The sequence below is a fragment of the Pantherophis guttatus genome, chromosome 1 (genome assembly GCF_059756535.1).
Source record: "Pantherophis guttatus breed Tessera chromosome 1, ASM5975653v1, whole genome shotgun sequence".
Classification (NCBI taxonomy): Eukaryota; Metazoa; Chordata; class Lepidosauria; order Squamata; family Colubridae; genus Pantherophis; species Pantherophis guttatus.
The window spans coordinates 260,591,735-260,735,913 of record NC_142063.1 but is presented as its reverse complement, the minus strand read 5'-3'; the positions used below and the strand labels follow the sequence as shown (position 1 = coordinate 260,735,913).

The 144,179-nt window shown below is 37.5% G+C and overlaps 1 long non-coding RNA gene across 1 annotated transcript; it reads left to right on the top strand.

Annotated features, from left to right (window-relative positions):
• Positions 1 to 40,034: 40,034 nt before the first annotated feature.
• Positions 40,035 to 133,074, top strand: LOC132712122 (uncharacterized). Its single transcript, XR_009622819.2, has 3 exons — positions 40,035 to 40,056; positions 130,701 to 130,782; positions 132,762 to 133,074. It is a non-coding gene; the product is annotated as an uncharacterized LOC132712122 (long non-coding RNA).
• The last annotated feature ends 11,105 nt before the right edge of the window (positions 133,075 to 144,179 follow it).

Sequence of the window (144,179 nt, the reverse complement as noted above, 5' to 3'; positions counted from 1 at the left end):
ATTGCTCAGAATAATTCATCCTAATCGCATAGGGTGTTTTTTTGTTTATGTTTTGCTACCTCCATTTAATGCTAGTAAGCAGTCATCTGAATATGCTGTATGTTTATTTGATGGTATTATGATAGTAACATATTATTCCATTTTTCTAAAATTACAAATGAGGTAGAACTTTTCCCAAAGGTTAGCATCCATCACTCCTTTTATCCAGAAAATATAGACCTTTCCTCCTATGGAAAGTGTAAGGGGGTTTTATATTTTATTTATTTATTTAAATTTATTGGCTGCCCAATTCCAGTACTAAGTGGAAATACAAAACTAAAACCAACAAAAATATATAGCCTGGACTACAATATTCTGCTAGCAAAACCCACAAAACAAAACAGAGGTCATTAAACAATGGCAAACATCAACCCCAGGCCTGGGCCCACAGCCAGGCTTTCCAGAACCCCAAAAGAGAGGGTTCCATCCTTATGACTAATTAAACTTACTTGATCTTAAATATAACTTCTGGATTAAAAGGTGGCATGAAACCCTGAGCTCTATAGTCAGCCTTCTTGAATGTAAGTGAAATGCAATAGTACTATTTTATCCCAACATTCTAAACAAGCTGATGTATGGAATTAAACTCCAGTTCTCAATGCCTCAGGAATATGGTGCCACAGCACAACATGCCTGTAAATCTAACTCCCATGTGTTACAAACCATTTCATTCAAAGGACACTCCATTGCTGATCTTATTATACCGTGTTTCCCCCAAAATAAGACCCTGTGTTATATTTTTTTGAACCCCGAAATAAGCGCTTGGCCTTATTTTTGGGGAGGTCTTATTATTTTGGGGTGCATGGAGGAAACCAAAGGAAATGACTGGGACTGGCTGCTCATGCATGTAAATGTTTTTGGGGAGGGCTTATTCTTAGGTTGGGCTTATTTTAGTGCATGCACTCAAAAGCCCGATTGGACTTATTATCAGGGGATGTCTGATTTTAGGGGACACAGGGTAGTCATCCTAGAAAAAATAAATTTCTCCAATATAATTGAGCAAAAGATTGCTGAACTCACACACGTTAAAAGTTTTCAGGCTATCTCTGAAGGTTTCAACAAACACAATGGATTTTTCACATATTACACTTGTGTACTTGTGACTTGTCCCTCAACCACAACTTGCATCTGCACAGCTATCCTATCTTCTATCCTCCACTGCCCCCTTATAATTGAAACCCTATACCAATCTAGTTACATCAAAGGGATTGTTTGAATTGCCTGTAATAGTCATATTCAGCAAGGATAGAGTTTGTAAAAACACAGGTTGTAACCTATAAAATAATATACAGTTTTTTACTCCTTGCTGCCAACTTTCATCAACTGTCATTAATTATAAGCAGTTGTAGTTTCAGAGCCCCTCTCTGGAGTCAAAACATAATAGCAGTGACAAAGTGGAAAAGAGTTCTTAGAAGGCCAGAAGGAAACAGCCTGAAATCAAACCAGTCCTTTTCAAAACAAGGATCAAGAAAGTGCTTCTAACCCTATTAAAAAGCACATGCAGGAAAAAGATGCTTTGTTTAGTTATAAATAGGGTTTGGAATTGACATATAGTAGTCACAAAAAATTCTTTCATAAAAATTGATTAGCTTTCCTATAATAATCCTGTCAGATGTAAATGCCTTATTCTCCAATGTGTAAATAATGTATATATGGAACATCAGAGGTTAACTTATTCTTTGGACTTTAATGTATTCATAACTTACCACTCCCATTCCTAGCTCCACCCCTTGTATATATAAGGAGCCACCCTCACCATTCTCGTTGCTTCTACCTCGAATATTCAGTGAATATAGAATGCCTATCATAATTAAAAAGAAATATATTTAAAGCTTTAACTTCTATTATCTTTATTGAGTCTGATCCTGAAAATATTGCAACAAGCTGGTAGCAGAGGATGGTTAATTGACTCAATAAGTAATTAAAAAATGTCCAAGAAAGATAGGCCCAACACCAGGGCCTACAGCAAAGAAATAGAAACTGATCAAGAGATGATCAACGAATCCACCAATGCGATTTCGAGAGAATCCGAAGAATACACCACTGAAGAAGAAGAACTAATGAGTGAAAATAATGACCAGAAAGAAATCGAAATAGAAAATAACGAACTCAGGTCAGAGATATTAAAGATACTAAAAAGCCAAAAGAATGATGAAAGTCTCATCGCGGACCTCCAGGAGATGCTGAAGAACAGCGGAGCAGCGAGAGAGAAAAACGTCATTAAAGAAAAACCCAAAGATCAAAAAATCGTAAGTGAGATGACTACTGAGAAAATAGTTGTTAAAAAGAAAAGATGTGATCCCGCGCGAAATTTTGAATGGCAGCCATCTTGGTTTCAACGAACTTCAAAAGAGAATGGAGCAGAGCCAATCAAAACGCTCAGTTCAAAATTTCTGGCGCGAAAAACACTATCAGACGAAGAAAGTGAGAAAGAAGTCTCAAACTCTTCAGATGATCCAAAATCAGAAAGTGAAGACGATTTAACAAAATCTCAAGTAAAATCAGCAATGAAAATGCTTTTTGCTGCTTTTGGGCCAAGACTGAAAATTACCAAGACATCTACGAAGAAGCAAGAAATCAAACCGGCGACTCAAGACCTGCACGCTCCCATCCTGACTTCGAAAGCGACGACGCCCGAGCCCAGAGAGCCATGCCGATTTCGCCCTACACCACAGACAAAATCGAATACCAACGCACACAAAAAGAAGAAAAGAACCGTCACCACCACCAGAACCCCAAAAACCGAGCCAGAGACCGACTCATCTGAGGAGGAGCGGATCGAGAGAGCTGAAAGGGAGAGAACCTTCCACGACGCCACCAAAGAAGAAATGAACAACGCGCATGTGCGAAACTACGTAGACGACCCAGAAGGACTTGAACTGGCCAGAGAACCGCGCAGACTCATTGCAAGCATCCCAATGCCGTTCTGTAATTTCCTGCACTTGAGAGATCACGGACTGCCCCAGGTTGTAAGTAATGGACAGAATAATGTAGGTAACTTACCCAGTGACTTCCCAAAACTTAGAATTGATGGCATTAATTTACAAGAGTGGTATCAACAGCTTCAGGTTATTTTCATGAAAGAAAATTTACTATTCTTTATAACTAGCCCTCCAAGAAGACCTTGGACTTTAAAAATAGATTGTTTACATCATAGAGCATTTTTCATAATAATATCTAGCGTGTCTCCTGCAATGTATCATAGCATCAAACCAAACCTAACTGTATCAGAAATAATTCAATGCATGTTTAATCTATTTCACAGCGATAGCGTAGCTACAACCACAAGAATGTCTAAGGATTTCTTTTCCTCTAGAGTAAAACCAGGGGTTTCTATAAGTGAGCATTTGATAAATCTAAACAAAATAAGAGCTGAGCTACAATTGAGGGGGGAAGTGATTTCAGATCAAACAATGAAAAGTGTTATTATCAATTCACTTGATCCATCATGGGATAGCTTTATGTCACACTTAGATACCATTAATTTGGGATATTTATCCATAGAAAGTCTATCTAACAAATTGATAGCAGAAGACAATTCAAGAAAAAATCGATCCAGTAACCAAACAGACCACAAACCTTTTAGGAAAGTAGTCTTTCAAGATAAACATAATGAGGCCTTTAGATGCTACAATTGTGGATCCAGGGAACATAGTAGAAGAGACTGCCCCAAAGTCTCAAGAGAGAGACATAGACCAGAATATAGGAGCAAATATAATTACAGACAATCTTCCACAGATAGACACAAATATAGAAGCCCACCAAATTACAAAGAAGGTAGAGGGGGTAGAGAAAATTCAAAAGAGAGGAAATCTGGGTCACTGAATGGGCTAAATAAACAAGACAGCACCAGAACACAGCAGGATGAGAATAACAATTGGCTTATTGACTCTGGTGCAACAAATCACACCACCAACAACAAAAGTATATTATCTTCATTTATAGAAGATAAGTTTGTGATAAAGGTAGCTAATCAAGAAAAGGTTCAAGTACTAGGCAAAGGAAATGTGACCTTGCCTGGTCTAGGGAAAATAGAGGGGGTATTATTAATCCCAGAAATACCTCACAACATACTAAGTGCCATAAAATTAAGCAGAGAATCTGATATCAATATAGTTTTCTCAAAGGGGAAAGCAACTATAGAAAAGAACAAAACAAATGTAGGTACTGTAATGATAAAAGGAGGTCTACCCTATCTGATAACTAAAGAAAGATGTTTACATAACATTGATTCAAATATGGAAGATTGTATTGAAGCAGATGATGAAAATGTCAGTAACAGTGACAATGATGAGTGTAGAATAACTCATGATCACAAAAACACATACAAGGAAAAGAAACCAAAAATAGGTAAACCAATTCATGATGAGTGTGCTCACATCTTACACAGGAAGTTAGGACATGCAAGCTTTCCTGTAGTACAAAAAATGACTGAACACGCAGAAGGTGTCAAAATAAAAAATTGTGAAAATTATTTGGAATGCTCAGTATGTAAGTCCACCAAACTAAAAACCAGTCCCAGACCAAAAAAATCTAACAGATCAACTAACAATATTTTTGATTTGGTACATATGGACTTAGTTGGTCCATTAAGTCCCTCAATTACCTATAGAAAACGTTACTTCCTAACAATAGTGGATGACTACAGCCGATATGGTTTTGTTTACACATTAAAGCACAAGGATGAAACATTTCAGAAATTTAAGGAATTCTACAAACGTATAGAAACACAACATAATATCAGAATAAAGCAAATTATGACAGATAGGGGATGTGAGTTCATGTCTAAAGAATTCTCCCAATGGTTAAAGGATAGAGGAATGTTACATTTCACGTCCAATCCTTTTTCTGCATTTCAAAATGGAGTTGCAGAGAGGAAAAATTCCACACTACAAACCATGATTAGGTGCACATTAGAGGATGCTGGTTTAGGCAAACAATTTTGGTCAGAGGCATTACATTATTCGAATTACACTCAAAATAGAACCTGGTCCAGTATTGTGAATAAGACACCATATGAGGTGATGTACAATAGAAAACCCAAATTATCACACATGCACATATTTGGAGTCACTGCAGACGTACACATACCTAAACAATTGAGGAGAAAGGGAGAAAACGTATCCAGGAGATTAAGATTCATGGGATACGAAACTGGAACCAAAGGGTACAGATTTATTGATAGTAATAACAAATTTATAGTATCCAGAACAGCTGTGTTCCATGAACAGGCCAATTGGTCAAAATTGCACCTTAATGAAATATTTCCTAATAAATGTAAAGATACGATATCTTGTGAGGAAGGAACAACAGAAAATCAAAATATTAACAAAAGTAAGAACAAAACCAAAACTTGGACTAATAGTCAGCATAAAATAAAGACAGACACATTAACAAAAAAGGAAGCTAGATATTTGCATGATAACCATAGCAAGCCTGAAAGAACTATTAGAAACAATAGAAACCAAATACCAAATAAATACAAAGATTACATAATGCATATGAATGGAGAACAAATAACACCTAATACATATGAAGAAGTATTGAAACTTCCACATGAAGAAAGAGAAAAATGGGAACTAGCTATGGAAAAAGAGATGGAAAGTTTACAAGGATTAAATGTATTCACACCTGCGATCGCACCTAAGGATAAAACAATTATAGGTACCAGGTGGATTTATAAAATTAAGAACTTAGAAGGAGGCAATACCTTATACAAGGCTAGACTAGTTGCACAAGGCTATGCACAAAAATATCCAGAAGACTATACTGATACATATTCACCCACAGTGAGAACAGAGAGTGTCAAAACAGCCCTTGTAGTAGCATCTGCACTCAATCTGGACGTATTCCAATATGACATACAGACCGCATACTTACATGCAAAATTAGATAAGGAAATATATGTAAGAGCACCACACAGTCAATACACTAATAAGAACGAAATTTGGTTATTAAATAAGAGTCTGTACGGATTAAAGCAATCCGGCAAAAGATGGTACGATTGCTTGGTAAAAGTACTTAAGACCATGGATTTCAACGCCACCACTGCTGATAACTGTTTCTTTGTAAAAAAGAGTAATGATCATATTGAATTTGTATTAATTTACGTGGACGATATTTTATACATTGGAAAGCATAAAGAGAGCAGGGAAATCTTTGTAAATAAGTTAAATGAACACTTCTCACTGAAATCTCTGGGTAAAGTGAATAAATACCTTGGTGTGCAAATTAACAAAACTAAAAGGGGATTCAAACTTACACAGAAAGATAAAATCATCGAACTCCTAAACAAATGTAACTTAAATAATGCTAAAACCTGTGACACCCCTATGCAAACTGATTTTCTTAGAAACACTGATGAATCTTCCCCTGAGTTTAAAGACAACACATTTTACAGATCAGTTATAGGTTCACTCCTTTATATATCTAATTGGACTAGGCCAGATATTGCATTACCTCTCAATCTATTGTCAAGATATGTTAGTAAACCAACCTTGTATCATTGGGAAGCTGTCAAAAGAATTCTAAGATATCTGAAGGGTACATTAGATTTTTGTTTAATGTTGGAACCCAATAATGACAGAGAACCAAAAATTACTTGTTATGCTGATGCAGATTGGGCTGGTGATACAACATGCAGAAAGAGTACTTCTGGTTATGTTTTTCTATTGAATGATTGTCCAGTTTACTGGTATACTGGTAAACAAGAACTAGTGGCCACTTCTACTACAGAAGCGGAATATGTTTGTTTGTCCAAAGCTGCAAATAACCTTGTATGGTTCAATGATCTGATCACTGATGTTTGGAAGAAACCCACCTTACCATTTATTATGCATGAAGACAATAAAGCGGCCATTGAAATATCCAGATCCGATGCAATTGGACAAAGGTCCAGGCATATTGATATAAAGTTTAAGCATGTGAGACAACTGTCTCAAGACGGATTCATTAAAGCAATACATTGCGATACTTCTGAACAATTAGCTGACATATTAACAAAACCCTTACCTTCTAAACAACACAAATATTTAACTTCTAAATTATATGTATTATATTGTCCTGAATCAGAATGTAATTGGTGTTGTGTAACGAACCGGCATTTAGAGGGGGATTTGTCAGATGTAAATGCCTTATTCTCCAATGTGTAAATAATGTATATATGGAACATCAGAGGTTAACTTATTCTTTGGACTTTAATGTATTCATAACTTACCACTCCCATTCCTAGCTCCACCCCTTGTATATATAAGGAGCCACCCTCACCATTCTCGTTGCTTCTACCTCGAATATTCAGTGAATATAGAATGCCTATCATAATTAAAAAGAAATATATTTAAAGCTTTAACTTCTATTATCTTTATTGAGTCTGATCCTGAAAATATTGCAACAAATCCTATCAGACGTTTATTATAAATTTAATACATTTAGGACTGGCCATAGCTAATAAAAAATGGAAACAAGCATTTGGTTCGCTGGTTAGTTTCCTGTATCACTGAAACAAAGTTTACTTTAAGCAATGCTTGATGAAGAATCTGTATAATCATTCACACGTAATATTTAATCATCAGCTGCATTCATATTTTATACTAAACTGAAACAAACCAAAATTACATTATAATTGCTAATGTTCTGTTGAACCTAGTCAATAAGTCCACCAGTCCATATGCTCAGAGAATTTTCTATTAATAAGAGAGTGGGCTAGCCCAATTACTTGTAGGCTTGATATGGTAATCTAAAGCAGATTTCAGATATTTTGCACTTCAACTTTCTCATCAGCCTATTCAGCATGGCAAATAGCAAGAAATTGTGGGAGGTGTAGTCCACATGATTTGGAGAGCATTTGGCTTTCTAATTCTGGTCCTCCCAATTTGTGTGCTTTAGACTATGTACTCAACTTGTTTTTTTAACTTTAATTGGCTCCCTATTTTCTTCATTATTCTCTGAAGATGAACAGTTTATCCAAGATAAATTTTATCTTAAATCAATGAGTTAGCTGTTTGGTTATAGGAGCAGGAGAACTAGGTTTTCCTCTGATACTCAACATAGTTAATGTCCTTAAATTCTCTGAAGCAGATGTCTTCAAACTTGGCAGCTTTAAGACTTGTAGAATTCTGGGAGTTGAAGTCCATAAGTCTTAAAGCTGCCAAGTTTGAAGACCTCTGCTCTGAAGTCAAAGAATGTATCAATTTTACAGCTGATAAAATTGTAAAGCTAATCAAGTTTTGGATGCCCCAATGTATATTACTGGTCTACTAAAAGCCAGGAAACAATTTCTGTTTTTAATGAAAGATTTATTAAAGATTTATTAAAAGAGCATGTGGGTTTCAACTGTACATAGTCTCTACTTTGCACAGAACTTTCTATTGTAAATTAATATTTACTTAATTTTCCATTTCTTTCTCTGTCAGAATTATTATTTCCTAGAAAAGTTGCAGATTAACATAACAAAAATAAAAACTGACAGATTACAATTTTAAAAAAATAAAGAAAAAAATGCAGCCAGTATTCACTACTGTAGTATTATTTCACTTACTTTACACAAGTAGTTGCATATATATCTAAAAGATCCTTCCCGGTGTATCTCTGGAGAGATATTTCTTTTGCTATGCTGCAGATTACGTCAATGTTTTTCATTCCAACGCTTCAATCCTGAAAGTATTATCTGAAAATAAACTCCTTGAAATATAGGCTCTATAATTCATTCGCGCTTATGCAGGTCAGGGTGAAAGTCTAAAAATGTTGAACTGGAACTTTTTCTTCTGCAATATTTTAATCTAAATTCATGTCTTAATGACTTGTAATTGTAAATTTCTTTATTCTCTACTGTAGATAGATGTAACTTGATTGTATCTTTTTATTTATTGAATTTATAGGCTATTCCATTCCAGTTGATTTTGGCAGCTTTACAAAATTAAAACTACAATAAATACAAAACAACTCCAGCAATAAAAAAAACAGTGTTCATTCTCCATCCAGGAACATTTCCACATGGATGACTCTCTCTAGGTGTTTAACAGCATAGTTCTGTGCCTGCCTGGAGACTATTCTCATTTAAGTGTTTATAGGATTGCAGCTTAAAGAGATCCACATATTCTGCCTCCAGCAAGCTATGCAATACTTGTGCACCTTCCAAGTACTCAAAGACCATGGAAACCGATTAACTTAAAAAAAGCAAAGCACTCAGAAATTCTTATACCTTTGAAAATAAAGAAAATATTATTTCACATTGAATAAAATAGATGTTCACCTTTTTAAGAAATATAATAAATCCTCTATTTGAATTCTTCCCGATTACCAATTTTGGAATATATATTGGAATCACATTTTTAATATAAAGTTGTTTGTTTCTTTACCTGGGTTCTACTCTCAAAATTTAGAAGTCATGTATCAGTGGCTCACATAACCTGGTTACTTGTTTGGAGCACCAGAGATATTCTGCTCCACCTCTCCAATGCGTATACTTTCTTATTATTATGTTATGTATATATTCTTATAATTCATATATATACATACATATATATATATATGTATCTGATCATTAAGACTTAAAGAGATGAAAGAAATCAGTTTTAGAATAGGAGGTTGAAATCAAACAATACAAATATGAAGATGTGCACCTAATTCAGGAGCATCAGTTTGAACTTGGCCAATAGAGGCCAGGAGAACTGTTTTGCACAAGCAAGGAAGTTCACTATCTGAATCAGCTGGGGATAAATGATAGGTTACAGAGCCAAGTGGAGAACAACAAGAAACAAACAGATTGGAGATTTCACCCTAAAAGAGGAAGCCAGAAAAGTGAGAAGATAACTGCTAAACCGGACTATGCATCAAGACAATTACAGTTACCTTATTCATTATTTATTAAATGTATATTTATTTATTAAACTTATATGGCAGCCATCTCACAGTCAAGCAGCATTTGCTGAGGAAGGGAGAAAGTTGGATGGTTTAAGTAGCAGAATGATGAAATTCATCCTCACTGAAACAGTTTAGCCTTGCTTTTTTTATTTTTTATTATTAAATTTATATTGCCGCCTATTCACACATGGCGGCTCATGTTTAATATCATCACCCTACCAGTGTTACAACATCTGTATGCTGTTTCCTGAGAATATAAGTAAAAGACGTCAGATGTTCACATAGTGAGGGGAGGGGACATGTTTACTAGATATTCAGAAAATAAAGGAAATAATTTTTTGGAACCTCCTTGCTAGTTGATGGTTTGGTGGCAGGAATGGGTAAATGAATTCTGTAGGAGTTACAAGAGATTTTGCCTGAGAAATCCCTAGGGGAGTTATATTTCAAACTCAGTCTGCCTTTTAGATTACAGCAATGTCACACACAAAAATTACAACAATGTTAATTATAATAATAACAGTCCTGTAGGGTTCACTGATACAAAAGTCTATTATATTGCTATTTTTTTAAAAAAGTTTCTGTTTGTTAAAAAATAACTACTTTATCTATAACAGGGGTGTCAAACTCAATTTCATTGAGGGCCACATCATGATTGTGTTTGACTCCAGGGGGGCAGGGGGCATGGGCAGCTCAACATCACTCGTGTTGTTTTTGACCATGATGGCTTCCTGCAGCCCGCTGCCAGCGAAAATGGAGCTCGGAGGAGGCGTGTGCAGCTCCCCTGAGCTCTGTTTTCACTTGCAGAGGCACCATGGGCCAGTCCTTTGCTATTTCCAGGGCGGTCCTGCGGGCCAGATCTAAACACCCTGCAGGCCGGATCCATACCGTGGGCCTTGAGTTTGACACCCCTGATCCAGGGGTGAAATCCAGCAGGTTCTGACAGATTCTGGAGAACTGGTAGTGGAAAATTTGAGTAGTTCAGAGAACTGGCAAATACCACCTCTGGCTGGTACTAGACTGGGGTGGGAATGGAGATTTTGCAATATCCTTCCTCCAGGAGAGGGGAGGGAATGGGGATTTTGCAGTATCCTTCCTCTGGAGTGGGGTGGGAATGGAAATTTTGCAGTATCCTTCCCCTGCCACGCCCACCAAGCCACGCCCACAGAACAGGTAGTAAAAAAATTTGGATTTCACCATTGCCCTGATCTATAAGCTTATTTTTCCATACTAATACATTTCTAGCTGATGTAGAGAGGGATCTTCAAGTTAGAGGCAGCACAGGATCTTTTATCCTTGAGGAGTTTTTTATTATTATTATTATTATTATTATTATTATTATTATTATTATTATTATTTCCACTTATCATTTATTCATTATTATGAAATAAGAGTTCTTACAGTTGTTAAGTACTAGAACTCAATACTTGTAAATCAACTAACAAGGGCTTAAGTTAATTCATACAGAAACAATCAAATGAAATATGTCTTGATTTTTAATGTTATGATTATTTCAAAGTTTAGCTCGTAACAGCTTTGGAGGTAAAACCGTTTGCTGTGACCCAAGAGACAGTTTACAATTCTTTGAGATAAGAAACTGAAAGCCACTGACATATCAGAACTAGGAAGAAAATATGACACCATACATCAAAATAATACAATCTGTATGAAGCCTTTACTAGTTTCTGTAGCCACCTTGTTAGAACAAGCAGTGGGTAAACAATGTCCTGCCGGCTATTAAAATGCCATTCTGTGTTTACTTGTGGAGCCGGGTGGATGGAGCTGAGAAGGGGGAGGAAAAAAAAGAAGCAGCTTTGTGCTCTGTGTTTTTGATGTCATTTTGAAAGCATGTTCTATAGAAATAATGCCTCCAGAATACACTTAAAAGTTCACTTTTCCCAAAGAAACCTGATTTACAATCTTTCTCCCTTGCATCGTTAGAGAAGTGATGCGTTCATTCATCTGAGCTTAAACCACAAGCTCTGTACTCTGACAATATTTGTCTTAGCTGATACATTTTCCATGCTCTGAACAAGCAGCCACTTTGAAGTCCACCTCTTCCCAGAAGCCCGTGTCAGCAAACATATCTTTCACCAACCGGCACTAAGACATATTTTTTTAATTATCCGCCTGAAACCACCAGCAAAACATATAACCTTCAAGGAATTGATTGATCTCATGGATCACTGTTTTCCCCACTGTGCATATCACATATAGACAAAACAGCACAATCCCCACAGATATCAGGTTTTCAAATGCAATTGAAACAGACAGAAATGCAAAAAAACCCTCCACACTGACTCTTGCAGACATGATCAGCAAATGCATTTTCTGGATATTATATTTGCCTGTCATGCACTTTTAATGGCTTCGGTTGGACTATTGTTTTCTTTGCCCTCTCATCTCTTCAGATCTAATGTCAGGCATTTTTGGAAGCCTTAGCAAGGAATAGGAACTACATGCACATCTTATTTAAATACTTACATCTTAATTAATTCTTAATTAGGGGGAACTCCGTGGAATTGTTTGTATGTTGTAAGCAGCTGTTGCAAGCTGTACTATAATAAGGGATCATTAAACTATGATTCCAAAAAAAGGATCTCATAGGCAAGATACAACCATTGAGGGAAGAGCTAATGCTCTGACCAGAACATAGAAGCCAATAGCTCCAGTTTACTCATGGAAAGGTTTTAGATTCATCACATTCTCTACTAAGGGAAGAGAAGGAAGTATTTTTCATCTATGTCTCTGTGCACATTACAGATACAGCTGTGTCTGGAACTAACTACCCAAACAAAGTAAAGTAGTAGTTGATAGGACAAATGACATATGTTTTTTTTAAAAAAAGGTTAGCACTCATAGAAAGTCAGCACCCACCCATCCTCCTAGAGAATGAAATGTTTTGGGGAATATAAAAAAAAGGCAGGATAGAATATTTCCCCTAAAGGACAAATGGTGTGTGCATGGGGGAGGGGGGATCTTAAGGGAGGCAGAAACCAACCCCAGTCTCCCTACCCCAAGCAGAAACTGAGGAGGCCACCTTTTAGAAATGCAGATTTGGTAATCCATTCAGAAAGACTGGGGCAGATAGAAACTTCAGAGAAGAAACAAGCCAAAGGTTGACAAGATTAGCTCAGACAAACACATAGGATTTGTATTTCCCCCTTTTGCCTATAGAGACAGCCATGACCCCTAAATGACCCCCATAGGAATCTAGAAGGTATAAAACCCACCCACTCTCAACTCCATTTTGTTACCTGTCCCAGAACTGCATACTGTGTGTGTGTTGGTTCTGTTCACCAATAAACAGAATCTTTCTTTCCAACCAGCCTCCATTTATTTCCATCTTGGACTGGATCTGGATTTTTCTTCCAACAGTTTGATTATTGCCCCCAGTCTTAGAAGGTGCTATGTGGATGCTTCTGTATAAAATCTTGGCCAATCACAAAGTTATACATGTTGACTTTCCAAATATCACTAACATAATATTTTATTGGAAAAACTGGGAGTAAAAGCAGATCAATTATATAGTGGTCCCTTATACAACCACTATGATTCAGTGGTGCTTTGGTAATTCTACAGCATGGACTGAGTTCTACTCTTTATAACTGAATCACATATGCTGAACCATTGGCTCCAGATTCTTCCACACCCATCTTCCATAATCAGAGACCAACTACAAAAATGCAAATCTGCCAAGTTTGGCTTGTGAAAGTTGAAAACTGTTTTTGAATCTACATGAAAATGAATAGGTAATTTGGGTTACATTTCTCTAAAAGTATGCATGTTTCTTTTCATGTTTGCTTTATACAGATTTTTTTTTTCCTGCAGGATAATGGATTTTTGCATTTTATTGTTGTGAATATATCCATTTCTATAGAACATTGACTGTAATGTGTTTTTTTTAATAAAAGTGACTCACATTGCAACCTTAGGAAACAGCAAAATTGGAACAATAAGTAAGTTTTGATTTGTGTCATTTTCAAAAATGCAAATAATACAGATGATATTTGCATTTCCATGCAAACTAAAACATTTTAGTCTTCTTTTATTCTTCCCAAATGTCTTTGATTTCCTGGAAGCCTTGAGCAAGCTTTCTACCATAAGTTCTGAAACTGCCTAACCAATTCCTACATTTTTATATGTATCCAAATTTAGAGGCCAGCATCTCATTCAAATAAGGGGAGAGGGAAAAGAGAGGGAAATAGTACATAATTAAATAATTTTGTGACATTATTTTCCTAAAATCCTTGGAATTTAAAATTATGCAATGTTTCCAAGTTATTCAGATGATAGGCCTTGAGCTTGGCAGGGTTCGGTAGTATCGCTGTAACTATTCCAATGGCAGCTTGAGGTCTCATATGAAAACAGAGTCAGTCAGTTAGTGATTAAAAGCAAGAAAGTTAGGTAGAAATGAAAATAAAAGAGGGGGGGCAATGTTGTACAGGAATCTGATTAATTTCTGGACATGTCACAGAAGGATTTTTTTAAAATACCTAAAATGAAAATTTCCTGATTCAGACTTATACACTGAAGGTCAATTATTAACCAAATTAGTTTAGCAAGCTAACAATAGGAACATTTATATAATATAAAAATATTGTCCTTGTGTATGAACGATGTCTAATAATTTTCACTTTGAAACAATCCCAATTTGAAAATGGCAGACATGAAGTAATAAGGGTATTAAAATTTTAGACCAAGTTATTTCTGATCTATCAAGTTCATATAAGTTGTTGCAAGAAGAATCACGTTGTCTAAAATTGTAGAATGGCAGTTGATTCAATTAAAGCAATTTTTATTTCACAGTTTGGGCTAGATGTGTTAGCAATATCTGATTCACCTGCATTTTAAATCCATAATTCTCCTTTACAGGCAATGAAATAGTATGGTTAAAATGGATATTAGCTAATTGCAAGAATTTTGGAACAAAGAATTAGATACATACAACAAATATAAACAGAATAGACAGATTGAGCAGTGTAATTTGTTAAAGTGTGGTTGAATTTCAAAGCTATGCTTAAAAACTGGGTAGATTTTTGTTTATAAATAATGTTTATTAATAGGGTAAGGATATGGTTCTTCGTTTTTATTTTTATTTCTAATTTTCTTTTCTTACTAAACAGTAGAGAAATACAAAATTTCAGAAGAAGATTGTTTAGAGTCACAGTGAAAGGAGAAAAAAAATAATATGGACATTTTTCATGAACCACCAGTACCAGAAGCCTAGATTAGCATAGTTTTATTTGTGGATAGTCAAAAGAGTGTTATGTTTATTGTAAGCAGAGTACTGAATTTTTTTGAAAGTTTGCTTTCAAAAAAAGCAAACTTTGCTTTTGGAATCTAGCGTTAATATTTATCTAGAGAAAATTGATGGCTTCTTTCCTCCCTCTTCTTCCTCCCTGCTCTTCTCTTTGAATGCACACAAAAGTGTACACACACACACACACACACACACACACACACACACAAACCCAATGCACATCGCACATAGCCTGAGTCCCACAGTTAACTCTTAAACACTTAACAGGAATGACAGTCCCTTTTAACTAGATCAAATGTTTACCAGTGATACCTGCATCAATAAAGCAAACAATTCGCTGCCAAGTGCAACCAAACAAGATGAAGAAACCTGAATGAATAAACAAGACAAGACAAAATTTTCCATCTGCGGATAGCTGAAAAGAGGAGCTGCTTTGACTGATGGATTATACTGGAGCTTCTTTGAGTGATAGGTTATACTAAACTTTTCTTGCAACCATGAAAGTAAGTTTAAAGGGGAAGGCAGGCGGTTTTCCTCTTCTGTTCCTGACACACGCAAATTTACCACTAATGAGAAGCTTAACCGAGTTAGCAAATTTGCTCTCTAAACCCCTCATGCATTTCAATGATATGTAAAATCCTGGTCTTGTTCTCTCCCTCTGTAACAAAATGCTTTTTCTGTTCATGCATACAGCTGTAGCATAAATACTGTGTAAAGATCCTGACCCTACCTATTTTTGCTCTGTAGCAAAGTCCATCTCTGGATAACTGTTAATAGTTTAAGGAACTTTGGGGAGGACAGCTAATATTGACTTCTAGCTCTCCCAGGTTGACCTACAGAGGGAGAGTGTTTCTCCTCGACTGCCTTTAAAATAACTGCTTGTCTTTGACCTTCTTGGTGTTTTTTGAAAGCCATGCCACAGCCAGATCACAGCTTTTGCATAAATATCAATAGTGTAATGTAATGTAATGTAATGTAATGTAATGTAATGTAATGTAATGTAATGTAATGTTATAATATAATATAATATAATATAATATAATATAATATAATATAATATTCATACTATAGTATTAATAGAATAGAATAGAATAGAATAGAATAGAATAGAATAGAATAGAATAGAATAGAATAGAATAGAATAGATTTTTTTATTGGCCAAGTGTGATTGGACACACAAGGAATTTGTCTTGGTACATATGCTCTCAGTGTACATAAAGGAAAAGATACATTCATCAAGAATCATAAGGTACAACACTTAATGATAGTCATAGGGTACAAATAAGCAATCAGGAAACAATCAATATCAATATAAATCGTAAGGATACAAGCAACAAAGTTACAGTCATAAGTGGAAGGAGATGGGTGGTGGGAATGATGAGAAGATTAATAGTAGTGCAGACTTAGAGTAGTAATTAGTTTGACGGTGTTGAGGGAATTATTTGTTTAGCAGAGTGATGGCATTCGGGGAAAAACTGTTCTTGTGTCTAGTTGTTCTGGTGTGCAGTGCTCTATAGAGTGCTCTATAATGCTCTATAAGTCCTTTAGGTATTTCCTATTTTCTGTATGGAATACAAGAAAGGACTTGACAGAGAGGAGGGCAGTTCTGCAATATTAGAAAATGATACAACTGCTTTAAAGAGAATCAGATGGTGGAACCGGTCATGACTGACAACCAGTTTATTAGTTTTAATAAAAACAGAATCCAAATTCTATATATCCAGATTTCCCCATGATGGATTGTATGTACTTACTCTCTCTTTCTTGCCAAAGATTTTCCATCAATTAAGAAAAGCAATCTGATGACTAAAAGTGGTTTTGACAGTGGTCTCTAGTCTGTACCATAGGCAGATTTTGTCTAGTTATTTTTCAATTGCTTCTGGTTTAATATATTTGAAACACTCTCCAGGTGATTGAAAATGACACTAATGTTGACAATGAAAAGAACATTAGAATAAGAACCTAACATAAAAGATCTGCATAATTTGTGTAATAGTCTTTGCTGAAGGAATTAGAATGAATCAATGCCTAAATACCTTTTTGTGTTTAACTTTATTTTTATCCCAACTTTTTTTTTTAAATTCTGAGGCTGATAAAGATCTAAACTATAATGAACAAAAAACCTGAGCAAAAATAAAATAAAACCACGGACACTAAAAAAGCAAATCATATATTTAAGTATTGCTATTCTCTCTCTCACACACACACACACCACCATTCATCTTTTTTAATAAAAAAAATGTTCTATAGTCTGGATTAAGTATATATCAGAGAATAAAAGAAATATTGTCAATGTCTATGGAGATGTTCCATCATCCAGGTCATGGTTGTCCCAAAGGTGCTTTTTTTCCAAAAGGCAACTGGGCTTTCTTATTTTTTTTTCCCCTTTGAAAACATTTCAGTTCTCATCCAAGAAACTTCTTCAGTTCTGAAGAAGCAGCTTCTTGGATGAGAAGCTAAAAGAAGCTAAAGGTTTTTTCAAAGGAAAAAACCAAGAAAGTCCAGTTGCCTTTGAAAAAAAGCACCTTTGAGAAAAGTATTGCTAACACACACATTTGAAGATTATTATTTTTTTACTAATTTTCCTGAGGTCTGTGATTCCAAATTATGAGGTTTCAAAATTCCCCATGTTTGGCAAAGGGAAGTGTAATATTAATAACAATATTCACAATCTCAGATTATAATTCTGATGTTTGCTTAGAGGTAATTTCTTAATTTCAGCTGGTCTTCCCCAAAGCAGTACCAGGAAATATGGCCTGATGAGAACAATAGCCAAGCAATTGCTTAGGAACATGGCAGGTTCTGTGTTGCTTAGCTAATGCTGCATAATACCTCTATATAGTGTCATACAGTTGTCCTGAGGATCAAAAAACTTGTGACATGTTATGTATCCTGGTTGGTGACTATGTACAATATAATATCAGATGCTTAGATAATGTGCAACATCTTACAGTCCCTCATATGGCTCATTAAAGCCATAGGTAAGGCAAATCAGCAATGGTTGCTCTTTTTTATTTGCCAAATGAATTGCTCAGGAAAGATTTCAGTTTTGTCAGCACTTTAGGACACAGAAACCTTAAGACTAAAAACAGAAACTTTCCAATTATGTGTGACAAGTGACACAATGTCTGGCTAATCATTTGATAAGCTTTACCTTCTTTTGTCAAAGCTGGGCTCAGTATGATATTTCTGGAATAAGCAGGGTAAACTGTCTTCAGACCTAGATTGTTTCTTCAGTTCTTGCTCTTGCAGAGTCTTTACAACGTGATCCACAGGAGAAAAATTCTTCCCAAAGATGCATTATTCTTTGCTCTTTTGGAGAGGTTCTGTGATTTTTAATTCAGAAAAACAAAATATATTCTAGATAAGCTTTTTCCGTGGGCAGAAAAAAGAAAGAAAGAAAGAAAGAGATGAGCTGTAGAATATAAACATTATAGCTATGACATCTAAAGGCTATTAAAACTCAGTGAAGCAATTAAAAATGTTACAGGGTGATTTTCACTGGCCATTAGAAAAGGGTAAATCTGTATTGAGCTAGATCCTGGTACTTACCTGGACAAATCTATCTACAGTAGTTTTCCTGGCAACAATGTGGAAATAATTTTCCATTACCATCTTTCGAAAATATTATTCCCAACTTCCCAGTCTAGACTAAGTCTAGAAATTTCCTGATAGACTCATATTCAATTTCATATTTGCAGGGGTCATAATCATACTAAGCAAACATCAGAATTATAATTCTTATTCTTATTTTGTTGAGATCTGTAGAAGCTAGAAGAAACAAAAAAAAATATCATTACTGATTCATTTTAATTTGTGCCATATGAATGGAAAACCACTGATTAATGATTAACTGTTGGAGTCCTGGGCACCTCTAGTGCTGGCACCACATTACTATGTAGTCCATGTTAAGACATATTTTCAAAGCATTTCTTAAACGTTTTGGTGGAATGGTTTGGTAGAAAAGAATTTTCCATTCATCAACATCACTGCTACAGAACAAATTCTTGTTTGTTAGTTGGAATAACTCTTCCTCTATTTGCTTCCATTATTTCAAGGTTCATAGCTCAGGTCAGAGGCAGAAAGCAACTGGACACCACAGAATAAAATGATAAAGATACCTCCATATCACACCAGGAGGATGCACAACAGGATAAATGAGAGGGGGAGGGGGAGAGAGAGAGAGGAGGAGAGAGAAAGTGGGGGAGAGAGAGCAAACACTGTCAGAAAGAATATATTTATGAGAACTGCGGTGAATTTAAATATTGTATGAAATCATATTGATTGCAGACAAAGGAATTTCCAGCATATATTTGTTTGCCATTCTCTCCGCTCAAGGAATAGGTGGTTGCTGATAGTACAAAGAGGCGTCTAAAATGCCAACAGTTACAATGATTACAGATTTCAAGGTATTTATTATAACCTCACCTGAGCAGCTTAACAAGACCCATGAGTCTGTCAGCCTTTTTTATTTTAAAGTATGCCGCATTTACAAACATGGTACAATTAAGAAGTAAAAATGGCTTGAGACTGAAATTTAGTTCAGAGAGATTCCAGCAGGGAAAGTGTTTTCATAATCATTTATTGGCTTAATTTAGAACCATGGTTTGTTGAATTTTAAAAAAAAAGGTTTTCTTAAGATGTTTTTTTGGTTTGTTTTTACTCTTCCAGAACTATTTATTTTATAGAAATTATTAAGAACCTTTTTCAAACCTTGTGCTACTAAAAACAAATGTCACAACCTCCCTTCTAAAAAAATGTTTAGCCTTAGTCAAGAATTATCCAATAATTACAAATATAGGATTCCTAATAATCATCTTGTAGGTTGTGAATCATGAGTGACCCTGATGAGTAGCAAACAAAACACATCCAATTCCATATGCCTATTAAGAATACCACAGAAATGTTTTGCTGGTATTATTTTTATATGTTAATGTATTTATAGAATATTAAATATTCTAAACACTGTGGAAGTGGTGGCTATTGTAATAATGTGATTAAAAGCAATATATACAGTAGCAAAAACAGAAATAAAAAATGCCAAGAAGTTTCCATTTACCCACTGTTACTTGTTCTATAAATGGACAATCATCCGAGACATCTTAACCAGATTAAATGCTAATCTCCAGCTTCATCAGTTCGCTCTGCTGACAGAAGAAAATAGAGCTATTAGATCCAGGCTGCAAATATCCAGGCAAACAGAAGATGGACACAAAGGAATACAGACAATTCTAACTCTTTGCTTCCATGGTCATACATATTTTTCTATGTCATCTCCGGTAGCCCTATTCATGCTGACCTCAAATAACTGAGTTCCAGTAGATATGCTCCTCTACTTATCCATACCAACCCCTTGAACCCATAAGAGGACCAGTGTGCAGTGCTTTTTCCTATGATGCCATGGGGTTTCTGCAGCTGAACAGATGAACTTCCAGGTCAACCTCAGCTCAGCTAAAATTGCTGTAATATAAATTCTGACAAATAAATAGTAGAGCTATAAGGCAAGCAATGACCACTGCTGAGAATTCTTATCTCATCTTATCTTGACTTTTTCCTATCTTGTGAAAAGGTGAAATGGTGTGGTATGAACTAATAACTATTGATAACTGAGGGCTCTCCTTTCCCTTGTGGAAGTCAAGGTGCCATGGCTCCTGGACAGTCTTTCATCTTGCTTTTGACTGTGTTTTCCCCTTCCCTGCAAAATAACCATAGCAAAGCAACAAGGATGAGAGTAGGTTGCTGGCTGGAAATAGATTTTTGGGGACCCCTTTGGTCAGAGAATACTAAGGGAATACTAAGTGTTGCAATGATTATACCTACAGAATAACATTAAAATGTTTCTGAGGTTAATGTCTTTGTTTTTTGCTTGTTAATTTTAAGTCCAGCTACCCTCCCATATTCTTCTATTCTTGCTAATAGTTTAGTTCCTGTTAATATTGGCTGTTCTATAATAAAACCTTACAAATCAACAAGAGAAGGAATTAGAACATAAAATGGGTATACAAATGACAAAAAAGGTAAACTATCTAGGAATATGGCTTACTAATGAAGGATCATTGATTAGAGAAGATAACTACAATAAATTGACAAGACAAATAAAAAAAGATTTAGAAATTTGGAGTAAATTACAATTATTGTAAATAAATGGAAAGATTGGAAAGATTGCCTCGATTAAAATGAACGTGCTACCCAGAATCCGATATCTATTTCAAGTGATTCCGATAAAACCGGGGAAGAACTTCTTTAAAGATTTCAATAAATTAATTGCAAATTACATCTGGCGGGGGAAGAAAGCAAGGATCAAAATAAAACATCTACAAGATACAAGGGAGAGAGGAGGACTAGTACTACCTGACTGTGAAACATATTATAAAGCATCATCACTGATTTGGATTAAGGACTGGGTAGAACTCAAAAATAAAAGAATACTGATGCTAGAAGGATTTGATCTACAAAAAGGGTGGCACACATTTTTGTGGGAGGGAAAAGATAAGCAACATGGATATTTCCAAAGACACATGATCAGACAAGCATTGTTCCAGACATGGCAGGGGATAAAAAAGACACACAATTCTGGAATGGCTATCGACTATGGAGGCACAGATTTACCCTAATGCTATGGACATTGCCAAAATGAAAGCCTATAAAGACCTGCTAAATAACCAAGGGGAACTAAGATCGAGACAAGAACTGAAAGAAATGGGTACAGACATTGATTGGTGGCCATACTTGCAAATAAAATCTAGATATAAGACACATTCGGCACAATTTGGATTTCAAAAAGGACCATATGAATTAGATAAAATTTTACAAGGGACAGACAACAAATTGATAAAAAAAACCTACAATTATCTACTAAGATACAAATTAGAAGAAGAAGTGGTTAAAGAAAATATGATAATTTGGGCGAAAAATTTCGGATATAACATTGAATTGGAAAAATGGGAAAAACTATGGAACACAAATTATAAACTAACAATGTCTGTACCCTATAAAGAAAACATGTACAAAATGTTCTATAGGTGGCACCTCCCACTGGCCAGACTGGCAAGGATGTTCCCGAATACCTCCCCAATATGCTGGAAATGCAAACTCCAAAAAGGAACCTATTACCATATGTGGTGGTCTTGTCAGAAAGTAAAACAATATTGGCAAATAATTAGAACACAAATAGAAGAAATTATATACCAAAAATTAGAAATGAGGCCAGAAATCTTTTTATTAGGAATAATTACAAGACAATATGAAAAAGAAATAAAATATTTAATCATCCACATATTAACAGCAGCACAAATAGTCTTTGCCCAAAATTGGAAGAATAATGATATACCAACAGAGGATAGAGCATTTAGTAAAATTATGGAATGTGCAGAAATGGACAAACTTACAAAGGAAATACAAGAAAAAGAGGAAAAGGATTATTATTTAGTATGGGAGAAATGGTATACTTTGTTGGAGGATAGAAAAGAAAAAGAATTGGAAATAAATGAGGATATAAATTATAGATATGAGCATTAAGTACCAATTTAAGTTAAAAGTAAATTAAAAATGTTGATTAAAAGAATATATAGAGATGATGTATTAGGAATATAGATATAAGAGATAGGTTAAAATAAGAAAGAGTAAAGGTATAAATATGAATATAGACTACCGATGCGACAAGTTGAAAAGAAGATGTATAGACGGATTTTTGTTTACTTGTTTGTATGTTTTGTTGCTGTTTGTTTGTTTGTTTTTACTTTCTAATAAAAAAATTTTTAAAAAAAGAAAAAAATGATTATAAAAGGAAATAAAAATAAAAATAAAATAAAATGTTTCTGAGGTTTGCAGATGGATCTGGTAGCTCTCTGGATATTTCCTGGATGGAACATGTATAGGTTGCAGTTGAAGTACAATTCTGACCATGCTTATTCAATGAAATTATATGAGTAAACAAACACAAATCCAAATTCTATAATAAATAATGGATTCTTCAAAACATATTTAACTTTAAAATATATTTAAAATATATTTAACCCTCCTATATTACCACCTCTTACAATACTAGACAACACAGTATCAGCGGTAGAGACCTTCAGGTTTCTAGGTTCTATCATATCTCAAGACTTAAAATGGACACTTAACATCAAAAATGTAAATCAAAAAAGGACAACAAAGAATGTTCTTTGTGCGCCAACTCAGAAAGCTCAAACTGCCCAAAGAGTTGCTGATTCAGTCCTACAGAGGAATTATTGAGTCTACCATCTGCACCTCTATAACTATCTGGTTTGGCTCTGCAACCAAACAAGACAGACACAGACTTCAACAGATAATTAGAACTGCAGAAAAAACAATTGCTACCAACCTTCCTTCCATTGAGGACCTGTATACTGAATGAGTCAAAAAGAGGGCTGAGAAAATATCTACAGACCTCTCACATCCTGGACATAAATTGCTTCAACTTCTACTCTCAAAACGATGCTATAGGGCACTGCACACCAGAACAATTAGACACAAGGATAGTTTTTTCTCAAATGCCAAAAACATTGCCAAAAAGGCATTAAGAGTTGTTAACCTAATCTTGCGTAGCTTTTTCTCTGGTAATATTGTACTTCTAACTAGAGCATACAAAACATTTGCTAGACCAATTATTGAATACAGCTCATCTGTCTGGAACCCGCACTGCATATCGGACATAAATATAATCGAGAGAGTCCTCCATTCCTCTAACCGCAATAAAATACCTTATGCCACCAGACTCCAAATTTTGGGCTTAGACAATTTAGAACTACGCCGACTTCAGTCTGACCTAAGCATAGTACATAAAAATATCTGCCACAATGTCCTTCCTGTCAATGACTACTTCAGCTTCAACCACAACAATACACGAGCATATAATAGATACAAACTCAAGGTAAACCGTTCCGAACTCGATTACAGAAAATATGAGTTCAGTAACAGAGTGGTCAATGCCTGGAATGCACTACCTGACTCTGTGGTTTTTTCCCCAAACCCCCAAAACTTTAACCTTAAACTGTCTACTGTTGACCTCACCCCATTCCTAGGAGGTCTGTAAGGGGCATGCATAAGTGCACCAGCATGCCTACCGTCCCTCTCCTAATATTTCTTTTTAGTTTTTTTTTTTACTTACTGCTAAACCACTAATTCCCACAACACTGTCAAACTATTTACTAAGACTGTATTACTATTATTCTTCTCATCCTCCCTATTACCTATCTCCTTCCACTTATGACTATAACCATGTTGCTTGTATTTTTATGATTTATATTGTTCTGTTTGTTTCTTAGTATGATTTAATTGCTTATTAGTAACCTATGACTCACTAAGTGTTGCATCTTAATGATTCTTGATGAATGTATTTTTCTTTTTTTCCCTTTTATGTACACTGAGAGCATGTGCACCAATACAAATTCCTTGTGTGTCCAATAACATTTGGCCAATAAAGAATTCTATTATCTATCTATTATCTATTAAAAGCTAGACAGATTTTCTTGTTAAACAGTTGGAGAAACACCCTCTCCTCCAAAAGAAGGTACAATCAGGAATAATGGCAACAGTGATAGCACACTATTTTCTGTAAATATACAATATATTTCAAAATACCGATATTTGAAGATTCTATCTTGCCTTGGAAATAAAATCAATATTTTTAACCCATGATCTTCCACTGCAAATACAACTAGCCAAAGATTCAGAGCTATCACTGGAATCTAATGTAACATGGATTGAACTGAACAAAGAATATATTCAACACCACACAAAGGACAGTCAGAAAACAGCTTGGGAGAGAATAAAGTTATCCTATCCTTTCTTAGTGTTTCAGAAGTTAGTGGTTTAACTCCCGGAGCAAGACAAAAGTGGAGCAAAAAAGCATTTTGAGATAAGAGGACAGAACCTAATGGATATTTTCAGTAAGCTTAAAAGCTATGTTACCACTATAGTGCCAAGATAATGGTTTCTACCTCTACAATTCCTTGCAATGATTGTTTTGCCAATATATAGTATAAAAGAAACAAAGGCTAATAATTGCTTGTCAGCATTGACGAAGCATGACAGGCCTCAGAAATGGGAAGGGGGAATGCCATTTCACAGCTCCATTCAATAGTAACAAGCTGAAAATACAGTGCATATTGTATACCAATGAAATCAGCTCAGGATTGAGCAGGAAAGGACATTTGAAGGTCAAATTAAACAAGCTGTTTACATCTCTTCACTTAAAAATACATTCAAGAATTTGAATCGTGGTGATAATTTATAGTTGTATAGAAAGAGATGTTATAAATCAGACAATAGATACAGAGTTATTTATTGTGTGACAGGTTAGGACCTATTAGCTCTAAAAATATATCAGAATTGGTTGTTTAATTCAGGAGGGGAAAAATGTACTTGTGGATACTTCTGCTCTATAAAGGAAGACTGGGTTAATTATTGCCAATGAAAGGGAGTTACACATAGAATCATGTAGACCAATACCAACTTATATATAAGCACTTGATAAGAATGGAAAAAGCATCTTTTGAATAATGAAACATAACTGAAAGAGCATCATATCTCAGCTGAACTGTCCTAAGAATATTTCTTCCCTGTTTTGTGAATATTTTCCTTCATGGAAACAAACATAATGCTATAGAGTAGTCCAAAGACAGAACATAAACTGGGTTGGAACACTTTTAGAACCCACCTCTCTCTATTTGACCAGTATAAACCATATTTAAACATCTGCATAGTTTATTAGGTGTCCATCATGCACTTAGAGCCTGGTGGCGCAGTTGACTAAACTACTGTTAAAGTAGTATTTAGCTGCCAGCTGCCTGCAATTACTGCGAGTTCAATTCTCACCAGGCTCAAGGTTGACTCAGCCTTCCATCCTTCCGAGGTAGGTAAAATGAGGACCTGGTTTGTGGGGGCAATAAGCTGACTTTGTATAAAATAGAACACTTTTTGGGGGCCTAAAAAGCCCTACTAAGCAAGTATATACAAAAGTATGAAGGCTATTGCTTAAAAGCATTGTAAGCCGCCCTGAGTCTCCGGAGAAGGGCGGCATATAAATCAAACTAATAAATAAATCAAACTAATAAATATAAATCAGTGATGTTTATTTGAATTTATTTGGGTTTTTTTTTAAAAAAAGAAAACATTATAGAACCCTGGTAGGACTTTTTCTTAAGATACATTAATAATGTGTTCTCTTCTATCCTTGAGACTTGGGGAGGGAATTACATCAATATTAAAAATGCTGCCCATGCTCGGCTTTTCATTATGCCTCAGCAAAGAGCTACTAGTGTCACTGCCCTCATAGAGACTTCCTTTCTGGGCTGTGTTTAATGGATCCCAACTATCCTTTTCCATCCTACTCATGATCATATATTATTGGGAAAGTCAATCATTAACTGCTGTCCTGAATGTATGTTAGAGTGGGGTTTGGAGTTCAAACTATATTTTTTTATTACATAGGTATTTTGCCTTACCTGCTCATGGCATACTTATCATGGCAAAAAGAGAAGTCACAAGGGAAATGCTCCATTCTTGTCTTACAGGAGTTGATAATCCAGATCATCTGACGCTCCTTCTTTCATGCCTCTTAGACTGTCCACATGGAAGGTCTTGTGCCATGTTATTTATTTATTTATTTATTTATTTATTTATTTATTTATTTATTTAATCATATTTATATACCACCCTACTCCCAGAGGACTCAGGGCGGTGAACAGCCAAGATAAAAATACAAATAACATACAAAAGTTAAAAGCTATTAAAAATAGATTAAATAATTTGGGCTCAAAAACAAATTTAAAAACATCCAATTTATGTAAAACATTTAAAACCCAATTTAAAAGGGAGAGTTAGGCCAGACCAGCCTGTTGGAATAAAAACGTTATCATGGAAAACACTACTGAAATGCTGTAAACTTAAAAAAAATCTCAACTTCTTCAGTAGCAGATAGGCACAAAATTAATTGTATTAGAAGGACATGTTCTTAATAATGGTTGCTGGAGTAGAAATATATGGATGAGCTCATATCAGAAAGCAAGAAGTTATTTTCTCCTTAACAAATTTAGGAATAGGTCAGTTGTATAAAATGGAGTGAATGTGGTAGTAAACTTTGATTAAAAACGTAACAGTGGGTCTCTATGTATGTATGAAAGTTATCAAATGCTGAAATCCTATATTCATTTGTGGGGGGAATACATCCCATTGCACTTGTTAAGATTTCCTTTGGAAAAGACATAAATTTCTACAGGAAGGAGGCTTACATTTGGTACCAGGTAACTTCTTCTTCCATAGCTAGATCAAACTTTAAACTGCCAGAATGAAAACACCTTTCTGGCTTTGTCATTGGTCAAAAATTGAAGAGCCTTGGTAGTACAGTGATCTAAGGCACCCTGTTATTAAGCTGGTTATTAAGACCAGCTGCCTGCAATTACTGCAGGTTCGAATCTCGCCAAGGCTCAAGGTTGACTCAGCCTTCCATCCTTTCTAAGGTAGGTAAATTGAGGACCCAGTTTGTGGGGGCAATAAGCTGACTTTGTATAAATATTCAAAAAGGATGAAGGCTATTGCTTAGCACATTGTAAGCCACCCTGAGTCTCCGGAGAAGGACGGCATATAAATCAAATTAAAAAAAAAAATCATTATCGGTATATGTTTCTTGTAGTAGCTGACATACTACCAGATGAGCCAGGTTCTGCGTCTCTCCATATTCACATAGCATCTTGTTATCCATTAAGAGCTTCCATTTGAGCATATTGGTTTTACTCCAACTTTTAACCTATTCAGGGTCCTCCAAGTAGTATAAGTATAATCCTTCAACCATGTTATTTTTTAATGTTCAATGATGGATCTAGCCCAATAACTCACAGACAAATTCTTTTTCTCAATTGGATTCCTTTATTGCAGGCCTAGGTGAATCCTAGGCCCTATGGCACCAGAGGTCACTGACCTTAGACCTTTCTCTTTCAGGTATACATCTGGAACAACTGGAGTACCTCGTGGTGAGAGCTTTTATACCCAGGAGGAGGGGCCAGAAGGTAAGGAGTGGCTATGGGAGTTATGGTATGTGTGATTAGTTAACCCCTGCAGAGCCAGTTGCCCAGGGTGGCAATACAGTTAGACATTTACCATGACATTTAATCAATGGTCTCCTTCCTCCATCTTTTAATTTGATTTTGTTCTTGTGTTCCCTCAAGAATGTTTGTTTTTGCTATAAAGTTATTCCTAGATCTGCGTCAGCTGGCTTGGGGCATATGTCCATTCAGAAAATGTTGAGGGTCTTGCTTAATTCTCTTGGCTTCTGCCGCTACTTTTCTCTTGATCTTAGTTGAGGCAATGCCAGCAAGAGTATATATATTTTCAATTGGTGTAGGTTTGAAGCAAACTGTCACTAAATGTACTGCTTCAAATTTCAGGTAACTAGAAATTTATATTACCTTCTGGGTTACTGTTGGTTCCATACAGTTTTATATGGGATGCATTTTGAATATGTATTTCTGGCTCATGCATTGAAATTAGCTGGTTCTGAAGAGCTAACGAAGGTTGTTATGCAATGTAATAATTCATGTTTTTATTGCAACCTTATAGATTTTCCAATCTGAATTACATTGCATAATTTTTCATCTTCTTCATTGTTCTTTTATTGGTAACTTTGGGGAACTGTATTTCATGTCTTTGCCCACTTTTCAATAAGCTCTCCAATATGGTACCAACATCTTCTTTCAACACCTGAGTCTTCTTTCAGTCACTACCATAGCTGTTCCAGTCAGATGGGCTGGGACATCAAGAAAAGAGATCTTGACTACTCTTTGGTCCATAGGTGACAAGAGAAGGAGGAGAGAGCTTAGGGCAGTGATGGCTAACATTTTCCAGACCGAGTGCCCAAAGCACCTGCACGCACCCAAACCCCCAAAATGCAATGCGCCCCCCACATGCATCCTGCCCACCTGCGCATGTGTGCAGCCCCCGCACACATCACACACCCTGTGCATGCACCCCACACACATTTCCCACCCCCCCACTCATGCGCATCCCCCATGCACATGCCCCTACGTATGCATAGCAGAGACCTGATGATCAGCTGGCTGGCAGGAGACGCGCGCACATGCGCAGCAGAGCTGAACTGGGGCAGATGGCTCGCATGCCCACAGAGAGGGCACTATGTGCATGAATGCCATAGGTTTGCCATAGGAGATATATCTGAATGAGACATTTGAACTCTCATTTCTGGGAGTACTACTAAAACAAGTTTCCAGAATGCATCTCTGGAACTCTGTTACAGAAAATGTATATCTATTTACTACTGCTAAACCTCCAGAAATCTATTTCATATTACTTAATTGTTCAGTGCCTCTATAACTCTTGAGTCATCATTTTTCCTGACAGGAAAAAAAAGAAAAGGAAAGAGAAGAAATTTATGGAAAGATAAGCTATAAGAGACTGTCATTTTCCTAACTGTTCTTTTCTATTTTTGCTATCATAATGTAATATTGAAAACTGATAAACATATTTTAGAAGTAAATCTCTCAGAATGAAACTGAAAAGTTATTCACTGCTACTAATCAAACTCTAACAGCACTTCCCCCCCCCCTTTTTTTTTTGTTTGGTTGAATTTTTTTAGTATCTTATTCTTAATAATGAAATCATTTTTTTAAAATAACATCATTATATTCATTATTGATTTCAAATGTGAAATCAATAAGACAATCAAAGTGCTTTGCATAAAATGATAAGGAAAGAAACTGCCTAGATTAATTCCGGCATTTAAATATTTGCACGGTAGAAAAATAATTTAGCTGAGAGAAGGAAAAGGAACAACCTTAGAATGTTTATTGAAAAGATGGCTGGCTTAGTTTAGCAATAAACCCAAGAAATAGAACTAAACGGGGATCTCTTGAGTATGCAAGAAACATAATCTCTAAATTTCAGAGCAAGACAGATTTCAGTTAACAAACTTTGTTTGTTTTATAACTATTCTGCAGCATGGAACTGCTTAGAAATCCGAAAACTGAATGATTCGTGATAATAGTAATATGGTGCAAAGCATTACATCTCTAAGTCACTGCCCTGAAAGCATCTCAATCCTTTTTTTTAGGCAACAACATTTTGCAAATTTTCTCAAATTAAATTCACAATCGCCTTTAATTTAGAAAGTTTCTGTCTCAGATTCAACCCTTCAATATTAATCTAAATGTATCCAAGTCTAGGAATGATAATATTGCTGCCTCAAAACATCTGCACAGATTACGATGTATGGTGCTATATTTCTCTGGCAATTGATGTACCTCACTAGGTGTAATCCAGTTTATAAACTATACAGGGACCAACACACACTGGTCACCCACATTCTATAAGACTGTTGATAGATCAGCAGAGAAATCCACCCCACTCCAAATTAGGTGGATATTATTTTGGGCTCAGATGCAAAACATGGATAGACTTAGTCACTGCTTGGCTGGTGCAGGGAATTCCGGGATCTAAATTAGATATTGGGGGGAAGGAGGGTTATTTCAGAAGGAAGAATGGGAAATCACTGTTATCCCACCAGCAAGAAAACTACACGAACATGATCATCAAGAGTAAATTTTGGCTTGAAGGAGAGTTCTCAATTTTAGACAGGAAACCGGAAGTAAACCTACCCTGCAAGTTCCCATGCATTGTCACAGCAAACCCAAGCAACTCCTGGGATAGTGTGAAAGAGCAACGATGTGGAGGAAGAGATATTAAGACAGGATCTGATATTAGAGGGAAAAGAGATGGATGAAGGAAAGAAAGAAAAAGGAGAAGAAAATAAAGAAAATGGGAGAGGGAGGACTTTTTCCATTCGACTCCAACCTCTTGACGTAATTATGAAATTTCAGTACTCATCTATTTATCCATTTATTATTTTTTCTATCCCAATTCACTTGTCCACCTAAGATAAGTAACAACAATAAAAAAAGTTACATGCTTTGGAAACACAATCAGAAATAATATTAAATGTAATATTAAAATAACAGGATAGATAGGCACTCGTCACTTCCCACCTGGACTACTGTAATGCTCTCTACATGGGGCTCCCCTTGAGGAGTACCCGGAAGCTCCAACTGGTGCAGAATGCGGCCGCGCGGGGGATTATGGGAGCGAGGGGTTGCTCCCATGTGACACCTCTCCTGCGTGAGCTGCATTGGCTTCCAGTGGTCTTCCGGGTGCGCTTCAAGGTGTTGGTTACCACCTTTAAAGCGCTCCATGGCATAGGACCTGGGTACTTGCGGGACCGCCTTCTGCCGCCGATAGCCTCCCACCGTCCAGTACGCTCCCACAGAGAGGGACTCCTCAGGGTGCCGTCGGCCAGGCAATGTCGGCTGGCGACCCCCAGGGGGAGGGTCTTCTCTGTGGCAGCCTCCGCCCTCTGGAACGATTTGCCCCCGGAGATAAGAAGGATATCGGATCTTCGGGTCTTTCGCCGAGCCCTGAAAACTCTTCTTTTCCAGCAAGCAGGGCTGGCGTGAACCCCGCCCCCCTTTTTTAGTTTTTAATGGGTATTAATTGTTTAGTTTTAATTTGTTAATGGGTTTTAATTCGCACTGTTTTAATTCGGGCCAAAGTATATAATTCTTTTAATTAATTTTAAATTTTGTATTGTTATGTTATTTTAGTTTTGGCTGTGCACCGCCCTGAGTCCACCAGGAGAAGGGCGGTATATAAATTGAATAAATAAATAATAATAATAATAATAAACATCAGGATGGATAATTGTGTGTTTGATAGAAGAGAGAGGGGGGGACAGACAGACAGACCGGCAGACAGTCGGTTGCCCACCAGCTGAAGAGTTGACAGAGAGTAGGCTAGGCTGACAGTACTTAGCAGAGTAAAAGCAAGGAACAGCTATCAAGAAAACTTTATCTAGCTTTACCAACATTAGTCTCTGATGGTTGCAGGACAGGTCTTGAAAAAATCCTAAAGGCATGTAAAAGCATGTTTTTGTTTGTTTGTTTGTTTGTCTGTCTGTCTGTTTGTTTGTTTTTTAAAAACTGTTTAATAATTTTTTTAAAAAAATAAACTACATATTTAATACTGTAAAAAATTTTTAAAAAATCCTAAAGGCAAGTTTATAATAGAGAACATAATCTTATTTGCAAAATCTTATCCTAAGTTATACATGACTTTAAACTGGTCACGGAAGAATGAAGATAACCTTGATGAAGGAATGAAGCAGGGGTGGGTTCTACTTATCTTTACTACCAGTTCGCAACGAGATTGCGCACACATGCTTGCTTTGCTTGCACGTGTGCCTTGCTTCTGTGCATACACCTTGCTTCTGTGCATGCTCAGATCGCTGATGATGACACCTGGGGCAGTGGGCGGCGCCTTCCGCCGGTTTTACTACCAGTTCTTGTGAACCGGTCCGAACTGGGGGCAACCCACCACTGGAATGAAGGATCTGCTAATGGAAGTGAAAAAACAACATAGAATAATCCTTTGAAAGCAGATAGCCCACTTTGAATATCTTTGGTATAAGAGGAGGCAGAGCTTCAAGATTTGGCTGTGATGCTTTCAATAAAGTAGCACTTCTGTAATTGTCTCCTGACCTAGGCTACACTGAAAGGGTAGTATCCTTGGCTAAACTATAAAAATGTCTCTACCTTTCCACTCAGTCTCACAGCATAGATTCAGGACCTGCTTTAAACTAAGGCTGAGTAGACCTTGGCCTAGAGAATCAAAGCTTGGAGGCCCCTCCTTCCATCTTTGCTTCAGTTCACCATCAATCACCATCAATCAATATGCTGTTGAGCCAATACTGAGGTGAAGTAACCCCTAACTGACATGTTTGTTCTGAGCAAAGTTGGACTTAATTAATAACTGAATGGGACAAAATCAAGAAAGCGCAAAGCTGTTGAATACACTGGGAACTTGAAAAGCTTTCCTGTAGGCAAAGGTAAACCATTTCTATATTGTTACTCAGAAATTAACTTAAGACATATCCATGTAAGACACAAAGAACAAGTTCATTCAAAGGAGACTTTAACCTGAATTCACGCCCCACTGTTATATTAGCTAAACCTAAAAACATTGGAAGATTTTGTACTTTACTGGCCACATCTTATGTAGCCCAAGATATGCATAATTATGGATGGATTGGGTTTAAATATGTCTGGAGGAAGGCAAAGGTCCCTGCCAGAGGTGGTATTCAGCTCGTTTATACCAGTTTGGGCGAACTGGTAGCGGCGACTGCAACCCCCCCCGGCGTAATGCCGTCCTATTTAGCCACATTTTTGTGGCCGGGCGCATGAGCGGAAGGCCAGGTGCATGTGCGAAAGGTGCACTTGTGGGGCAAACCAGTGATAAGAATAAACCCACCACTGGTCCCTGCCTCATCTCTTACCTGTCACTCAAAAGACTCCACCACCCCTCACATTCTGCTCAATTCTAGGCACATGCTGAGTAAGACAGAATATGGTACAGGGTTTTCTAGACAAAGGGCATTCTATGGAAAATCAAGGGGAAAACCCTAAACCCCAGCTGATTTTATACCTTTCTCTCCAAAACTGGTCATCATATTCAACAGAGCTTCCCCACCAACAGGGTATTTTCTGTAAGAACCAGGAAGCTAGCTAGGAACCTCTAGGTAATAAAAAAATAACATCTCACAGAATCCCCGTATGTAAATTTAAATGTTTTGATATGCAATTATGTGGAATTTTCAGGCAAGATTTCAGGAATTTTATCTTAGCTAAAAGGAAGACATTGGATCAGTGGTGGGATTCAAGTAATTTAACAACCGGTTCTCTGCCCTAATGATTTCTTCCAACAACCAGTTTGCTAAACTGCTCAGAAAATTAACAACCAGTTCTCCTGAAGTGGTGTGAACTGGCTGAATCCCACTACTGCATTGGATGATATTTTTGTACATATACTCTTGTAGAAGATCTGCAAGGTGAGATGCTGACATATCTTGAAATTTGGCAGATCTGTACACTTTTGAATTATCATCTACAAGATTATACAATAGTGATTGTTGATTGAAAAATTAGTTATAAAAAAGAGAAGAAGTAAAGTCAGTTCTTTCCATGGGTAGAAAATTGAACTACATCAGTATGATAACTATACTGAATTAACTAACACATCCTACTCAGATGTATATTTAAAACTGCCATCAACATTTCTTACTTTACAACATACAAGTACAATGGGTTTTAAAACATATAAAATCCTTATTTCTTTCTTTATAATCCACAGTGCAAATGTTTTATGTAATCATTCCAATGTAAAGTGTTAGTTACGTAATTTATCAGTGGAACAAAATGAAACTTGAGCTCTGGTTAACAATTTACTTGGAGGTTTTTTTTTAATCTGATGTATGTCTATTTAGTAGTAAACTCGACTAATTCCTATAATGCTTATATCCCAGATGATTGGTTTGGGATTGCAAACTTAATCTGGTCATTGATGGATTTGAAGGGGAGGGTCTCCAGTGCAAAACTGACATTGATATATCTTTTAATCTAACAGCACAACAACAAATCTTGAGGCAATCAATTTTAATGGTGTTAATAGTCCAATACAAATTATCCAACTTTTCCTTTAATTTAAGAGGTTGGCTTCATATTTCTCTGGCAAAATTTATACGATAATTATTACTGCTTCCAGCATGGATTTCCATTGTCCCATTCATGTATTGTTATTATTTAAATAAGTGACTGATTACCTTTGATTATATTTTTTTCTGAAATTGACACCAGAAGACACAGCTCTTCTCTTTCTCTGTAAATTGTTTCTATTTTGACAATTCTTTGCTCCTGGCAGACAGTGCTCCTCCAACCTCATCACGTCTTAATCCAACTGGAGTGCTGATGAATTTAGAATGTGAAACACTGTATTTCTCTCCCGAGTTAAAAATGAGAAAGCCAAAATCTCTCTATTTCAATTGCAAAACACATCCTTATGCACATCAGCTAATTCACACGGGGCATGGTTCCTAATGGAGACCATTCCTATTGATGGGATTTTTCCCCTATTGATTTTAATGACAATTGGAACAGAGTCCCAATCACCTTCCAGGATATTCAATTGAGTGTGAAAGGAAAAAAAGGAATAAATGCTTCACTGAAATTCCTTACAGGCAGAATGTAATAACTTTTGGAGTAAGCTCACAGAGATTTTTGTGCCTTGTAAGCAGAAAGGCGTATTTCAGATCTTCATAGTGCTGGCGTTACTCTGGCCAACCCCCCCCCCCCAAAAAAGGTAGACAATATAGAGCAAATGAACAGAATTGAAGACCTAAAAATTCCTTTTAAAAATATGTGCCCAACTGTATCTCAGGATTCGTTCTGGTGTGAATACTTGAAAACCTGACTTTTGTTGCATCTTTTCCCATGGGACATTTTGGGGATTTGTTCCAGAGGTATTTATTTTTAAATGAAAGAATTGCTACTCTGCTTCTGATTTTAAAAATCCCAAAGGCAGTTTACTGCAGGAATAAAAGTATATGGGGAAAGAAGGTGAACAGAGAATAAATAGATATAATAAAAACAGGACAGAATGGATGTAATAAAAATACTTTTGCCCACAGATATTTCACCGAGGAAGGCCATGATGAGATAATGAACACTAATAATGACCTTCTGAAATATATCTGTACTGGGACCTGGGATAAGAATTGGAGAAAGCTATTTCCACATCAGTTTCACTATATAGTGTGGTGTCCAGGTGGAAGGGAAGAAAATGGATGTAATGGAAATCATACTATAACTAAATCCCAATACATTTTGAGGGAAATTCTGTTTGTCAGAGGAACAGTATAATTCGGGGGTGGGGGAGGAGGATGAATGGCACCTTCATGACCTGTGGACTTCAATTTCCAGAATTCCTGAGCTAGCATGGAATTCTGGGAGTTGAAGTCTACAGTATGTAAAGGTGCCATAGATGCCCACCCCTGATATAATACAAACAGCTTACAAAGGATGGGTTACTCTCTGGATGAAAATGTTGGTATTTTGCATTTCTGTTTTTGCTGGTTTGAGAATGGAGGTTGTTTGTTAAATGGTTGATATTTTACAGAATAGTTGTATAGTCATTGATTATTACTTTTGGGGAATTTGATTTTATTCAATATATATTTCATTGTGGCTGGTGGTTGGGAATTTGATTTTTGTAAAATATATATTGTTTCAATGCCTATATATGTCAGTGCTCCAAATCCGACATTTTTACTAAACGTAAATGCATTATGCAAATTTAGTCAAAATGAATCAGTTTATATAACCATCACTGACTTTGCTAGCTATTATGATGACATTTAAATCAGTATTAAGGATGCAACCCTATTGAAAATATTACCGAGGGGATACAATGTTGTAAAAAATTGTTTTTACTGGCTAAAAATATGGTTTGCTGCTTTCGCACATACAGGAGTCATTAACAATGACAGAACAAGTTCTAAGGAATTTCCAGTAGATTGAATTTTATAGAAACCCCAAAGATTTGTCTAACTAGAGTAGCTTCAATATATGTTCATATTATTGGGACCTAATCAGTTACTTAATATTTGGTTGTGTATAAATCCTGCCTATAATCAATTTATAATATTTCTATAGTTTAATAACCACTGATTTGCACATGGCAGAACCATTGAAATTAATAATTAGGAAGCTTGCATGCAACAAGGAACTGAACTTTGCTCTCCAATCAGCTGCCAATTTCATAGTTGGCTTAACATGGCAGTAATGTCTCAGACACAAGCTGATACTCCCTTCTATCCCATTCTTTCTTAAAATCTACTCTGGCAAAAGAGGGAACCTGACTCTGATAAGGACTTCTAATAGCAATGAAAGTCTTTAAAGCCTACTGAAGGGGTGCTCAAATTATGGAATGGGACAACTCGTCGCAGCCAACTTGCTACAGCTAAATCTCCATGGCCAACTCCTCACTGGACAACTCACTGCGAGACAATTCAACAATTAAATTTAATTATTTAAAATAATTTTAAAAATAATTTTAATTTTTGTCATTCACACTTTATTTTGTCCCTCCTTTGGCATCCTTTCTTCATGATTCTATTAGACTATTTCTTCAATATTAGTGTAACTTTGGTCCCATGGCAAGTTGTCCCATGGCGAATTAGCCATGGCGAGTCTTATGGAGAGTTGGCCACAATAAGTTGGCTGCAATGAGTTGGCTATGGTGAGTTGGCTGTGGCGAGTTGTCATAGACCACTCAAACTATAGGTCAGTGATGCAAACCTTTTCGACATCAAGTGCCTAAAAGGTTGCATGGAAATGTCCCGCGAGCTCATCAGGGTCACGCTCCGTAAAAGCCAAACTTCTGGGTTCTATCGCACATGTGCACCCGACAATCAACTGACCTGCGTGCATGCACAGGCTGGTTTTTGGCACTGCCTCACATGCGAAGGGCTCATGCTCCGGAAAAGCTGAACTTCCAGGTTCTGGCATGTATGTGCACCTGATGGTCAGCTGGCCGGCATGCATGCACACACCAATTTTTGGCACTGCCACGCGCATGAAGGGCAGCTGATTGTCACGCATGCATACAAACCAGAAACCCAGAAGACAAACAGGCAAGGCCGCACATGCCTGGCGACATGGATTTGCATGCAACTTTGGGCACGCGTGCCATAGGTTCGTCATCTTGGCTATAGGTTGAGACACTCCTCCCCAATCCCAAGAATTCATAAGCAATTTAGGGAGGTGGGGGTCACAATAATCTTGATCAACCTTGCAGAGGCAGACTGTGGAGCATGGTTTCAACTTTGCCTCTCAATTTAGCAGTACAAACCCCAGTGAACAGCTGAGGTACCGCAAAATGTGGGGACCCCTGTGATAATTAACATACTGAGAACGTAAATGGTATATATATTTATTTGTTATCAACCTTAAACCAACTAAATTTACTTTTATTCATTGAGGGATCATAGAAATTCATTGATCATTGTATAGGAGTCATGGTATTACAAACTCTGAGAATTCCAAACATAGGCAACTTATGTAACGGATCTTGTAATGACCTCAGAAGAGCTGGAGAAATTATCTATTGCCGGCTGCATTAGAGTTGCATGATTCATTCACACATATTTCAGTTCCAGCCAATTTCCTCATTGATTTCATTCATTTTAAATGCACATTTCTAAAACAACAACAACAAATCTTAGGAAATACATTTCCTAAAGATACTTGTCAACACTATATTTTTAGATGAGCTATGTTTGAACATTTGGAAAACAAGTATGCACCGGAGAGCTGGATAAATGAAACAGGATTCAACCTGCATCAGTAATGGCAAAGACTGAAGCCTTATTCAGGCATTAAGTGAACTGGGAGTACTCACCATATGACCTTTACCAGTAAGCCTGCTTCTATCAGGACCTTGCTTGCATGCAGCCAGATGTTTGAGGGCTTTTCTCCTGTAGAAATCTATATATTCTATGCATCCACAGGAAGTTGACATCATTTGAAGAACATACGAGAGAATGTTGATTGTGAATATTAACAGGGTTTGAGTTTTTCAAATATCTGTAAGAAACAGCACATTCTAGGTTATCAAGCAGGTAGTAATTGCTAGGGCTATGAACATTTGTTCCTTAAACATCAAGTTACCTAACCAGAGAGAACCTACAAATTTGGGGACAGTTTGAGCAGGAATTTTGGGGTCTCTGTACCCAACTGAGCTACCAAAAGCCAAGGGAATCAGATGTCTTCTTAATAGCTACATTTAGTGTGAAAGTTACAGTAATGAATGTTGATGGAATTCTGAGATCAAGTTAATTTGAGGCCTAATATAATCCTAGATATCTTCAGAAATCTAAACATGGTGGAAAATTGACATTGATTTGGAAAACAAAGCAAAAACTGCACAAAAATGCTGTGAAATTATTTGTGGGAGTCTTGGAGTATTAGATAATACGGTGCATGACATTTAGAGTAGCTTCTTCTAGCATCACTGTGATGAAACAAATGGAGATTTGAATAAATCAGAGTTGGAGCAAAAGAAAATTCCAAGCCTTTTTTACAGGCAACTTGTTTTCTCTCACTATCTGATTTGCTGCTGCTTTAGGCACCATTACAACTTCTCTGTGAGAAAAAAAAATTGGGAAAAAGCTGCCAATAGGTCAAGCTGAAAACTTCTTACAGGTATATTAATATAAAGACGTTGAGACCTTAGAGAAAGTTTATCACTGTGGTTAACTTTTTAAAGAACCTTTTTCATAGGAAACTTGGAAGGGAAAAAGAGTTAGTGCAAAGCAAGCCATGAAGAGCTGAAAAATGAGAAAATATCTTATATAAACTCTATGAATTACTAAGTTCACATGCAACAACATTAACCACATAGCAATAGCACTTGGATTTATAGACCGCTTCACAGGCTTTACAGCCTTCTCTAAGCATTTTTTTTAATATAGAGTCAGCATATTGCCCCCAACAATCTGAGTCCTCATTTTAGCGACCTTGGAAGGATGGAAGGCTGAGTCAACCTTGAACCTTCTGCTGACTCGAACTGTCAGCAAAAGTAGCCTGGTGATATATTACAGCCTGCTTTTACAGCCAATCAAAAGTACACTCAACCCTTACACCTAAGAAATTTGTTACATCTCCCATCGTTGTCCTGATAATAAACATCCCAATAAGCTGCCCAATCATTATGCATTCAAGCAAAATTTCTTTATCACAGGCACTGTAGAAGTTAATGTGGAAAGCTGGTTTGCTGCAATACTAATTTCAGCCACTGAGAATGCTTTGTTTTGTTTTGTTTTTCGTTTTGCTGTACAGGGAAGAAATTAACCATATCCCTAGACTGTGGTAAATCTTGTCAATAAATAACATTACAAGACACAAAATCACTTTATCTGCTGGCCTCATTGAACATGGAAAGAGAAAGGCCTGTGATTTAATCTGGTCTAGATATTTGGAAGGGTAAGTGCGCTGAGGAAAAAAGGAGTCAAAATCTTTGAATTTGTTAGTTATGGATAAACAGAGCCTTGTTCTCAAATAAGGAAAAGTCTGATCTGATTTTGCAATTTATTAAAAAAAATCTCTATTATATATCAAGGATAGAGAGAGGTTAAACTCATGCCCTAGCTGGATCAAAATTAGGCTGGCGCCATTCTGCCTGCCTGCTTCAACGTCTTAAACTGGTCATGCATCATAAGAAAATTGTCCAGTTTAATCTAATTCTATCTGAATCTATGGGAACAAGACTTGCAAGTAGTGGGCAGTATGCTGGAAAAAAATTGAAATATGTGGAAGTTTAATCAGATCACTTTAAAAGGAAAAGTGGTGATCACTAAAGCCAAATAAAATTAGATTGCTGTAAATAGGAGAAGATTATTAGATAAGGTCATAGTGATTCAAGGCAAAAAAAAATTATTAGTGCATTGGAAATGTCAGGGAAATTCTTTGTATCTATCTAACCTTGGAAGATGTGATATGTGTGTAAAAGAGACAGATTTATGTCTTTGGCCTATCTGTGAAATGTAGGTGGAAAATTAACATGATATATGGAGTGTATTCCCCCGGCATTATTCTACTTTTTCATTGATTTTAGTAACCTTATATTCATGTACAGCTGTAAAATGGAGGTCAGAATTATTAAATCTGACAGTGGTTAGTCTATGATTTGGCCATGTGTGAGGAGACAAGAGCGCTAATGCTCTTCTATACATGAATTATAATTCCTGAATTTCTACTGCTCTATAGGAGAAAAGAAAATATTAAATCTCCATGGATCCAGAGAAATGGAGCAACGTTTGCAGCTCTTATTCAAGCTGTTTTGTGCATAACTAGCTTGCTCTAGCCTTTCAGTGTTTTTATACAATAATGAAGTAATTGCAGCTTTTCTCCCCAAGAATGTGCGTGGTTCCTTTTTATGTCATTTCAGTCTTTTCCCAGAAGAAAAGTGATTACTGTCCCACATAATATACAATTCAGAATTTAAGGATATTTGTATCTCTGGGATTAGATAGTAATGACCCTTTCCAAAAATAAAAGTTGCAGTAAAGACGGAGTCGGTTACATTCCTGTTTTACTTTTTTTTTTTTTAAAAAAAAATGTTTCTTAATTAGTACACATTGGAAACTGGCTTTCTTAGTGCATGCTTTCTACGTTAAAGTTAGTGAAAGTATTGCAATTTATTTTTTAAAAAATTCTGAAAATCAATTTTAAAAGCTAAACAATTCATCTAGAGTGGCCAATATTGGTGGTAACTAACCCACTAGGTGGGGTCGTGGTGGCTCAGTGGCTAAGACACTGAGCTTGTTGATCGAAAGGTGGGCATGGCAGAGGAAGGATACTGCAAAATCTCCATTCTCACCCTACTCCAGGGAAAGGATACTGTAAAATCTCTATTTCCACCCCACCCCATTCCAGGGGAAGGGAAGGATACTGTAAAATCTCCATTCCCACCCCACTCCAGGGGAAGGATACTGTAAAATCTCCATTTCCACCCCAGCCCACTCCAGGGGAAGGGAAGGATACTGTAAATTCTCTATTCCCTCCCCACCCCATTATCCAGCTCTGTGTGCAGGGCAACACGGGATCAGTTGGGACTCTGATTAGCTGGGACTCGGGAGGCAGCGACTAGATGGGGGCAGGGCCAGTCAGAGGTGGTATTTGCTGGTTCTCCAAACTACTCAAAATTTCCACTACTGGTTCTCCAAAACCAGTCAGAACCGGCTGAATACCACCTCTGGTCCTCACACACACTCCCCCCTTTTTAGAGGCAAGAATCCCTGATTTCCACAATATTATGTTCCCTCTTTGATTTTCTCAGTGATCCCCCAAAACATTTTTTTCTGAGTTTGAGAATCCTCTCAGTTCTAAATTCTTTTGGCGTGCTACTGCATCCTCAAAAGCTTGGTAAATTTAAACTAGCTCAGTAGCTCATCTAAATTCCTTCTGTGCTGTGGATGACAACTGGATAGAATGGCAAGCATTGCTTCTTTCTCCTTCTGTCCTTGGATATCTGGGTGTGCTCTGACCCAGTGATAATATATTTCCCTTTCATGGAATGTCACTCAAAAGGTATTTGGGAATATCTAATTTACCCATATTCTAAAGGCAACTTTTTATATGCATATAAGTTTAAACTGTACTGTAAAATGCACGTGATATATGCTTAGTATATTCACTATCTATGGGATACCTCCATTTCCCTACATTGAAATTATGTGGATCTATTCTAGATTATAATTTATTTGTTGAATTTAGAGGGCATTTAAAATACTGGGTGGCTTATAACATTAAAGGCATAGATAACAATCAATCAGTAAATGAAGTTGCCAATTAAGATTTTTTTAACAGCACAAAGAAAATTTTGTAATAGTAACAATGTCAAATATTTTTTTTTAAAAAAACAGAATCTTACCTAAAATACTGTTTAAACATGTCTAAGCAAAGTATAGATCAATTAAAGATAACATTAGTGACCCTTCAGTTTGTTGGCAGCTCAGATTTGATACAGAGAAAATCAATAGAACTGGACAAATCAATGCAGTCTTCTTGAAGAGGCTGTAGACTCATCATTTATTTGGACAAAGCCTGGGGAAAAAACCCCGTTCATTTTAGAGCTACAATCAATTCCCAACATAAATGTATAAAATCAGTCAGAGAATCCCGATTAAGACCAACTACAGTTATAGGAATTATTATTATCCGTCACACCAGGGGTCGTCAAACTTTTTCAACAGGGGGCCAATTCACGGTCCCTCAGACTACTGGGGGGGCTGGATCAGCTGGGTGGGCGTGGCTAGGTGGTCATGTGACTGGGTGGGCATGGCCAATTTAGCAGTCCATTAAACAATACACACAAATTAAACTTTAATTTGTTTTGCTCCAGGGGGTGTTTTGTTTGCTTTTGTTTGCATGTTGCTCTTTTGGTTGACTTTTCTTTTTACTAGATCATTTTTAAGTTGTTTAGGAGTCTGTGTGACGGTCACACAGTCAACCAGATGTTCAGACTGGACTTGGCATTTTTGTCTGCCTATTGAATCCTTCTCAAGGACCTAAGATAGACAAATGTGGATGTTTGATGGTGTTACAGATATCATTACAGGATGTAAGCTGTTCCAAGTAAAGCTGCCCTTTGCAAGTGAGGAATTATTATTATCATCATTATTAGTAACATTTTATAATAACAACGTGATAAACTAAATTAATCTGTATTGCTAAAGTGAAAATAGATTGATTTATTGCAGGGCAGATTGCTTCTTATGCTGAAAATAATCAGGGACTTCAGAAAGCAATGCCTTCCTCTTAAAACTGTTTTTCCTATAATGAACGCTGTAGTTACCTGTTCCATCTATATGACACTATATGCTGTCCTTCAGTTAAAAAGAACAAACAACAATATTATTTTGCATTTTCCCAAACTGTCAAGACAGAGAAATGGAATATAGGTGGGGTGGGGGGGTTACTAGATGGGGACTGATAGTAATAGGGACAAGAAATATAGAACTGGCAAGCAGAAATAAAGGGAATACCTCCCTTTCCCCAAAAAAGTAATTGGCTTTGACCGTTTCATATTCTAGCTAGGAACATTCCTGAGCTAGTTCGAAGGAAAACATAGACCTCATGTCTAATATTATAATTTTCTTCACCGTACTCCCTATTATCTTCCAATATATATGTGAACTCAGTGGAAAAGTTTCTGTCTCTTGGTTAGATTAAGCTATCTTCTATTGCTTGCCAAATCAATATCTGAAATAGAAAAAGAAGCCTGAAGAATTTCAGGAAATATGAGTGAAATTACTTAAAGAGAGGCACAATTCTTAAGTATAAATAAAAATATTTTATAGTATTGAGATAAAAGTGTATCTGAGGGAAGGGGGGGGCTTGTGCTTCCTTATTGTATTGGTGACTCTTCTCCAAGCCCCTCCATCCTTTTTCATATATTCTATTCATTTTTATTTAATGCTATGGAGCAAAGTGGGACAGTGCTGGTAGAAAAGATGGAAGCAGGAAAGGAAACATTGTGTAAAGCATGACCCAACAGAAATTCAGCAAAATTTGTCCTCGACTTAACAACCATTTGTTTAATGACCATTCGAAGTTACAATGGCACTGAAAAAAAGCAATTTATGGCCATTGCAGCATCCCCATGTTCACGTGATCAAAATTCAGATACTTAGCAACTGGCTCATATTTATGACGGTTGCAGTGTCCTGCGGTAATGTTGCAGGACCTTGAGACCTTCTGGCAAGCAAGGTCAATTCGCTTTACACCCATATTACTAACCTAAGAACTGCAGTGGTTCACTTAACAACTGTCATAAAGGACATAAAAAGGAGCAAAACTCATTTAACAACTGTCTTGCTTAACAACAGAAATTTCTGGCTCAATTGAGGTCCTAAATCAAGGCCTATCTGTATAGCTAATTATTATTATTATCTCTTTTATTCATTAAACATGAAACTCAGTCAACTGATCATTTAAAAATGTGTCACAAATACGATTGACTGGTGCTAATAGTTGATACGGGTTGCTGCCAGTATCCTAGGTATCAGCCAAGTATCTTCTTAAATATATTATTATTATGACAGTATACACAGCAAACGAGATGACCATGCTGGATTTCGTATCCCAAATCACTAATCGAACACTTCCCAAGTGTTTAGGACTGTGTGATGTATCGGCGGATTATGCGAGCAGATCCCAGTATTATTATTATTATTATTATTATTTATTGGTTAATCTTTAGTGAGATTCACAGCCTTTGAGGCTGATTAATAGCTCAGCAGCTCGAGTCCTAACCAAGGACCTAGGAACTGTTAAGGTATCGTCGGAGGATGTAAGCTGTTCCGAGTAAGGTAGTTTTTTGTAGAGTCAAAATGTTCAAGTCCGGCAAATTTAGAATTTCTAAATAGCGGGGTAGCCCTTTGGGTATTGCTCCGAGGGCTCCAATTACAATCGGGACAACACACGATTTCTTTTTCCACAGTCGCTCAACTTCAATTTGTAAGTCCTGGTACTTTGTGATTTTTTCTTGCTGCTTATCTTCAATTCGTGCATCACCAGGTATTGCAATGTCAATGAACCATACTTTTTTCTTTTCAATTATTGTTATGTCAGGTGTGTTGTGGACCAAGTGCCTGTCAGTCTGAATCCTAAAGTCCCACAAGATCTTGAGTTTCTCATTCTCTAAAACTTTCTCAACCTGATGTTCCCAGTGGTTTTTGCTGTACTCAAATCCAAACTTCTGACACAATTTCCAGTGAATGATTTTAGCAACACGGTCATGGCGTTGTAGATAGTCAGTTTGTGAAATTTTGCTGCACCCACTGATCAGGTGGTCAACTGTCTCTTCTTTTTCATTGCAGAGGCGGCATTTGCTGTTGGTGGTAACATGTTGAATTTTTGCCTTCATACAGTTTGTGGCTAGGGCTTGTTCTTGAGCTGCCAAAATAAAGCTTTCTGTTTCTTTTTTCAGTACTCCTGATCTTAACCAGTTCCAAGTTAGTTTCTGGTCAGCTTTGCCTTCAATACTTTTCAAGTATTGGCCATGCAGAGCTTTGTGTTTCCAATTTTCAGCTCGCTGCTCAATTACTTCTTTCTTATATTCTGCTTTTGTTTTAGTTGTCTTTAAAAGGCCTCCTTTATTTACTTCCTTAATCATTGGTTCTTCACTTTTCTGGATGTAACCATTCAAGCTGCATTTTTCTTCTTCCACAGTCTGCTTTACTTGTAGGAGTCCTCGACCACCCTCTGCTCTTGGTAAATATAATCGGTCAACATCACTTTTAGGGTGCAAGGCATGATTCATTGTCATAAGCTTCCTTGTTTTTCTGTCCAAATTGTCTAACTCCACATTATTATTATTATTATTATTATTATTATTATTATTATTATTTAATCTTTGGTGAGATTCACAGCCTTTGAGGCTGGTTAATAACTCAGCAGCTTGAATCCTAACCAAGGACATTATTATTATTATTATTATTATTATTATTATTATTATTATTATTATTATTATTATTATTAGGGCCTGGTGGCTCAGCAGACTGATAGCATTGTGATTAACACCAGCTGTCTGCAATTACTGTAAGTTCGAATCTCACCAGACTCAAGGTTTCCATCCTTCCAGCCTTCCATCCTTTCTAAGGTAGGTAAATTGAGGACCCAGTTTGTGGGGGCAATAAGCTGACTTTGTATAAATATACAAAAGTATGAAGGCTATTGCTTAACGCATTGTAAGCCGCCCTGAGTCTCCGGAGAAGGGCGGCATATAAATCAAATTAAAAAAATATTATTATTATTATTATTATTATTATTATTATTATTATTATTATTATTAATTATTTAATCTTTAGTGAGATTCACAGCCTTTGAGGCTGGTTAATAGCTCAGCAGCTCGAGTCCTAACCAAGGACCTAGGAACTGTTAAGGTATCGTCGGAGATGTAAGCTGTTCCGAGTAAGGTGTTTTTTTGTAGAGTCAAAATTTTCAAGTACGGTAAATTATTATTATTATTATTATTATTATTATTATTATTATTATTATTTTGCAGAAATGCAGTTGCTGAAGTAAAAAAAGAGTTGTGACAATATAAGAGTTTGCACAATCTCAGACACCAATAATTCCCATCCTTTGTGAGACTTTAAAGTAACTTTTCTCTCCGTATATTTAAACCCACCCATCTCTCCCTACAGATGTTGCATTACATACAATTTTCATTGAACTAATTGGATCAAAGATGTATGATTTACCAATCTGTGCCTGAGTTTACTTAATGCAACATACAACAAAGGATAACATGAAAAATAGAATGTGTAATATTTAGGGTATGTGATCGGGGAAGATGAAGTAAACCACATAATGATTAAAAGCTTCAGGACAATAATCACATATAGCCCATAACAAGGATTAATCTGTTTGTATTCCAAAGTCTTATGGAAAATCACCTTCTTTATTCAGCCTTGATGTGCTCCTGCATTATACTATTTTTCACTTTTATTCCAGCATTCACAAAACATCTTTTAGAGAGAGGAGAGAAGCCAACTTCAAATTAATGTTTCTTTTTCTTAATCAGTAGTTCACCTTAGCCTATGGCCTCACTTTCATTATTGTCCCCAATCAGCAGCTGCAGTCATACATATGTTGAATGAAAGCAGACTTAAGAAATTACAGATATCTGCTGGAAGTCAATCCTGACACTTCATTTTTTTAATCCACAGTTCTCTACTATTTTTATAAACATTCATTTATGTAACTTGTATGACTTCGTTAATGAATAATACAGTGTTTTCTATTGTATAAGGCTGGCTGGCGAATTCTGGGAGTTGAAGACCACACATCTGAGAGGTGTCAAGGTTGAGAAAAACTGGAATCATAGCTCACTAAGTATTATAACCTTGAACTTTTAAAGTTCTTCTTTCCCTGCAACTGAACTTTAATGAAAAATAAATGAATTTTCACCTGGATAATAATTACATTTCATGGATCTCAGACCCATAGAAATCTTCTATTGATCTGAATAAACACCTAATTTCCTTAAGTGGTTATTGGGTTCTCCTTTCTTTTTTCATGTCTACCCCAGTTTTTTTACATTGTTTTCTCCAGAAATTGAAAATGAAAGGTAAAGTAAGGAGGGTGAAGAAATCGAATACTTGACCACTGCTACGCTATGTCTAGTGGCAAAGCTTCCCTCCCTCCCCTCGCAAAAACATTTATAGCATAAATTGCCCTGAATTAACAGATTAACAGAGTTGGAAGGAACCTTGTAAGTCATCTAGTCCAACCCCCTGCTCAAGCAGGAGACCCTACACCATTTCTGACAGACAGCAGTCCAGTCTCTTCTTGAAAGCTTCCAGTGATGAAGCTCCCACAACTTCTGAAGGCAAACTGTTCCATTGGTTGATTGTTCTCACTGTCAGAAAATTTCTACTTATTTCTAGGTTGAATCTCTCCTTGATCAGTTTCTATCCATTATTCCTTGTCTGGCCTTCAGGTGCTTTGGAAAAATAGCTTGACCCCCTCCTTTCTGTGTTTGGAGTGCCTTGAATACACAGCTTCACTTACAATAACTAACACATTGCTTGAGTTTGTTATCTAATAAAGTGGCTTTGGGAAGAGGAGAGCACTAATCTTCATTTGGAATAAAAGACTTTGGTTTGATTCAGCTGATGTGAGGATTGGCAGTGAGGGGGTCGTATCTAACTCTGTACCTATAGACATTTTCAAAACTGAAAAATTATGTACTAATTAATACGATTTATTCTATTTTTCAAATTGAAATTGTTTTCCTGAGCAGCCAGGGGCATCTCAAACAGAGAACTTGATCCAGGAAAAGAGAAAGAGGTAGATTAGTGCATTAAATACCAAGAAAAGAAAGAACAAAGCAAATAAGTGCTAGGAATGGGATTACAGAGCAAGAGCAAGCCCTGATTGGGTAGAGAATATTAAGAAAAGTTTGTTGTTGTTGTTAGTTGCAAAGTGGTGTCCGACCCATCGTGACCCCATGGACAACATTCCTGTCCTCTATCATCCTCTGGAGTTCATTTAAGCTCACACCTACTGCTTCAGTGACTCCATCCAGCCATCTCATTCTCTGTCGTCCCCTTCTTCTTTTGCCCTCAATCTTTCCCAGCATTAGGCTCTTCTCTAGTGTGTCCTTCCTTCTCATTAGGTGGCCAAAGTATTTGAGTTTCATCTTCAAGATCTGGCCTTCTAAAGAGCAGTCAGGGTTGATCTCCTCTAGGACTGACCGGTTTGATCGCCTTGCAGTCCAAGGGACTTGCAGGAGTCTTCTCCAGCACCACAGTTCAAAGGCCTCAATTCTTTGGCGTTCAGCCTTTCTTATGGTCCAATTTTCACACCCATACATTGCAATTGGGAAAACCATAGCCTTGACTATACGCACTTTTGTTGGCAGGGTGATGTCTCTGCTTTTTAGAATGCTGTTTAGATTTGCTATAGCTTTCCTCCCCAAGAGCAAGCGTCTTTCAATTTCTTGGCTGCAGTCCCCATCCGCGGTGATCTTGGAGCCCAGGAAAATAAAATCTGTCACTACCTCCATTTCTTCCCCATCTATTTGCCAGGAATTGAGAGGGCTGGATGCCATGATCTTAGTTTTCTTAATGTTGAGTTTCAAGCCAACTTTTGCACTCTCCTTCTTCACCTGTTGTGACCGAGGCCCAAGTAGTGATTACCAAACACAATTCAGTCCTGAACAAATTTATTTTATTAAAACAGCTGAGAATTAATTCATTCTCAGCTTAGTCCAAAACAAATTCTTCATAATCAGTCCCTCGGTCTTATCACCAAACTTTGATGTCTTTGGCAACCTGCCAAAGGTTTTTCTTGGCAAAACCCCCACAAAGCTCAAGAAACACTGACACGAAGCACTTGAATCAACATTGCTTTTTTACAAAGAACCCAATGACTCGTTGCTGCTCTTTTAAACCTTATGGGAGTGGCCAATCATCTTCTGGCCTTACTCCCAAGTCGTCCTTTTTGCTTCAGCTGCTCTTGCCTTCTGGCAGCTCTTCTCATGCGTGCACTAGGAACAGGCTCCTCCTATTCCTCTGCCTCTCTGATGTCTGCCTTTGGAGGCTCCGAAGTCCGTGCATCGCTCCCAGATGGCCCTGGCCCCATCTCTGTCTCCGAAGCAGAGCCCTTGTCCGGGCCTTCCCCTGACTCCAGGACTGGCCCATTGTCTTCCTCAGCCTCCTCACTGTCCGATTCCACTGCCAGGTATGCAGGCTGCTGGCGGACCACAACATCACCCGCATCAAGAGGCACTTTAGTTCCTCTTCACTTTCTGCCATTAGAATGGTATCATCTACATATCTGAGGTTGTTATTTCTCCCAGCAATCTTAATTCCAACTTTTGATTCATCTAGCCCCGCCTTTTTCATGATGTGCTCTGCATATAAGTTAAATAGGCAGGGTGACAGTATACAGCCTTGCCAGACTCCTTCCCCAATTTTGAACCAATCAGTGGTTCTGTGTCCAGTTCTCACTGTTGCTCCTTGACCCGCATATAGTTTCTCAAGAGACAAACAAGATGGTCTGGCACTCGCATCTCTTTAAGAACTTGCCACAATTTGTTGTGATCCACACAATCAAAGGCTTTAGCATAGTCAATGAAGCAAAAGTAGATGTTTTTCTGACCCTCCCTAGCTTTCTCCATGATCCAGCGTATGTTGGCAATTTGATCTCTAGTTCCTCTGCCTCTTAGAAATCCTGCCTGTACTTCTCGTAGTTCTCAATCCACATACTGCTGGAGCCTAGCTTGTAGGATTTTAAGCATAACTTTACTAGCATGTGAAATGAGTGCAATGGTGTGATAGTTTGAACATTCTTTGGCATTGCCTTTCTTTGGAATTAGAATGTAAACTGACCTTTTCCAATCCTGTGGCCACTATTGATTTTTCCAAATTTGCTGGCAAATTGAGTGTAGCACTTTTACTGCATCATTTTTAAGATTTTGAATAGCTCAGCTGGAATATTGTCACCTCCATTAGCTTTGTTGTTGCTCAGATTTCCTAAGGCCCTTTTGACTTCACATTCTAGGATGTCTGGCTCGAGGTCAGTGACCACCCCATCATGGTTATCAGGGACGTTAAGCTTGTTCTTGTATAGTTCTTCTGTGTAATTTTGCCACCTCTTCTTAATCTCTTCTGCCTCTGTTAGGTCCTTGCCATTTTGGTCCTTTATCATGCCCATCTTTGCATGAAACATTCCCTTCATATCTCCAATTCCCCAATGAAGCAATTTCACAGGTTGTAGAAGTCACTCCCTTCGGCCACTGTGGGTCCCCTGGAGATGATCTTGATGTTGCTGGCTGGAATGTGCTTTATTTTGACTGAAATGCAAGTTCCTCGATGCAGCTGCAAGGCTCGGTTCCCCGTCCCCCTGCCTACGGCAACCCAAGTGCAGGTCAGGAATGCTTTGTGAGTTGACAGTCATACATAAAGTAGATCTATTGAAACCTAAGGGATTTAAGTTAATCATTGGTAACTTACATTCTGTTTATTTCAGCGGGTATACCTTATGTACAGTATGTCTAAGCTTCAGATTATTAAAAATGAGACAGTATTATAATTCATTACTAACAGTAACCTAATGGATTTGCTGAGGACCAGTAATGTTCTAAATTTAATATACTTTAAATAATGAAGGGAGTTACTCAGAAGCTTTATCTCTCAGATTAACATAATTGCTTTACAAAGGAAAATTAACAGAATAATTAGGGAGCATGCTCAGGTTGTATTTAACTATGATTCAATTCAATCTGTTATAAATAAACATGAAAAGAAAAAAAAGATATGACCAAATGACATCACTTTGTATCCTTTTAAGATCCAGGATCAGTGAAAATATTTTACTGGTGTATATTCTTCCATTGGATCTGATCTCCAAAATTATTACTCAAGGCTCAGTCTCAGAATCATTACCCTACTGCTTTTTTCAGAAAGAATCCAGTAGAAGATGTGGCATACTCCCCAGTTTGTCAGGAGGAAAATCTTTAGGACATTGTCCTAAATAGGATATTACTACTACAATTATATCCATCCAAACAGAATTGTATAAATAAATCAGTGTGGGACACTTACAGTTTTGTAGATAGGTAAACTCAGCCAGTGAGTACACCACTTTAAAAACAGTACTTCATCTAACATTGTATTAATTGTTTTAAAAAATTTAAGGTTTGTTTTTGTTTCATTTAAGGTTTGTTTTTTTTCCCCTTTGTTTCAGGGATGATTCCTGGTGACTGCTTCAATAAGTCCCTACAGTTTTCTTGGCAGGATTTTGGGTTTGTCATTGTCTCCTTCCTAGGGCTGACAGGGAGTGACTGGCTTTGTGCCTAAAGTGGGACTAGAACTCATGGTCTCTTAGTGTCTAGCCTAATGCCTTTTTAAATTAAAACCCCCATTTAAAGAATTACAACTTGTTTTAACAATTGTCATTTAAAATATATAATGGATGGCTTTGTGGTTTCTTGAGAAAATGCAATAGGCTTCTGAAACTATGCTGATTCAGGATTTCCCTTATTTTAGGATGCAGCTTTCATAATTATAATCCCATTATGATTGTGTTTTATGGACTTCCCTAATGTGCCCTCTCCCCGGGCTTGGAAAAGTTTCTTTAAAAAGCTCTTATATCTGATTAGTGGCTGATCAGACAGATTAACATGTCCATGACCCTGTATGGATTTGAAACAGTCCCCACTGATATAATATAGGCTGTTTTAGATCATAACATCTTGTGTTGTTTTCTCAATTTATTTATTTTATTTGATTTATTTGATTTGATTTCTATACCGCCCTACTCCCGAAGGACTCAGGGCGGTGCACAGCCAAACAATAAAATACATACATACAAAATTTAAAAGTGGAATTAAAATCAAATTAAATAGTTTTGGCCCAGACAAATTAAAACCCCAATCAATTTAATGACTACTGGGAAGGAATTACTAGTCCTTTCCTCTCCAACACTGTTGTATAATTAAACCTATCATGAGGGGGATAAGATGGAGAAGGCGATGGAGATAGATATAAGAGATAGAATAATATAATGGTATGTTGGAATGACTTTGGGAGATGGGGAGAAGAGACACTGCCTAGAAAATGGTAAGATAAGAGAAAGCATAGCCCACAGCTGCATTATGGGCAGAAAAAGGGGCTTAGAAGGAATACCTTCTCAGTTTATAAAGGAGACAGCAGGATTTTTGTATTTTCGGACTGGCAAGATTCTATGTAGCATTACAATGATGTAGAATTAGCTCACCCGGCCAAGGAGAGAGGGAAGGAGGGAGGGAGGGAGGGAGGGAGGGAGAAGAGAGTGAGACCTTATCCTATATATTGATTTTAAAGGAATTTAGTCAGGGTGGTGTACTTAAAAGTGTTAACCTTCTCTCCCTGCCTCAAGTCTTCACACACCATAACTCCAATGAAGAACTTTTTTAAATGATCTAATTTCACATTAAGGAAGGCTCTTTACTTTAAAGTAGGATAAAGTAAAGCTGCTATTTTGAAGGAAAGAGATCCAACATTCTCTTGTATAGTCCTCCACCCCACACACAGGTTTTAAAACTGCTGTGTTGATATCAAAATAATTAACCTGATTATTATGGTATGAAAGTATTGGGGAAAGCATTGATATATGAGTTTGAATGGTGTATGGCCATTCTATTTTGAACGGAGAAGGAATAAGAATGGAAGGCCCAGGATGGTTCATGCTGAGCATGCTCAGAAGCATTTTGATGACGTCGGGGTCGATGGGCGGAGCCTCCTGCCAGATTTTACTACTGGTTCTATAGAACCAGTGCGAACCGGGGGCAATCCACCACTGATTAGACCTTACTGTCATGGGTTTCTGTTTTATTCTGGGGTTTGATTGGATTTTGGTTTTTATTTTCAGTTGTACTATGTACTCAGAGAGCAGTAAAGAAACACACCCCAGTGCCTTTAATAAGGAAATCTGAGCAGCCATAAGCAGAGCCTGGTTTATCTGTTTAAAGAATGATCAATGAACTAAGTTAAAAGATTTTTTTTTAACTTGGGGGGGGGGAATCCTAAATTACTTATTACTTTTTAAGGCACTGTTTGTAATCAGAACCTTCCTTCCTTCCTTCCTTCCTTCCTTCCTTCCTTCCTTCCTTCCTTCCTTCCTTCCTTCCTTCATAAAAGAACTGTGCATCCCTTGGAATTGAAGATGAAAAGGTGCTTCAGAGCACACAGAAAATGTGTGGCTGCCTTAAGAATTGCAAAAAGTTGCTACTGTGTGCCCTGAAGCACCATTTTGCCTTTGAATCTGAACCGCTGCACAGCTTTACTTAATAATGATAAAGAATGAAATCAGAGCCTGAAAGAATGGAAACACTGGAGGTATGCACTATGTTTTTCTGTTTTTCTATGTTGAAGGTGTGCCTCCTGGCAAGGATTCCTCTTGGTTCCTAGCTACAAAAATCTACTCAGCAACTTGTAAAATTGCAAAATTGCTTTGGCAGAAGTTTCCAATTGTTATATTTTTATGAGGTAGCCTCATTTAATTTATGTGATTGCCCGCCTCAATTAGAAAAGGATAAAGATCAGAAGAAATGATCTGAAAATAGAATTAAAATTCTTTTTGTCCTTAGTTTGTTTCTGTCTTTCCATAAAGTTTAGAAGCTGGATTTTCATCTGTTATTTTTTTTCTTTTTTGTGTTGTTTCCGTATGTACTAGCAACTTATAATAAATTCATAACTTCAACCAGCTCTTGTTGAAGTCATAATTTCATTTTAAGTACAAATAATGACTGTTTGCTCTAAAAATGTTATAAATCATTAATGGGGAAATGACCAGATTTTGTTATATAACATTATACATGTGGGAGAAAAGAAAGACAACCAATATAAAAATCCCAAAGAAAATTCCAATTTAAAAATATGTCAGCCCCATCTAATATGAGGCTTTGGCTAATGAGCTGGTTTTCATCAATATTTCATAGCATATGCTGGCTGGCTGGGGAATTCTGGGACTCAAAGTCTTAAACTTTAGAAACTGAGCAACTGAGAGTTAAGAAACTCTGATCTAGACCAGGGGCCTCCAACCTTGGCAACTTTAAGACTTGTGGACTTCAACTCCACAAATTTGGAGTCCACAAATCTTAAACTTGCTAAGGTTGGAGACCCCTGATCTAGACCGTTGCAGAATTTCTTTGCTCTCAATTTCATCTTCCTAGGAAGAGTTCCATATTAAAAGTTAAAATGTAGCATTTATTTGTCAGTCTAAAGACTGCATATTATTCTCTTTTTTTAGTGTACCCAAGTAGCTTGGGAGTGATGATGGAAAAAACAACGTTCATTTACCCTGATATTTTCTTATCAATTGTTTGAGATTTTATCACCCAGCACAGCTAAACTGTTTTTTTTTAATGCTGTATTTTAAAATTGTTACTGATTTATGGATATAATTCTGTAAAAAGTTGTAACCCCCCTTCTCCTAGAAGAATGAAATATTTTAGGAAATATTAAAAAGGCAAAATGTTGTATTTCCCTAAAGGAGGAATGGAGAAACATGCTCTTGGACAGGGGTCTCCAACCTTGGCAACTTTAAGATTTGTGGACTTCAACTCCCAGAATTCCTCAGCCAGCAAAACTTTGCTGGGTGAGGAATTCTGGGAGTTGAAGTCCACAAGTCTTAAAGTTGCCAAGGTTGGAGAACCCTGCTTTTGGAGACAGAAAGCAACCACCATCTTTCTTAATAGTTCTCAGCAGATGTCAGCACTTAAGGAATAAAGAGCTTACTGAAAGAAGCCAAGTATCTAGATAGCTCTATTCATAAGCAAAAAGCCCTCACTCAAGATCTAAACCAGGACAAAGCCATTAAGCCTTAACAGGAATTACCCAACACCCTTTCAGAACACAAGCCTCTTCATTGCATCACCCCTCAGCAAACATCAACCAAATCTGGGAGCTCAGACAACCTATAGAGCCAGCTATGACCCCTACATAACCCCTACAACAGTCAATAGAATATGTGTTCTTGCACAGAAACAGGAAGCTCAAGTGCAAAGCCCAGAGAAGGTATAAAAGCCACCCATTCTCAATTCCATGTCACCAGCTGTCCAGAATCACACATGCTTGGTGGTTCTGCTTCATCATTAAACCCTCTTTCCAATCAGCTTCCAGCCTCCATTTTGTCTCCAGTGCCTTTCTCCTGGCTTGGAACTGAACCAGATAGATATTTCTTCTAGCAATTCAAACTAAGTTATACATGAGAAGCGGTAGTGAATCAGTAAAACAATTAGTCATCACAGCTAGCTTAACTCCTATAGATTTCAGCTTCACTGAACTTGAATTCTATCTTGCTGAAACTATATATATATATATGTATATTAATTAAATAAATATATTCTTATGATGTGATATAATATGACACTACATTCCAACTTTTGCTATATGTCACATCATTAAAGTTCTTTCTAGAGCTCTTTAAATGATTAGCCTAAGACGGCCTCATTTATTTCTCTTGAATCTGATCTATCTTGTCTAAAACAAGTGGTGAATTGGTTTGTTTTAATAGCAAAAGAGTCCTCTGATAATATTTCTATAGCTTTCTACTAACCTCTTTTCCTTCTTTTTTGTCAGATGTAAATGCCTTATTCTCCAATGTGTAAATAATGTATATATGGAACATCAGAGGTTAACTTATTCTTTGGACTTTAATGTATTCATAACTTACCACTCCCATTCCTAGCTCCACCCCTTGTATATATAAGGAGCCACCCTCACCATTCTCGTCGCTTCTACCTTGAATATTCAGTGAATATAGAATGCCTATCATAATTAAAAAGAAATATATTTAAAGCTCTAACTCCTATTATCTTTATTGAGTCTGATCCTGAAAATATTGCAACAAGCTGGTAGCAGAGGATGGTTTATTGACTCAATAAGTAATTAAAAATGTCCAAGAAAGATAGGCCCAACACCAGGGCCTACAGCAAAGAAATAGAAACTGATCAAGAGATGATCAACGAATCCACCAGTGCGATTTCGAGAGAATCCGAAGAATACACCACTGAAGAAGAAGAACTAATGAGTGAAAATAATGACCAGAAAGAAATCGAAATAGAAAATAACGAACTCAGGTCGGAGATATTAAAGATACTAAAAAGCCAAAAGAATGATGAAAGTCTCATCGCGGACCTCCAGGAGATGCTGAAGAACAGCGGAGCAGCGAGAGAGAAAAACGTCATTAAAGAAAAACCCAAAGATCAAAAAACCGTAAGTGAGATGACTACTGAGAAAATAGTTGTTAAAAAGAAAAGATGTGATCCCGCGCGAAATTTTGAATGGCAGCCATCTTGGTTTCAACGAACTTCAAAAGAGAATGGAGCAGAGCCAATCAAAACGCTCAGTTCAAAATTTCTGGCGCGAAAAACACTATCAGACGAAGAAAGTGAGAAAGAAGTCTCAAACTCTTCAGATGATCCAAAATCAGAAAGTGAAGACGATTTAACAAAATCTCAAGTAAAATCAGCAATGAAAACGCTCTTTGCTGCTTTTGGGCCAAGACTGAAAATTACCAAGACATCTACGAAGAAGCAAGAAATCAAACCGGCGACTCAAGATCTGCACGCTCCCATCCTGACTTCGAAAGCGACGACGCCCGAGCCCAGAGAGCCATGCCGATTTCGCCCTACACCACAGACAAGATCGAATACCAACGCACACAAAAAGAAGAAAAGAACCGTCGCCACCACCAGAACCCCAAAAACCGAGCCAGAGACCGACTCATCTGAGGAGGAGCGGATCGAGAGAGCTGAAAGGGAGAGAACCTTCCACGACGCCACCAAAGAAGAAATGAGCAACGCGCATGTGCGAAACTACGTAGACGACCCAGAAGGACTTGAACTGGCCAGAGAACCGCGCAGACTCATTGCAAGCATCCCAATGCCGTTCTGTAATTTCCTGCACTTGAGAGATCACGGACTGCCCCAGGTTGTAAGTAATGGACAGAATAATGTAGGTAACTTACCCAGTGACTTCCCAAAACTTAGAATTGATGGCATTAATTTACAAGAGTGGTACCAACAGCTTCAGGTTATTTTCATGAAAGAAAATTTACTATTCTTTATAACTAGCCCTCCAGGAAGACCTTGGACTTTAAAAATAGATTGTTTACATCATAGAGCATTTTTCATAATAATATCTAGCGTGTCTCCTGCAATGTATCATAGCATCAAACCAAATCTAACTGTATCAGAAATAATTCAATGCATGTTTAATCTATTTCACAGCGATAGCGTAGCTACAACCACAAGAATGTCTAAGGATTTCTTTTCCTCTAGAGTAAAACCAGGGGTTTCTATAAGTGAGCATTTGATAAATCTAAACAAAATAAGAGCTGAGCTACAATTGAGGGGGGAAGTGATTTCAGATCAAACAATGAAAAGTGTTATTATCAATTCACTTGATCCATCATGGGATAGCTTTATGTCACACTTAGATACCATTAATTTGGGATATTTATCCATAGAAAGTCTATCTAACAAATTGATAGCAGAAGACAATTCAAGAAAAAATCGATCCAGTAACCAAACAGACCACAAACCTTTTAGGAAAGTAGTCTTTCAAGATAAACATAATGAGGCCTTTAGATGCTACAATTGTGGATCCAGGGAACATAGTAGAAGAGACTGCCCCAAAGTCTCAAGAGAGAGACATAGACCAGAATATAGGAGCAAATATAATTACAGACAATCTTCCACAGATAGACACAAATATAGAAGCCCACCAAATTACAAAGAAGGTAGAGGGGGTAGAGAAAATTCAAAAGAGAGGAAATCTGGGTCACTGAATGGGCTAAATAAACAAGACAGCACCAGAACACAACAGGATGAGAATAACAATTGGCTTATTGATTCTGGTGCAACAAATCACACCACCAACAACAAAAGTATATTATCTTCATTTATAGAAGATAAGTTTGTGATAAAGGTAGCTAATCAAGAAAAGGTTCAAGTACTAGGCAAAGGAAATGTGACCTTGCCTGGTCTAGGGAAAATAGAGGGGGTATTATTAATCCCAGAAATACCTCACAACATACTAAGTGCCATAAAATTAAGCAGAGAATCTGATATCAATATAGTTTTCTCAAAGGGGAAGGCAACTATAGAAAAGAACAAAACAAATGTAGGTACTGTAATGATAAAAGGAGGTCTACCTTATCTGATAACTAAAGAAAGATGTTTACATAACATTGATTCAAATATGGAAGATTGTATTGAAGCAGATGATGAAAATGTCAGTAACAGTGACAATGATGAGTGTAGAATAACTCATGATCACAAAAATACATACAAGGAAAAGAAACCAAAAATAGGTAAACCAATTCATGATGAGTGTGCTCACATCTTACACAGGAAGTTAGGACATGCAAGCTTTCCTGTAGTACAAAAAATGACTGAACACGCAGAAGGTGTCAAAATAAAAAATTGTGAAAATTATTTGGAATGCTCAGTATGTAAATCCACCAAACTAAAAACCAGTCCCAGACCAAAAAAATCTAACAGATCAACTAACAATATTTTTGATTTGGTACATATGGACTTAGTTGGCCCATTAAGTCCCTCAATTATCTATAGAAAACGTTACTTCCTAACGATAGTGGATGACTACAGCCGATATGGTTTTGTTTACACATTAAAGCACAAGGATGAAACATTTCAGAAATTTAAGGAATTCTACAAACGTATAGAAACACAACATAATATCAGAATAAAGCAAATTATGACAGATAGGGGATGTGAATTCATGTCTAAAGAATTCTCCCAATGGTTAAAGGATAGAGGAATGTTACATTTCACGTCCAATCCTTTTTCTGCATTTCAAAATGGAGTTGCAGAGAGGAAAAATTCCACACTACAAACCATGATTAGGTGCACATTAGAGGATGCTGGTTTAAGCAAACAATTTTGGTCAGAGGCATTACATTATTCGAATTACACTCAAAATAGAACCTGGTCCAGTATTGTGAATAAGACACCATATGAGGTGATGTACAATAGAAAACCCAAATTATCACACATGCACATATTTGGAGTCACTGCAGACGTACACATACCTAAACAATTGAGGAGAAAGGGAGAAAACGTATCCAGGAGATTAAGATTCATGGGATACGAAACTGGAACCAAAGGGTACAGATTTATTGATAGTAATAACAAATTTATAGTATCCAGAACAGCTGTGTTCCATGAACAGGCCAATTGGTCAAAATTGCACCTTAATGAAATATTTCCTAATAAATGTAAAGATACGATATCTTGCGAGGAAGGAACAACAGAAAATCAAAATATTAACAAAAGTAAGAACAAAACCAAAACTTGGACTAATAGTCAGCATAAAATAAAGACAGACACATTAACAAAAAAGGAAGCTAGATATTTGCATGATAACCATAGCAAGCCTGAAAGAACTATTAGAAACAATAGAAACCAAATACCAAATAAATACAAAGATTACATAATGCATATGAATGGAGAACAAATAACACCTAATACATATGAAGAAGTATTGAAACTTCCACGTGAAGAAAGAGAAAAATGGGAACTAGCTATGGAAAAAGAGATGGAAAGTTTACAAGGATTAAATGTATTCACACCTGCGATCGCACCTAAGGATAAAACAATTATAGGTACCAGGTGGATTTATAAAATTAAGAACTTAGAAGGAGGCAATACCTTATACAAGGCTAGACTAGTTGCACAAGGCTATGCACAAAAATATCCAGAAGACTATACTGATACATATTCACCCACAGTGAGAACAGAGAGTGTCAAAACAGCCCTTGTAGTAGCATCTGCACTCAATCTGGACGTATTCCAATATGACATACAGACCGCATACTTACATGCAAAATTAGATAAGGAAATATATGTAAGAGCACCACACAGTCAATACACTAATAAGAACGAAATTTGGTTATTAAATAAGAGTCTGTACGGATTAAAGCAATCCGGCAAAAGATGGTACGATTGCTTGGTAAAAGTACTTAAGACCATGGATTTCAACGCCACCACTGCTGATAACTGTTTCTTTGTAAAAAAGAGTAATGATCATATTGAATTTGTATTAATTTACGTGGACGATATTTTATACATTGGAAAGCATAAAGAGAGCAGGGAAATCTTTGTAAATAAGTTAAATGAACACTTCTCACTGAAATCTCTGGGTAAAGTGAATAAATACCTTGGTGTGCAAATTAACAAAACTAAAAGGGGATTCAAACTTACACAGAAAGATAAAATCATCGAACTCCTAAACAAATGTAACTTAAATAATGCCAAAACCTGTGACACCCCTATGCAAACTGATTTTCTTAGAAACACTGATGAATCTTCCCCTGAGTTTAAAGACAACACATTTTACAGATCAGTTATAGGTTCACTCCTTTATATATCTAATTGGACTAGGCCAGATATTGCATTACCTCTCAATCTATTGTCAAGATATGTTAGTAAACCAACCTTGTATCATTGGGAAGCTGTCAAAAGAATTCTAAGATATCTGAAGGGTACATTAGATTTTTGTTTAATGTTGGAACCCAATAATGACAGAGAACCAAAAATTACTTGTTATGCTGATGCAGATTGGGCTGGTGATACATCATGCAGAAAGAGTACTTCTGGTTATGTTTTTCTATTGAATGATTGTCCAGTTTACTGGTATACTGGTAAACAAGAACTAGTAGCCACTTCTACTACAGAAGCGGAATATGTTTGTTTGTCCAAGGCTGCAAATAACCTTGTATGGTTCAATGATCTGATCACTGATGTTTGGAAGAAACCCACTTTACCATTTATTATGCATGAAGACAATAAAGCGGCCATTGAAATATCCAGATCCGATGCAATTGGACAAAGGTCCAGGCATATTGATATAAAGTTTAAGCATGTGAGACAACTGTCTCAAGACGGATTCATTAAAGCAATACATTGCGATACTTCTGAACAATTAGCTGACATATTAACAAAACCCTTACCTTCTAAACAACACAAATATTTAACTTCTAAATTATATGTATTATATTGTCCTGAATCAGAATGTAATTGGTGTTGTGTAACGAACCGGCATTTAGAGGGGGATTTGTCAGATGTAAATGCCTTATTCTCCAATGTGTAAATAATGTATATATGGAACATCAGAGGTTAACTTATTCTTTGGACTTTAATGTATTCATAACTTACCACTCCCATTCCTAGCTCCACCCCTTGTATATATAAGGAGCCACCCTCACCATTCTCGTCGCTTCTACCTTGAATATTCAGTGAATATAGAATGCCTATCATAATTAAAAAGAAATATATTTAAAGCTCTAACTCCTATTATCTTTATTGAGTCTGATCCTGAAAATATTGCAACATTTTTGCTATGTTAGTTGAGTATATAGGTGGTTATCATGTCACTCCATTCAGAAAAAAGCAGTTTGGGGAGGCAGATCTAGATAACAGAGCCTGGTAAAGAAGCATAATTCAGCTTTCCTCCCTGTGTTGACTCTATTTATTTAGAGATATAGTAGATAGACAGATAGAAACATATAGCAAGTCAACTAAAAATATAATTACAAGCCACCAATCTTTAGTGTTTTCTCAATTTTCCAGTCTATTAAATATCTCAGTGTTTCTGTTTTGGTTGCACTAGCTATGCCAAGGAAAAAAGGGGTAGTAGAATGTTTTTATTGTGCAGGGTGGAGTGAATGCAAATTAGAGGAACTTTAAAACTGTCAGTCAAGATTGGCCTGAATGCTAGAGATATAGAACACCTGCAGATTCCACAGACTTCAGTGGATATTTATGGGGGTTTTGCACGTCAAGCCATTTGGGCATCGTATTAGCAGGTTATTTTCTCTTGCTTGGCAATCGCGGCACCTTCAAACTCTCTTATTATTCAAACCTCAGGAATTGTTTGCTTCCTTCGATAATGAGACACCGTTCCCAATTCATAACGGCATGAGATATTCTTATTTCAGAAATGTGACAGAACATAAGAGATGCTGTCATTCCAAGCAATCTTTTTCACCCTTGGTGACCTCCTGCAAAGAGGCAAAACAAAGGAATGAAATGGATTGTTTTATGATTTGTTAGCAAGGTGAAACGAGCCTGTGCCTCAATCGGAGGGTTTTTAAAACTCCACAGATACTCAGTGACATTTGCAATATTATCTGGGTGCAGTTGCAAAAGCTATTATTTCAGAAGCAGTGGGATAGTTCCACAATTTGCAATTTCACATTTTTTTTTCATCCTATTGTGACTCGGATTCATATCTCAGTCTTCTTCATATTAGGATTCAGACATCCCTCATTTGAAATTCATGGATGTATGTTGACAAGGTCCTGTGATGGTCCCACCCAACAGTGAGACCAATGACATCTTGTTCATTGTGGATTCCAATTTTTAAAAAAGCATAATGGCAATATAACTGAAGGAAATAATGCATGTAGTTTCAGCCACAATCACTATCATAGAATCTATATGATCCAATCACAGATTCTCCAGGACAACTTACCATTATTTTAAATAGTTTATACTATATCACTAAATCACATTATAACTGGAGAAAATGTAAATCCAATCATGGATTACATCCTTTAGTATAATATTACCCTTCCGACCCAATTTACTCCTTGATTATAATGATTTGCATAGTTTCCTTCAATGTAAATTTAGTTTAATGCAAGGATAGCCAGTCACTCACTCTCTCTCTCAGCTCTATCCATTTCACAGGGTTGTTTTTGTGAGAAGAATATGAGGAGGAAGGAGTATTATGTATGCTCGTTGCCTTGAGTTACTTATAAAGATTTTATTATAAAATCAATCAAACAAACAAACAAATAGGAAAGTCACATGTTGTAGGAGCCTGCCCCTACCACTTTGAAGCCTGTGCCCCTAAAATTTGGAGGTTGCCATTTTTAAGCAACATTTCCCCCCCTCCTGAAATGTAAGAATGGAAATAGCAGAACGAGACCTGCTGGAGACAAATGACTTCAATGTCCATGCTTAATTCCCTAACCCAAATCTTCAAAAGGACTCCTCCTCCACACTCCTGAATTTCAGCCACATATGTTTGGGCTGGTGAGGGATAGGAGGGAGAGGCTTATGGGCTTTTTAAAGATAGGAATGGGAAGTTTGCCTCTTCTATTCCCACCCTTAACAACCTTTGAAATCTGGGAAAACCTGCACACAATCACTCATGTCTTTTCCTATGATGCTACACCTTTTCTATAGTAGAAATTACCTGTAGCCTGAGCTACTTGTAGCCTGAGTTACAAACTGAGTTACAATTGACTCTAACTCTGAAGAAATTTTCTATTCATCACCTGGTGGATATTTGGCACCTTTTCTTCCTTCTAAGTATAACTATATAGTAACTTCCCTCTCTCTGTATAAATTATTTTCATCTAGATTTTTTAAAATTTGTGACTGGGTAAAGACTTCCTGACGGACCATCCACAAACAGTAAGGGTTGGGTCCTTGACATCTTCCACCTTGAAGCTCAGCACAGGCTCCCCTCAGGTCTGCGTGCTTAGCCCCTACCTGTACTCACTGTATACACATGACTGCATATCCTCGAATCCATCCAACATCATAATAAAGTTTGCAGATGACACAACAGTGTTGGGGCTTATAGCTGGAGGGAATGAGTCAGTATACAGGGAAGAAGTCCAGACGGTATCCACATGGTGTTCAAAAAAACAACTTACATCTAAATACTAGCAAGACAAAGGAGATGGTGCTGGATTTCCGGAAGCACAGAGAGGAACCTGCTCCACTGTATATCAAGAGGGGCCGTGTGGAGAGGGTTTCCTCTTTTAAATTCTTGAGAGTGCTCATTAGTCAAGATCTCACCTGGAAAAACAATACCTCCCTGGTGGTTAGTAAGGCTCAACAGAGACTTAGAGTCCTGAGGAAAAAACAGGGGGAACAACAGCTGATGACTTTCTTCTATCAGTCCATGATAGAAAGTATCTTCACATACTGTATAAGAGTATGGTATGCTGGTCTAACAGCTGCAGACAGGAAGGCACTACAGAGAGTGATCAATTCGGCACAAGAAACCATCGGTTGCCCTCTAACACCACTAGATGACATCGCCAGGTCTCGCTGTTTCAGCAGAGTAAGGAAGATACTTAGGGATGATTCACACCCTGGCCAATGTCTCTTTTCACTTTTACCATCGGGCAGAAGACATAGAAGCATAGCCAGTCAGACAAACAGGTTTAAAAACAGCTTCTATCCATGGGCTGTCAGACTCCTAAACACAATCACAATCACTCCACATACATATGGAAATTTATGACTAGTTTTTTCCCCAATTACTTGTATAAGGATTATTCTCTATACTATTCATGTTGTCTTGTATTTTCTGTTATGGATTGCACCAGTAGAAGCTAAACCAATTTTGTTGTATATATGATGTACAATGACAATAAAGGCTGTTATTGTTGTTGTTGTTGTTGTTATTATCATCATCATCATCATCATCATCATCATCATCATCATCATCATCTCTTTTATTCATTAAACATGAAACTCAGTCAACTGAACATTTAAAAATGTGTCACAAATATGATTGACTGGTGCTAATGGTTGATACGGATTGCTGCCAGCCTCCTAAGTATCAGCCAAGTATCTTCTTAAAATATATGATGTTCCGAGAAGCACAGTTTTTTGCAGTCCCGCTGGTGTTATTGCAGAAAGCTGTAATTTCTTGATGTTTTGTAAAATTCTTGGACATGGTACCATGTGCCCTGATGACAATGGGTATCACTGTTATATGTTTTATCCATAGCCGTGTAGTTTCGATGGCCAGGTCGTGATATTTCATGATTTTTTCCAGTTCTTTTTCTTCGACTCTGGTGCCTGCTGGTACAGCAATATCAATAAACTGTACTCTTCGGCCCTCAACAACCATGATATGTGACGTGTTATGTTCCAAATGATGATCTGTCTGTATTCGAAAGTCCCACAAGATCTTCACCTTCTCATTTTCTATAACTTTTTCCACTTTATGTTCCCATGACTTTTTGGATACAGATAAGTCGTACTTTTTACATAATGACCAGTGGATTAATTTAGCAACTCGGTCATGTCCAGTTTTGTAATCTGTTTGTGCAATTTGCTGCATTCACATATTAAATGTGAAACAGTTTTGACTTTGTTGTTGCAAAGTCAGTAGTATGGATTGTTGTTGTTGTTATTATTATTATTTGCTGTCTAAAGTTTAAGTGGGTTGCATAGTTGTCATAATTATTTCAGGTCATACACAGAGAAGCTTACATATGTAGTTGATAATAGTGTAACACCATTTTTAAATTGTTCCTGAATATATGTCTGTTGAATGATAAAGATTTAAATGAGTTTAATAATGTAATGAAATGTTTTGTATATATAGAAACTCAATCTTTGCTATAAAAACAGTACAGTTTTGTTTTTAAACTAGTCTATGGCTATTATAAATTATCTATTTATTTTGGTGGGTTCCTGGCCTTGAACGATTTTCAATTTATGGGTAAAAAATGTATATGGGAGTCTTCTGTTTTGCTGGAGACATATGTTAAAGCTTTTGAAGACTCTTAATCTATAGTTTCTGTGAAGTTTATATTACCATCCTTTCTTAAAGGGGCAAGATCCTGACATACCGTATATTCTATATACAGATTTATTTCTCTGACTTAAATTAAATTTTGATTGCAGATTATAGTTTGTTCTTCTTCCTAGCGTGTATGCAATTCAAGCTGCATTTACTCAGGGCTGTCATGATTTTGATAATATTGATTTTTAATTGAGGGAATAGATTTAACTCAAATATACAAAATCAGGCAGTCATTTATATCTGTGGATGTTGAAAAAGTTTTTGACATGATTTCTTAGAAGTTATTTTAAGTAGGTTTGAGTTATAATGGGATTCCCTAAAAGTGATGATAAACATGTTTTATTCACCTCTGAGAAGATGAAGCCAGTTGTTATGCATATTCTCTCCTTTTTAAAGCTTACACTGTAGCAGACATCAAGAATGTCCTCTTCCTCCTTAACTTAAAAAAAAATGACTATAGAACCTCTTGCCTGGGCCATTAAAAATTCTGAATGTATTGATGGGTTTGGAGTATTAGATGTTATTGATTTGTTCTTTGATATAATAAGCACAAATAACCTGTTCTTGTAAACCAAGGACATTTTCTTTAAAATGTGAGTTTAGTATCTCTCTTTTTTTAAATTAGACTATTACAGTGGAATATTTTGTTCCAAGTATATTGATTATCCCAGAAAATGTTTAATGAGTATTGGATATAATCACTCTGCTTCTGGACAAGCAGTAGACAAGCTGAAATATTAACTCATATAGTCTGGAGTTGTCATATAAATGTGATCTTTTGGATTAAATCCCATAGGATGGCTAACATGACTTTAGATACTGTGTACAAGGATGGATAGATTTTTTTTCATTATATTCTCACTACTTCAAATACTGTATATCAAAACATTAAGAATTTTTAAGCTTGAAGAATTCCAGTGAAATATTCTATAACATTAGAAGAATTAATCCACATCTGATTTGTAGCAATGGATTGCAGATACATGTTGTTTATCATCATTCAATTTAGTTTTTTTTTCCAAAAAGGGAAGGAAGGGAACTATTGAACAATTGGAGAAGGATTTTGTTATTTTGTTGAATTGAGTTGAGTTGAGTTGAGTGGGGTGGGTGGAGTTATTTATTTTCCAGTTATTTCTTTCTTTTCCCTTTCCCTTTCCCTTTCTCTTTTTAAAAATGTTATATTACATTGTTATTACAATTAAAAGTATAAAGTTTTATTTGTTTGTTTTTTATGATAAAATAATATAAATTATGAAGGTCTAACTGAATTAATGGCTTATAGGAAAGGACTTGAAAGAAAAGTGATGGTCTCAGTATTTATTCCCATAAAGAAGAAAACATATCTGAATGAAGCTGCTATACTGTAATAATGACCATTAAATGGTGAATAGGAGACAATGCATAGACTAGACCGATAACACTAGAAACGCTTAAGTTATATGACAGTTGGACTATTCTGTTAATGACTCCTACTGCCAAAATTATTGTTGTTACCATTTAATTCACCTGTAACTCCATCTACAGTTCTTGCTTCATAATTAAGCATGTTGGGGATCGGGGTTGAATCAAAATGGCAGCCACAATCATGTTTATGGAGATTCTCAGTCATCCAGGTCATGGATGTCCCAAAGGTGCTTTTTCAAGAGGCAGTTGGACTTTCTGGTTTTTCTCTGAAGATGTTTTGCTTCTCATCCAAGAAGAGCTTCTTCATCTCTGACTGGATGGTGGGGAATGGAATGATTTATACTTCTTGCAGACAGCTAAAAGACTGCAAATGACCAGCTGTCTGCAAGGAGTATAAATCCTTCCACTCCCCACCATCCATTCAGAGCTGAAGAAGCTTCTTGGATATAAAGCGAAAAGTCTTCAAAGAAAAACCAGAAAGTCCAGTTACCTCTTGAAAAAGCATATTTGGGACAGCCACAATCATGTAATCAAAACTCCATCTCTTTTTTTATACTCAGGGTTTTGATCATACAGTCCAAGATCATATGGTTGCCATCTTGATTTTTTTGAACTTCTTTGCATATGCCCTCGCTTATCATTTTTTTTAAAAAAATAATAATATTTGGGTAAAATAGAGATAAAATGCAGAATTCCCCAAGCCTTGGGTATGGCCCCTAAAGATCTCCAAAAGTTGTTTACATATTAATTTTTCAAATGAGAAAATGGGAACATTTTCTTAATTTCAAATCTGGATATTTATTTAATCAAATTTCTCTACCACCTATCTCACCTATGTGACTCCGCATAGTCATATTAAGTATATTATAGATAATTAAATTAATGTAAATTCAAAGAAAGCAAAATTAGTTATGATCCTGGTCACACCCACTTCAGGAAGCACCATTCTGGCATACTTCTCTGAGGCAAAGGAAAGCTTTGGCCAAGAAATTATGTAGCACTGATTTTAGATGGAAAGTTAGAAAAGAATATAATCAGAAAAAAGACTGCAAAAGAGGCATCTGTGGATGCAGGATTGCTAATAATGTCAAAATGGTGAGCGATCAAACCCACTCTTTGACAAGAAACCCTTTTTAACAAGCAACTTAGCTCTGCTTCAAATTATGTACAGACTACAGTAGATACTGTGATTTGGTAGAAATTAGTCAATAGTAAAAGAGAAAGATGACAACAACAATAACAAATGAGGGTAGAATAAAGAAATGAAGTAAGTATTGTCAGAAACATGAATGAATTCTAGAATGGTTTTCATGTTGACCATTGGGAATTTCAGACTAGTTTTTTCTCTCTATTCATCTGAACCAAGAATATCAAACTTAATGATTGAAAGCTCTGCAGTGGATATCTGCAAAGAGACACAGGCTGTCCTCAAATGAGTTCATTACGTCAAAAGAGGCTAGCAGAAGAATAATTTATGTTACGGGCCAAGCTGTGATCCAAACATCCTTACTTGTCAACCTGCCAGATCTTCCCATTCCCAGCTTTGTAAACATGTGCCCTATTTACACTACTGATGTGGCCTTGCAGGTTTCAGTTGGGACAGCTGCAAACAAGAATAGCACCTTTTTCACGAACACTGGGATATTTATTTATCTCTCTCATCTCCGGGTTTCGGTGTCATGGTTTTGTTATTTGCACGCAGTGCCTTCTGAGATGATAAATAAGATTTGGTTCCCCTCCTGTGTAAACAGTACACAGGCTTTGGATCTTCACCGATAAACTTCAGATAAACAGCTTTCTAGCTGCTAATGGATATGTTTTGTCGAGTTTGACAGTCATAAATCTAGAGCTCCTCGGCCCAACCTTCTCTCCCACCCCGTGAAATAAAGGTCAAAATGTGCTTTGCTGGCTTACAGAACAGCTTGTAATCTTCATTGCAACAAGGAAGACAGATAGCTAACTAAGTACAGACATAGGCAAATTACTTACTAAAATGAATTTATGATCAAATTGGGAGCTTATGTCTTTTGGTGGATCCAGAAATAAAAAGCAAGATTGTACAGAAATGGAATTAATTTCAAAGATTAAAGAAATGCATAACAAATGGTATGCAGGGTGTATTTAATTTTCATGAAAAGTTATTTAAGAGCTAGATAAAAATAGCAATCCTTACCTTGTAATAGCTCTGAGGGCTCAGCTGTACTGTGGATTCTAACGCTTCTCCTTTCAATGGTTATAGTTAGCCTATGCATATAATGCATCTGGTTTCAGAGATAAAAAACAATTAAGGAACATAAGTGGGTGCAGAAACTACTAAAAATGTTACAGGTTAATATTAGTTTTGAAGTCTTACTTTGTCATATTCTGACGAATGTATAATATTTATTTTAAACAAAATTGTGTCTCTCTTATTTCAGTTTTTTAGTCAGCTCTTTTTCCTTTAAAACTAGATGCTTATATTTCTATTGCTGTATAATACATTGCACCTATGGAAGCCATTCTTGTTTAAGTTTACTTAGACTTCTCTTGCAAATGTATGCTGTTAATTTTGCCCTTAATGTATATTCTCCAAGTTCCCAGTCTGATATCTTTGGCAACATCTCTTTTCTAATGTTGTGCTACATTTATTCTTGCTGCTGTGAACATGTACAATATATTAGTAAAGGCTGTATTTTTTGTTGTTGTATTTAATATAGTTCATGCTATGCCTCCTGATGGTTGTTGACTTAAAACCATTTGTTTAATGACCAGCAAAGTTGTGATGGCACTGAAAAACAGTTATTTATGACCTCTCACTTACAACCATCAAACGGTCCCTACAATCATATGATCAAAATTCTAACAGTTAGCAACCAGTAACTGGTTATTTAATATAAATATTTAATATATAACAGTATTTACAGAATCCTAGAGCCATGCAATCATCATTTGTGACTTTCCCAGGATGTTTCTGACAAGCAAACTTAATGGAGAAAGCCAGATTTGCTTAACAATGGCATGATTTATGTAATGACGGTTTAAAAAATGGTCCTAAAATAACTCATTTAATGATTGCATCACTTAGTGACAGAAGTTCCTTGGTTTCACTTCAGGTTTGATTCCTAAAATGCTCTGAATATTGGGAATATTGTGCCATACTGTTGTACAAAACACACCCTGTGTGACTGAATCAAAAGGGTCAAAGTGGATCTTCATCTATCACACACAATTTTAAAAATCCAGTATTGGGGTTCTGATATTACAAATATAAGATTTGAATGGCCTTTTATGAAGGTGGTGGTTCTTAAAGGAGAATTCCACATTTGAAAGCACTGCTTTGAAAAAGTTCCTAAACACCATAGAGTAACTTAAAGGGAATAAGTAAATAAACCTTCAGTATAAAGCATATTCTTTAGTGAGAGTTTTGATGTTCCATACCTCCTAGCTTGTTTGTTTTTCTCTTATGTGTGTGTTTAATGATACAACATCTGAGCTTTCTACTTCTAATTTTTCATAGGAGAAAGCTTGAGATATTTGACGGGAATAGGAGCCTTACAATATTCCTACAATCTTGTTGCAGCTATCAACTCTTTGTATATTCATGACAGTTTGGGCACAGATACCAGGCGTATATCTGATTACTCATCACCAGTTTCCAGAAGTTCTGGAGCCTCAGATTTCACCTTCTAAACTAAGTCCTACCTTCACAATCATAAATTAAGAAATTTACCAAACAGGAAATCATTCATTTTCTAATCAGCCTGAAGTCTGTGCGTGCATACCAGTTTATATATGTCTTTCCCGTTGTCCATTATATCTATGGACAGAAGATCATATCAAATACATAAAACAGAAGATGTGAGCAATCCCATAGCCATTTACATGCCTTACTTTGGGTACCCTGATATTGGATGAGGGCTTTGGAACCAAATCTTCCAAATGCATTGGCATTAAAAATCACAGAATTGCACATTTAGTGTGAGATGTAGAATCATTAGAAATGCAGCCACAGCCTACAGTATCTGAAGAGTAACTGGTTGAGGCTAATTGCCTTAAGGGAATGAGATAATACCTGCACTGAACTATTTACTTTTGATCAATTAAAAAAAAAATCATGAAAACCTTTTTTTCCCCTGAAAATCTACAAACAGGGCATACAATTTGTTTTACGAAACCAAAGTTTAATTCAGTAGAGTACAAAAGGAACCTTTTTATTTGTTGTTCCCAACATTTTTCTGGCTTCTGCTTTAGGCTTTCAAAATGGCATGTTTCCACTGAGTCTAAAGGTACTAAATTGTATCCTCTGTTATTGTTAGAACTGTTTGGAAAATCTCAAAGAGAAGAACATTCATCCTGTGTAACCAGAGCAGTGTCCCTCCCGCTCAGCATTTGTTTCTATTTAAGGGAGGGAGGAAAGAAGCCTTACTAACTAAATATGTTGAGATTGCACTGCTTAGCCCAGGGGTGTTAAAAATAGTTTTGTGAATGAAGCTTGAATTGGACTGAATCATGATCACAGCAAGCAAGAAAGAGAAAGGAAGAAACTTATTGAAACTGTTTTTTCCCTGTTACCTATGAGAAAAAGAGAAGGGAAGGGAAGGGGATAGAGAAAAGGCTGGATGCTGTCCAGTGAATTAGTCTCTGTTAGTTTAGCTGCTTATGTCTTTTCTTTTAAGTATAGAAGTATTTTCCTCCTATCGAGAGTGGAAAATATATAATACAGCTAAAAAAACAACCTGCTCTTCTTTCCAATCCTTTCTAACTCTGAGTCACGGAGCTGGTTTTCACTCTAACATTTAATCATTTAAAAAATGCCTTCAGCATTTTCCAAGAAGTATATCAGATACAGGAGGAAAGACAAAATGTCATAAACTTTTATTGTACCTTCTACTGAAGTCCTTCAAAACTATAGAACATCAATGCTTCTGTAGAAAACTAGTGTGAACTCTTTTTTTCAGTTATCTGAATAGCATTGCTCGCCGACTGCATCTTTTTAAATTTTAGAACCTTTGTGAAATACAATCGCCAGACTTGTTCGGACATTATATATTAACATTTCCAGAAAGAGCAGCAGTAATCAGTGTGCCCTTCCAAAGTCACACTGGAGGTACATCATCTGCAAAATTAGTTGTGGGCTAATAGGATATCTGCACTAAAGAAGCTTTAGAGATAAAGGCTAGTGCAGGAAATGAAGTGTTGGGAAAGCCCTTGCGAATATAACTCTGTATGCCAATGCTTTCTTGGTCCAGACAAAAACTGAATGTACAGATGACTAGATAGGCTTGACATGATCCCTGCAGCCTTAGAAAGTCACTATTCACCCTTATTTTTTGAGCAGTGAGTTTTAATTCTTTGTCTGAACAACTTCCATGAACAACACAATTCCTGAAATGTGTTTGTGGGGATAACTGAAAAGAAATGCACATCTGTGAATCCTAGAAGTTGGAAAAACACCACAATATATGCAAGCTTAGTTCTGTGAATATGAGCCTCCTGGGCCTAGTGCTCCATATTTCACACACCTATACTTCTATCCAAGGATTATTTCCAATTAGAAAATTCAAATAAGAATAATTTTAACCAGCATAGGAATATAAAAATAATTAGAATGACTCCTATTGGCATGTGGTCTGCTCCACTGGATCTATCACACCATTTCATCAACTATAATTCTAGCAAAGCACAAAGTGATTGATAAGCTGATCTTAGTTTAATATTTGGTTATACATATATTGCTTATATTTTATATTACTGAATTATTATTACTGAGAGCCAGTTTGGTGTAGGGGTTAAGACATCAGGCTAGAAATTGAGAGATGAGTTTTAGTTCAGCCTTAGGCACAAAGCCAGTTGGATGATCATGGGCCAGTCACTTTTTCTCAGCCCTAGGAAGAAGACAATGACAAAATACTTAAAACCTTGCAAAAAAATCTATAGGACTTGTCTTGACTCTAGACCATCATCAAGAATTAAAAATAATTTAGTGGAAGTAAATCGATATCTCTCCATCTATCTATCTATCTATCTATCTATCTATCTATCTATCTATCTATCTATCTCTGTGTGTGTATTAACTACTCTATTTTATCCATCTAGAATCCAGATGGACTGATGATGTACATTTTATAAATAAATATGTACTCCCAATTATAATGTAGAATAATAAGTGACGTATTGGTAAGGAGTGTTTAGCATTATAATTTCCCGTGGCTTTATCCATTGTCTGCTCATACTTAATTTGCTTGTATGCTTGTGTTTAGCATTCCTAACATTTAAAAGAGTCCTCAAATAATGGAAATGTAGCCTAAAATGAAAATTTGCATAAATACAATAAAAAGTTACTGAACAGAAAAATAACAAATATGACAAGACTCTAGTAATTGTGTAGAAGGAATATTTTTAAAAGTTTATAAAATATTCTTGTCTGCCTCAAGACCATTCAGTCTCCTTTGCATATTTTATTTAATTTTACAGTTAGGGCCAGAAACTAAAGCTTTTTAACATTCTGATTTGAATTGGATTTGAATATGTTCCATACTGATCAGTCAACTAGCATTAACTTAAATTGATAGTAAGTGTTCATCAGGCTCAAGATTGTTGACATGCAGTTTATTAACTGACATAATAAGTCAGTTTTATAAAACCAGAGTATCAAGCTCAAACTTCTGTAAAGTCTAGGACTTACCTATGGAAATTCTGTGTCAGAACAAAGTATGGGATCATGTCTGTATTACTGATAGAAAAGAAATATTATAATGACACTGGATCCTAATTTTACTATGCCTGCTTCAAAACAAGTTCCAATGTGCTGTCATGCAGATAGCCACCATTGTTTTATAGGAATAATCTTTCCAATAAGAATTTCCAGAAACATCATCAGTTAGGTTCTACCACATCAAGTTATAGCTTGGTTAAGGTGACCAGATTTTAACATTGGTAAAGAGGGACATTGTGGGCGTGGCTTATTTTGTGGGCGTGGTTAGCTGGTCATGTGACTGGGTGGGCGTGGCTAGCTGGTCATGTGACCAGGTGGCCATGGCTATGTGTATAGGGTAAGGTGAACAGATTTTAACATTGATAAGAAGGACACCATTGTGGGCGTGGCTTATTGTGTGGGCGTGGCTTGGAGGCCATGTGACTGGGTGGGTGTGGCTAGCTGGTCATGTGACCGGGTGGCCATGGCTATGTGTATAGGGACTACTCAGAGGGCTGAAAAGTCATTTCTGACAGGTCCTCACACTTTTGACTGGTCCTCACACTTATGACCATCCTCACATTTATGCCCGTGCAGCATTCTTAACAACCATGTCACTCATTTCACAACTGCTTCTCTTCACCATGGTGACAAGATAGGGCAAAAACGTAAAATTTGAGGACAGTCGTAAGTTCGAGGACTGGTCAAAAGTGCGAGGACCAGTCAAAAATAACTTTTTCAGCCCTCCGAGTAGTCTATATGCACAAAAGGACTAACCAGAGGGCTGAAAAAAGTCATTTCTGACAGGTCCTCGCACTTTTGACTGGTCCTCACACTTATGACCATCCTCATATTTATGCCTGTGCAGCATTCTTAACAACCATGTCACTCATTTCACAACTGCTTCTCTTCACCATGATGACAAGATAGGGCAAAAATGTAAAATATGAGGGCAGTCGTAAGTTCGAGGACTGGTCAAAAGTGCGAGGACCAGTCAAAAATAACTTTTTCAGCCCTCTGAGTAGTCCATATGCACAAAAGGACTAACCAGAGGGCTGAAAAAAGTCATTTCTGACAGGTCCTCGCACTTTTGACTGGTCCTCACACTTATGACCATCCTCACATTTATGCCCATGCAGCATTCTTAACAACCATGTCACTCATTTCACAACTGCTTCTCTTCACCATGATGACAAGATAGGGCAAAAATGTAAAATGTGAGGACAGTCGTAAGTTCGAGGACTGGTCAAAAGTGTGAGGACCAGTCAAAAATAACTTTTTCAGCCCTCTGAGTAGTCCATATGCATTAAAGGATACAGCAATAGAGAGGGATGAAGGAAGGGAAATTAGAGTAGGAGTAAGGGTAAGAGAGGGAGGAAGAGAGGAGGAGGAGGAGAAAGGAAGAGGAAGTAGGGAGGAGAAAAAGAGGGTGGGGGGAAGAGAAAGTAAGAAGGAAAGAAAAGAGAGAGGTGGTAGGTTTGAGGAGAAAGATTGCTGTACAATAAAAAAGATGAAAGGGAAGAAAGCCAACCCCAAGCAAATATAAAGATATTAAGATAAAGAATGAATTGTTAAACTTTAAAGAATAAAAGAGAACAAATATGAATAAATAGCAGTAATTAGAAACACACATACAAACATACAATGTATTTTCTTTGAACAGAATATTTGGCTGGTTCACAAATTTAAACAGCGTTTAGTCATTTCAATTAAATTTACAATTTCTATATTTCCTTTTTGCCATATTTATTCCTCATCTATTTTTTAAAAAAACCAATATTACCCTTCATCCTCATCTCTAATCTTAATCAAATTCAATTTTTTCCTTCTATATTATACCCCTTCCCATTGTCATCTATTTTTATATCCATCCTTACATTGGTTAATTATGTAATTATGTAATACAGTTGTTTAATACAAATTCAACATTTTAATATAAATCAATTAGTTATATAACTATCTTTTTTGTATATTAATCAATATGAACATGAATATTCCAATTATTTCCATGCAATCCAATTTCTTACAAATCAATTAATTATATTTATCAATAATAATAAACCAAATAATTTCCCCCATATATACCTCCAAACCACAACTTAATTGCTGGGTCACCCGCCCCTCCTCCCATCCGCGCAGCGTCAGCCTAGCCCAGGACTGGGCAATTGTGGCTCTTTTACAATGTTTGGACTTCAACTCCCGCCGAGCCCATTCTGGGGAATTGTGGAGAATTCTGGGAGTTGAAGTCCACAAGTCTTAAAGCTGCCAAGGTGGGAGACATCAAGCATGAAGCTGGCCAAGTATCCTCCTTGAGAGACAACAGTTGAACATCAGGAGAGCTGTAAGAGGGCAGGACTACATTTGGAAATTTTCGCATTTTTGCAGGTGGTGCATTACGATCTGGTGTCTGCAATGGAGAGCAAAATCCGGCTTCTTCTCTCCGCTGTAAGGGCGGCATCAGGATTCCACCTTGGTATATTTGCAGCACAAGGCAGCCCTCCTCTCCTGTCGCTTGGGACTCGGAGCGGTAAACAGCGTCTGGTTCGGGGAGCAGCCAGATTTTGCTCTCCATTGCTCTCTCAGCCCCCTGCAAGCTCTCGTCTCTCGAGGAACGCTCCCTGAAATGGCGCGGGAAACTTTGGTTGGGCTTCTCGAGAGATGAGAGCTTGCAGGGGACCGAGAGAGCAATGGAGAGCAAAATCCGGCTGCTCCCTGAACCAGACGCTGTTTACCGCTCCGAGTCGGCAGGAAACGAGGGCTGCCTTGCGCCGCAAATATACCAAGGTTTTTTTTTTTAACACTGATCAGCTGTAGGTCAGCCCTTTGAAGCCCCGCGGCAAGAGTTCAAACAGTTTTTTTTCCCTCTAGCCATCAGCGGGGACTCAGGAGGCAGAATGAAAAATCGGGACTTTTTTAAAACGCCGCGGGACGCGGGACAAATTGCTCAAAAGCGGGACTGTCCCGCCAAAAGCGGGACGTCTGGTCACCTTAAGCTTGGTACACTTCAAAAGCCTGGAGCCTGGTACACTTCAGGAGCCTGGATAGCTCTGCAGACAAGGCACTGTAATTTAACACCAGCTGTCTGCAATTAAAGTAAGTTCGAATCTCACCAGGCTCAAGGTTGACTCAGCCTTCCATCCTTTCTAGGGTAGGTAAATTGAGGACCCAGTTTGTGGAGGCAATAAGCTGACTTTGTATAAAATATACAAAAGTATGAAGGCTATTGCTTAATGCACTGTAAGCCGCCCTGAGTCTCCAGAGAAGGGTGGCATATAAATCAAATTAAAAAAAAAAAAACTGGTATCATGAAGCTTTTGATTCTGTAAATCAGACATCAATCAGTTATCTTTGTTGTCATCTGACTATAGTTACCTGATAATGTCTTCATAAAACCCTATTGGCACAGTTCTGTAGAGCATATATAAATTGCCATTAGGGAAATAGCAGGTACACATGGGAGGAACAATAGTGTTGTGCTTTGAGAACAGAAAAAGTTTAATTCCTCAAAAAGACAGTGATGATGATGATTTTGAGTGACTACTGAATTTTATTAGTAGAAAAAGAAAATTCTTGTCTTTAATTGATGTAAAACAGGGATGTCTAACTTGCGTCATCCCGGCGTTATCACGTGATGTATCGCAACTTTTTCCCCCTTCACTAAACTGGGCAGGGGCGTGGCCAGCATATGACGCATCTGGCCTGCAGGCCATGAGTTTGACACCCCTGATGCAAGAGATTTAATTTTAAAGCCTCACAATAGCAACACAAACACAATTTATCTTTCAAAATGGCCCATATATTCTTAATTTCAAGATTACCTGAACATTGTCCAGCCACACATCTATTTATTTATATGACTTAATTATCTAACTCATATGTATTTGATTTTTATGGTCCTCCATCTTAAGAAACACAACTCCAGGCAGTTCACAACAGCAGTAAAAATCCCCAAACAATAAAACCAGTAGAAAAGTAGAAAAAGTAGAAAAAACAAAACCCTGATGTTTCCATCATCCTTCACTCATACATCCAAAAACAAACTACAGGGCTCAAGCTCATCCTATTCCAGAATTTAATGGAACCTTCAAAAAATCTAAAAGAGTGGTGAATGGCTGCATTTCAGTGGAAGAGCATTCCATAGGGTAAGGGTTGCTTTGGAAAAGGCATATGTTCTAAGTTCCATGGTCTCAAGTGTTGTAGATGCCACACCCACTTCTCTCACCTTGTGAAATGGGCAAATATCTTAAGAGAGAGGCAGCCCTATAAAACAATCTTGATCCTATGACATCTAGGTCTTTAAAGGTGATAACCAGTTCCTTGAATTGGACCTGTCAGAAACTGAGCATTTGCCCAAGAACAGTATCATATGAATAAATTGTAGGATACCAAAACTGTGTATACCACTGCATTTGGAACAAACTGTAATTTTTTACTGTATTCTTCTCCTACTTGGAACACTGTTGAGTTTGGCTTATTTAAGAATATGGCAGCCAAAGCACCTTAAACCAGTATTTTTTTTTATTATTATTATTCCTCCTTGAAGTACCAGCAGAGCAAAAATTTAAAAAACAGTAAAACATCTACCACAATCACCATTTGGAGGGGTCCTGAATATTCTATATTTTACTGTAAATCCTCCTATAAACTGGAGAAACTGGATGCAAGTGAAGTAGAATATGAAATTCATGGCTTTCCTTTTGAACCAGTCTGGTTTCTGCATCCTGATAGTTTTGGATTTTTACAACAATTTCTGTTAACCTAAAAAAAAAAAAAGAGCATATTCTACTAGCTAAAATCCTAAGTAATTTCTAAATTCTCAATACAAAAAGATAAATATGAATGAAAATTTCCCTGAAAATTTCCAGCTTCACAAAGAAGTTGCCTGGAGTGAGGAATACTGATATTTTGATGTACCTAAGTTCTAGGAACAAAATAAATATTTATCAGTTTTTATATTTTTGCCCTGGTTATTGTTTTCTGAATTCTGTTGTCTTTGTAGGATTTTACCATTATCTGTGAATCATTAGCTGTAAATAAAAGGCGACATTAGTAGCCATTATAGTCTGGCAACATTCAAGCATAGAATGTGAAATCACTTTAATAGTCCTTTTTAATGTGCCAAAGATTACTTCCTCCCATTATCATGTCCATCATAGATTTGGCATACATTGTAAAGCTAAAGAGAATTTTCAGCAAATAACAGGAATCTGGCATTCTTCTATATTTTTAGCACTTCCATTCTAACTAATGAATAAATAAATCTATATTTAGGAACATAAGACAATTTCCCTTTCACCCTTCCCCCATTAATTCCACATTTATATACTTTCAATAGGTATTTAAATATATGTTGTGTGAATGAACCTAGTGCAGCCTAGATTATTAGAACTGCTTAGAAGGCTTCCAAAATTAATTTATTTATTGGATTTTCCATGTCACAATCAAAAAGACTCTTTTTGCTTTATAACATTCATCATTACAAAAAAGAAATAGATAAGTAAATGAAATTACTAAATCCCTTCTGAAGTGAAAAATGAACTGAACTATATTTTCAATCAGTGCTTCTTTTCAAAATACGGAAAATGTATTTATACAGATAATTAAACAATACAAGTAATAACTAGCTATAGGATATTGATAGACTGATTTGATTCAAAAAAGATTCAAAGTAAATTAGTCCTTTGAATTAAATCTTCAGATCAATTCAAGGCATCGAGCAGCATCTCTTCAAAATGATATGAAATTGATTCAGAGGTTCAATGGATTTCCTAGTTTATAACCTCTCAAACATTTTTTCAGATTTGCTTTAATGTATAGGCATTGGATCAGGGGTGGGTTTTACTTAACTTTACTACTGGTTCACAGCGGGGCCGTGTGCTCTTCTGTGCATGCGCAGAAGCATTTTGATGATGTCAGGTTCGGTGGGTGGAGCCTCCCGCCAGTTTTACTACCGGTTCTATAGAACCGGTGCAAACTGGGGGCAACCTACCACTGCATTGGATGGCATGATAAGATTTCCAATATTGATATGAATGGTTGGCCAATGATCTTATCACCTGTTTATCAAAATACTTGAGGAGATGTTTTATTTTAATTTATTTAAGCCCTTGAAAACAGTGAAGGTGTTTTCAGATGAAGGCAAGATGGGGGTACAACTCTGGAATCAAAACCTTACTCAGTTTTATGTGTCAAATGGGCAACCTATATGAAAAGATCAGTGCTTTGATTGAGGTATTGTGGCCTTCATATTGATTTCTTTTTACATATCTTCCAGATAGTCTTCCTGGAGAACAATGAGATTTAAAAAAATAAAGAATCTTATTTTTAAAATTTGTTTCTTTGATCCTATTGATTTCTATATTGTTTACAAGTTAACAATAAACAACCCAACCAAAGAACCACCAAGACCCCTCCCATCAATATAGACAGGGCAACCCACTAGAACAGTGATGGCTAACCTTTTTGCCGTGGTGTGCCAAAACCAGGAGGAGTGAAGGGGGGGCACATGTGCATGCCCACACCAATAATTCAATGCACTCCGCCCCCCCGTGCATGCATCCACGACCCCCCCCCTCAGACTCCAGAGACAAGGGCAAAAATGGACTTCCCCATGCCCCCGGAAGCCCTCCAGAGGCCGGAAATAGCCCATTTCCCGACTTTCGGTGGGATTGGAAGGCCCGTTTTTCACTCTCCCCAGGCTCCAGAGGCTTTCTAGGAGCCTGGGGAGGGCAAAAATTGCCTCTCCCCTCCTCCCCCCCGGAGGCCCTCCAGAGGCCGGAAACAGCCCATTTCCCAACTTCCAGTGTGCCCAGAAGGCCCGAAAATCAGCTGGCCAGGAGCGCTGATTTCATGAAAATCAGCGCACTGGAGCTGAGCTAGGGCAATGCTCAGGTGCCCACAGATATGGCTCCGTGTGCCACCTGTGGCACGCATGCCATAGGTTCGCCATCACAGCACTAGAATATAAAATGAGAGCAAAGTCCATTCCATACTTGCATTGGTGATGTTATCTAGCTTGAGTAATGAAACATCTGCAAGAAAAACAACCAAGCTCTAAGAGCACCAAGGACTTGACATTTATTATTTGTATTTTCTCTTTAATTTTCAAGGTTCAACCAAATTCTTTTATACATCAGGTATTAAATTTTTATCCAGGTCATTCTCTTGGCTTGTCATTTTTGTTTCCACATTACTTCTCTGTCTTGTAACCCATGCTTTTTATTATTATTATTTCCCAGCATTTCTGGTTCTAATATTTCTGTATCAGGAAAAAAATATGTTACCTCTTTATTCTTTATGCTCTTTACGCTAATAATGCTAATAGCCTTAAGGTTGTTAAGTAGGTAATTTCCAAAAGTGATTAAAAAGTGAAATTAGCAAATTCAATTCCTTTAAAAGGCTCCAGTTCTTTGGTCTGCTGCTGTTATGATCTCCGTTTACTTAATGGCATACTAGCTCACTATACTTCCTCCAGAAGTCTTCCAGAAAATTCAGTATGAAAGATATTCCACGTATGAAAGATTCAATGTATATGAAAGATGTACATCAATGAACAGGGAGAAAAAAAGTACATTGATGCACAATCTGTATGAAAGATGGACCCATTCAAAGCAATCCATAGAGCAGGAGGTTATTTTGAAAGACTTCTGCTTTTATAACATGTAGGGAAATAACCAGAATGGAAATCTCTAAAAAATATTCAACAACATATGGTTCTAAAGATACAAAGTTTTTCTCAAACAAAGATGGTTTCCATGTGAGCCAGATGAAGTGATGGCATCCAAGAACATCAAGCTGGGATTGTCCAAACCTGGTCAGCAGTTATAAAAAAAATGAATGGTAGATGTAGGGAGCCATCACTTAGGTTGATGTACCATTTACTTTGATTCTTGGAACTTGAACTTATTTTGGACTCCTAGACTTTGTTTTGGGTAGTTACGTATAGGGGTACAATATGTGTTCGTGTGGGTATGTATTTCTATTTGCCCAAGAATCTAGATAAATAAGAACAGCAAATACCAGAGGACCATTTTATGACCCTTCCTGTGCAAAATATTCTTAACTCTTTGGAAAATGTAATGAGAATCTCTTAAATAAATTGAGGTAAAGATATAATGAGCATCTTCTAAATAAATTATTTTGGGTTTGATCCCCTTTCCCCATTTTTTTTTTAAATCTCAGGTTACATTTGATTGAAGCTTGGAGAAACATTTACTCTCTTTTCCTGATTTGTCAAGTGAGAACTGGAGCTCATCAGAGAGCCAGCAGCCTTCTGCTGACCTCATTCTTCTCTGGATCTTTTCCAACATGCACAACTTTCACTGGCAACATTAGGAATTTTACATTTGTAAAGGCAGAAAGATAAATACATAAAAACCGAAGGAACGATCAGGGGAACAGATTCCTGGAACTTAAAAAAAAAGAAAGAAATGTTAATGTAATAAAGTTTGAAAGAATCAGCCCAATTGCAAAGCTCAGACAGAGGAAGCTGAAGGCAAGCCAGGGGAATCAGCTGTGGTATGCATGCAATCTAAGTGCATATTTTAGAGGGAGGGGTGAGAGTATTGATCATGATCTCGAAGTCTTGGGAGAGTAATAGCAGAGCCATACTGAGATCTGTCTGCTTGTGAAAAATATGGGCTTTTCATACTTCTAAAAAACAAAAACCATATGTTTTTAATATTTTACATGTGGTATATGCACGGACTATAATTAAAGAGAACAACTCTGTCAATATATGATCTCACATCAATTTGAGCTATAAACCATATGCTACTTATACATGAATGCTGTATACATTTCTTCAAGCTGAGCAGGCAAATGGAAAAAGGGGGGTGAGGAAGGAATGTTAGAGGTAGAAAAAAGAATTTGAAGGGAAAAGAAGATAAATGCTCTGGAAATTCTGAAAGATGGTGATAAGCTAAGAGCAGATGAGTTGATGGGAAAAGAGGAAGCATAGAGGTGAGCAAGCAAGAGTTAGAGGAATAAGCATTCGTGTAGGTTTCTGGATTAGAGAAAGATGGAATGGAATGGAAAAAACAGTGGAAAAAATTACCTCCTCCTTCATATGTGTTTATTGATGGAATTTAGTTATCTATGGCATTTTTTAATTTACGGCATTTATAAATTGGTTTCCTACCAACCAACCAGAGCTATCAGGGCGATGTACAATTTAAGCAAGAACAAACAAAAGCAATCATATTTAAAATAAAGGTAAAAGTAAACCAAAACAGTACTCAAAACAGATTTCTCTGTTTTCCCGATAATTTGGACTATGACTTCTAATATGAAAATGTTGGAGATGTCACTTTTTAAGAAGACAGTGGTCCATTAGGTTGGGATCTAGGAGTGAAGTCAGTATTACGTCTTAAGAAAATGTTGTGTCAGTTCCTCTGATTAGACAAACCAGCGATTTAAGCTATTTAACGTCGCCCCCTTTTTACAAATATTGCAAACTCATTTCTCCAGCCTCTCTCCTAGTTTCTTCTGGCACCTTGGCTTATGAAGAGATCTTCAGTTTATGACCCACTGGACTGGATGATATTGACTCTAGACTCTGGGACTGCAACAGGACCATAAATTATGTGGGATTCACATAATTTACCTACTGGTTTGCCCAGCACCGAAAATGTGAGGCTTTGTGCGCATGCGCTTTACTCATGTCCATGCCTTCTGTGCATGTGCCCGGACTCAAAAATGTGCCTAAATAGGACAGCATAGAGCTGGGGCAGGGGAGGGGCGGGGGGTCCTACCCACGTTTTCCACTACTGGTTTGCCCGAACTGGCCTGAACCAGCTGAATACCACTTCTGAATCGGACCTGTACTTCTGAGTTCTATTTAAGCCTCAACTATGAGCTACAGGCATGAGACTTTCCTCTTCAGATATTCCTTTTTATTATTATTTTTTTATTAAACATTTTTTTAAAAACAAAAAGAAAGCTTTAATACTTTTTCCTTTTCAACAGTTTTGCATCAGTCAAGAATTTCTTACTTATCCATTTTTTCTCCCTTATTCTACTATATCTTTTATACATATACTCCCAATATTTATTTTTTTATTTACATAGATACATGTAAATACCCGTGTACACACTTTCATTTCTACAATTTTTGTTTCCTCATATTAGCTACTATACTTCTACTGTTTTGACCATTATTTAATTTTTCCTTGCCTTTTATCTCTCTCCTCCAGCCATTCATATCATTTCTCCCACACTAAGTAATATGGTCTGTTGTGTGGATGTTTGGGTGGTTTAGGGGTGGGGAATTTGTGGTGGGTGTGAGTGTGTTTGGGGATTGTTATATGTGTTGGACTTGGTCTTTGGATGTTAAGTGAATTTCGTTGTATGGGTATACTGTGTACAATGACAATAAAGTTATTTATTTATTTATTTATTTATTTATTTATTTATTTATTTATTTATTTATTTATTTATTTATTCTGTTTCCTCTTTTTCTTGTATCTCCTTTGTTAATTTGTCCACATTCCAAAACTTTTCTGATCAAATTATCTTCGGGTGGTATATTATTATTTTTATTTTATTATTTTTCCAATTCTGAGCGTAGCTTATTCCTACTGCTGTGATAATATGGATAATTAATATTGTATTTCTTTTTCATATGACCCTGGGAGTATTCCTAGTAAAAATGTTTCTGGCCTCATCTCTATCTGACAGCATACAGCTGGGGGAGGTAGGCAGGCCCATCCATGATTTCCACTACCGGCTTGCCCGAACCAATCTGAACTGGCTGAATACCACCTCTGAACCAGACCTATACTTCTGAGTTCTATTTAAGCCTCAACTATGAGTTACAGGCATGAGTCTTTCCTCTGCAGATATTCCTATGCCTCAGTTACATTATATACTAATTGATTTATAACCAAGATAATACTAAGTTGAAAAGTTTGAATCGCCTGCTTGTTTGCCATCCAGGCTAGAACATCTGTCAGTTTCTTACATAGTATCTGTTCTAGTAGTACTATTTCTGGTTGACCCAACATCTGTCTATGCTTCTGTTTCTTTTCCTGAACAATCTGAAGGCCAGAGGCCAGGCAACAATGGAGAGGAGGCAGATTGTTGCAATGTTCATCTAGGGCTGTGTATAAAGCAGGAGGAATTCTCCTAGCTCCTACATTTCTTAAATTGCCCATAAAACTTAGACAGTGTTTAGAATAAAAATAGTTTGTCAATATTAATTGCAAGAAAGTTTATCTTTGGCATGAAAAACTAGCTCCCATGCAAATCAAAACAAGAAAAATATTAATTATTGATACTCAGTAGAGTTATTCCAGCTCAATAATTCAAGAAAAGTGATGGCTTGTATGCAATGCCTTAAATACTTTTGCTTTTTTTTTTTTTTTTACTTTGTAGGATTAAATGAAAATTAAACATCTACTTCAGTATCCCAAATCTAAAGCACACTGTTAGTTCAATAAATGTCATGGAAACAGAAAATATGATCAGGAGAACAAATAGTCAATAAATTACATTTCTACCCCCAGTTTAAATATATACAGTAAAACATGAAGTATGTGATAAGAGAATATTAAATTGGAAAGTAAATTGCCATTTTGATGAGAAAACATATAATATGTGGAAAAGTGAATAAAGAAGAAAAAAATACTGAATTGGTCTTTCCAATTTCACATTATAATGCAAGCTTACCAAATTAAAGGCTCACTTAAGTTTTGAAGAGTTGAGTTTCGGTAAATGGAATATAGGATTACTATCTTGGAATACAAGCCCATGAATGTTTCTGAAAAAAAAAAAAGGTTCTTCGGGTTTAATGATCTACAATCTACTGTTTATAAAGTTGCAACTTAAAATAGAGAAAATAAAAATAAAAAAGCAAATCTGAGCTCCTGGATTTCTGAATGGTTTCTCATCCAAGTACTAACTCGATAATGCTAAGAATTGTAGGATCATCCAGTTTCATCTAGGTTTTGTTTGCTGCTGTGGCATAATAAAGTATGCAATTAATATGTGTGTCTGTGTGCATGTGTGTGTGTTGCAGTATTTTAATAATCTATTTAGAACAAAGATATAATAAACAATAAACAAGATTATTTATAATTTTAATAATTGGCGGATCTATTGTTAGCCCTGAAAATATTTTAGCAATGTTATTTACTCAAACAAATTCACTATAGGGCATGTGCGCTGTATTATAGCTACACAACTTAAAGTGAGTTAATAAACGTTCATTATTTACCTAAATGTTTACACTACTATAATCTGTCTGTATTCTCTTGGGGTATTCTCCAATGTCAATCCATTAAAATCACACAACATTAATTACACGCAACTATAGTAGCAGCATTTTCTTGGTTCATTTTATGTATCTCTGATTGGATAATTCCCTGTTGATGTGCCCTCCCATTTTTTTTCCTCCAGAAATGCAATTCATAAAGGCTTTTGTTCCCCATGGGTAGGTCTTATTGAAAATATATACTCCTCCCCCCACTGCTTGCCCTGTTGTATGTCTGCATTTCAAGATGGGGAATAGGCAGTTCAAAGTGTTTGTGTGCGAGATAGAAGATGGAAGGTCAATCTAGTTTCATCAAGCAGCAGACAGAAGATAGACCTCAGCCAGGGTTAGGGTTAAGAAAAGGACTCAGCTTGGAAAAGTGTTGCTGTGGACAGATCTGCCACTATGCAAAGTGATAGTGAATACTTGCCAGGCAATTGGAGAAGGCTACCCTCTGGTTACTCTTTGATTTCTAATTCAGATAGGGTTTAAAGGATGATTGTTTGATTGATTGATTGATTGACTGACTGACTGACTGACTGACTGACTGACTGACTGACTGACTGACTGACTGATTTATTGATGGTGTGGGAAGTTAAGATAGATATTTGGTGGATTGCTATGATAAGTGAGAGATTGGGATGAACAGTTGTGAATAACCGGCTGACATTCTACTCTTATATTAATTTTATGGCTTGGTTCAATTGTGGGAAAGTGTAATAAAGCATTGATAGTACCTTATTAACTGACCCAGGAGCTTTATCACCTCCATAAATGTGCTTCACAGAGCATCTAGGAAACTTGTTCTGTGTGTCTCTCACTCTTCTGCTAGAATACTTTTAGGAAGATTCATCTGGAAAGAGAAAAAAATTAGACAGACTTTATTTATCAAAGACTAGATAATGAGTTTGCTGTTAAATTATTTTACATAATATAATATAATTTGTTTATACCACATTATAGCATATGCACATATATAACTGTGCATATACACAATTGGAATAATATATACTTCTCAGAATATATAGCTAACTATAATTGTATACAAGAAATGTACCTTCCCAAAAGGGCTAACCTTACCAATGAGCTGTATCAACCAGCCTGCCAAGCCCATAAAAGCGACTGCTTCAATAGAGACAGAAATTGACATATTTAGTAACAAGGTTGTTGTCCTTTTTTAAAAAAAAAACAAAAAACTATTTTTCAATTTTATACATTGGTTCAGCACAACTTCTCTATAGACTTTCTACTGGGCTATTTAAGCCTCCTAGCTCTGCCTTAAAAGAAGTAGAGGGAGGAATTAATGAATTAATTGTTGGAGGTCCAAATACTCATCAATTCATGACCTAGTGACCACAAGGGGGCAGTAGGATGTAGACAGAGTGTTAAGGCTTTATTCTGTGCCCCTTTGTTGCCTCTCACCCAGCCCATTCTTTGATGACAATTTTACTAATTGTAGTTCATTTCCTCTGCCTTTTCTCCCCATGCACATGCATATGTGACTCACCTGCTGATAGGATATAGATAGCTACATGCTAGGCTTTGTCTCCCTAGGCTTTGTGTTTCATTTAAATATATCTTCTTTCTTTGATAGTTCTGGAAAGTGTTTCTGTAATCATGGCTCATGTCAAATTCCCACTCTGAGAAAAACTCACACTCGTATACAGAATGCTTGAAACTCCAACATATGTTAAAGCCCTTGAAAGTATCCAGCTGAAACGTTGCAGTGTTTAATAGCTCTATAAAAGATTATCATCCCTGCTATTTTTATTCCATTTGGCCCCCCAAATGAAGCAGCTGCAGGTATTTTGATGCTTTTTCCCATCATTGCCTATGGTAGCATCTTTTATCAAAACTGAATATCAAATCAGTTTTAATTGAACCTTGAATTTGAATTAGATCTTGGCTGGCTCACACAATCCTAGAAAATAAGGGGGGATAAATGTCTTCCTTTTCTCCCTCCATGTATAGGTCTCACTGCCATTTTTCATGCCATTCCCAGAAATTCTTCCAAGCCCACATACCTTTTCTTAGCAGGTGCGGCTGGGTTGCACAAGAAAACAGGAACATGCCACTTTGTAAACTCCATAAGACACTTGAAATCCTAACTTATATTCTTTTCCAATCCACTAATCAATGTCTAACATAGACCAATCCTGGAAATCTTCTTGTGATTATACTGAGAAATATAACTGCCACTGCGTCAGTGTTATATAAAATTAATATTTCTGAGATCATTAGTGGGAAAAGTGAGTCTTTGTAGGGCACACCAGTCTTCATTCAAATAAATGATTTATCATTTTTCTACCTTTCACCCTCAAATAAAATGGATGTCTTTGCCATTAGGGAAAACGAGTGTGGCATTTGAAATTAATCCTGCCATATCTCAGCTGCCCTTTCCACTTTCTAACTCTCTGTTCTCCTTGTGAATGTATAATTGCAAATAGGTTCTAATATCCACCGGGGGTAATTCCTTATTGCTGGTTCTTCTCAATCTGCAATCTGTCTCAATGTTGTCTGAGATTCAGAGATCTTGTAGGCCAAAGTCCACTGATCAGTGGCCATCATGAAATAGCTTCAGAAAACAAAATTGCAGGAATATGTTTAATCCCCCAGGTAAACTGATTAAAATAGATCAATTCACTTGAGGGATTAAACATATCACTGCTAAATGCCAATAATAAGTGGGTTTTTTAAAAAAGCATGGAAGACTAATTGTTGGGCTTTATGGGTTTGAGTGAGCACATCACATACAGTACAGACACATTAACACATACATACACCACATATACTAGAATCTAATGTGCCTATCAATTCTGTTGAACCTGGAATCTTCATTTCACTTAAACATTAAGTTATCTTCTTCTCCTGTTAGTTAAAAGAATTTTATATTTTACAGGCTTCTGCTATTCATAAACTTACTGAGCAACTGAGAGTTGAAATAATAGCTGAGGAAAACAACTGGGTAACAACATAACAGGGTGCAGTGCCCTAGTGGTTAAGACACTGGGCTTCTCAACAGGAAGGTTGGCAGTTAGAGACCCAAGCACCCCATGATAGAGTGAGCTCCCTTTCTTGCCCTAGCTCCTACAACCAAGCAGTTTGAAAGTATGCAAATGCAAATAGATAAATAGGTACCACTTTGGTAGAAGGTTAACAGCATTCTGGCCACCTCATTGTACAGTGTAGTTATGCTGGCCATATGACCACAGAAGCAAACAGTACTAGCAGAGCAGAGATGAGCACCATCCTCTAGAATCAGACATGACTGGGCAGCGGGAAATCTCTACCTTTACCTTTAACAGTGTAAAAAAATCAGGGAAAAAGTGACATCTGTAAATTAGGAGATGAGCCTTTTCTTCCATAGCACCCGCTCTTTGGAACAGCATTCCCCCTAAGGTGAGGTTAGCCTCAACTCTTGTGACCTTCAGAAAGTCTGCTTTTTTCAGCAGGCCTGGGAAACCCATGGCAATTGGAGGTCTGCATGCTGACTGCATCACATGTAATATCCTGATGCATTCCCTCTTCTTGTCTCATTTTATTTCTGTTGATTATTCTTTGTTGGTTTTGTAAAATGCCTTAATTGTTGGTTTTATTATATACTGCTCACTTCATGTGAGATGAGCAGTCATATAAATTTGATAAATAAATAAAGACTGCTTACTGAAGAAAGTTAACACCCACCCCTCTTAGAAGAATGAAATATTTTAGGAAATATTAAAAAGGCAGAATATTATATTTCTCTGGATGAGAAAAGGAGAAACATGTTTTTAAAGACAAAGTAGCTCCCTGCCCCCAGCAGATATTTGGTGCACATTAAGACTGGGGCAGCCAATCTACAAAACAAAAGACCTCAGCTCCAGGGTGCTAGGATTAATAAATGACCCTCCAGGACATAATAGGATTATTTATCAGCAGAGCTTACCACATGGCACATTACCTCACCCAGCAAGGTTCAACCAAACTTGATTCAGACAAACATGACTCCACGTAGGAGTCTGCAACCAATAGGATACATGCCATTGCCACAGGAACAGGAAGCTCAAGTTCAAAGCCCAAGAGAGGGTATAATAACACTCACTCTCCACTCCATGTGGTCAGCTAACCAGGACTTAAAACCCATGTGGCCCTGTTCACCAGGGCCTGTTGAACCAACCTTCCGAGCAGCCTCCATGTTTCCAGGGTCTTTCTTCCAACTTGGAACTGAACCCAGAAGGACATTTCTTCCAACACTACTAATTGGCTTCTATTTGTCCTTAACCAAGGGAATTGTGCACCACAAAGAAATTTCTTAGGAACTTTCCACATAGTTAAGTACATCCGTTGAAAGAGATGTCTCCATTACAACTCACTAGAGGCTTTTCGTTGTTGAAACATAGGCCAGATGCATGGATGGATCGATGAAAGTTTTTGCAAGAACCTTTGATGGTTTCCAGTCTGCCTTTAACATAATTATATGTTGTAGATATTGTCAAAAAAGCAACAGCCATAGAAGTAAACCTAGTAATATCTAGGATAACATTCTTGTGTGTGTAGAAATGCTATATTCTTTTGATGTTGAATTAGAAAAGGGAGAGAAAAGACTAATGTGGTATCAACAGTGATTTCAGGGTTCAAGCTTATCATGTCCTTCTGACCGGCTTTGTCACCTTAGTAAAACCTTTTGTTTAGAATAATAGTTGAGGGATCATATTTCTCACTGCTGAAACTTAATGATTTACATTATATATCTGTGCTACAGGACCTCCTTATTCTTTCTGTTCCTTCATCCCAGGAAAGAAAAGATTATCTTTGAGTGAAGTAACAGCAATATTTTTTTTTCCCAAATAAGGAGACCAAACGTAGAAGAGGAGAAAATAGTTAATAAATCTTCCACTTAAGGGATGAGAAAGTTAACTGAAGTTACCATGAAGAAATTTTCAGTTGACATTGAAACATGACATTTTGGTGAATGACATTTATATAGGATCTTTGCTTCAGTACTGAATAATTGATAATTGAAGTCTTGAATGGGCAGCTTTCGTTTTAATTCATGGTCAATTTTAAAAGAGCACAAATTATTACAATGTCTCAACACTGTTCAAAGGCTGTTGTGAAATCTACACACAGTTCTGGAAAAAAAAGAGGCAGAAATAAAATAATGGGACTTATTTTTAGTTGGTAATTCTATATCCTTTACTGTGTGTTTATCACATGCAAGTCAAGAGGAGAGGAATTTGGGGGGGGGGGATTACCAGTCAAATTCTAATGAAATCACTTTGTGCTGTCCAGAAATTAACATTCAACATTTTTGAAGTTTCTTCAAAACCAAACTCAGTACTGATGAGCCATTGTGAATAAAACACAGATGTGTAAACGTCTACGCTGGCTGGGGCATGTCGTGAGAATGGCTGATGGTCGGATTCTGAAAGATCTCCTGTATGGAGAATTAGTGCAGGGAAAGCGCCTCAGAGGGAGACCATAGCTGCTATATAAGGATATCTGCAAGGGGGACCTAAAGGCCCTGGGAATGGACATTAACAACTGGGAAACCTTGACCTCTGATCGTTCAGCTTGGAGGCTAAACACGCAGCATGGCCTTCTCCAATTCGAAGAGACACTTGTTCGGCAAAGAGGCAGTCCTGGAACCAGCGAAATCTGGGGGCTGGGCAGGGGACAGAATGTATCTGCCCTCAGTGCTGAAGGGATTGCCACTCTCGAATTGGCCTTTTTAGTCACACTAGATGCTGTTTTAGGACCTCTTTCCAGAGCATGATACCATACTATAGTCTCTTGAGACTGAAGGATGCCAATGTATGTGAATGTGCATTCAAGAATTCACGCAGGAGAGCGAAACTGAGTCTCTGTGCGCATGCGCTATTTATAATATTTTCTTTCTAAAGGTTTTTTATTATTCTCACCTCACTTTTTAAAGCATGTGGTATCAAGCATTACAAACAGAGGTTTGTATCATTTTACCACCGGTTCACTGCGCGCCAAAAATGTGAGCGTGCACGTGTGCATGCACCCGGCCTTCCGTGCATGCACTTTGCTCAAGCACATGGCTTGCACGCATGTGTGCGGCTTAGAAAACATGGCTAAATAGGACGGCATAGTGCTGGAGCAGGTGGCTGGGGCGGGCCTGGGCCCACTTGCAGGTTGCCACTACGGGTCGAACCGGTCCGAACCAGCTGAATATCACCACCGATTACAAAATCTATTTTCACCAGAAATAAGTAACAATGTGGGGGGGAGAGGAAGAAACCATTAAGAAAATATTGGATTGTGCAGAAATGAATAGATTGACTTTGACACTTAAAGAAAGAGAGGAATCGGAATATTTTAAGATACAGGAGCAATTTTATTATTGGTTGGAGAAGATGCTGTATATAGAGAGAGTGATAGTGTAAAGAAAGGTGGGAGAAATGGCATAATAAATGAAATGATAAATATTAAGGTATGTGGAATAATTGAGGAGTAGGGAGAAGACACAAAAGATGCACTCAGATGATACACTGATTGATTGATTATGTATTGTATGTTTGTTTGTTTGTTTGTAAAAATAAAAAAATATTAAAAAAGAGAGAACATCTTTTTTTAAAAATAATTTTTATTGAGTATTTTATATTTTAAAACCAAACACACAATAGCAAAAGAAGTCAAGAGACAAAAACAAAAAACAAAAACACACGCACATCAGATGTGCCGCCTTGAGTCTTAGGAGAAAGGTGGCATACAAGTTGAACAAACAAATAAATAAATAAATAAAATACAATACTAACAACAGATATATACAATTTTACAATTTTCTGCATCGACTTTTATCTTTACTCTTAGCTTTTATCCTCCTGCTCCTTCTCTTTATTTTTAAATATTCATAATTAAATGTTTTGTTAGCAGGATCATTATTTACATTTATATCAAATTTCACTTTATATTTTTAATTCTCCTTTTGTGTCTAATAAATCTGTGTATCTCACCATTTTATCTAGGTCTGTGGTATTAATAATTCTTCTATTAATAATAGAAGAACATCTATTATGATATAAATTGTCTCTCATTCTCAAATTCCTTGTTTGCTCACCCACATATCACTCCTATCCAGACACGCACACCTCTCTTGTGTTGACTTGGCATCTCCTTTTTATAAAAATAATAAAGGACATGGGGGGGGGGGAACCTAGCGATACTAGAAAGCCATTGCAAACAAGAACAGCAAGCATTTTCTAATGTGTGATCCTGAGTCAGATCATAAGGAGAAGGGATATATATATGTTTTCTGAGGTTTTCGTGGGTGTTTGTATGTAGGTCTTTGGTTATTCGGGTTTTCTTCCATGTAAAATTGGAAGTGTCTTGGCGATGTTTTGACAAAATCTCATTCGTCATCTTCAGGCTGGTGTTTTTGGCTTCGTGCTTCTAGGAGCAATGTGTGATCGCAGTTTCTTCCTTTTAACTGCCAGTGGGGGTGTAAACTGATTGGGTGGGAACTTGGCTGTGTTCTGATTGGTTGGGGGCTTGGCTGTGCTCTGATTGGATGGGGGGTTGGCTGTGCTCTGATTGGATGGGGGTGTGTTCTGTTTGGGTGGGGGCTTGGTTGTGCTCTGGTTAGTCTGAGTTGCAGGGGGATTTGAGCTGGTGAGCTGTGTTGTTGTTTGACTTCGTGTTCGTGGTCGTGCCACATCTTCATGGTAGGTGTCAGTTTGCTTCATGTATAGATTGGAGGGGTTTAAAGTGGCTAATGATGCAGCTGTGGTCTGGCTTCTGGTTTGTGGTCGTGCCTAATCATCGGTGTGGGTTTGAGTTTGTTTTTTGCGTGGAAGTGTGGTGGTGACATCCTGTGTGGTTTTCGTGAGTGTGGGTCTGGTGTCATTCTTTGTGTTAGGGACTCGTTTGTCAATAAGGGCAGGTTTCCAAATGGCTGGTAGGCAGGAGGTATCATCTTGTTTATTCATGCTGTGTGGGTGTTTTTCTATCTCGATGGCTTCTCTGATTATTCTGTTGTTAAAGTGTTCAGTTTTGCGATAGTTCTGGTCTTTTTAAAGTCAATTTCATGTCCTGTGGCTTTAAGGTGTTGGACCAGGGAAGAAGTTGGTTCCTCTTTTCTGACTGAGTTCTTGTGTTCTTCAATGTGTGCACTTATTCTTCTGTTGGTTTGTCCGATGTATGTGGTGGGCAGGCGGTGCATGGGATTTCTTATACTCCTTGATTTTCTAACTCAATTTTCTCTTTTTTTAAAATGATAGCGGAAATAAACTTGAAAGATATATGGAGGGAGAGAAATGGGGAAGGTAAACAATATACTTTCTGCTCTGATTTACATTTATCTTGGTCCAGATTAGACATGATATGGACAACAATGGAATTGGCTTTAAATATTGAACAAGTGAAAATAGATACTAACCTATGGGCGGACCGTAATCCAGTGATTGCTATCTGGAAAGGATGAAAAGGTAGATCTAGATGGACTTTAAACAACACAATATTAAAAGAGAAAGACTTCATACAGAAAATGAAGCAAGAATTGGACTTTTTCTTTAAGGAAAACAAGAAAGAAACATCGACACAAAATCGCTGGGACACAATGAAGGCCTTTGCCAGAGGACTAATTATTGATTATACACGGAAAAGAAACCCGAAGAAAAGACAAACCCTTAAAATAATGAAAGATGATCATAAAAGACTTGAAAAGGAATTCCAGAAATATCCAAATAAGAAAGAGGTAAAAATTAAAATGGATATTATAAAGCACAAAATGAATCTACTGGAGAAGGAAGAATTAGCTCAAAAAATAAGAGCTGCCAAACAGAATTATTTTGAAAATGCAAATAAACCCGGCAGATGGTTAGCATTTAAATTGAAAAAAGAAAGAGAATCGAGAAAAATAATACAATTAATTGATCATCAAGGACTGAGTAGATTTGGAAATAAAGAGATGGGGGAAATAATACAGGAATACTATACACAATTGTACAAAAAAAGACATAATAGAGGAGGATAAAGTGGCAAGGTACTTACAAAAAGCAAAACTACCACAAATCCCCAAAGACATTGAGGAGCTGTCGGATGGAAACATAACGATGATGGAATTGACTGAGGCAATCAAGAAACAGAAAAATGGAAAGGCACCAGGACCAGATGGTCTACCAGCTGAATATTATAGGATGTTACAAGAATCCTTATTGATCCCAATGCTGGAGGTGATGAATGAAGTAATGACAAAAAGAGAAATACCCCAAACATGGATTGAGGTTTATATTACATTAATCCACAAAGAAGAGACAGACCCACAATCAATCAAAAACTATAGACCTATATCCCTGCTAAATGCGGATTATAAAATCTTTGCTACAATATTGGCAGAAAGGCTTAAGAGATATTTGAATAATTTTATACACTCTGATCAAAATGGATTTCTACTGAAAAGACAAATTAGAGACAACATAAGAATAATTTTGAATACTTTAGAATATTACGAAGTCCATCCGGAAAAGCAGATGGCCTTGATATTTTTAGATGCACAAAAAGCCTTTGACAATGTGAACTGGCGGTTTATGATGTTAGAAATGGAGGAGATGGGCTTCGGAAAGAAATTTTTACAGGCAATTGAAGCTATATATTCCAGACAAAAAGCTAAGGTCATGATAAATGGCGAATTGACAGACTTTATTGAAATAGAAAAAGGCACTAGACAAGGATGTCTACTGTCCCCACTATTGTTTGTACTGACACTGGAAGTTTTAAATAGAAATATTAGAGAAGAAAAAGAGATAAAAGGTATGAAAATTCAGAAAGAAGAATATAAGTTGCAAGCTTTCGCAGATGACCTGGTTTTTATTATTGAAGAACCATTAATGTCAATAAATAAATTGTTAGAAAACATTGGAGAGTTTTGGGAAGTAGCTGGTTTAAAAATTAATAAAGAAAAGACAAAGATAATGACTAAAAATATGTTGAAAAAACAGAGAGAAGAATTGATGGAGATTTCAAATATGCAGGTCACGAATAAGGTAAAATATTTGGGGATACAATTGACAACAAGGTGTAGTTCTCTTAAGGAAAATAATTACAACAAGGTTAAATGACAGATAGGACAAGATTTGAAAAAATGGTAAAATTGCGGCTTTGCCATTTTCTTGTTCTCTGTCTTGGATTTTAGTGGGGGTTTCTTTTTGGATTTGGTTGGTAATCTTATTTCTTTGGAATCCATTGGATGTTAGTATGTTAGTGAGAGTGTGTAGTTCAGTTTTTAGGTGTTGTTCGTCAGCTAAGCGTTTTGTTCTGTTGATGAGTGTCTTGGCTACGGAGTTGATCTGTGCTGGATGGTGGTGTGAGAGTGTGTGCAGATAGCAGTTTGTCTGTGTTTACTTCTGGTAGATGGTGTGTCCTAGGGAGCCATTGGATTTCTTGTAGACTAAGACATCCAGGAAGGGAAGTTGGTTGTTAGCTTCTGTTTCCATGGTGAACTGTATTTTGGGGTGTAGGCTGTTGAGGTATGTGAGGAAGTTGTCCAGTTTTTCTTTCCCATGTGGCCAGATTATGAAGGTGTCATCTATGTATCTGAGCCAGAGTTTGGGTTTGTGATCAGATTTTTCTAGAGGTTGGGTTTCAAAGTGTTCCATGTAGAGGTTTGCAATGACAGGTGAGAGGGGTGATCCCATGGGTGCTCCTTCTATTTGTTTGTATTTTTGTCCATTATAGATGAAGTATGTGTTGGATAGGCAGTGGTTGGTCAGATCTAGGATGTGCTTGGGGGGTTTATATTTGTTTTGGATAGCTGTCAAGAGTTCTTTGATTGGCACTTGGGTGAAGAGGGATATGACATCGAAGCTCACGAGTAGGTCACTGGGCTGTAAGTTTTGTTTCTTTATGATATCTATGAACTGAAATGAGTTTTTTACGTGTGAGGTGATGGATTCTGCAAAGGGCTGTAGTTGTTTGGTGAGAAATTTGGCTAGGTTTTGTAAAGGTGAGCCTATGGAGCTGACTATGGGTTTAAGTGGGGTTCCTTCGTTGTGTATCTTGGGAAGACCATAGAGCTTAGGGCATCTGGATGATTTCTCTCTGGGAATGATTCTTTGCTGGATCTCTTCGCTGAAGGGGGAGGCTTTTATTTTGGATCTAGTGGTTTTTTCCAGGTAGGTGGTGGGGTCTGTGTTTAGGGATTTGTATGTGGAATCTTGGAATAGGTTGGTTAATTTGGTTTGGTAGTCAGATGTGTTCATAACCACCGTGGCGTTGCCCTTGTCTGCAGGTAGGATTATTATGCTGGTGTCTTCTTTCAGGTTGAGTAGTGCTGTCTGTTCCTCTTTGGGTAAATTGCTTTTGGGTGGCTTGCTGGTGCAGAGGATGTTGGTGATTTCGAGTCTGATTCTGTTAGCGTCGTTGGGGTTGATTTTGGTCAGGCTGGTTTCAACTCCGCATATAATGGTTTCAGTGGGGATGTGTTTGGGAGCGGCTGCAAAGTTGAATCCTTTGGAAAGGACATTGGTTTCGGCTTTGGTGAGGATCCTATCTGAGATTTATGCACTGTTTGTTTCATGTGTGGCTGTGAGGGGGGAGGGATTTGTTTCTGGCATTCTTGTAGTCTTCGGAGTTTGTTGGTGTGTGTGTCTGTCTTGAGAGTGGTCTGTGTTTCGGCTCTCCAGACAGCGAGTTGTTTGGACTTGTCCCAAAGTGCAGGGTGGATCTTGTTGCTGAGTTTGAGGTGAAGTGTGAGGTGGACTTTGTTGATTCGGTCTAGGAGGAATCTTTTTGTGTGAAGTTCATTTCTGATTAGGGCCAATCCTCTTCTTTTCAGGGTGCGTTTGGTGGCTGCAGAGTTGGAGTGGAATATATATATATATATATATATATATATATATATATATATATATATATATGCATATTCTTTTTAGCCAGGTTTTACCTACGTAAACTAAGTTGTTCTGCAGCCCTGGTTCTGTGAAATCTCATTCACAAGCTTCTGGGCTTTTTTTTTTTTCTGTTGACAAACTGCAACTCTGTGTTGCTCTCTGGGAGACTCAGATAGCTATTTCTGCCTTTTAAGGCGTCGTCAGTGAGCTCACTGACGGTGCCTTAAAAGGCAGAAATAGCTATCTGAGTCTCCCAGAGAGCAACACAGAGTTGCAGTTTGTCAACAGAAAAAAAAAAAGCCCAGAAGCTTGTGAATGAGATTTCACAGAACCAGGGCTGCAGAACAACTTAGTTTACATAGGTAAAACCTGGCTAGAAAGAATATGCACATAAAAGCCTACGAAAAAGAAAAAGACATATATATATATATATATATTCAGAATCAGATGAGGAAGACAACAAAGACAGTGAAAGAATGATGAATGCAAGCCAGGATATGTTTTCCAGATAGACAAACAAGAGATTATTGTTTTCCTTAATATCTGCAAAGCCAGAATAATGGTTAAAGAGATTTCTCCAACAAAAGGCTATCACTTAAGAGAAAGAGAGCTTGAACTAGTAGAATCATCTAAGTTCTGAAGTCTCTGTGTAGTAGGTACTGTATTTGTTTATCTTTGGGTGATTATTACATTATGATACAATATACATAAATAGGAATGTAGTAGAAGATAGCCATATGTTTAAATCCAGAATTTATGAAGAATAGACAGACGGGTTGAAAATATAAAATATCTGATCCAGCAGAGGATTTCAACCAGTGGTTGTATTCAGACGGTTATATCCGGTTCATGTGAACCGGTAGTGGCTACACTCATCCGCCACCCGAAAGACTCTGCATTTGCGAACCGGTAGTGAAGGTAAGTGAATATCACCACTGATTTCAACTGACAAAAATGGGGGTGTTCTCACTGTAAAAACTGTCCCTGAAAGGGTGGAGAATCCACTAGAAAAGTGGAAGGCAATGAAGAAAAAGAAGAGGAAGCAGTAATGATAGATGAAAAAGAAAATTATTTCTGAAAATGCTGCTATTGGAGGATGAAAATGCTGCTAGACTGTTGGATTCTAGAGAAGAGTTTGATGATAAGGATAGCAAGCAAAAGTTATGCGGAAAGCAGAATGAAGACGATGATCCATTTTCAATTCTTTTCCCCCTCTGTAACTCACAAAGCAATGTGCTTGTGAAACAAACATCTACATGTTTATTGCACATGCTTGAGGAAGATCTATCAATTAACTCATATCATAGACTGCAAACTGAGTTACTGGATTTTTTTTTTTTTAAATCCCATGTCATGTTGACCACCAGTGGAACCAGATGTCTGCTGTCATTTAGAGGATTAACCAAAGCTGTGAATAGCAGACTTGTTAGTTAAATGACCATCTGTGTTCTAAGCAGTGGTGGGATTCAGCCAGTTTGCACCACTTCTGGAGAACTGGTTGTTAACTTTCTGAACAGTTTGGCAAACTGGTTGTTGGAAGAAATCATTAGGGCAGAGAACCAGTTGTTAAATTACTTGAATCCCACCACTGGTTCAAAGACAATTTACCATACCTGCACCGGGTAAATGATGGAGAATCACTGACTTGAAGACTTGCTATTGAATTTACCTCAGAAGCATCGGGCTGACTACCAACGGAAACTGGACATTGAATTAGCTGGACCTTTAAATGTGATTCAGCCTAGATTTTCTGATGTTCTTATAGACACACTGGCCTTAAATCTGGCACTATTCCCATGGCGGGGGTCCCTGACATTCCTGACATTTGAAGCCATCAAATCCCTGCAAACAACATTTAAAGCCACATGTGGAAAGCAGCTGGAAGCAGCTGACTCCCACTTTGCCGCAGTGCTTTTCATGCCTCATTAAGTGCCCATCAGCATATAAACATTTATTTCCCACATAACCCCCACCGCCACCATTGTCAGAAGGTTTACTCTACAATCAAAAGGATGTGCTCTAGGCAACATCCTGGCATTTAGGGTTCAAACCCAAAATCACATTCTTTGTTAGGCCGTTCACAAACAACATTGATGTGTCATCTTTATTTGTGTGTTTTCAGAAAATGCTCTCAGTGTTTGGATTGCATTCCTTTCAGTCAGGAAACCACTTTTATGCAGAAAATGAAATTTAGCAAGCAATTCATTCATAATACGGGCCATTTGCTTTGGATGTTTCATTATTAAATATCATTATGAAGCCAAAGATATCACAACTTAATATCCAGTTTCTAGTACACATGTGCAGTAAATAATATTGGCACAGTTGCCAGAAGAATTTTGTTAGCAAGTCTGTCACACTTTTCCTGCATGTATAATTGCATAATAAATCAGAACCATCTCCAGTCTAATGTTTAAATAATACACACAGAGACACATTCAGAGTGGAAGAGGGAGAGAAAGAGATTTGGCCAATAAACTGGAAACATTCCAAGTTTATTCAGCCTGCCTGATGATGTATACATATTTTCAAACCAGTACTTTGCAGAGAAGCTATAAATTGAGAAGCAAACTGACATAAGCCTGAGATTGAAATGCTCAACCCATTGAATGCTTTTTCAGAGCATGAGCTAGTTGGAAGGTCCCCAGTAAATCATCTCATCTTAAGAGTTGGGGTTCAAACAACTGTGTAATATGTTGAATGACTGTACAAAGGGATGAGAAATCATGTGGGCTATTCTAACTTCTGTTGCTGATATAGATGAAGACCACCCACTCTGAAGCCTGCAGGACTAGGCACATTAAGTTGGGTTTCTTCCCTCCCCTGTATGTGTGACGTCTACATAGGTACATCAGTGAATGTACAGAGCTATTCTTTAGCTACTTGAATTCTAAACAAAGGTGAGAGTCTGACTCCCATATATATCAGCAGAACCCGGGAGGGCAAAATTTGTAGCCACATGATTTTCTCATTTATTCTTTCAGCATCCAGTAGGGATCTTTAAAACACACCCATCTCTGTACAAAAAGACTGCTTTCCACTATCCTGATTAACAACTCTTGATATTTCTATTTTTCTTCAATGTTTCAAATGTAGGTTGATAGCGCATTGCACACCAGAACAACTAGACACAAGAACAGTTTTTTCCTGAATGCAATCACTCTGCTAAACAAATAATTCCCTCAACACTTTCAAACTATTTACTAAGTCTGCACTACTATTAATCTTCTCATCTTCTCATTGTTCCCATCACCCATATCCTCCCACTTATGACTGTATGGCCGTAACCTTGTTGCTGGTATCCTTACAATTGATATTGATATTGTTTCCTGATTGCTTATTTGTAACCTATGACTATCATTAAGTGTTGTACTTCATGATTCTTGATAAACGTATCCTTTATTTTATGTACACTGAGAGCATATGCACCAAGACAAATTCCTTATGTGTCCAATCACACTTGGCCAATAAAAATTCTATTCTATTCTATTCTATTCTATTCTATTCTATTCTATTCTATTCTATTCCATTCCATTCCATTCCATTCCATTCCATTCCATTCCATTCCATTCCATTCTACTCCTATTCTACTTCTATGCTATGCTATGCTATGCTATGCTATGCTATGCTATGCTATGCTATGCTATGCTGTGCTGTGCTGTGCTGTGCTGTGCTGTGCTATGCTATGCTATGCTATGCTATGCTATGCTATGCTATGCTATGCTATGCTATGCTATGCTATAACTAATATTCTATTTTAGGATATCAAAATTTGCATGTTTCTTTTCTTTTTCCATTTACTTCCAGGGCTATTTCACTGAGCAAATCCAGGAGTGTCCTCTCATCCGAAAGATGATAAATAAATTTACTGAAAACATAAATATCCGCATGCTATGCAGGATCAGGAAAACACATTCCTATTTGGCTTCTTAACAATTGACAAATATTTCTAAACCTCTATGATAGTTCATCCTTTAACTCGGGGGTGAAATTCACTTACCTTCTCTACCGGTTCTCAAATGGGAGTGCATGCACGCATGCACTATGCTCTCATGCGTGCCTCCTCCACACATGCACAGAGCCTTCTGTGCATGCGCGGAGAGTCAAAAATGGGACGTGATGACGTCCGGGTGGGTGGGTGGAGCCTCCCGCTGCTGGCGCTACCAGTTCACCCGAGCCGGATAGAACCAGCTGAATTTCACCACTGCTTTAACTGACTGTTTACCAGAATCAAAAGCTACCCCATCTTCATATTTTTCATGGGAGAGAATGTAGTCCTTCCCATTGTTCATCTAAATCAGTGATGGCTAACCTTTTTGCTGTTGTGTGCCAAAAGCATGGGGGAGCGTGGGGGGGTTGCGCCCACATGTGCCCACACCCATAATTCAGTGTGCCCCCCCGCACGTATATGTGGGCAACACCCCTGCGCTCCCCCCCACTTTTGGCACACGATGGCTTTCTTGGAGCCTGGGGAGGGCAAAAACAGCCTTCCCATCCCCCCAGAGGCCCCCCGGAGGCCGGAAATGGCCCGTTTGCTGACTTCCTGTGGGACTGGAAGGGCCATTCTTCACTCTCCCCAGGCTCCAGAGCCTTTCTAGGAGCCTGGGGAGGGCAAAAACAGCCTTCCCCACCCCCCCGGAGGCCCTCTGGAGGCCGGAAATAGCCTGTTTCCCGACTTCCAGTGGGCACAGAAGGCCCAAAAATCAGCTGAGCTAGGGCAACGCTGGTGTGCCCACCGATATGGCTCCGCATGCCACCTATGGCACACGTGCCATAGGTTCATCATCACAGATCTAAATTGTCACTTTGAAGTTCAATCAGAGCATTACCCAGTACTGTGCAACTGGTGCATTTTCTGTAGATGAAGCCTATACAATAGATGTTTAATAATCCCTTGAATGTTTTCAGTAAAGAAGAATCCGTAGTGTCTCAGAATGCTTGTGCTGTTCAGCTGATCTGAACTTCAGTGCTTCTCTGGCTCTACAATTGTGCAACTGCTAGTCTTGTCCTTGGTGGAATTGAATCATTCTATCTCTTCATTCTAGAGAAGGAGAAGGAGAAGACAGGCAAGGAGGAGAAGGAGAAGGAAAAGGAAAAGATAGGCAAGGAGAAGGAGAAGGAGAAGGAGAAGGAGAAGGAGAAGGAGAAGGAGAAGGAGAAGGAGAAGGAGAAGGAGAAGAGTAGAGAGCAAGAGACTATGAATTCTAGTTCTGTCTTGGTCATGAAAGCCAGATGGGTAACTTTTGAGCCAGCCACTCTCTCTCTTAGCTCACCTTACCTCACCTCACAGGGTTGCTGTTGTGGGGAAAATAGGAGGAGGAAGGAGCATGAGATATGTTCACCATCTTGACTTATTTGTAAAAATAATAAAGGTGGGATACAAATAAAAATTCAAATTCTCCATTTGAATATGAAACAGTGACCATAAATATGCTCTTATGTGCTAGTATGATGGGTTCCAACTTGTTTGACAACCATCTTTCTTTTCTGGATTTCTGATATTCATATCCACCTTTGGGCATTGACTTACAGTATATTTTTACTGACTGTCTTCACTGATACCGATTTACTTATCTGCACTCAAATCAGGTTGGTTTCATATATTTTGCTGAAAGAGTTAAACAAGTCCTCCTTTTATAGACAAGATGTGTTGTTTGGAGAACATCCAAACTGAATAGGCTGTTTCTGCTATTCTGCTGCTTATACCCATCAGCAAAATGTGCAGCTACAAGCCTACCACATTCAATTTATCTTCCTCCTTTTCCCCTTTCTTTCTTCCATTTTTCACCCTAACTTCCACACTGTTAAATCCTGTTATTTCCAATGGGACAGCACGGCAACATACACTCACTTGTAAGTTTATGTGCAGAATTGAGTTTTTGGTCCACATTCAGTACCTATACTACATCTTTTCTCCTTTTCTGCTCAAATTTATTTCCTATTGCAGGCATATTCAGGCTGCTTTTATTGTTCTTTTGTTACTTTCATTCAGCAGCTTATCTCAGTTTATTGAAATGCTCATTTAGAAATGAAATTAACTGTATTCACCATGGCGCCATTGAGATACAGAATGGACCATCATCCTGTGCTCTATGGGGGGTGGGGGGGAAGCAAGATAAATCACACTCATTGTTCAGAAAGATAGAGAAAGTGAAGGAATAAAAGTACATCTTTTATAGATTTGGCACTGCATGTGCACTCGCTTTGTTCATTGATCTCAACATGACATTTATCACTGCAAGATCTTGGTAGCCTGGCAAAATTACTTCTGGATATCTTAAAACCATATTAAAAATAGTGATGGGCAAGAACTTTTCAGCTTAATTCAAAGCTAGCCCACAATTATAAACATTAATGGAAAATCTAGGGATCTTTTAAAAAAATATTCTTAAAGAATTCTTTTTTCTTTGAGAAGGCAGTTATATGATGCAGGATAGTCTTTGTAATGGGATGTGTGGATGACCTTGAGGGACAAGGAGAAGAGATGCTGCCTAGGAAACAAACAAGAGAGGCAGAAGCTCCCAATGGCTTCACTGTCAGAGAAAGAAACTCAAGAGAGACCCACCCTAATTGATCAGGCAGTTAAAAGTAACAGTGGAAAGTTTGTACCTTCAGGCAACCAAGATTATGTTAATTAACCTTACAATGAAGTAGAATTAGTTCATCTAGTTGTGTTTCCTATCTGGTTTACTTGGGAAGACCGGAAAACTTAACGTTTTGGACCCTTACAATGTTTGGAGAGTTGGTGGCCTCACAATAAACTGTGATTTCTAGGCTTCCATCTTCCTGCCTGTTGACAAGCACATCTAAAAATGGTCATTGTCTAGAAGTTTCCTTGGGCTTGGCAGTACAAAGAAACAACAGCCAATCACCATCCATCAATGCACCAATCAATCAATAGCAAGGCACCACATAAATACGACCCATAGAAGAGCCCAAAACACATATTCCAGTAGAGAGAGGTTTCCTGAAGATGGGCTTCAACATGAGTCCAAAAGCTCAGAAGAATAAATCTCTGGTCCTGGTAACTAAGACAGATTCGATCTTGCAACATTAGCCTGGGACATGTATATTTTCCTTCATTAGTGGCACTACAGGATTGACTATAGGAAAATCTATGATTCTATGCCACACACATGGATATGTGAATGACTGCAGCTATACAAAGACCACAGGACACTAAGGATCTTCCTCAAGATTTCAGTGGGACGGTGGAAGACCACACTTGAAGTCAAATCAATATTGCTCACACAAGCACTACACATCCCAAGATGATGCTCTGTTCCTTCTGTTGTTCTTCATAGACTTGAATCCCTTCAGTCAGATAATCACAAGGACTGGATAGGGATACAAGTTCAAGGGTAGATGACATCAAGGTGTATGCTCAAAGTAAAAGAGACATTAATTCACTCCTCCACCTGATATGGATCTATAGTGAAGAAATTGATTTATCTTTCATATTAGAGAAGTGTGGTCAAATGGTAAAGTTAGGGAACGTACTTAAGACTGATGAGGTAGAACTACTAGCAGACCACTTAGCAGTTATTGCAAATCAGCTACAAGTACTTTGGTATCTCACATCACATGGGAACACAATGAAGAGCTAAGGAAGAGAGCAACATTCAAGCACCACCAAAAGATAAAACTGGTCCTGAAGAGTTAGCTCAATGGGAAGAACTATCCCATCAACACATATGCCCTGCTAGTCAGCAGACACTTTGATAGTATAATGAACTGGCAAAGGAGGACATGGAACTGCCAATGTGAAGACCTGGAAGCTCCTCAAAATGAATGAAGGTTTCCACTCCAATTCCAACACAGAGAGAATGTATACCAGCTGGAAAGAAGGCAGTTAGGGTGTGGTCCTGGATGAAACCCAGAGCATTTAGGAATACATCAGTAAGATGGTACCAAAAGATGAGCTGTTGAACGAATGCTTGAGGCAATAGCAAACATGCAAGGAAGACCAAGCAGAGGAAGTGCCTTTGCAAGACAAGATCCTGCATGAGATGTACCATCAACAGCTGAGGTGGCATTGGAACTTTGGGAAATCCTACCAGTGGCTGGAAAGATATGAGAAAGACAGCACTAAGGTATTGATCAAAGAAGATGAAAATAGGCAGTAATCACCAAATCCATAGAAGCAGGGGTCTTCCAGATGCAGATTGTGCAGAGAGATCTCAGGGACAGTTCAACACACAATGGCAGGGAGTAAGATGTAGGCAGAAGCAGCATACACTGAATGACAAAGCCAAGTAGTTGGCACTGTGTACAAGAGTATCTGCACAGTATATAGGCTAGACCAGTGATGGCGACATGTGCCAGAGATGGCACGCAGCACCCTCTCTGTGGACACACGAGCTGTTGTCCCAATTCAGCTCTGCCGTGCATGGGTGCATGCCTCCCACTGGCCAGCTGGTCTTCGGATCTCTGCCATGCGTGCGCGGGAAAGGGATGCATGTGGGAGTGCCGTGTGCATGTGCGCAGGGGGAGGGGCACATGCTGGGGTGTGCACGCATGTGCAGGGGCCGCACACGCATTGCATTTTGGGGGTTCAGGTGCACACGCACACATTCACTGTGCATGCTTTGGGCACTTGGTTAGGAAAATGTTAGCCATCACTCGGCTAGACCTTCCGAGGTCCAGAGGGGAGATTCCAGAGAATGTGGAAGAATAACAGGGCTAAATTCCTATGGGACTTCCAAATAGACAGGCAGGTATTGATCAATTAATCAGACATTGTGGTAGTAGATAAGAACCTACAATTACCATAGATGTAATAATGCCAAGTAGCAATAACATCAGAAAGAAGGAGTATGAGAACCTGGAGAAGTAACAGGACCTGAAGGAGAAATGGCAGAGAATGTGGAAAATAAAAGTGTCAGAGTTTGTAGCAATCCAGCCAGCAATTCAGCAGAATTCATATAGAAGAAACTTCTTTATGTAAAACATGATGCATGTATATAATACCCATGCAACTCTTGCAACGTGGAAGAAGAAGTAGCAAGGACAAGGAGTCGAAGCAAGGATCAGAACTAGAAGCAAGCAAGCAAAGGCAAATGAACTTTTATATACACAGAACGGTTAAGCTAAGCCACGCCCAGGCTCCGAGCTGTCTGACATGGCTCACAACAAATCCTGTGTCTCAGTCACCAAACAGTTCCCATTGGCTGACTTGTTGTTATGGCTATTCCAGTTCATAAATTCTTATATACTGACAAAAAGCCAAAGTGGCCCCAGTAGTAATAGAAGCCCTTGGGTCTGTGACTCTTTAATCTGAGGAAAGTTGCTCCCAATCTTGGGAGAGTGGCTCCAGTAGATCCCAGGAACCACATCAGAGCTATCTGACTACAAAAAACAAAGTGCTAGGAATAGCTGAGATATAGATACATATAGCTACAGAAAACCATCAAACACCCAAATCTCTGGTACAGGTCTCAAGATGGTGGAATGTTCACATCACCCACAGATATCCAGTAATTATCATTATCATTTTTCTGGTGATTTACTATTTATTTGCCGTATTTATAAACCTACCACCACCAATGATTCTGGGTTACCATTGATATAATGTTCTCAAACTAAGATTGGACAGAAGTTCAAAGTCCAACAAGACTATAGAACATATATCTAATGTATTTTATTTTCTGGCTGTTGGCACACCACCAACAGTTTTATATACGTCAGTAAAAGCTACCTTTTTTCCTCAGTGATATATTTTATTTCTCTTTCTATGACCATTCAAAACTGGTTAAACATGCTCTGAGCTAATTAAAAGAGTGTCTCAAACGTCTCAATTAAGGGGAATCATTTTTTTTTTTACTACTTAATGATTTCTGGTCTAAATCCATTAGCATTTCAAGATGCAACTGCTCTGGCTAGAACTGTCATTTGTTTCTCATAAACAGGAAATTCTCCTGGAAAATGAAGGGAGATATAGTGCTAGATATCAACTTTAGACAACAGCCATGAATTTTTCATACTGGAAGTACGTGATAAATTTCTTTTATCCAACCCTGAATCCAACCCTAACAATTTGAGTAATAGAAGTATAGGTCAGCAAAACAAACTACAGAATAACTTGTATAGTTTGTAACCTCAAAAATAAACCAAACATTCAATTTGACTGAGGTATTTACTGTGGTAAAAGTAAAACAATCAACACAATTACTCTCATCAATATGAGATTCTTTTTAATTACCAATCACCATGATCTTAATGTTTCTAACTTGGATTACAACCTTTCATCAGCAAATGTATCCGTTTTCTCTGTTTTAAAAAATACCGTATTTTTCTGTCTATAAAACGCACTTTAACACCCCCCCCCAAAAAAGTGGGTGGAAATGTCTGTGCGTCTTATAGAATGAATGTTGCCAAAGCCCTGCCCACCCATCGGCTCCCACCTTTTGGCCTCTGCCTCCCAGCAGTTTGCCTCCTTGCAGCAAACAGCAAACAGCCTGGTCAGCTTCAGCACAGCCTGATTTAGCACCAGCAGCTGATTGGCAGTTGGATCAGCTTCCCAGAATATGGCCCATCAGTTGTTCCAGGCTGTGGGGATTGCCACCATCCATCACCACTGTCACTGCCCATTGCCGCCGCCTATCGCCACCTTCAAATGCCCCATTTTTGGCCTCCATGTGCCCCATTTTTGGCCTCCACGTGTCACATTTTTGGCACGTTCCAGGTGGCAGGGATTGCCGCCACCGCTTATCACTGCCAAACAGCGATAGGTGGCGAGGATCAGGGATTGGTGGCGATAGGTGGCAGTTGTGATCCCCGCCACCTAGAACAGGCTGAAAATGGGTTACGCAGAGACCAAAAATGGGATGCACAAAGGCCAAAAGCTGGTTATTGGATGTAAAACTAGTATCTTCCAGTCACATTTCCACAAAGTGACTGTACGAAAAGGTAAGAGCCAACAGATATTCTGAAAAGGTGACAGGTAGACCCTCAACTGTCTCATTTAATTGCCTCAGTGCTACTGCAAGCTGTAAAATAGACACATCTATGTAAAATGTGTCTACTATATTACATTTATTGGTTCTCAGGTAAGTGGCAGATCATTGATACAAAATAATAGTATGTGGGTGATTGTAACTGGAAAGCACGAGAAGACACAAGATCTTTCTGCTGGCTTCCTCATTCATTATCCTTGTAGAACTGGCACAGAACATTTAAAATTAATTTATCAAATTTCAAATTTATGGGAATAATGGATCGTGGCCACAACTTTGCCAAAAGTCAGGCGTACAAGATGTACAGCACTGTTATCACTTCAGAAGAGTTCATACTTCCTGCTGGCTTTCCCAATGACTTATGGGAATTTGACAGGGACCATTCTTCTTTCTATAGGCTGGTGCTATTTTCCCTCCCCTCATGACCATCAACAAAGCCCCAGTGAGGCCTCCTCTTTCTCCTTAGCTGACCTGAAGAACTGTCTGCCACTTTGCAGGGAAGAGAAGGAAACCAAGAGAGCCATAGATCATGAAGATAACTGCACCCCTGCTCCCCATTCTGACAGATCCCTGAGAGCCATCTCTCTCCAATGAGCTAGAGGGTTCACCTGTCCACCACCAGTGTTTCCACCAGCCAGTCTTTTATCACCAGAAGTCCTTCAAGTTGCAACCTCATCCTTCCCTCATAGCCATTAAGAGATTTCAAATTTTGGGCTCAATTCCAACCAATCACTGCTCACCCATTTGGACTTGCTGTCAGCTGATTAGGTGCAGGGAAAAGATGGGGATGTTGAGGATATGCCGATGATGGTCACATCAACTATGCCTATTGCAGCAGTGTGGTCACACTGAGGTAGTCACAATTTTGTTATATTTCAATTCCTCAAGAGTAGCGGGTCCTAGATCTTGGACACTTTCCTTAAGTTAGCTCATTTTGGAGTACCTGGGTTCAAAATTATTTCTATATGATGCCCTGTTCCACTCAACTGAAGATTACAAATAGACACAAGAGTTTTAGTAATACATAGATGGTAATTATCTAAAAAAGCTAAACTGAGATTTGGTGCTTTTGTCAACTTTGGACACAAATTTTCTCAACTTCCCCTTCCAGAAGCATTCATTCATATAAGCCTCATCCATTCAAATATTTGTGGAAAATGAAGCATGAAATGACAGTCATCGTTAAAGTAGATCAGCGGAGGAAAATATTGAACAGTATTTTGCCTTCTCCCAACAATTAAACTACTGACATAAATAGTTTTGTCTCATCAAAGTCAGACTCTATTCATTTTGCAATTAAAATTGCCTAATTCATGTCAATAGAAAATGTTGCTAGTTTATCTGCATTATCCAGCATTAATTTATTAAGCACACATTTAAAGTAATTAATAAATATTTTTTTAAAAAAACACATGTGTTATTCTTTCTTTAACTCTCACATAATAAATGAATTAATATTCGTTTAATTTCTACAACAGGGTATGATTAATAATATATTTGTCAAATGATTTATTGATGACAATCCCTCTAGGTAGACCAGATAAGTTCATTAACTCCACAGAAAGATTGAAACTATACTTTATTAAAATGGGGTACAATAACAGAGCCTTGCAAGTCTGAATCTCCCTTCCTTTTTATACACTAGTGAATTGGGTGGAAGGTGGTTTTTTTTTTGCTTTAATTTATATGCCGCCATTCTCCGGAGACTCAGGGCGGCTTACAATGCGTTAAGCAATAGCCTTCATACTATTGTATATTTATACAAAGTCAGCTTATTGCCCCCACAATCTGGGTCCTCATTTCACCTACCTTTGAAAGGATGGAAGGCTGAGTCAACCTTGAGCCTTGGAGAGATTCGAACATGCAGTAATTGCAAGCAGCAGATGTTAATAACAGTGCTTAGTCCACTGTACTACAGGCTCTTATTTGCTTGAGTTGCTTCCAAATATTATTTTATTTCCCTGGGCCTAAAGAATACTTCACCCTCCTTTATATAGGACTACCTCTACAATGTGACCATTGCTTAAAACCATTGAGGAGAAACCAAATAGGGCTGATGTGGTGCATAGGAACTCAAGGCAGGGAGCATCACACCTACTGAAGTTATGTGCTATATGGTGCAGAGCAGGGGTGGATTCTACTTACCTTTACTACCAGTTCGCAATGGGATCGAGAGAGAGAGAGAGAGGGAGGGAGAGGGAGAATGATGATAGATAGATAGATAGATAGATAGATAGATAGATAGATAGATGATAGATAGATAGAGATAGATAATGATAGATTATTTATTTATTTATTTATTTATTTATTTATTTATTTATTTATTTATTTATTATATTTATATACCGCCTTTCCCCCAAAGGACTCAGGGCAGTGAACAGCCAAGATAAAATACATAAATATAAAAGTTAAAAACAATTTAAAACCAGATTAAATACTTTGGCCCACAATTAAAAACATTCCATTAAAATCCAATTTAAAATTTAAAACCGTTAAAATTAGGCTAGCCCGGCTTGCTGGAATAACAAAGTCTTCAGGGCATGGCAGAAGGTGTGCAAGTCCAGGATCCTCCATACCTCCGGGGGCAGCTCGTTCCAGAGGGCGGAGCCCCCCCTGAGAAGGCTCTCCCCCAGGGGGGTTGCCAGTTGACATTGTCTGACCGATGGCACCCTGAGGACCCCCACCCTATGGGAGCGTACTGGCCAGTGGGAGGCTGTCGGTAGCAGAAGGCGGTCCCGTAAGTACCCAGGTCCTAAGCCATGGAGCGCTTTAAAGATGTTAATCAACATCTTGAATCACACCTGGAAGACCACTGGGAGCCAATGCAGCTCACGCAGGAGAGGTGTTACATGGGAGCACCCCATCGCTCCCATAATCACCCGCGCAGCTGCATTTTGGACCAGCTGGAGCCTCCGGATGCTCTTCAAGGGGAGCCCCATGTAGAGAGCATTGCAGTAGTCCAGTCAGGAAGTGACGAGGGCATGAGTGACCATGCACAGGGAGTCCCAATCCAGAAAGGGACGCAACTGGCAGATCAGGCGAACCTGATAAAAAGCCCCCCTGACCACAGCTGTCATATGCTCTTCTAAAGACAGCCGCGCATCCAGGAGGACACCCAAGTTGCAAGCCCTCTCCATGGGGACCAATGACTTGCCCCCAAAAGCCAGCGATGGCACCAGCTTGCTATATCGGGACACCGGGAGCCACAGCCACTCAGTCTTGGAGGGTTGAGTCGGAGTCTGTTTCTCCCCGTCCAGACCCGCACGGCCTCCAGGCACTGGGACATCACTTCAAGGGCATCATTGGGGTGGTCTGGGGTGGAGATGTACAGCTGAGTGTCATCAGCGTACTGATGGAACTGCACCCCAAAACCATGGATGATCTCACCCAGCAGCTTACATAAATGTTGAACAGAAGGGGTGAGAGGACCGACCCCTGTGGCACCCCACACATAAGACGCCTCGAGGACGACCTCTGCCCCCTGCCAACACAAACTGCAACCGGTCAGAGAGAAAGGAGGAGAACCACCGTAATACGGTGCCCCCAATCCCCAGCCCCTCCAGCCGGCGCAGCATGATACCATGGTTGATGGTATCAAAAGCCGCTGAGAGATCTAATAGGACCAGGACAGAGGAACAACCCCTGTCCCAAGCCCTCCAGAGATCATCAACCAATGCAACCAATGCCGTTTCCGTGCTGTACCCAGGCCTGAAACCAGACTGGAATGGGTCTAGATAGACAGCATCATCCAGGTTCTGGGGAAGCTGTCGTGCAACCACACTCTCAACAACCTTCGACACAAAGCGAAGGTTGGAGACTGGATGGTAATTCACCAAAACAGCAAATATAATAATAGATAGATTATAGATATAGATATAGAATATAGAGATATAGATATAAATATTTATTGTCCACTGCACTTCTCTGATAGATAGATAGATAGATAGATAGATAGATAGATAGATAAATAGATAGATAGATAGTATACCAGCAGTCAGCAGAATTATTTGGTTTCTACTCAATGGTTTTAAGCAGTATTCACATTGTACAGGTAGTCCTTGATTTATGACCATAATAGAGCCTTTGCCAGGGTTGATCTTAAATCTGTTCTCCCCAGGGGTGAAATCCAGCAGGTTCTGACAGGTTCTGGAGAATCAGTTGCAGAAATTTTGAGTAGTTTGGAGAACCGGCAAATACCGTCTCTGGCTGGTCCCAAAGTGGGGTGGGAATGAAGATTTTGCAATATCCTTCCCCCAGGAGTGGGGAGGGAATGGAGTTTTTGCAGTATCCTTCCCCTGGAGTGGGGTGGGAATGAAAATTTTGCAGTATCCTTTCCCTGCCACGCCCACCAAGCCACGCCCACAGAACCGGTAGTAAAAAAATTGAATTTCACCACTGGTTCTCCCCCATCCAGACCCCTCAATTTATAGGTACCAGGAAAGGATCTTGGCATCATCATTTGCTCAGCTGAGGGCAGAGATGTACTGTACGGTTGAATATCCTCACCATAATGATTACAACAAAGGAACCACCACCACCTCACAATAAAAGATCACTGTTACTCAATCTTTGCTTTAGAATTGAGGCTAAAATCATATTTCAAAGTGCCAACGATAGCCACTGTATTGTTGGCAAAATTTTAATTAGTCCTCTTTTCAGCATGGTGATCAGGGTGTTACGATTGATTTCCACTACAAACTTTTAAAATTTCAGTATAATCTTGTTAACTGAGAGTAAATATACATGATATGTATGCAACAGGATATGTAGCCATGATCCATTATGTTCATGGAAAAAATTGTAATTATACTTTTCATAGTTGTGACATTTCTGGCCATATGCTATAGAACCGTGACGGTGAACCTATGGCACATGTGACAGAGGTGGCACAGAGAGTCCTCTCTGTGGGCACATGTGCCGTTGCCAGCTGCTCTTCTGGTTTCTGGTGCTGGCCAGCTGGTCTTCACGGGCACTGGAGTGCTGGAAAATGGCCTGAAAACAGCCTAAAATCAGGCCAGTTTTTGGACCATTTCTGGGCCTTTTTCAGGCCATTTTCCAGGCCTGAAAACAACCCAATTTTTGGGGTGTTTTCGGGCCGTTTTTTGGGCCAAAATCAGCCCAAAAATGGCCTGAAAACGGCCTGAAAATCAGCCTGAAAATAGCCAAAAAGTGGCCAAAAAACAGGCATGCATGCGCCAGCCAGCTGGTCTTCAGGTTTCCAGTACTCTGGCGCGCGCACATGCACACACATGCACACACATGCATACACATGCACACATGTTCCGGTTTGGGCACTCACTGCTGAAAAGGTTCGCCATCACTGCTATAGAATGTTTGTAACCATGCTTGATATCATATTGGCTGTATGATTTGCCTCATCTGCAAGCTTTCTTGCATGCTGGTTCTTTTGTTAGAATCAAAACCATGTTTCTAACTCCTTCCTTTCTATAGGCCTTTATCATGGATGACAGCAATGCCAATCTATTATCACTGCTGAGTCCTACAATTTTCAGTTGTGATTGAGTGATTTCTGTTACTTTGCAGGTATCAGTGTTTTCTAGGCATCAGTTCAACCTTTCTAAGCAAGCATTCTGTATTCCCCATTTTCTTATGTCCCACACAATTTGATCTTTGATCAAAGATTCAGCTGACATAGCAAAGTTGCAAGACTTTATACCTTAGTTTCAGATCTGCTATAAATTCTTCAATCCTCACAAATGTTTTCTTGTGGGCATGATTTGAAACAAATCTTTCATAGTGCACAAGTGGAGTCATATTTCTTCCATAGGAGTTTAAACTTACTTCTATCTTTATCCATAAATGGAAAGGTGTTACAAACTTCAGGAGCAGCTGCTCCAGCCACTCTCAAGCAGAATGCCATTTTATGTGCATCCTCTTATTTATGGCAGCCAATTGATCTTTCTTGCTTGAAGCCAATTGATCTTTTTGTTTGCTTTCTTGCTCTGTACCACATCATCTTGGATCCAGTGGTGGGATTCTGCCGGTTCTAGGGGGTTCGGCCGAACCCTTTGTTAAATTGCTGGATCACCCCGCCCCTTGCCCCGCCCCTCTGCACCACTATTTATTGCCAATAAATAGTGGTGGGCAAGGGGCGGGCGAGCCAGCAATTTAACAAACGGTTCGGTGTTTTTTTGTAATTTTATTGGCCCGCGGAGCTTCAGCATAGGCTAATTAGCCCTTGATTCTATCGGCCTCCCGACTCTCAGCTGATTTGCTCTCAGCTGTTTTGCTCAGGGCTCTGCTGCTTGCTTGCAAAGAGTGCAGATTTTTTTTCCCCTATCTATGCTGAAAAACGAAACTGAAAGTAAAAGCCTGCTTTACTGTTGCTGCAACGTTGGAAAATTAGGCAGGCAGATTTCTTTTCTTTTTCCTCACCAAAAAAGGTAGGTGCAAACTACCTTTAGTGGAAAGTAGTTCCTCTTTAGGGAAAAAGAGGAGAGTTCAAGATTTTAAAACACAAAAGAAAAAAAGCTCTATTTAAATAGGGAATTGTAATTATTGAGATACTATTAATTGTATATTGTGTTGAAAGCAGAAATGGTTAAATTGTGGTTTGGAGGAATATATGGGGGAAATTATTTGGTTTATTATTATTGGTAAATATAATTAATTGATTTGTAAGAAATTGGATTGCATGGAAATAATTGGAATATTCATGTTCAGATTGATTAATATACAAAAAAGATAGTTATATAACTAATTGATTTCTATTAAAATGTTGAATTTATATTAAACAACTGTAATATTACATAATTAACCAATGTGAGGATGGATATAAAAATAGATGACAATGGGAAGGGATATAATATAGAATAGAAGGGAAAAATTGAATTTGATTAAGATTAGAGATGAGGATGAAGGGTAATATTGTTTTTTTTAAAAAAATAGATAAGGAATAAATATGGCAAAAAGGAAATATAGAAATTGTAAATTTAATTGAAATGACTAAACACTGTTTAAATTTGTGAACTGGCCAAATACTCTGTTCAAAGAAAATACATTGTATGTTTGTATGTGTGTTTCTAATTACTGCTATTTATTCATATTTATTCTCTTTTATTCTTTAAAGTTTAACAATTCATTCTTTATCTTAATATCTTTATATTTGTTTGGGGTTGCCTTTCTTCCATTTCATCTTTTTTACTGTACAGCAATCTTTCTCCTCAAACCTACCACCTCTCTCTTTTCTTTCCTTCTTACTTTCTCTTCCCCCCTCTTCTTCTCCTCCTCTCTTCCTCCCTCTCTTACCCTCACTCTTACTCTAATTTCCCTTCCCTTCCTCCCTTCTCTTCCTTCCCTGTCTCTCCTTTCTTCCATCTCTCTTCTCCTTGCTTCATCCCTCTCTATTGCTGTATCCTTTTGTGCATATGGATTACTCAGAGGGCTGAAAAAGTTATTTTTGACCAGTCCTCGCACTTTTGACCAGTCCTTGAACTTACGACTGTCCTCACATTTTACGTTTTACGCCCTATCTTGTCACCATGGTGAAGAGAAGTAGTGGTGAAATGACTGACACGGTTGTTAAGAATGCCACAATGGGCATAAATGTGAGGATGGTCATAAGTGCGAGGACCAGTCAGAAATGACTTTTTTCAGCTCTCTGAGTAGTCCCTATGCACATAGCCATGCCCACCCGGTCACATGACCAGCTAGCCACGCCCCCAACTAAGCCACGCCCACAGAACCGGTTGTTAAAAATATTGAATCCCACCACTGCTTGGATCATATTATAAATTTAATAAATAAGTAACATAAATCTTTGTCGAAAGTGACAAGCATTGGTCTATTACAAGCTTCATTTCTAATAATAGCCCCAGATCATCCATGTTTTAAAAACAAAATGTTGTGGAAGCTGTCATTATTCAGTTAACACCAAAAGGGTACTATTATCTAATGACTACTTAGTAATGTTGTCGTTGGCCTTATGTTAATTCTCCATGGTTTCACTATGCAGCAATACTGACACTTTCCTCTTTCAGCAACCTAGCAGAAGTTCTTGTTATTGTTGGCTTGGCCAGGCTAGGTCTCTAGTGTGTCATCACTGCTGCACTGACATTTAGCCTCATGTTGACACCATGTGTTGCTCATCTAGGAGAAGGCAATAATATAAGAGGTGACCTGACTAAGATCAACTTGAATTCAACTCTGACCTCAAACAAAGAGGAACTTAATATTTGACAAGAATTTTACCTTTATTTCCCATAATACACATATGTTCAGTTTGGGGTAAAAACAAGCTTTCTCATAAGTAACATCTTTCCTATAATAATATCTCTAGATGGCATCTGCAAAATTAAATATGATTTTCAGGGACAGAGTGAAGATTTGCCAGGAGTATGTAGTTATACATTTGACAATTAATACATCAGTAAGATTTCAGCCATTTAAAAATGGTACCAGGCAAGTAAAAGACTGTCATTCAGAAGCACATAACACTGGAATAGAGTGATTGCAAATTAGTTTTATAAATACTCATGAGAACACAGGGAAGTAGAAGGGCAAAATTTACTCAGTACTGCAAAATTCAGCTAATTTCTCAATTCTTTTCTCAATTCCTTTTCTCATGACTAATACCTGAGGAGACATATTTATTAAGTTTGTCCCGTTCTTCCCATTCTTATGTATCTATGTGTGTACTACTAAAACTCTCTGGTTTGTTTATTTATTTATTTATTGTTATGTAACTTTTATTGTTTTATCAATGTGTAAAATACAAAGAAAAATAAAAATAGGAAATTAAGGGAAGAAAAAGAAATATACTACTAAAATTTTCATGTCTGTTTATATATAACCTTCAATTGGGGAAAATTGAAAGGTTGAAGGCACCATTGATTGAACCAAGTTAATTCAAATGGGTTAACTTTTAGAATGTGAGGACTCACAATTCCTGTGGGAATGAAATTTGGGGAATTTGTGACCACCACCATGATTTTCAAATACACTTCCCAGAACCTGTAAGATATGTGGCTCAAGGGAAGATGGGATAACCATGTCGCCACCCTCTTTTCCACCTCCCTCGGGTCACTACACATAATTGGCTGGCATCAAGGTCCAATAGGAAAGCAGCAATTGACTGTTTTGGAGTGAAGGCTAAAATTTGAAATCTCTTAATGGCAGTCGGCAATGAGGGAAGAACTCTTCCCTCACTTCCCACTGCCATTCCTGCTGGTGGAATAGGGCTAACTGGGGGCATTAAAGGTTGATGGGTGAGTTTTCTTCTTTCCTAGAGGAAGGGGGCCCTTAAGGACATGCCAAGCTGCCAATAGAAGTGAAGTTTTCCTCATGGTCTATGCCAGGGGTGAAATCCAGCAGATTCTGACAAGTTCTGGAGAACCGGTAGCAGAAATTTTGAGTAGTTTGGAGAACTGGCAAATACCACCTCTGGCTGGTCCCAGAGTGGGGTGGGAATGGGGATTTTGCAGTATCCTTCACCTGCCATGCCCACCAAGCCATGCCCACCAGGCCACACCACGCCTACCAAGCCACACCCACAGGACCGGCAGTAAAAAAAATTGAATTTTACCACTGGCTATGACTTCCTTTGTTCTCTCTTCCCCAAAGAGGCAGGTAGTTTCATGGTCAGTTGGGGATGATATGAAGGAGTAATTTCTGTTGCTCCCTGCCTGTTCCCACAAGCAAGGTCAATGGGGAAGCCAGCAGGAAGTTGAGAGTCACTCCCATTTCCAGTATTTTTTTTCCTTCTTCTTTTGCCTGCCTGTGGTCATTCAGTTTCTCTGATTAGCTAAGGAAATATCTCTAAAAGGATGGCCCAATGGGTTATGGATTATCAAAAAATTTGTAAAGGATAGGTATTTCATTTCAAACCATTAACAGCATAATCCCCTCTCAATCTTAGAGAAAAGGAAAATATGCCACATATGAACTCTGTTCAAACTAGTCTTCATCAACCTTTTCTTCATGTTATCCTCTCAAATTTGTGTTTAAACAGTCTTCCCTCTTCCTTTCCCTCATTCTTCCAAAACCAACTTATGAATAGAAATAAGCCTTTCTTTCTTCAACTGGTATCTGATAAAACTCTGGAGGTACTTTCCCATTTTACCATTTCCAAGTCAATGACTGTTGACAATAAGAATCTTCAAAACAGATTTAGTAAATAGTAACTTATATTCTCACTTTCTATTACCCTCATCTGATATACTTCCATTTCTTATTTCAATTCAAATATACCCTTATCACAAGAGATTAGGCATGCTTAAAAATGCCAAAGCAAAGCCAAATTGAGTTGGGATGAATATTCAGCTTCATTTTTTTTTAACTCACAATGATGCAGTTGTTTTATATGGAAGCATATTTACCAAATATCCTCTCATATGACATTAAAAGGGAAAATATTTCTTTGCTTTTCATGCAGGATTGCAAAAGGGCACTCAGAATTGCATCTAAGAAATGAAAGGGGGAAAAGGTTTTGCTATAATATTTAATAATGTAGAATGTGAAACTAAGGCTACCTCTGAAAAAAGTGAAATGGAATTCTACATTTTTTAAAAAAAGTGGGGTGGACATCAGTTCACAATGAACAAAAAACCATTTTTTTTAAAAAAAAAAGGTTCCAACTTTATATTTCCTCCTTTTTTAAATAAAAAAAGGTGATCCAATTATTTCTTCTTAAATCCTTCTTTTGAAAATTTAGCAGACTAAGATTAAATTTCTGAGACACGTGGAAACCTTAAAGTTCTTTCTACTCTGAGCTCCAGTCAGCAAAGATATTGCTGGGAAACATTCAAAGAGAGCTTGTCAACAAATATGATAGGAGCCATTTTTAAATCTGAATGTTTTGGTGTGGTTGACTTAATTGCAGAAAATTAGTTAGTTTTACTTAAAATTCTCACAAATATATATTACCAGAGCTGTTTTGATTTAAAAACATTTATTTAAAAAGAAACAAAATTTACCGAGAATAACAGTGTTAAATTCTCTGCTCTCCCCAGGATGCTGATCGCGTTGCCCTGATAGTCATTCAATTGGATTTGCTGTGGTTTCAGCTTTTTCCAGGGAAATATGGGGTTGAGTCTTCAGGGTGGCCCAGGAAATGCTGGTGAAGAATGATCTGGTGTCCAGTTCCATGTTGCAATCGCTTCCTTCTATGTTGACGGTTGCATGGAATTTATCCCCATCGCATGCGTCAGAGTGTCCTACGGTGGTTTGGTTTATGCCTCTCTGCTCCAGAAACCTTTCATCCCTTCGTTTGTCCCTTGGTCTCCCTAGTCTTCGGGTTTCCCCTCGTGGTCTTGGTTGGGCAGGGATGGGTTGGGTGGCTCTGCACGCTTCTGCGATATGCCCTTTCCTTTGGCAATGTATACAGATGGCTTCTTTGAATCTGCATGCCGCTCGAGAGTGAAACCCCATGCACCCTGCACAGCGGGGAACCTTGTGATCAATGTCTCGGGGGCTTACCCATTGGTCTTGGTGGACTTGATGGACTGCCTCTCCTAGGTCTCCCTCGTCCTCATCTTCGGTGCACTCAGCCAGGTCCTCACTTTCTTGCTGGGCAAAGTGAACTCCACTATTCCTGCGGATGTCAGCGGCGGAGTTATCGGAGGATTCTGTGGCTCAGGCCTCTTCCACAGCATCTTTAAAAGTTGCTCCCCGCTTCACGAGCAACTTCTTTTGGAGATTCAGGTCTCTCATTCTGATGCAATATTTCATCATCTCCTTAGGGTTGATGAACTCATATTTGGCTGCAATTTCCCTTAAACTGGCCATGAACTCATTGATGGTTTCTCCTTCTCGCTGGCACCAGTGATAGAATTTGTTCCGGCTGACCATGGGGGTTGCTGCTGGTGCATAATGATCGTGAAGTGTGTTCTGCAGGGTTGTCCATGAGATGGACTCTATGTCGGCTGGCGACACGAGGGTCTAGGCCATCTTAAATACCTTGGCCCCGCAGTACATTAGGAATAGAGCTCGCTTACGATTGTCGGGGAGATCCTGATAGTTATTTGCCTCCATGTACATCCTAAAATGGTACATATACGTATGCCACTCTTCCGATTTCAGATTGAAAACTGCGGGTGCTTGCGACAGGTTGGCAGCCATGGTCGGGTTGGCCAATGCGAAGGTCTTGCTGTGTGATGGCCGTGGTGCCACGTGGCGATGGTCAGTCCTTTGTCCTCAGTCTTCCTTCATTGCCAGTGTTAAGTTTGGAGTGCGGGAAAGAAGAGATGGACTCTAGGACCCTTTCTTAATTTTTATTCAGCTGGTCCAAGTACAGATCTGCCAGCGCAGCCGGCGCAGCTCACCTTTTAAACTCGCTCAAGCTTGCTGGCCGGCCACTGACAGCATTTCATTTTTCCTACCGCGACTTCCAACCAATCTGCGGCGATTATGTAAATTCCTGCGTACGTCCGTATGTAACAGACAGAGGAACATAAATAACTATCACACCTATAACAATAAGGGAAATTTCTGAAGCTATAAGAAAGATGGATTAGCAGGTTATTATTATAAATGTTCTGAGGATGATCTTTTACAACCTTTATAAAACATGATGAACTCTATCCTACAGGAAGGAAAGATGCCAGAGCGTTAGAATAAGGTCAATGTATCATTAACCCATTAGCTAAAGAGGGACAGGATTTGAGTTTAACAAAAAACCATAAACCAATATTATTGAGTAATGACAATAAGTTGTTCACAATGATTCTAGCTGATAGACTGACTAGTGTGGAGAATCTTGTATAGTGGGAGGAGTCATTACAGAACTAAGGAAAAGCAGTATTTTACCAGTCCATAACAACTTCTTTTAAAGGGTGTTGCTTTAATATTAGTTTCTGGGCAAAGAATAACTACAATAATACCACAAAGAATCTATCCAGTTCATTTGATGAAGAGAGGAGTTTTGTCATTATCAAGAAAGACTGGACAAATTGGGCAATTCTTCAGTCGCTGGACACCATAAAGTCTGAATTCTCATAATTTTAATTCTGTTACAAGTGTCTAGAGAACAAGCTGTGTGAAGTTAATGATTGCAAATCACTTTTGCAAATTCATTTATTTCAATCTCCGGAATCCATAGCGGTGCAATAACAATTCCCCAATAATTTGTAAATGCGATATAGCAAGACTACCCCTGGAAATGAATGATCAGAAATAATTGCTCCAGTCTCAGCCTAACCAATTTTATGCAAACCAAGTTTGTCACACAACAACATACATAAGTGGAAGATTCTAGTGCCTTCTGGCAGCTGTGTAATACATGCTGAAGGGCGGTATATAAATTTAAATATTAAATTAAATTAAATTAATTGGTGTAATGCAGCATTCTACTTTCTTACTATATGCACAGAGAGACACACAACACCCCCCCCAAAAAAAAAATACAACATAGAAAAGAAAGAGACTCCAATGTAGAGATACACCCCCCCAAAAAAGTTTGTTTACTAAGTTGCATTAAACCAATAAGATACCACATAAAGACGTTCCAAACCAAAGAAATTCTTGAGAGGAAAAAACAATTCCATTTGGTTATTTCAGCTTCTGTTGCTGAATGACATCTTGCACTCTGGGTCACAAAACTGCAGATTTATGTTTGTGTTGCAGATATTAAGCAATAAAGATCAAGATCAAGTTAACTTTATAGGGGAAAATTCCAGTAGCCTAGCACTCTTTCTACATAACAAAGCTAATTTTAACCAAGTAAGTTAAATATTTCCTGAGAAGACAAACAGTACCCAAAAAACCAACAACTCCAAAACACCAGGATAGAAGGATTAAAATAACAATGCAAAACAAGTACATGAATAGTATGTTTTGGCTCAAAAGTTCAAGGTTATGCCTCTGAAAAAAGAACAGTGTTCAAGATAAATGACGTAAATAGTACCGTTTTTCCTGACAGAATGCATTTAACAGAGTGTGATACCTAGTAATGTGAAAAGTGCAGCTCAAAGTGACACTTAGAAGAATAGCCCAGCATGTTAAATGTATCTCACTTTTCCCTGATCAATCCCATGGTAGTAGGTCAAATTCACAAGTGGAAAAGGCTGCAGAGAGACAGAACCTACTTTTACCAACCTCCAGCTGCCAGAAGGTCTTGGAATCTTCCACTTATGTGTATTGTGTAGTTAATCTTATTGTATTGTGGAAACTTTGAATTACAGTCCTCATAGCAAAAAGAAAGGACTTGGACACTAAGCTTGTACAAAAATAGATTCAAAGACAAGACCAATTGTACATTTTGCTCTATGGAGCAACTAGGGAGAGCATTCCTTTCCATTTAAATTGTTGCTCTGGTATACAGGGTTTTCAGTCATGTTCACCCTATTGAACAAATAAAAGATATGATCACAGGCCTCCTACCATGGCTTGTTCTGGTATGTATAGCAAAATCCAGAAAACCTGTGTGTGTGTGTGTGTGTGTGTGTGTGTGTGTGTGTGTGTGTGTGCATGCACGTGTGTATGCATGCACATGCGCATCTCTTTGAGTCATTGTTCTTGGAAAGGTTGTTTGGAGGTTGTTTGCCATTGCCGACTTCCTAGGACTGAGAGAGTGCCTGCCTGGCCCAAGGTTTTGTGCCTAAGGTGGGACTAGAATTCATGATCTCCCAGGTTCTTTAGCCAATATACTAAACTGGCTCCCCCACGAGGCTTAGATGGTTTTAAATTAATTACAGTTCAAAAATTGCTTTCCAGCATAATTCCTATAAAAGAAAAACTTTAGGTATCTAGTAAAGGAATATTACTTCCAAAGTCCTAAAACAATAGGCAAAAATAAATTATTAAGCAAGCTTCTTTTCAATATTCTAAATCAAGATGTGTTGTATATAGTCTAGATGTGGTATATATAGTCCACTTCTAAGAAATGCTCTTGTGAAGTGCACACAGCAATTGTTTTAAAGGCCCTACAACTGCGGTGGGTGGATGGATGGATGGATGGATGGATGGATGGATGGATGGATGGAACTGAGCTTTATAATGGCTGAGGATTATCATGTATCAGTAAATCCAGTAAAGGTGGTACCAAATCAGGGGTGAAATTCAGCAGGTTCTGACAGGTTCTGGAGAATTATTTTAAGATGGATGGACTTCAATTCCCAGAATTCCCCAGCTTACTGAGTGAATAGACAACCAGTCTTCAATAAGTAAGCTGACAATAACAACTTAGAGAAGGAAAAAGTTTTCCTCAAACTTTTTCAGAAGGATTTGTTTGTCGTCATCTTTATCCAGACCTGTGGCATGCCAAATGCTAACAAGAATTTTATAATATAAACTTTCCCAGAGCCAATTCAGTTTTCCCAATCTGTAGCATTCAGTCATAAAAGAAAAAAATAATAATTTTTGATGTACTAATGGTATCTTACAGGGATAGATGGCACTAAATAATTGTTGATAATGTTTATAACATCTGATGGAACGTACAGGTAGCCCTCAACATACAACCACAATTGAGCGCCAAATTTCTATTGCTAAGTGAGATAGTGAATTTTGCTGCATTTTATGACTGCTGGCCCTGGTTACTCTTTGGCTCACCTTGCTTCCTGGAGTACTTGCAGCCAGAGGCTGTAGAAGGTGCATGTGAGAGCTTGTAGTAAACGTGGGGATATTTGGGGGCAAAGTTGGAGCAATAAACGGGAGTTAAACCTGTTCTCTGGCTGTGTTGCTTTCGTGCCACACCCTCGGTCATCATCACCATTTTTGCCACAGTTGTTAAGTGAATCACTGCAGTTGTTAAGTTAGTAACATGGTTGTTAAATGAATCTACATTCCTCATTGACTTTGCATGCCAGGAGGTCGCAAAAGGGGATCACATGACCCAGGGACACTGCAATCATCCTAAATATGAGTCAACTGCCAAGCAACTGAATTTTTATCATGTGACCATGGGGATGCTGCAATGGTTGTGAGGGTGAAAAACAGTGATAAGTCAGGTTTTTTTAGTGCCGTGGTAAATTTGAATAGTCACTAAAGGAACTGTTGTAGGTCCTACACTGACATTTGTCCTACACAGACATTTGCTGCAAAAATGCAGCAATGCCCTGTGATACCTCAAAGATCAGTCAATTGATGAATTGGATGAATTTCATTGTTATAAGGGCCCATGAATTGCCCCTTGTCAGTGTATAAAAAATTATGATCTGGGATAGCCATAACAACAAGTCAGCCAATGGCAGTGATGGGTTGCTCCTGGTTCGCACCGGTTTGCAAGAACTGGTAGTAAAAAAATTTAGTAGTTCAGAGAACCGGTAATGACATTGGCTGGCCATGCCCCTGAACCAGTCCTCGGCCCGGTCGCCGCTCGCTTACCCCACCCACCTAATCAGAGGCTTTTTTTTTTTTTTTACTTTTAAAAGCATTTTTTCTACAACCTCTTCGGCTGAAAAAATGCTTTTAAAAGTTTTTTAAAAAAGCCTCTGATGATCGCACGGCTCAGGTGGGATCTCAGAGGCTTCTAAAAGCATTTTTTTCTGCAACCTCTTCAGCCGAAGAGGTTGTAGGGAAAAAAAATCCCTTTAAAAGCCTCTGGCGATCCCAGCTGACTTGCCTGATCGTCAAAAGCTTCTAAAAGCATTTTTTTCTGCAACCTCTTAAGATTGTAGAAAAAAATGCTTTTTAAAGTAAAAATAAAAAGTTGGCCATACCCACCCAGTCACATTACCTCCCCATAAGCCACGCCCACAAAATAAGCCATGCCCACAGAACCGGTAGTAAAAAAATTTGAGCTGCATGGGTATTGTATACATGCATCATGCTTTATATTATTGTATATAAAGAAGTTTCTTCTATAAATGAATTCTGCTTGAATTATTTGCTTGTGTGCTGGTTGGATTGCTGCAAACTCTAACTCCCCTTAAATAATAAATATTGCAGTACATTATATCCTTACAGGAGAGAATCTGTACTCTTTCAATAACATATTTTTTAAAAAAACTCAGAAAAATAAACACATAGGTTATTACATTCCTGAAATATGTTTATTGATGGGACATCTACAGGATGGGTTTGGATTATTCAATCATTAGGGTAATTGAAAAAAAATGATTTTATTTCTCTGCTATGCCCATTTAAGTTTTGTTTTAACTGGACTACAGTCATGTTTTAATCTTGTTAGCTGCCCATAGTCTTATAAAAGTGGACATTTATTTTAAAAATGACACTATAAATAAATGAATTATAAATATCAATTTTTTCTCCTCCACCTCCACCTTTTTGCAAACAGCATATTTAAACAGATGTTTGCTGTTACAACATAATACTGTTCCCTTTACTAATTCTTATCAACACTACTCAGAAAGCAAGTCAACCTTGATAATTGAGAAAAGAAAAAGAATAAAAATGATTCCAGGGCAGAAATAAGCATAATCTGTAAATTCAATACACTCTATCAAAAAGGAAAAGCCTTGGATATCTGTTTGGCAATAATGATGGAACCTGATAGCAATAATTTTCTTAATATGTGGGGAGATATTAGGAGATGAAGATTTGTGGGGAGATATTAGGAGAAAGAGATTTGAAATGTTTCATGCCATAGACATACTACACAACTGAAAACAAGTGGGAGGTACATATAGTGTGGAGCGGTATTGTACCTATTCAAGTAGGAGAAGATTTTCTCATATACATTGGCAGCTATTTTGATCACAAAAATGTGATAGTAATCATGTGAGTACTTAAAATAGTATGAGTAAATTATGTGCTCAAAAGGCGTCCATGAGCAGTAGCATCATTAGATAGATTTACATTTTCCTAAAATACTGTTGCAAGCTGGGCCGCATGACAATCCACAGTTAAGTGGATACACAGCTGGCTCAGAAATTGTACTCACAGAGTGCTCCTCAATGGTCCTCCATCAAATCAGAGAGAAATATTGAGAGGGATCCTTTATTCTTCTCTATTTTTGTTTATGATTTAGATAAAGAAGTGGAAGAATACTTAACCGAATTTGCAAAGACGGATAATGAAGGTGCCAAGATAAGTATGATATGTTACAGCAGTGTTTCGTAAACTTGACAACCTTAAGATGTGTGGACTTCAACTCCCAGAATTCTCCAGACAGCAAACCTGGCTGGGAAATATTGGAATTTGAAGTCCATGCATGTTAAATTTGGGAAGGTTGAGAAATATTGGGTTAGACAAATGGACTGAAGCAGTGGTGAAATCCTCCGCAGATTGCCACCGGTTCACTGCCCGTGCATGTGTGGTGCATGCCAAATATGCGCTGCATGCATGCATACACAGTGCATGCCAAAAGCATGCTCTACACGCGCACATGTGCAGTTTTGAGTTCTAAGGACATAGTGCTTATAAGCAGGATCCTGAATAACGGGAAGTGAGCTTCCTATAATCTTCTCAGCTGTCCTTACCACTCTCTGTATGGACTTTCTATCTGATTTAAATGTAAAATTAAATGTTATTAATGATCTCGGTGCTATGGTAGAACTAAAAACACATGCCCACGGATTTTTCAGCCCACTCTCATAATGCTAAACCAAGATTTAACATTATTTCTTAATGAAATGAAGGGAAAAAAGTACATTGGTTCAACAGGACAAATCCCCAATCTTTGTGACCAAAAAGGAATGTAGAGATAATCTTGAAATTGCCAAGATCAGCAAAATGATCTAAAGTGCATTGATGTTACTAAGAGAATTCTGTGACAATTGGCCTGAAATAATAATTATGCAAGCTAAGTAGTTCTCCCACTTTTCATCATTTGCTTTTCGGTTTTATTCAAAGGTATTTAAAATTCTCGGGATGGGGGAGAGCAGGTTCATTTAAAAGGAAGCAACAGCAAACATGCATCCTATGATTCTCTTACTTTTTTCTCCTTATCAAAAGTTTATGTTGGATATCTTCACACAGGGCTGCACCATGCAGTTTTATTGCAGTGTAATATGTCCTGCCATTGAGGGTTGTATCAATGTCTAACTATAATTTGAACAGTTTATTTTGAAGCCGAATTTGCAATTAAAGCCAAAGAGGCATTTTAAAGCCTCAGGAAAGGCATTTTGTAGGACAATTAAAAATATACTTTAACAAGAATTTTAGGAAAAACACAGACACTAAAAGCCAGCTTTGAAATTGCCAAGATCAACAAAGTCATCTAAAGTGCATTTCACCCTCTAATTAAAATCATTCAAAACCCATTATAATCAGTGTTTGTTGAAGTATTTCATCCTTTACTAAGAATTCTGCTATGTTCTCTGCCCCTCCCCGCCAATACACACACTCCTTTTTGGAAGAGAGTCACCGAAATAATTTTCAAAATAGTTAATTATTTACATAAATAGTTTTAACGACTAGATATCTGAAAATGAAGGCATTATACATAATTCTCCATCATTAATTTTAAATATAGAATGTTTGAAAGGTTGGCTTTAAGCCTAAAATCCGCAACTGTTACTATTTAAATAAGATGTGCATGTGAATGAGGATGCATCAGAGTTATTTGGCATGGCTATTCTGTAATGCTTGTCTAGTAGCACTGATAGCATTAGTCACACCAATGTCATCAGAGTTGCAGAGAGGAACTGCACAGAACAGCAGATTTCATGTAAGTCAAAAACATATTATAGAGCTGAATCAATTATTAGGACTCTATGAAAATCAGATTTGTAGCTGTGATTTAATTTCCAAGTTGAATCCACTTTACAAATCAAATTGGGAAGATAAATCACAGAGCCGTACTTTAAAGCTTAAAATAAATGCGAACAGTTTGGATAATTTAAGAATGTGCAGATTTTTAAAAAAATTGAAAAAGTGAATTGGGCCATTTCAGTTCCAACATCCAAATCAAATTAGATTGATTTTATCAATTAGATTGATTTTATTCAAATCATCCAATCAGATTAATTTGGCAAATCCAATGATTTATACAAATCAACCTGATTCTCATCCACACATCCAACAATCACGTCATCTGCAGGATGTCATAGTTAACATTATTTGTGATAATTTAACATGGAAACTGAGGAAAATAATAAGATTCCATGTTTTTCTTTTACTTTGATGATGTTCTTACTTTATAGGAGTAGTTTAAATTATTGTCTAATTAAAACCAAAAGTTTAAATTAAATCTGAAACTGTTGTTAAGTTTTATTGTCAATATTTCAAGTTTTCCATGATGCAATCAGAAGAATACAACATTAAGTCCATTGGAATATATTGCCATGTTATCCTGAGAAAACAAGGACATTCCTTGTGAGATTTTAACTGTTGTTATTTTGTGCTGAATGCTTAGGAATGTATTTGGGTGCAGATTTTTAAAAATGTGTTATTGGCTTATAAATAATAAAAGGATTTATTTTCATTTTGGGGAGTATTTTGAGGAACATAGCTATGAATGCTTGAAATTCATTGATAACATTATTTACTTTGCAGATAAAGTAGCAGATCTGTGTTCCCTTGTGACCCATACTTAAGAGAGGTCCAGATGATTTAAGATTGCTTGTGCAGAATAGATATTTTTCACTTTGATGAGGTGAATGTGCTAGACCCCTGTTCCTCTATACTTATAAAATAATGGAGGTTAGCTAAGTGGACATACACAGTGATAAATTTCTTCTTTAAAAGTCCACTGTAAAACAGATACTGAAGAGGACCATGAGTAACTCAGGCAAACTCAACACTTCCATATTGAGTAACTTCTAGTCTCAAATTTTCCTTCTGAAAAAAAAAATGCTAGAAGTGGGACCATAGATTTCCTGAATGAGATTTCCTGAAACTCTACATTTCCTGAATGAGATGAACCACTAAATTTATTAAAGTTTGGCTTCAACTATGATCCTGGATCAGCAGGAGGACAGCTTGACTGGACTGAATTTAAAACAAAAATTTTAAATAGAAATCTGGAATCCTTTTTGAAACTACAGGGATTATCTAGGAGGTCTCATTTTATTTGGCATATACATGAAATTATTAACATAGTTATCTGAAATTTGGGGTTCATGACTTTGTATGTTGATAATGACTTTATTATGGTAATATAAAAATATGATTTTTTAAAATGTTCTTGTTCCTTACAGTTTTTATTTACCCATATAATCCATCAGGTCAAAAATAAGGAAATTCTGGTTAACAGGGAATCTCTCGCCTACATAGAGAACAAGAATAGTGTTGTTTCATCTGTTTTGTCTTTTATTAAATAGCAATAGCAATTAGACTTATATACCACTTTACAGTGCTCTACAGCTCTCTCTAAGCGGTTTACAGCGTCAGCATATTGCCCCTAACAATCTGGGTCCTCATTTTATCGGACTCGGAAAGATGGAAGGCTGAGTCAACCTTAAGCCTGGTGATATTTATTAACTGTTATAAAGTGTTCACTGCTATCCCATTCTATCTGTCTTGAAATGATATGCCATGATTCAAGCCATTTCTCTTTCCCCTGAATAGGATTAGAGAAGAAGTTGACATGCTACTTCTGCGGACTTGTCCTATGAAAGAGCTTGGAACTTTAGATGCTGCTGCAGCCAAGGTAATGAAGACATCCAGCTGATATGGTAAAACTTGCCTCTGAGTTGAGGGAAGAAGTGAAACGGCTGACTAGCCTTAAGTTGCTCATAGGGAGAAAGTGGCTGAAGGGAGATTCTCCCTAAAACTTCATCGTGTTTATCCAGTAGTTATGTAGTGAGTGTTTTAGTTTGCTGAGATTCCTACTTATAGGTGAGCAACAATAAACATACCCAGCAATGGGTTTTGGATTATGCTACTACCAGTTCACCCCACGCGCATGCTTGCTTTGTGTGTGCGCACATGCCCAGTTTGTGCATGCACCTGCCTTCCACACATGCGCCCGGCCTTCCGCGTATGCACCCGGCCTCAAAAACATGCCTAAATAGGATGGCAAAGAGCTGGGGCGGGTGGGCGGGTGGGTGAGCCCACCCACAATTTCTGCTACCAGTTCAGGCGAACCAGCTGAATACCACCTCTGAACATACCACTCTGGTCATCTTTTTTCTGGTTCCTTGTATCTAACAGTTAGAGAGGACATACAATTCTCATGATACAACAGTTTTAGTGGCACCAGTTGTAAACTCAAAATACTGGCAATGTTTCAAACCATATACTTTCACTCTGTTTAAAGAGCACATTTTTCATCAGCTTTAAATTCCTTAGTAGGCTTTTTTTCTCTGTCTCTTCTGCATCAAAGGTGCATTTGAAATAACCACAACTGGCAGTCATCTTGGACTTAACTTCGATTAAAAAAAGCAGGATAGGAATTTAATTAATAAGCATGGATTTATATAGATGATTTATTATTTGAAATTTTAATGTTTTGTCCTAATAATAAAGCAATATCATTTCTATACCAAATCCAGAACTTCAAAGGGATATGGAAGTAATTGATTATTTCCCCACACGAAAAAGAAAGAAAATTATTTCTTTATATTTGCTCATAATACAGGAAAACCCTAATTTCAATTGTTATTTCAATGATGTTTTTAAATAATTGCTTTGGAGCAGAATTTGTTTTCATCCACGTCTTCCTTTTTCTTGACTTGGATGGGTGTTCTAGAATTTGACAATAAAAAACACTGGAAGATAGACAGAGCAATAAAGATTCTGTCAGGAACCTGATGGAACATTGCCAGAAAGAATAGCTGTGTTTCCCCTACCCCTCCTCACAAACAGTTTTCTGGCTTGTTTGAAGCAAGATATAAAGGAACAAGCTGATCAATTCCTTTGTGACAATTCCCCTTAATATTTCCAGAAGTCTTAAGAACCCTGTGTAAAATATTCTCCAAAATATAACCCCACTGTGGCTGTCAAATAACCATGTACTGTATTCATACATGAAAGTGCCTATCTTTAGAACCGTTACTTCTCACATTTTGAAAAAAGAAAAAAAAATTTAAAACCTACTGGTTATGAGCAGGGGAAAAAATTTGGCACTTTCATTTCCTTTTAATCCCCATGAAAGATTTTATCCCTACCTTAAATCTTAGAATATATAATCATCCTAGCCAGTTTAATTTACTTCTGTCATCATACATATTCATTTAAATGTTGTATCTGGATCGCTAAATCAAATAAAATATATGATTCATATAACACACAACCATATACTCTTTTGACTCCAAAGCAGCATAAGAACACTTATTTCCACACTTTTGAAAATAAAGCAACCAATTGATATTGTAACAGGGTAGTAGCACTGACAAAAGCAAAATTAAACATGCATCAATGGTAATCACTTTCATGAGAGTTTCACTGGTAGAATCATAATAGAAAATTATTCTAATTAATACATCAGGGCTGTTCATTCAATTGCTTAACGCAGTATCATTCTATTCATTCAGCATTCCATGGAACAGAGGGAGATCAGATTAACTTTTTATCTTCTTGACAAATGAAGCCATGAGAAACTTTAGGACAGGACCAGGATGTTCTTGTCAATATAGTTACCATAACCAGCAATAACAATAATTTGTTTTATATTTCTTTTCCTTCCAGAAGCCAATGGACAAAAACAACCATAAAACCTTCTGCAATGAAAGCAGTTTAATACTTCCAATAAAGAAAACTATAGCTTCATCAATGTTGTGAACAGGAGTGGGATTCTACCGGTTTGGGCCAGTTCAGGCGAACTGGTAGCTCCGATGTTCAGCTGGGTGGGAACTGGTTCGCTCCAATGATCAGGTGGGCCCACCCGCCTGCCTCTGCACTTTACTGACCTATATCCTCTCAGCTGATTCGCGCAGAGCAGATTGCTGCTCCTCAGCTGTGTTACTTCCCAGAAGTAACACGGAAGGTAAGTTTTTGTAAAACTGCACACGTGCACGCAGCGCACAACAGGCACATGCACTTGGAGCGTTCATGCACGCACAAAGCACGCAATCACCGAACCAGAATCCCACCACCAGTTGTGACCATTCTTAATGTGTGAAGTTATCAAAAAGGCGATGTTATCCTGGAAGCATCACTGCAGATGCCTCTAGGTGGCTCAGTGGCCAAGACACTGAGCTTGTCGATCAGAAAAGTCGGCAGTTCGGCGGTTCGAATCCCTAGTACAGGTCTCCTACGTGAGCAGGAGGTTGGACTAGATGACTTCCAAGCAGGGGTGTGCAGAAGAATTTTGATGATGTCAGGGTCAATGGGCGGAGCCTCCTGCCGGATTTAATATCGGTGCAAACCGGGGCCAACCCACCACTGCCTCCAAGGTTCCTTCCAACTCTGTTACTGTTTAAAAAAACAGGCAGAACTTCACTTGTGGTTTCAAACAAAGCACTGCAAGGGCAGGTTAAAAAAATAATTAAGATTACAGTCAAGAACATGTGATTGAAACCCCATCTCTAAGAATAAGATAATATAAAACAATTAATAAGATTCAACATCAATGGGAGCAAGTGAGCGTTACACTTATTTCCCCGCCCTCCCCCCGCCTCCATTTGTTTCTTTGTTCCATCTACATTAGAGATGACGTTCACTAAGGGATGAAGAATATTCAGATCAGGCTTCCATGGAATATTCTTTGCATCTAACCCAGCACAGGCACGACACTAAAAAAAGAGAGATTGTATAAAACCAGGCAATCTTTACCAAACAAACAGTGTGCAGATCCTACATAACCATTGAATAGCTTCCAATTTTATTAGCCACCCAAGTCCATTGTAAAAACATCTTAATGCCATTGAATGTAATTGTCTTGCTTCTCATTGACCATCTAGGCTATAGGCTCACCTCCCTTTGATATCTAATTAGGAGAATGGGAGCTTCTGATGAGATTCTGTTTGCTAATGTGAAGGTTCCAGGAGTCAGAAGCAGAGGCTGTTAAGACGAGAACAAATTAAAGGGAACAATGAGTGGAGTGGTAGTGGCAAAGCTTACCTTTTAGCCATACATTTTGGAGAGTCAGATTATTTCCTGCAACTGTTCAGTGGTTTCTCTTACACCTGACGGGATGCAAAGAGCACATATGCAAATTGATCTCCCAGCTGCAAGGTAATTAACATGGTTGACTGCGGGAGGCAGTTCCTTCACCCAGTCTGCCTCATTATTATTGTAGTAATTTAACAATCCTCTCAATCGACAAGCTTTGAGTGAGGTTGAAATACAATTAACTTCCTGTTTTATGCAAACTCTCTTAAAATAAACTGTCATTTGTGAGTTCAAATTAAAGCGATGTTTGATATTATTATTTTTTTCCTCAATCTGGAAAAAAAAGGTGCCTTGATTTCAGGATGGCGATTTTTTTTTCTTTTTAACTGCTGGATCCGTTCTCCTATAACACTAATAGTTAATTAATCTCCCTAATAAAGAGAATTGATCTTTATAAAAGAGGATCCTGAAATGAGCCTCTAGGCTTGGAATAGCAATCAAATCACAAGGCCACTCAAAAGATCCAATATTTTTGCGGTGGATTGAATATTAATACAAGGAGCTGCAGTTTCCTATGGTCAAAAGACCTGAGGTGTCCATGGAACACAAAGTTTTGTCAAAATGACCATGGAAATGGCAGTGGAGCATTGCAAGTTCTGTCCCTTTTGTATATGTGTTTAATGTCACAATGCATGTACAAAAAGAGTAGACCTTGAATCGTGATGGCACCGTTGGTAGGAAAAATTTTCCCAGCAATCTGCTTTTCCTTTCATTGTTGAAGAGGGAAAAGTGCATGAAAAGTAAATGAGTATGGCAAAAGAGCAGAATGAGAAAAAAATATTTTATCATGGGTTTATAGTGCAAAAGATAGTACAAAGAACTTGGGGAAAGAGAGCAAAAAATGGTTAAAACTAAAAGAGACAAAGAAAAGGCAAAGTGGTTTTCGTGAGGGGGGGGGAACAGTGGCTGAAAAGAGATGAGAATGCACCTCCAGCAAGTAAATGAAATTTAAAATAAAAAGAATGAGATGAGTGCTGATGAAACGGAAGAGAAGAAAAATTGTAGAGGATATTTGTGTGGGGATGACCGTATTATGTGAAAGAGTACATCAGATAAGATTGCTATAAAAGTCCAAAGAAAATAGATAGATAGAAAGGAAGTCTTGAATATAGGAATATAAGTATGCTGAAAAATAGTAAGGCATCAGCTTTAGGTAGTAGGAGAAATGTTTAAAGAGGGATGTTGTTCATTTAAAGAGTGGCTGCATGGCTTGTTGTGTGTGTGTTTGTGTGTGAAGGCTGTATTAATCTCTGATGAATTGGAAGAGTGCCATTAATGTTACTCTATACAAAAAGAAATGTAAAAAGGTAAATTAAAAAAAAAACCTATAGAGTATTCATTTGTTGACTGCTCTTGGAATATGTTGGTTAAGATATAAGAATATGTTTATTTATGCATGGTAACTATATGATGGAGATGTGATGGCTGAGCAATTAAGACCCTGGGTTTGTCAACCTTAAGATTGGCAGTTTGAGATATAAGTACCATATGACAGAGTTGAGCTTCTTTTACTTGCTCCAGCTCCTACCACCCTAGCAGTTTGAAAACATGTAAACGCAAATAGATAAATAGGTACCACTTCAGTGGGAAGGTAACTGTGTCCCATGTGCTTTCAGTGTATAGTCATGATGGCTATATGACCACGGAAGTGTCTTGGGACAATGCTGGCTCTTCGGCTGTGCATCGGAGATGAGCACCACTCCCTAGAATTGAATATGACGGAGGAAACATTTATCTTTACCTAAGTATATGATAAGATGAATAAGCTTGGGTCTTGTGAATTATGGGTCATTATGCATTTATATGAAATTGAAGGTTGGCTTTTGAATACAATAAGGTTGTTCTATGATAGAAGCAGAGCATGTATGAGAAAGAATATAAAGAATACTTAGTGAATAGTTCAGTCAGGGACAAGATGTGAGATGTGTCATCGCTGAAAGTCTAATGAATGCTTAGGATGACATTAGATCTGGGTTGGCTACATGTGTGTCATGTTCTTGGCTGAGAACTCAAGATTGGCAGTGAATATTACACTGAAAAATTAATGCATCAATGAAAAAAAAATTTACTTGACAGAGAAAATTGAGTGAATGTATAGATATATGGTGAAAAAGAAGAGCTGGTAGATAAATGTTATATACCCTGGTAAAACAACTAAGATGCATGAATGTATGTCTCAAACTAAGACATTTGAATGTATGCAAAGGGTGGTAGAAAGTGGGTAGTATGTGGTTGGTTGTGAGCAATGAATGTTTGCTCAAAGAAGCAAAAAAGGCTATTTTTTTAAAGAATGTACTTGTGCTCAGTTTCTTTGATGGAAGTGATAATATAGCACTGTATGTCAGGAGAGATGTAAAAGTCAAGTTGAATGCAGTGGGGTTGGGAAATTTACAAGAACTAAATGAAAGCAGGTTGAAAATAACCAGTATGAAAGAGGGACATTGAGGAGGCTTGGTGATATGGAGGATCAAATTGCAAATAAAAAATGTGATGGAAAATTTTAGGGGTGAGAAGACAGAAAACCCAGGTTAGCTTGAGTTCAACTCAAAAAAAGACAAAGGTGAGAAGTTCAAGGCAAAAAAAGACAATTAATTAGTACAAGAATGAAAAATGATGCAAGGATGGCTTGCAAAAGTGTAGGGAAATACAGTGAATGTTGTTGGTATAACTTACACTTAGCCGTATTTCCTCATCTCTTTCTTTTCTCATGCCTTTCATTTCTTTTATTTACACTTTCCTACTCAATTTCTTTTCCTTCATATTGTCTACCCTGAAAAGGAGCTTGTTTGGATGTGTAGCTTTAATTTCTCTTTTGATAAATTACTTTTTATCCAGCATAAGATAGGTTTCTATTCCCATGCAGAATAATTCCAGAAAGCAATATTCTTTGCTTCTAAAAATATAAAAGCAACCCTGTAAAATGTGATTTGCAAAGAGCTAAATGAGAATTTAGTTCATTCCCTATTTTTAAAAGTATCATCTCCATATTGTTCTTCTTCCTGTTTTCTTAGCATGAGGAAATATAAACATGAGATACTATCATCTTTTGTGCCACCCTATTCTACTGATGGATAAATTCATTTTGTTGTTTATTGTCACTGCTGTGTTATTAGCTGGTCTGGGGCTGGATTGCAAGACTGTCATTGTTATAAATAGAACTCTCTATTCTAGTTATTCTATTCTTCGAAGGACAAATGATTCATACCCACTTTTTTATACAAAAGACTGTTTTGTTTTCCACTGACTATTTTTTTATTTTATTAAACTTTAAAAACATTGCAATTAAAATGTTCTTTCTAATGTAAGTTATTGGTTCATAATGTTTTATAAATAATAATGCAACTGTCTCTTCCTCTCTCTCACACACACACACACATACAAATATATAAGTATTAAATCTTTTTCTTCAATTTTGACATTATGATTCAATGTTTGAATAATGAATTAAACCTAGACCATATGGAATCATGCTGTTTGGTCTTGCCTCTTCTTTGGCATAAAGCAAATCTGACAGCTAAGAGTTAGTAAATTTTATTAAGCCAAACTTTTGGAGTCTTGGAGACCACAAGCATTTCTCCATGAGTACATAAATCTTTTTTGAAACAGTTGAAGCTCAATATATCTAAAGTTCTTTAAGGACTAGAGGATTCCAGATTATAGGAGATACAGTAATTAAATGTTAACATCTTCAACTCTTAACTGCCTTTGAGAAACCATTATCATTTTTTAAAACAAAAAATCAATGAATGTTGACAATTGCAAGCAATCTGAAATGGAGAATTGGAGTATCCCATATTGTCCAATCAATGACTTCAGACTTTAACAAACGTTAGATTTTTTTTTTACAACCTAAAGTCTTATTTAGTTGACCTTTTGGGAATCAAACAATGCTTTTAAAATGTTACCTTTCATCTTTCTCTGTTCAAGATGCAATAATTTTGAAGGTACTTTGGTTATCGTCATGTATTTGTAATTCTTCATTGTTTAGATATATAAGATAAAATTAGAAAACAAGAATCACTGGCCATTATACAGATGAACTGAGAAGGACTTTCAAGAGTATAGCAGGTATTCCAAGTTTTCATTCCTCAATTTTTTACATAGATTTGTCTTATATAATCCTGACTACTGCCTCATCTCAAATGCTAGCTTTTATTATTATACTTGTTTATACAGTCAGACAGATGTTTAGACTGGATTTGGCATTTTTATCCACCAATCAAGTTTTTCCTAAGGACATGGGACAGGCAGATTTGAATGTTTGATAGTTTTTGAGGTTGAAAGCTGATCAGGATGTAAGCTGTTATGAGCAAAGCTACCTTTTGCAATTGACTGATGATGGATTTGTCAGTCCTGATGGTGTTCAAGTGGTGGTCCGTTGTTTCGGGATTGCATTTAGGACACCTATTACTGTTGATACTACCTTTGTTTTTTTTTCCCACAATCAATCTATTTCTATTTGCAGATCTTTGTATTTTGTTACTTTCTGTAGTGCTTTCCCTTCTGCAGTTCTTTCTCCTATTATAGTTCATCGCACAGTCAGCCAGATGTTTAGACTCGATTTGGTATTTTTGTTCACATATTGAGTACTTCCTAATAGTAGTGAATATCTCAGGTATTATCCTTACTTTACAGAACTAATAGTGATTATGTTTTATTCAGAATATTGGATAGGGCAGGTGGAAATAATCCATTTGCCTGGTTTTTGATGCAGCATTTCAATTTTTAATTTAATGCCCTTCCTCACTGTTAAGTTGAAGAGCTATGTAGTCATCTTTAAGTTAGCCAAAAACTATATCTATCTTGTGCATGCTCTCATTATTTCAGGATAGCCTGTTTCTCTTGCCTCTGTTCACAATAACTACAGTTGCCTGAATTCTCTCTAAGGTGATTTTATTATATACTTTGAGACTGCTCCTGTATTGCTTTGGAATATAGAGAAACACAACTTTAACCCCAGTACAGCTAAGGATGACTGCAGATTTATTAAATGTTGATTTTTTAAAAAAGAGTTATTTTTGTTCAAAGAGAGTGGAAAACTCCAAGTAGTCTGCTTAAAAATGACATGTTGGGGACAAGAAGTAAATTAAGCACTGCCAGGGCATATTTCTACCATGCTTGAATGCAAGTGACAAAAGGCTCTAAGTCTTCATTCCAAAAATATTTTCTTGAAAGCTCAATGAATGGGCTTCTCAATGGGCATATACGTACAGGATAGCACTGCTGATTTTATAGAATAACGATTGTATACACTCTCTGCACAATTATTACGCAAGTTGTATTTTGGAGAATTAATTTCATTATTGAACAACTACAGGGCTCTCGGTCAGTCCAAAATGTTAATAAACCACAAACCAGAACATTTAAGAAAGTAAAAGTGAGGTTTTGGCTTTCTTGGGAGAATATCTATGATATGATATGGTCAAAATACCCACTTGCCTAATAATTGTGCATACAGTGTAGTATACATTTTGGGGTTCATATTTATCCCAGAACAGTCCCCATGGATTTGCCTTTATTTCCCTTATTAGATAAAACTTAGAACTTAGAATAACTTTATTGTCACTTTGAATGAACACTAATTGGCATACTTTAAAATGAAATTTCGTTGTGTACTGCTCTCAAAGGGTCACATTCATTACATAAACATGACTAAATGAATAAATACAAAATTATGCATATACCCACATATATTATATGACACAGAGAAACAACACAGTCTGATTCAGATGTATACAGGTACATAGCGAGAAAAACGAATCTTGCGAGTTTACCAGACGGATGGCATAGGGAACAAAGCTGTTATAGAATCTGGTAGTCCTGCATTTGCAATGAAATACATCTCATGCTTTTCATACTATAAATTCCAATGTAACAGAAACATTGACCCCCTGTGTAAAATTTTCATTCCTAAAGATTATTTTTTTTCTTAGCATTTTTATCAACTAAACATATTCTCAGATATTATACTGGTTTTTATATAGTACTAAAATGTTATATTGTCACCCAAAAAAGAGGTGAGCTGCTTTCTCCTATAATCAGTGTTGATAAATGTATGGTTTTGAACAAGTCCCTTCCTCTTTTGATCGCCAATATATGGAGCTGAGATTCTTGCCCACTTCTACCAAGTCAGAGGATAAGAAGGAGTAGAAGGAGTACAAGAGCTACTTTTTACTTAATCTAATCATAATTTATTTTAATTTAAATTAAGTATACATATTAATGTGTAATATTCTATATGTATTACTAATTTTTCCTTCTCTCACATTGAAACTTATTATTTAGCAGCAGTTTAGGTGAAAGATGGGGGCTGCATAAAAAATGTATTGATTACATTTGAGTAAGGAGTCTTGGGCTACAATATAATCCCTCTTTTAAATCAGCATGCACTGATATTTTTGTGTATATTTCTTGGGCATTCTTATCCGGGTTAATTAAATGTTGATAGAAAAAAAGAAATGTAATCTTGCATGATGCCTCTAGAGAAATTAATGTGGTCAGCAGTGAACAGTAGATTTATCAACACAAAATAATCAAATGTATTATTACCTCATTTATTGCTATTGTAAAGCAAGAGAAGAGAAAAGATGACTGAAGTCATTTTGAGTCCTATTTGACACAAATACTCCTTGCAAAAAACAAAAGGAGGAGGAGGAGGAGGAGGAGGAGGAGGAGGAGGAGGAGGAGGAGGAGGAGGAGGAAGAGGAGAAAGAAGAAGAAATGGGAATTGTACTTTCCCTGGGCCCACTTTCCCCAATGGTTCCATGAATCGCATTGTCTGTCTTTTGAACAGGGGTCTCTTCTTTTGATTGTAGGACAGGCAGAAATTATAATGCCACACAGATTTTAAAAAATGAAAAGTTTGTTTTGAATGAAAACAATGCAGAAAGCATCATTCCAAGTCTACAGTGAAGATAACAAATAAACTGTTCCAGGTGGGATACATTTTAATGAATCATGCAAGTGGCAAGATATTATTAGTACAAATGTGAATCTACCCCAGGATTTGATTCAGGCATGCTGTAGTTCAGTACTTTAGGAAAAAAATTTGACCCAGGTTCAATTAAATCAGAAGCTACCTGATTAAGTTCAGAGCCAGAACTCGTCAAATCAGATAGCTCTCAGTCAATCCGAGTAGGGTGAATATTTGGACACAATTTTTGGACAGAATTAATAACGCTTTCTGGGAAAGTGTTGAATTCTGTAAAGATTTTGATTTTGGAGTACAAGCAATATCCTTTGTGTAGAACTATGACTAGTGCATAAGTTTGTCAACTTTTAATGTCAGCTGAAGATTGATCTGTTCGTGGAGTTTTTTGGTCGCTGATGTTGTTGTATCTTTTATTCTGGAGAGAAATATTATACCAATAGCACTTAGACTTATATCCCGCTTTACAGTGCTTTGCAGCCCTCTCTAATCAGTTTACAGAGTCAGCATATTGCCCCCAACAATTTGAGTCCTCATTTTACCCATCTTAGAAGGCTGGAAGGCTGAGTCAACCTTGAGCCTGGTGAAATTTGAACTGCCAAATTGCAGGCAGCCGGCAGTCAGCAGAAGCAGCCTACAGTACTGCACTCTAACCACTGTGCCACCATGGCTCATTTAAATAAATAAATTAATAGATAATAGTCCATAAGCATTTTTCAGTATGGTTCTATTGCTCACCCAAGTTCAACTTCTCTCATTACCTTCCTATTTCTGATCCTGACCTTCATGCAGGAATGAAACCTAAATGTGGGCTTTTTATACCTATCTTAGTTGCATCCACTAACCATTATGAGCCAATAAACAAGTTTCAAACAATCTCATTTGCCTCAGGGAAAGCTGAAGCTATTGTAGGTACCTAATGATTGACAATTACTGATTACTGTAACAGTACTGAGGTTTAGCAACTATGTATAAGGCAAACTAATATGTGACCACCTATAGATTTACAATCCAGTGTTATAATACAGATAAATTGCATGTCCTCAATTTTGAGTAGCTTCTTTCCTTTGTATTGTATAGAACATTGTCTATGCCATTTTTTCTAGCAGTATATAGCCAGTGAGCAAATTATGTTCTGCATTACCACTATTTTGAAAGCATACTATTTCTCATGCAATTTATGCTTCTCATGCTATTTATCCCCTTATCTCCTTTGCTAGGCTGCAAGGATAAAGTTCAAATTAAACAATGAACAAGAACACAGCAGAAACAACTGAGAAATTATGCTTCAGTTGCTCTGGGATCATCTGAAGGCAAGCAGAACATTATGTGCAATTGATTTTAATTGATCACTCAGAACTTCAAATATCAATGATAAAATGCTTCAAGTTACCAAAAAAAAAAAAAAGTGCAGCATGGAACGTTTTGCCATGATTATGACAGATGGATTTGTTTAATATTCATACACCTGGTGATCAATTTGTCTTAGTTCCAAGTTCTCTTGCTTACATGAGCCAAATACCCAGTTTGGAGCTGAGCTGCCCTATCTATTAAATCCCCATTGCCTCCCCAAATTGATACTCCAGAACATTATGAATGTTGATGTTAAAGACTATAACAGCAAAGGAAGAGAAGCCTGGAGAAAATTAGGTGTCCATTCTTATAAGAACAGAGGAACATTTGCCATCATTGTCTATAAATCCATATATCTAATATCATAAGTGATACAAAAATATACTTATATTGATAAACACAGCTACCAGGCAGTCATTCCCATTAAATTCAACCATGAATTTTGGATAAGCGGTACTTTTTAAGCTCCAGCTTGAGGATCAATAACATAATGCTGAGGAAGCGGTTTGATTGTGTGACTTCTATTTATTTTAGTTATTGTTTCTTTATTATCTTGTTATATACTGCTTCTCCAGAATTGCCCAGAGCACTTTAGAAGGTCTCCTCTGAAAGGGCAAAATTGTTTCCCAGATTGTGCTGTATAAACTTTTTTAAATGGCCATTAAAACACTCTTCAATAGAGCCATAAAAAACTAACAATCTTAAAGAAATCGAAAAGTAAATATTAAAACAAGGATCATTGTGAAGAGGGGAAGGAAGAAGAAGAGGAGGCGGGGGCAAGTAAAGAAATCTGAACAATCAAAAAGACAATCTAGTACTGGTGATCCTATACATGCCAGAGAGTATATTTTGAAAACAATAAAAAGACAGTGAGGGAGTCAATTTTTTCCATGAGGAAATAATGCACAATAAACCTAATTATTAGGTTTATCATAGTAATGTGAGCCAATCAGAATGACATCAAGCAGAATTCCCCCACTGATCTCCTTGTGCAGGTTGGATGGTACTGGGGAATTTAAGTGTTTAAGCCCTAACAAATCAAGTCTTTATAGACTAATGTTAACATTTTTAAATTTTAATTAATGAGTTCTGTACTAGTTGCATTTTATGGACCATTTTTGAGGTTTCCAAATAAATACTGCACATTAATCCGATTATGAGGTTATTAGGGCATGGATTACTGAGGCTATGTTATCTGAGAGGCCAATTTATCAACAAAAGTTGTGCATCATCTCTCCTTGGGACTGAAGCTCCTTGGGCCCCAAGTGACAAACTGGAATGAATGAAAGTCCATAGAGTGTCTTGGAATAAATGTTATCTTGTCCAGGACAGGCTTTCTTAATAATTCCTGGAGCTAAGAAACCATTTGTCACAATTTTGGGGGGGGGTTTTCCTCTTCCTTCCTTCCTTCCTTCCTTCCTTCCTTCCTTCCTTCCTTCCTTCCTTCCTTCCTTCTTAATTTCACATTACTTATTTTTCTCAAATGAATTTGAATTTGTTGGTGCTCATACTGCCACAATCCATTTGCCTCCAAGCAATTCTAAAACACTTGCACAGCAACTGAATTCACTCAGGTGATGTTAGAGTTGGTGCCATCAACATATTGCTGATACTTGCTCCAATTTCTGCCTGACTACCTTCTGTTTTCTGGTAGATATTAACAGCAGAGGTAAAATAATGTAATCTTATGAATTGCAATGATGCAAGTACAA